The following is a 121,896-nucleotide window of genomic DNA, read 5'->3' on the forward strand; positions in this document are numbered from 1 at the left end:
CCCCTACGGCCCAAGTGCAGGACGGCAGAGGGCGGTGAGTTGTTCTCGGGGGTCTGTGGTGTAGCCCAATGTGGCTCGTGTGCAGCTTTAAAGTCTTCCAAGTCCAGTGTCATCTTAAATCATCACGGGGATTTCTCATTCTACTCCATGCTAAGCCTGTGTTGACCTAAATATAAAAACAATGTGCCGAATTATTTTCCTTGAAGTAAAACAAAGGCACCTGTTGATCCTGCAGTTGGAGAGATGGGGGTATCCCCCACAATTAACCTCAGCCTCAGGGGATGCTTACTGTCATTGGAGATGCAGGGGAGTTAGTGCCTTGGGGCTCCCAGGACGAAGGTTGACCCCTCTCTTGTAGACTAATGCCCAGAAAACTAATGCTCAGAGGGGAGGGACCAGCCCAGGCTCACAAGTGTGGGGCTAGGTCTTCATTCCAGCTCTCTGGACTCTCCTGATCAAAGGCTCTTTGCATGTGCAACTGGCCTGACCAGCAGGGAGCCGAGTGTACAAAACAGGAACACACACTTTCTCTCTCTGCCTGGCAGTGGGAGTGGGTCAGGGGAGGTTTTTTTTTGCTGAGAGATGGGCAGTAAGTGACTTTTTCTTCCAAGGTAAGAACAAGATTGCAAAGATAAAGAACAAGCCCTCGGTCATTTCATTTTGATCATCTTGGGAGTCACCAGTGGACTTTTGGAGGACTGAGTGACAGAAGGGCACCTTGCCTCATTTCCCCCCCACTAGCTCTGATCACCTGATTTGATTTGTTCTAGTTAACCCCCAGCCCACGAAACACAGTACAGCCCCGGGAGGGCCTTCTGCGGGGCCCACAGCCTGCAAGCCCCGATGCCCCTGCTGTACTGGCTTGCTCCCATGACTGGCAGGCTTTCAAGGCAAGTGTCTGTAGAGGCTCTCACCCATCCTCCACTCCGCCCACACACCTAACTGACCTCCACTCCCCACGCCCTCTGTAAAATGTAACCACCCACAAACCACCAGCACCCTAATTGACATGCATTTTTTTTCTTTTTAATAGATTTTATTCTTTTAGAGCAGTTTCAGGGTCACAGCAGGATTGAGCAGAAAATAGAGAGTTTGCACATAGCCCTCCCCACCCACATGTATATACTCCCCTAACCTCAACATCCCTCATCAGTGTGGCATATTTGGTACAATCGATGAACCAACATGGGCACATCATTATCAACCAAAGTCCATAGTTTACATTAGGGTTTACTCTTGATTTTGTACATTCGGTGGGTTTTGACAAATGCATAATGACATGTAGCCATCATTATAGCATCATACAGAATAATTTCATTGCCCTAAAAATCCCTTGTGCTCCATCTATTCATTCCTCCCTCCCTCCCTCTCCCCAAACCCCTGGAAACCACGATCTTTATATTGTTTATGTAGCTGTACCTTTTCCAGAATGTCATTTGGTTGGAACTGTACAGTTTGTAGCCTTTTCAGACTGGCTTCTTTCACTTAGTAATATTGACATGCATTTTTGCTTCCATAGTTGACAAGTATTTTGACCCAGACTCAGTTGTTCCCAAACCTGGTTGTGATTTGTTACTGCACTCACATAATTTAATTAATATTATGTAAACTGATAAAACCTGCATGCAAAAGGTTTTCTTGGGAAATTAACCTAAATGTTTTGGAAGAATTTAATGAAGGCAAATAATACAAAAAATTTTAGATATAGGTGAGAAGTAGAGGGAGAGATATTGAAAAACCAGGATTCTGATTGCCTCACAAGCATCTTTACCACTTCCCCCCACTTTAAAGAAGTGGAGACTGGAAATCCTGTGAGAAAGAGGACTCATAACTCCAATGGCAGATCTCCAAGCAAAGCCTTGACTCCATATTAAAAGAATGGAGGAATATTTATGTGATTTACATAAAAAGAAAGTGTTTAAGGGACACTTCATTTTAAGTGATTTCATTCTTTGACTGTTTTGGTTAACATACTGACTTCCAGGTATGAACATATTGGACAAGAGGTCTCTGACTCACTGCAGTTCTAGCGGGATGAGGGGCTGCTGACTTGCCAACTCACTGGAATTCAGAGAGTGTGAGTGAGGCCCATGGGAGCCTGGGGATTCAGTGGTACTTGGACTAAGTCTTAAAAGAAGGTCAGATCTGGGGTTGTGACGTTCCACAGCCCTAGGGGCCACCATTCTCAGGACCATCATTTTCTTCCTGGTGCTCATTGTGCAGAGTCTCCTCCCACTTGGGCTTAAGCAGCCTAAAAGCAGGGACTAGGTGTGGTTTTGCTCCCCATTGTACCTTCATAGTGCCTGGCACACAGTAGGCTCTCAACTAACATTGGCCCATGAATAAATAAATAAAAGGGTCTCATGAACACCAGAGAGGTTCCTAGGTTACCTGTTTGTGTATGTGTTTAATTTTTTTTAGAGCAATTTTAGGTTCACAGCAAAATTGAGAGAAAGGTACAGAGAGTTCCTATAAACCTCCACTGTCACAGATGCACAGCCTCCCCGTTATCAACATCTCCAGTAGAGTGGTACCTTTTTGACAGCTGATGAACCTACATGGACATATCATCATCCCCTAAAGTCCGCAGTTTACACTGGGGTCCACTCTTGGTGTTGTATATTCTTTGGATTTGGACAAATGTATAACGACATGTATCTATCAGTATAGTATCATACAGAGTGTTTTCACTGCCTTAAAAATCCTCTGTGCTCTGCCTGTTTACTCCTCCCTCCCCCTAACCCCTGGCCACCACTGATCTTTTTACCAGCTCCATAGTTTTGCCTTTCCCAGAATGTTATAGAGTTGGAATCATACAGTATGCAGCCTATTCAGACTGGCTCTTTCACTTGGTAATATACAGTTAAGAGTCCTCCAGGTCCTTTCATGACTTGGTAGCTCATTTTTTTTCAAATTGAATAATATTCCATTGTCTAGATGTGCTTCAGTTTATTTATCCATTCACCTACTGTGGGGCATCTTTGTTGCTTCCCAGCTTTGACAATTATAAATAAAACTGCTATAAACAGCTTTACAGTGCTATAAACAGTGCACAGGTTTTTGTGTGGACATAAGTTTTCAACTCATTTGGGTAAATACCAAGGAGCACGATTGCTGGATCATATGGTGAGAGTATGTTTAGTTTTGTAAGAAACCGCCAAGCTGTCCTCCAAAGAGGCTGGACCACTTTGCATTCCCACCAGCGATGAATGAGAGTTCCTATTGTTTTACATTCTCACCAGCATTTGATTTTGTCGGGGTTCCAGATACTGGCCATTCTTATAGATGTGGGCTGCTCTCTCATTGTTTTAATTTACATTTCCCCGATGACGTATGGTATAGAGCATCTTTTTATATGCTCATCTGCCATCTGTATACCTTCTTTGGTGGTTTAATGAGTTCAGATTTACATCTCCCAAAGGTAGAACAAGAAGGAATGTTCTGAAAACTTTCCCTTGGAGCTACGTGGGGACTGCCTGATGAAGTGGCATGGCCACTGCTATTTACTTTACCTGTTCTGTTTCACTTACCACATCAGGCCCCCACTTTGCCCCCAATTTAGTATATAGAGCATAGAAGCTAAAGTAGATCAAAGACCTTTGGTCAATATGAAGTGTTAAACAAAAAGATAGAACAAAAATTAGGTATTAGTATATTAAAGTACCAGTGGAATTTGCAATAGCCAAGACATGGAAATCGCCTAAATGTCCACTGACAGATGGTTGGATGAAGAATTTGTGGTATATGTATACAATGGAATACTACTCAGCCATAAAAAAGAATAAAATAATGCCATTTGCAGCAACACGGATGGAACTGAGATGATCATACCATATGATATCACTCATACATGGAAACTAAAAAAACAGACATAAATTAACTTATTTAAAAAACAGAAACAGACTCACAGACATTGCAACATGTTCCCCAGGGAGAAAAATTGCCCTGGTTGAGAGCCACTGGTATAGAGCCTGGCTCATAGAAAGTGCTCAAGAGATAGTAACTATCATTATTTGCTGAATAAGTGGATTGTTTAGAAGGGAAGTAGAACATGGTGCTTAAGAGTGTGGACTCTAATGGGAGTTCGAGATTTGCAGATACTAACTACCACATATAAATAGATAAAAAAGTTTCTTCTGTATAGCACAGGGAACTATATTCAACATCTAGAAGTAACCTGTAATAGAAAAAGAACATGAAAAGGAATATATGTATGTACATGTATGACTGAAACATTATGCTGTACCCGAGAAATTGACACAACATTGTAAACTGACTATACTTCAATTGAAAAAAAAAAAGGAGTATGGGCTCTAATCTCAGACTGCCCACTTTCTGATCTCGAATCTGCTCTGTGACCTCAGGCACATCACTTACCATCTCTGTGCCTCAATTTATCATTTGTAAAAAAGGGAAAATAGTATCTACTTCTTAGGGCTGCTGTAAGAATTAGATTAGATGATCCAGATACAGCATTTAGAATAGAGTCTGTCATACTGTAATCCTCAATAATAATAATAATTATTGCTGGGGGAGAGTATATAGCTCAGCAGTAGAGCACATGCTTAGCATGCACGAGATCCTGGGTTCAATCCCCAGGACCTCCATCTAAATAAATAAGTAAACTTAATTACCTCGCCTCATCAAAAACAAAACGAAACAAACAAACAAACAAAAAACCTAAACCTAATCTTAACTGACTTGATCCTATCCTAATCTTAACCCTAATCCTAACCCTTATCTTCCTCTAGTCTTAACCAGAATCTCAACCCTGACTATAACCCTGCCCTAACCTTAACCCTAACCCTAACCCTAAATTTAACCCCAAACTCAATTACAACTCCAACCTTGTATCAGTCAGTTTCTCCAGAGAAACAGAACCAATTGGGTGTGTGTGTATATATACATAAAGAAAGATGTATTCTCAGGAATAGAACTATATGATTGTGGAGGCTGGGAAGTCCAACATCTGCAGGGTGGGCCTGCAGGCTGGAAACTTGGGAAGAGCCAATGTTGTAGCTCAAGTCCAAGGACTGTCTGTTGGCAGAATTCCCTCATGCTCAGGGGAAGTCAGTCTTGTTCTATGCAGACTGTCATCCAATTAGATGAGGCCCACCCACTCTATGGAGGGCAATCTGCTTTATTCAAAGTCACTGATTTAAACATTAATCTCGTGCAAAAAATACCCTCACAGACACATTCAGAGCAAAGTTGGACCATATATCTGGGTACCATGGCCCAGCCAAGTTGACACATAACATTAACCATCACAAACCTCAACACAAATTCCAGCCCTAAATCTAATTTCCCAAAAGAGTCCATTGTCCCTACCAAGCTGATCACCTCTGCAGATGGGCTGGTTGACAGGACACTAGGGGCCCACTTGGTGAGTGGAGCGAGTGTGGACACCATGGATCTCTTGAAGTCGCCTGCTTTGGCACAATGGGGTTAACAGCTTGGGGGAAGGGGATGTGGGCAGAACCACAGCAGAAACAGTATCTTCTCAGACCAGGCCCACCAGGCAGCGTGAATACTGGTGGTATTTGTTCTATAAGGTAGTGTAACTTCAGAATGCAATTTTACCAATTTGGCCTGCACACTGAGTTTAAGTACAATTGTAGCAAATTGTGCTGATTTCTATTTCATAGGCTTGGATTTAGTGGCTTTTGAATTCATCTTCTCAATCTATGTAAATTATCCACTTTGGCCCCAAATCCAGTCATTTTTATAAGAGGACTGTAGTGTTTTAAAAAAATTTTTTGGAGGACTGTAATTTTTGTAGGAGGATTTTATACCAGCTTCTGCTAGCACTGGTTCACTGGGCATGGACCCAACAGAAGATTCAAGTGAAGAATGAAAGAGCACTAGTGAAATTCATAGGAACAAAGAATACTTTTTAGAGAACAGAGGAAAAGCAATAGATGGTTCTGACTCTGTACAATTCAATAAATGCTTTTTGGATACATGCAAAGAACTGGGATTGGCACTACGGGAAATCAAATATGAGAGAGAGAGATGATTACCAGGCCTGGGGATGGGGAAACTGGAGAGGGGGCAGCAGGACCAATCCATAAATCACTTCCCACTCCCTCGTCCAGTGCTTCAGTGCTACGGTATCAGAAGGGCCTTCCCTGTGCACTCTAGAGAGAAGGGCAGCCCTCCTGTATGAGTCTAGGTCCCATGGAGAACAGGAGGTATATTCCATAGGGATTTTGAAGAGCATTAAGGAAGAGTTAGGAGCAAGGAAAGAAACCTAACTAAGGAGAGTGAGGTGCCCAGGGACCAGCACCACTGAGAAGACACTCCCAGTCCCAGGCCTGAAGAGGCAGGAGGAGGGAACGGGAGTGTCAGCATCTGGTTAGAGCTGGAGCGGCCTGAGGGGCGGAGCTGCAGTCCTTGAGGGAGGCAGCCCCTGCCAGGACTGAGGATGGGAGGAAGCTAAGCAGACATTCCCAGACTTCCTTCTCCTCCTGCCAGTGGTGCATTGAAACTGGCCTACACTGGCTCAGGAGAGCCCACTGTATGTATCTCTTCCCATCAAGCTGGCAGTTTGATATCTCTCAAGGTGGATTATTTACAACACAGAAATGGGTAAATGCTACAAATCAGGATGTTTTTCCTTGGAGAACTGGCTAGTAAATATTTATTAGCACACAACTGACCCCACCCCCCACCCCCACTCTCTCATCTCTCCTTTCTGCCTAAATTAATAGGAAGGCAGAAGGCAAGGGAGCTTGGGTGAAAGAATCATTGTGCGTCTGCCCCTGTGGGCACAGAATGGGATTCAGAGGGAGGACAATGGATGAATTGTGTGGGAGGGAGGGTCAGCACCAGAGAATAACCAGCACATCCTACTGTTACTCTTTTTGGGGGGGTGGATTAGGTTTGTTTGTTTATTTAATGGAGGTACTGGGGATTGAACCCAGGACCTTGTGCATGCTAAGCATGAGCTCTACCACTTGAGCTATACCCCCCACCCCCTGCACTGTCACTCTTGACCCCTTGTTTATCCTGCTCTAATTATTTTAAGGAATATATCAGGACCTTCCATACTGCAGGGTTCATTGTTTACCATCTGGCTCTCTCACTGGAAGGGAAGCTCTTTGAGAGAAGGGACTCTGTTTTCTTTTCTAAGATGTCTTTAGTACTTGGGACAGCTAGCAGATTTTCAATAACTTTTATTGAACGAAAGATTACAAGAGTAAAGTGGCTTAAGAAAAGTGCTGGGTTATGCAGAGGAGAGAGCCCATCTAGTGTGGAGTGCGGAACACCCAGAAAGAAATGTCTAGCAGACAGTCAGAAATATAGAGGTCAGAGCTGAAGATACAACCTGATCATGTCTTACCAGATTGAGGGCCTGATCGTGGATGATGCCAGTCTGCTGGATATCACTGGAAGAATGCCAGAAGAGAGGACAAATGCCGAAGACAAGCTTTGGAGGGAAGGAAGGAGGGAGGAGGGGAAAAGAACCAAGGAAGCAGACAGAGAAGTCCTGGACAGGGGAACAGGAGAATAAGCACGAAGTGTGGAATTTAACAAAGGCAAATGTCAGGGGGTAGGAGATGAGTGATGCCAGTGAAAACTGGAGTTTAGTTAACACTCAGCCCATGTATGTGTTGAATGAGGTCGAAACAAAGCTTGAGAAATGGCTACTAAACTGTATAATGAGGAAATTACTTATGACCAACATGAGGCATTTTAATAAAGTGATGGACTCAGAAGCCAGATTCTGGTGAGTCAAGGAGTGAATGGACTATGTTAAAAATTGAGTAAAATGCTACAACATGGATGAAACTTGTAAACATTCTAAGTGAAAAAAGCCAATCACGAAAGATTGTGTGATTGTGTGATTGCTCAACTCTGTGAATATACTAAGAACCATTGAACTGTACACTTTAAATGGGTGAATTTTATGTGAATTATATGTCAGTAGAGCTGTTACTAAAAATTTATTATGGAATATTTTTCTTACAAATACATACCCTGTATTTCACCTACTCTAAGGCACCATCAGTTATTAGTGCATCACTGTTTTATGTACCACAGAGAAAGATAACAGACTACCACGTAAACCATGGCACAAAGCTATTTTTTCTTGTCATATTGATTGTGAGATGCACCCCAATTTCAGAGAGATTAAATTTTTTAAAAGTGTGCCTTAGAATCCATGAAATAAGGTACATAGCATACATATGTGGTTACAGAGGAGGCGGGTGTAGCTGGATATAGGCAAGGTAGTAGACAAGTATTATAGACTGAGTACCCGGCTACTCACCCCAGCACAGTTGTAGCCCTTTTCTCTATCCCCCTCCCTTCCCTTGTTCTGGCCACCATCTTGCTTTTTGTTTTTTTAAATGTGGTACAGTATACATAACATAAAACTTACCATTCGAATCATTTTTAAGTGTGCAGTTCAGTGGCATTAAGTGCATTCACATTATTGTGCGACTATCACCAGTATCCATCTCCAGAACTTTTCCATCATCCCAAACTGAAGTTAAATAAGCTGAGTTAAACAATCCCTCCTCATGCCTCCCTTCCCCGGCCTGGTAACCACTATTTTACTTGCTGGCTCTGTGAATTTGGCTACCCTATGTACCTCACAGAAGTGGATTCATACAATATCTGTCCTTTGGTGACTAGCTAATTTTACCCTCCATAGCATCTTCCAGGTTCATTCATGTTGTAGTCTGTGTCAGAATCTTCTTCTTTTAAAGACTAAATAATATTCTATGGTATGTATATATCACATTTTATGTATCCCTTCATCTGCTGGTGGACATTTAAGTTGTTTCCACCTTTTGGCTGTTGTGAATAATGCTACTATGAACTCTGGTGCACAAATGGCTGAGTCTCTGCTTTCAATTCTTTTGTGTATATACCCAGAAATGAGAATTGCTAGATCAAATGTAATTCTGTGTTTAACGTTTTGAGGAACTGCCATGTGGTTTTCCACAGTGGCTGCACCATTTTACATTTTCACCAGCAAGCATGAGGGTCCTAATTTCTCCACAGCTAACATTTGTGTGTGTGTGTGTGTATGTGTGTGAGTGTGTGTGTGTGTGTGTGTGTGTTTAAACAGCCACCTTAACGGCGATGACCTCCATCCTGATTTTGAGTGTGTAATCTTTTGCTTTTCTTTATAGTTTTACAAAATTTACGTACCTCTAAATAATACATTGTTCAATTAGGCAAGGATTAAACCTTTATTTCGAGAAATCAGTTATTCACTGTTGGGTGCCAGCACCCTGCTAGATGGTGGAGGCCTGCCCTGTGGTGCTGCCAGCCTACTGGGCAGGATGCTTTTCCAACGTGGGGTTACAGGTAGGATGCACGCCCTCAAGGGGACTCAAGGAAGAGGATTGTTTAACCTAGTTTAACCTAGTCCCAGGGGGTGGGGAGGGCTCCTGAGGAAATAACTTTGGACATTTGGTAATAAAGAAAAAGCCACGTGAAGGGGAGGCAGAATCAAGAGAAGGATTTTGATTCGGGAAAAGGAAATCTGCCCCAAAAAAGGAGGAAGGAGAGAGGGACAGATTGAAGATGCCATTGCGCGGTGATGCCAAGTTCCAGAAGAGGCAGGTGAAGTGGGATGTAAATCACTGAACGACGGGCCTCTGCGACAGTGATTTCTGCCTTTCTGCAGGGCATGTGGGGAGGTGGTCTCCGGAGACATGAGACAGGCGCCTGCTCTCGGGATTCGCAGGTGGGGGCCTGAGGCCGGAAGGGACAAGCTCCTGGTGCTCACTGGTCCTGCAGTCCCGCTTCCAGAGGCCTTTGCGGGATCTCCGCGAACACGGGAAAGGCGGACTGTGAATGAAGCAGCTCGGCTGCAGTGGGCCGAGGGGATGGAGGGGAAGGGAAGTGCCGGTGCCTGCAGCCAGGAGTCTCTCGCCACCAGCACAACACGACACGACGAAGACGACGGAGGAGCCGCTCCACCCACCCGTGCCATCTGCCGCGTGGTCACCCTTCCGCTTCGTTCTATTGATAGGCTCGGGGAACTGTTCCACCTCAGCACAAAACAAGTTGACTTGAATTAAAAAAAAAAAAAATCTGCAAACAGCAAGTGGGCTGTGGGACAAAAAGGGGTTCAAGCCCCTGGTGCTCCTGCCCCTTTCCTTTGACCTCCCCACTTCCATGGCCAGTGTGTGCAGAGTTTCCCGGTTAGGGGTAGGGGTGGGGCCAAGGTGGCTAGCCCTTCCACTGTGTTCCAGAGCCTGTGGGGTGGAGCTGGAAGGAAAGGTCAAAGGCATCTTGCTGCTGAGCAGCCCGGGACACCTAGGACGGCCATGAGCTCGGAGGGGAAACTGCACAGGCAGTATAGCTCAGTGGAGGGAGACAAGTTCAAATTCTGGCTCTTCCATTTACCTGCTGTGTGACCCGTGGAAAGTTACTTAACTTCTCTGAGCCTTGCTTGCGTCAACTGTAAAGTGGAGATTACTGTTCTTATTTGCAGATCAGTTTGAGGACTAAAAGAGATAATGTATGAGAACTAACTGTTAGAGTGCCTTTCCTATAGGAAGCACTTAATAGAAAGTAATTATATACTTATAAGGGAATGCCACTCAGTAACAAAAAAGAATGAACTACTGATACAAGAAGCAATGTGGATGGATCTCAAAATAATCATGCTGAGTGAAAGAAGCCAGATGGAAAAAAAATACATACTGTAATATTCCATTTATATAAAACTCCAGAGGATGCAAACTAATCTCTGAAAGAAAGATCAGTGGTTGCCTGCGGATGGGGGAGAGGAGGGGAGGGATTACAAAGGGTCCCAAGGAAACTTTTGGGGGTGATGATATGTTCACTATCTTGACTGTGTTGATGGTTTCATGGGTGTGTACATGTGTCAAAACTTATCAAATTAAATACTTTAAATATGTATATCATTTATACCTCAATAAAGCTGTTAAAAGCAACAAAAGTGTAATTATGATGATGATGAAGATGGTATTGAGTTGTTTCAAGACCCCACCCTCCCCATTCCTAGATGATCATCTTTCTCAAAAAACAGGAGAAATTCTGCAAAGAGAGGCTGACAGGATATTCCCTTACATAAAAGCTGTAATAGAACTCCTCCAGGGTCATAGCAGAGAAGAGCTGTGGAGATAAAGTGAGGTGGGAAGCCCCATAAAAAAGACAGGCAGGACCCCCAGGCAGCACCACTTCTCTCCTGCCAGCATCATCCGGTTCCCTGGCCCAGCAGCTTTATCTCACTTTTCGCCTCTGAAACGGCTTACTTCTAGGAAAGTGGAACTTACTCCTAAAATTCTATTGGTTCCCTGAGCTAACTCCTGATTGGTCCATTTGTAGTGCTTCATTTGCATGGAGCTCACTCCTGATTGGTTATTTCTCTCCCTCCTGATTGGTCCATTTCTACAAAGCTTATTCCTAATTAGCCAACTTTTGTCATACCTTATTTGCATATGATGTTGCAAAGTGTAAACTGGCAGCCTATAAAAGCCTGTGTAAACATACAGACTGGGTCCAGAGCTTGGAATGTTAACTCCTCTGGGCCTGCTGGAGTAATAAACCTGAGTTCTCCAACTCTCTGAGTGCTGGTTAGTCTCTCGCCCAGATCCAGGTTGCTGTCAAAACTGAGCTATAACATCGAGCTGTAACACGCACCCCGGGGAAGGTTCTAGAGGCTGCTGGGATGTACCCCCTCTCGTTGAGAACTATGGGCTAAGGGAGCTGAAGGGAAGGACGAGTGTTCCTCCTGGAAGCCATTCCCTCCCAGCCCACCCACGGTTCAGGGACAGGCTGCTGGCAGCTGAGGGGCTACCCTTCTAGCCCTTGGATTTGGCAGTTACAGGCAGACTACAGCTACAGGAGTCCCATGGGCCTCTTCACAGCTATGTTTCTCATCCTCTGTTTATGCTTTGACATGTCTGTTGGTTTTTTTTTAAACTTTTTTTTTTATTGAGTTATAGTTATTTTACAATGTTGTGTCAAATTCCAGTGTAGAGCACAATTTTTCAGTTATACATGAATATACATTCATTCATTTTTCATTGTGACATGTCTGTTGTGAACACAGCCACCCCCCATTCATAGTGGAAGTCACTGCAGTCACGATGCTAAGGCAGGAGGGCATCAGAGAAGGTGAGAGGCAGAAGGGATGTCATCTGACTCAATTCTAGTTTTTGCTCAGGGGAGACAGAGGCCAAGGAAGCCCAGAGACTCTCATAGTTGGTGGCCACTCCTGCTCCCTCCGCCAAGCAGAGGCTGAGCTATGCTGTGCGCTGCACATGGACCCTGGGCTTCTTCCTTGAAGACATCTGCGTGAGCCCTTCACCCTCAGCCGCCGTTCTCCCTTTGCTCTTCTCCTCGCCAGGCTGCAAGGGCAGCCAGACCTTTGTCAGTCTTAAGGGCTCAGCTGGGGATGCACCACCCCGGGAGTGTTCCAGAGTCTTTGTGTGTGTGTGTGGAGGGGTACGAGGAGGTTTGGAAGACTGACTGTCACAGCCATGCTCCTGATCCCTGGAGATCATGGGATCCCAGTCACAGAGCTTCTGCCGCGGGCCCCAGGGTAGAGCGTGTAGGCCTGAGGGTAGCCCACAGGCGGATTTCATCTGGTCCATACAGACATTGGTTTTTACTCTAATTGCATTAGTTGCCAATAGGGAAAAATTGAGAGACTGTAAATAAAAATCCAGATTCCCAGCTTCTTTGACAAATTGGGAAATCTGGCATCATCATGTCCACCTTCCTGAAGGACAATAGTTGTCTGGGGCTGAGTCACAGCTGCTCCTCTGATAATAGTAATAATAATGATGATGATGATCATACTAGTAATATTAATATCTAACACTTAGGGAGCTCTGACGGTGTGCCAGGCACACTTCACATGCAATTCACTTATCACCGCCCCCCCAGGACCAACTTCTATTATTTAGGGTCTTGCTCTGACACCTGCAGGCTTCAGTTTGTAAGTCCTGCTCCAGAGGAGGAGGAAGGGCCTGTAGGGAAGAGCCGGGGACCCCAGTACATCTTTCAGGCTGCCTTGGGCTGATAGAAGAGCACATCTCCTCAATGCTGTGCCAGCCACTTTCCAGATCCACTTTAATCTCACTTCTGCCGCTTGGCAGCAGCCATCACACTTCACCCTCTGCCACCTCCCATTGCCCACAGTCACTTCCAAACACCAACAGCCTTTTTGGTCTAGCTTTAGGAGGGTGGAAGAGCTTCCTGATCAGGGCCAGGGCCATCTGCCAGATATAACAGCACGGAAGACCCGAGGAGGGTTGGGGGAGCTTGCTGGTGTTGGTTTATTACCTTGGGGAACCTTGGGAGGCAAGTCTTGATGAAATTTCATATTGGAATGCAGCCTTAATTTCACCAAAGTGTTTAATGAAATGTCTCAAGTCCATGCAGCCGAGCTGAAGCAATGTGGGCCAGCTGATGGTGAATTAAATGGATTTCTAACTAATGGAAAACTTCACCCAGACAGTTGTGATTGTTGGATTGATGTCAATGTGGGTCATTGATGAGGCCAATGCTCACTAGAAAGAAAACAGAAAATATGTTTGCCACATGTTTAGAGGATGAAGCCCACAACGCTGAGATTAAGAGCCTGGTCCTGGGAACAAGCAGATTCACATTTAAACGCTGGCTCTGCTGCTTATTAGCTGTGTGACTGCAGGCATCTCCCAGAGGTTTGGTTCTCTCATTTATAAAGTAGGGATAATAGCAATGCCATTTTGTGGAGCTGCTGTGGTCTGACTGAGTGGTCTGATGCCCTGGGGAGTTCTCAGTAACTGTCACTCTGATGGAGACCAAGTTCATCATGACGCATTGCTGTGGGAAAGCTAAGCAGAAAACTAAGCACAAAGGCCTACTGCTTCCCCAGTTAAAGCAAGTGTGTGCCCACCTTGCTTCCACAAAGCTCAACTCTGTCGTCCGCTGGGTCAAAGGGAGATGGCAGATGGAGGGTCACAGGGTGTCAGCTCCCCTTGGACTCTAAGGACAATGCCGAAGCCAAGATAATCGCTGGGTGAGAAGAAAAGGAGAAGCAGCTGTAACGAAGGAACGCAAATTGGAGTTAGAAGAGGAAGAGGGCAGAGGAAGGTGGGGGGCAGGTGAGGGAGGGAGACACAGAGGGCCTCTCTGGTCTTGTCCTTTCACGGTGGAGAGTCTCACAGTGTGACAGATGGGGACCTCGAGGGGGCTGGCAGTGTCCCAGAAGTGCCTGCGGGGGGTGCAGAGTGGGTGATTGCGATAAGGGAAGTCAGATCCGCTCAGACCCACTGGAAAGTAGAACAAATTCTCAAGCCCCAGCTCGGAGGTGGTCGCTGCTGGTTCATTTCCTGCGCTCTGGAGGTGGCTCTGGCTCCAGCTGAGGAGCTGGAAGCCCCTTTCTCTTCTGAGAGCTCAGGAGAACTGTGTTCAGGTTTGCTCTCATATATTAAGAGGGACATGTGGAATATTTTGCCTGAAGTGAGAGGTGAAATTTCCTCTGAAGCTCCAGTCTCCTAGTTCCTGGCCCATAGCGGATGCTCACTCAAAGCTGAGAAAGGAAAGGAATGAAGCTGCAGTGGGAGTGGGCGCTAGCAGCTCAGAGGGGCTTGGAAGCCTGTTCTGATGGGGGTAAGGACAGGAGGGCTTCCCGGCGTAGCCAGCCTCACTCCCTGAACAGACCACACAGCCCTTTTGCAGTTATCAAAGTAATACGTGCACATAGTTTAAAAAAATCAAGTGGTGCACGAGGCTTATAATGAAAACGCTATATCCCTGCCCTTCCCTTTCCCACTCCCCACAGGCAACATTATTAGTAAAATGATCTTCCCTTGGAGATATTTATTGCAGCATTGGAAATGTCTAATTTTGCAATAAAAAAGGCTTGAAAATGACCTATCAAATGGTCAATGAATGCTATACAACAGCAGAAAAACAAGGAAGAACTCTTCATGTACCAATATAAAATGATCTCAGTATTAAGTGCAACAAGTGAGACGTAGATGAATTTGCATAAATTGCTGCCAGTTATGCAAAAAAAGGAGAAATGTAGGAATGATCTATTGATGTCCTGGTATCACAGAGAAGGATTTCTCCTCTTCTCATCCCCCCCCCTCCCCAGGATAATAGCTTCACTACTTTTAGTTAATATCAGTAGTCAGTGTATAATTAGTATAACTGTGTAAATATTGTTTATGGCAGAGCAAGTAATATGCACTGATTCTATTTCCTTCTTTCCTTTGTTTATCCTGGGATTAATTATTAACTCATTTAAAAATTTACCCAGTTATCTATGTACCTTGTCTTATTTCTCCCCCATTTGCTCCTTCAGTTCTGGCAAATGCCTAACGGTATGATTTCTGAGTGGTGAGACCTATCACTTAATGTATTGATCCCATTTCTGCCCTGGCGATCTCCCTCCTGGAGCAGCTCTCCCTCCTTCTCCAAACCCTCGGCTTGCTCTCCTCTCCAGGCCCACTGTACAGCTGTCATCCAGGGACTTGCACTCACTGCTCTGCTCAATCCTAGCTCTGCTATTTCCTCCAGCCCGTATCTTCTTTCTTGGTTTACAGCCTAGTTTTGGTGGAGCACATCCTGCAGCAGCTTCTTAAGACAGGGTACATGGGAAGTCAATTTGAGTCTGTTTACACCTGAAAAATATCTTTTTTCTACCATCACACTTACTGATAACAGCTGAATATAGAATCCTGGTTGAAAGTATCCTTTCCGCCCTGAGAGTGCTGAAAGCATTGTTCCCCCATCTCCTGGCTTCTAGTGTGCTGCTGAGAAATTGGTGCCATTTTGATTCCTGCTTCTCTTATTGTGTCCTGTTTCAGTTCTCTGCAAGCTTTATGGATCTTCTCTTTATCTTTGGTGTTCTGACATTTCAAAATTGGTGTAGGTCTTTTTTCATGTATAATGATAAGCTCTCAACTGGCTCTTTCAATATAGAAATACATGCCCTTCTGTTCCAGGAATATTTGTATAAATATTTTAAAATTATTTCCTTCCACTTTAAAATTAAGCTTTAACTCTCTAAATTAAGAAAAAAAATCTCATCTATCCTGCTTTTCCTCTTTAAGGTCTTTTTTTCTGGCAGGTTTCCTTTTATTGAATTTTTTAACTTAAATTCAACTAAATTTTAAACTATTATATATATTTTTAATCTCCAAGAATTATTTCTTATTTTCTTTTTTCCCCCTCTTTTTTAATGGGGGTACTGGGGATTGAACCCAGGACCTCATTCATGCTAAGCATCTGCTCTACCACTGAGCTATTACCTTCCCCCTCTTTCTTATTTCCTAATTATTTCCTTTTCCAAAAAGGGCACAGTCTGCCCTTGCTTCTCAGAGTTTTCACTAGAATTCTCTTTGAAATTGTCTTCTGCTCCTTGTACCATCTCTGGGATGCTCTTGACACCCACCCTAACCCTGCCTTTGTTTGATCTCTTTTTCATGTTGAAGACCTTTCTCAAATATCTTTTAATCCTTGACTATCTCTTTGTGTTTCCAAGAGGCTCTGTAAAGCAGATGAGAAGTTCTGAATGCTTTGGTGAAGTGTGAGGACAGATGGGGCTGCTTACATTGGAAATTGCCAAAAGTCAGTATTTAGAGATCTTTTTCTCTGGAGTAGTCAGCTCCTCAAGAGGAGAATCCTCTAATCTCTTGCGTGGGGGCGGGATGAGTGAAGCAGGACCAGAAAATGGGACCCAGAAACCCACTGTGCAGTGTTAGGACTGCAGTCCTGAACCTCATTCCCACCCCTCACTTTGCCTGGTACTCCCAGATTTGGAGCTCTCTCTCTCTCTGCTTCGCCAGAGGACAAGCCTTGGGCTTCTTGCCTGGGTGGGGGTGAAGGGGCTGCTCAGTTGTGCAGGGCAAAGGAGGGAATCTGGAGTAGGGGTTCTCAATCAGCATAGATGTCCACACAAACCTCCTCTTCCCAGCCCCACTCTTGCTCACAACTTTCTGTACCTGTTGCCTCCATGTCTGGGGCATCCCAGGTTTTCTGCAGGGTAAACTGTTTGGCCTCTCATCTGGACCGGCCTTTGCAGACTTTTCTGCTTCTCTTCATCTGCTAATTTTCCTCCTCCACCTGCTTTCTATCTTCTAAACTTTGCCAAAATTTCCTATCTATAATTGCCTCCTCTCATATTCTCCTAGTCTTTAGGTTTATACTTTCAAAAACCACATTTGTTTTCATTTCAGTGGGGTTTTTGGAGAAAGACAGGATTAACACCTGGAGTCATGTTTGGGAGGATGCACATTTCTTGTTCTGGATTCCAGCCTGGATTCCAGGGCTTCTCCCCGCTCTCCTGATGGTTCTGAGCAGTGGCCAAGCTCTCGGGGGTTAGGAGAGCTTCTGGCCCAGTACCAGAGCCCCTCTTGCACTCTGGATGGTCTCCTGTGTTTGGAGTCTTATGTTGGAAAGTTAGAACCAGTAAGAAATAAAATGCCACCTCTGCTCCCACTCTGGGGACATCGTGACTTTGGTTAGCAGAAGCCAGAAGCTTTTCCCTTTCAGGGCCACTTCTAGGCAATCTTTTACCCACAGGCATGACGAAGTTGATCAGGAATGTCTCAGACTGGGCTTGGGCTGGCTGGGTGGAGCTGGACGACAGAAGCTAGCCCCAGTGCAGGTGATGTGAGGGAGCCTGGCAGCGAGTGATAGCGAGGCTGGGGAGGCAGGGAGCTGGCGGCCCTCAAACTCCCAGCTGTCACGGGGAGGTGGAGGTCCCAGACAGCAGGCGCTTGGCAATCAGAGGCAGGGACATATGGCAGCAGGCGGAGCCAGCAGGCTAGGCTGACAGGCGCTTGTCTCTGGGGAGGTCCAGCCTCTGGGAGCCGGAATATTCTGGTTAGACTTCAGGGGAAGGTGGGATAACTATTCACAGGGGCATGGTGACTGAGGCAGATTGTGGTTATATAGGGGACAGTTCTTGAGACTGAAGTATAGGAGTCGGGAGGGACAAGGGGACAAGGCAAAGGTCCTGGAATCTGAACTGAAATAACAGAAAGTCAGACAATCAGGCCTCCTGTAACAGGCTTGGGACAGATGATTCTCAAGCATAAGTCAGCCATGGCCCTGGGGGTGGCGTCAGGTGGACCCAAGACCATGGATGCTAGAAATTAGAGAAGCAGGACCTGGACTCAACTTGCTCCACACAGAGGACCTTTCCCCAGGTGGGAACTGACTTTGACCTCTCAATGGCTCCGCAGCAGAGTGAGCAGGAGGGAGACACACCATCCTCTGCTGGGAACTCATACATTGGCTGGCACCTCTCCCAGACTTGATGATCTGGACAGGGGGAGAGAATGAGCTTCTGTTGAACAGACACTTTACAGGCATTATCTCATTTAATCTTCCCATTGGCCCTCAGAGACCGTCTCGTCACCTCATTAAGCAGACAAGGAACCAAGGCTCAGAGAGGTTGAGCTGGTTGACCAGGATCACACAGCTAGTAAGTGGCAGACCCAGGATTCAACCCAGGTCTGCATGAAGCCAAACACAACCTCTCCCTACTCCACTTTGCTGCCTCCCAAGAGGAATTCCTTCAAGGCTTGAGCAGGGTCACAAGCCTCGACTACAGGACCTCCTGTGGACAGACCCAAGGCTGCTGTTGAAGTTGATCAAGGCCTGGAATCAGCCGGTGGGGCTACTTCTCTTGTAATACAGCAGCCCTGAAACCCTGGGGTGCCCAAGGCAGCTAAGCAGAAGCCCGAGTCTGCGTCTCCCCAGCACACAGGGGAGTGTGTGGAGGGGCAGTGCACTTTGTAGCCAGTAACAGGATTTAATTTGCAAGCCTATCCTGATCCCTCCTAAGTCTGCCAAGTTAATTGGGTCTGGGGCATCTGTGGGCTGTGATGAAGCATCTATACAAACCAGGAAGAGTTGGTCCTGCTGGTTTTGTTGATATGTGTCCAAAGTCCCAACCCCCAAACCACCTCCAGCTGCTGCTGGAGTGTCACAGCTCAGAGCTCGGTCCCTGAGGGAGATTTCAAGAGGAGGAAACAATATGGAGATAGACAGATTAGGATATAGAGGTAGAAATAGGAATAGAGGCATACCTTTAGTAGAAAAAAGCTACCACTTACTCAGGTTCATTTAATCCTCATAGCAACCTGTGAAGTAGGAACTTTTATCCCCATTTTACAGAGGAGAAACCAGGGCTCCCAGAGGTTGAGTGACTGCCCAGGTGTCAGTGATGGAGATCCAGACCACGTCTTGTTCCTGGGGCCTGATTCCCACTACAGTGAGCAGCCCAGGCTGGGCGTGGTCCCTGAATTTAGTCCTTCCTTGCTCCTGGCAGACTCCACACCCGTGGGACTGGAGATCTGCTGCCCCCTGGAAGCCCTCCCGGCCCCAGCCTCTGTCCCTTATCTGCTCTGCCTTTTATTGGAACCTTCCCAACACCGATAATAAAGGTCTGACTCAATTCCTTTAATTTTTAATGTTGTTGAGCCATTTCCATAGGCCAGACACTTCAGTAGGCACTGGGAGAAAGTGGAAAATAAAATGAGATGAACATGGACCTCCTGTAGAGCACAGGGAACTGTATTCAGTATCTTGTAATAACCTATAATGGAAAAGAATCTGAAAAAGAATATGTAAACATATAACTTAATCACTTTGCTGCACATCTGAAGCTAACACAACATTGGGTCAGGGAAGGCTTCCCTGAGGCAGCGATGTCGCCACTGAGGCCTGAGGAGGCCTGTTAGCCAGGTGGAAGAGGAGAGTGTTCTCAGCAGAGGACGTGGCACGTGTGAGGCAGGAGGATGCATGGGAAACCTATGATTTTTTTTTTTTTTTTTTTTTGGTGGGATGGGGTGTGGTAATTAGGTGTATTTGTTTATTTAATGGAGGTACTGGGAATCGAACCCAGGATCTTGTGCATGCTAGGCATGCACTCTACCACTGAGCTATACCACCCAAGCCGCCCTCCTCACTGGGAACCTATGAGTTTTCAGCACAGTGGATGATGGGGGAAGGTGCACAGAGAGACCAGCAATGCGGGCAGGGGCTTTCTAAACCTGCGGCTGTCTGTCAGCCAGAACATGCTCGATTGAGCCTCCCCTGGGGTGGGCCTGAGCCTTGCCCCTCCCCACTGCATCCCCAGGGAGGTCAGGTCCAGGTCCTCCCACCCGCCACAGTTACAGGGCCATGCCCAGCCAGGTTCCAAAGTCTCACACTTGGTCTCCCCCTCCTCATAAACCCTTTCCTCTTGCCACAGGAGTCCTGGCAACATCCAAGACCACAGGACCCCAAGCCATATTTTATAATCCTTTCTAGCAGGGTTTGCTGCCCTTAGCAGCTTGGGGCAAGAGAAAAAGAAAAGGACAATCTCCTTCAGTGATTTTTGCTGGTACAGATGATGGAGACCCTGGGCTGGATTTTCCTGAGCTCAGGGGTGGCCCTGAGAGCCTGGCTCCGGCCCACTGCCTCTCCTACCTGTTGGGGGTGAGTCACCCCTGTGCCCCCTCAGGGGCACAAGCTGGGGGAGTGCCCAGAGTCTCCCTCAAAGGGACAGTACGAGAGGGACGTCATCACAGGCTTTGCTGGGCGCTTCAGTACATCCTGCAATTCTAGAACCAGACTGACTCTCTCATTTCCTTTGATTAAACTTTTGTTTTCCCTCAGCCTACTGGATCCATCTTTCTGTTATTTAATTCCAACTGTAATAAAAAAATCTATTGAACTGCACACTAACACAATATGAGGCTGTGAAGCAAACAGCAGGCCTGGGAGGGTGGAATTGAGTAGAGAGGAATCCGCAGGGCTTTGCCATTTTCATGTTCTCCAGGACTTACAGTTTGATCACATTTTGATTCAGCATGTGGGGATGGGAGACGGGAGACGGAAGACGCACTCAGTACAAGCTGGGGGCTGGATGGGGGGCAGGAGGCAGGCCCTGTGCTGTCCTTGTGGATAACAATGTGTTGTCCTTTCCCTCAGCCACAGCTCCCTTCCTTATAGCTTCCCATGCGTCCAGGTCCTGGGCCTCCACCCACCCACTCTTAGGGAACCCTATGAAACAAGCCTCAGGCCCCCTTATTATAGTCATATCTTTAGACTGAAATCAAATGCTCTGACCCACCTCCTAAGCCTCTAACCAAATTATCCTTACTCTTTCAGCTTCTGTCTTTCTGTTTCTGGCCTTGCCCCACCCCCACAGACTATACTCGGAGCTGAATCTCTAGCTTTGACTCCCTGAGCTTTTGGTCCCTTCTGGGCCACCGTCAACCTCTTCCCTGGACCATTCTTCCAGCCCTCCTGGTTAACCTGGATCCCACAGTTGGTTCAGGCAGGCTTGGGTGTTGCCCATCCTGGTTATTGGGGTCTCTGAAAGAGAGATGGCTGCTCTGGCTAACTTCCTGCCTTGGGGACCACCCCTCTGTGCTGGCAGAGACTGACCCCTCCATATGCAGCTTCCCTGTGGGGTCTGGGGAAGGAGGACTGGTTCATCCCAGGGGCCCAGGAGCTGCTGGAGATGCCCTTTCAGACCAGCAGTTCCTATGAGAGGGGGGAACCCAGAAGAGAATTTCAAAATAATGAAAAAGGTGGTATGCACAAGAATGGGCCCAGCACTGCCCAGGTCCCAGCCCTCCCCTGGAATGGGGTCCCCAAGGCCCACACAGGGCCAGGCGTTAACCCTCAAGCTGTGGGACCAAGGGAAGCTCCTGGGTTCCTTTGGGGGCTCCTGAGAGAAGATATCAAGGCAGCAGCTATTTGCCAACGTGTGTGAGTGTATTTCAACGTTTTATCAACAGGTACAGCTGTACCGGTGCACACCAGCTGGCTTGCAGTCTTGCTTGGTTCTGCTGAATGACAGTTGGGTAGAAAAACAGACTTCAATTATAGTGCTCCTTTATGAAGGCAGCTGCTTTGTCTGAAGGCCCCAATGGAGCCACATTCCCTCAGGCTTCCCCAGAGAGTGGTCAGGTTGCTGACCTCAGGTTTCTTGTCCTGCCCTTGTCTGCTGTTTCTGAGAGGAGGGGAGGGGACTGAAGGAAAGTACATAGAGGTCAAGAACTCAGGCTCTGGGATCAGACTTTCCTGGAAACCCAGTCATAAGCTGTGTGACCTCACGAAAGTTGCTTAACCCCTCTGAGCCTTGGTTTCCTCATCTGAAACATGAGGCTAATAACACCTCTCTCCCTGGAGGCCTGTAAATGCTCATTATGTTAAAAGTCAGTAAAGTACCTGGCGTAGAATAAGTGCTTAATTAATGGTAACTAATATTATTATAATTAATTTGACTCTGATGTATCAAGTGCTATGTGGCGCTTAAATAAATGAACGAGGTACCTCCCTCCTCCATCTTGTGTGGAGACAACCCTGCCTATAATGGTCTATGGTCCTATATTCCCATAGAAAGGCCAAGAGGGTGGAGGACCCCTGCCACATAGGGCCAGTTCCCATACAAAGACAAGGGGCTGTTGGCAGAGGGGTCTTTGACCCTCCTCAAAGGTGGTCTGTCCTTGGGGATGGGGCTCTTCATGACTGAGGCAGAAGGTGGAACAGGAGGGTTCCTGAGCACAGGCCAAGGATAGGCCTCTAGTGCTCAGGGCAGGGTAGAGGCCAGCCTGGGGACAGGGCAGGCTCTCTCTGCCCTGAAGGCAGGATGCTTGCTTGTGTTTCTTTCTGGAGGAGAGCCAGACATTTACTGCACAGAACACTGCCTGTTTCAAATGGGCACTTACATTAGAGTTGATATGTTTCTTTAAGAGGTTTTCCAATGTATGCACCTAAATAGACTATGGAATCTGTCTCTCCATCTACCTACCTATCTAGGGTTCAATTAGAGATCACGGCTCAAATCTGGTCTCTCTGCTACAACTGGCAGTATAAAATCTGCCACACCTAGACAAATAGAAACTGTATTCCTGGCAGCATTGTTTGCATGTATAAACCCAGTGCTGCTGGTAATAGCAAAAAAAAGGGTTCTCACACCTTTGCAATGGAGATAATTGCTTGACTTTCTAATACTGATAATTTGTAAAACAATATTTATACCCATTGCCTGAGGCTAATGCCACAAGACTACCACATCCTTTCAGAGACACCTGTGACCTATGTATACGCTGTGTCCTTGGTGTGAAGCACCTGCAGGAAGGCCAGTGAGATGGCCCAGATGAACAGGAGCCCATGCGATTCTCACATTAGCAATGGAAAGAGGTGAGGCTGCATTTTCTACTCATCAGGCACTAAAGCTTAATTGGGCCAGAAATACTCCCTGGTTCCTGCTTCTGGAAGACAGATCTCAGCTGTCACTAAGCATCTGTGGTACCCGGAAGGGACAAGTGGAGTTCTGTGGGCTGGAGGCTTTGAGAAGGAGATATTTTTCCTCAGTGCCAATTATGTGCATGGCATTTGGTTTTCTTTGTCTGAACATTCACGTCCAAATCTCTAGCCCTGGGGCTCACGTTCTGAGCATGCCTGAGTCCCCAGCACTGCTAATGCCGTGACCCTCAGGGGAGCCTCTTGGTTGAACCCCGGAACTACAGGCATTGTAGCAAAGGGGGACTCTGAGCAGGGGAGGCTTCCAGAGGCAGGTGAGGGGAGACTTGAAGAAGTGATGGTCTTGGATCTTGGAGGGGGAAGGGAGGGCAGTGGGGGAGCTGTGGGCTCTAAAGTACGGTGATCCTGCTCTCTGGGAGGGGGAGACAGGCAACTAGCAAACTCATAGATTTGATTATATCTGGTGGTGAAGTGGGCTTTGAAGAAAAATAAAACAAGATAAGGGGAGATAGGGAGTAGGTTTGGAGGGAGCAGTTGGAGCAGCGTAGGGCAGAAAGCAGCAGGGCAGAAGGGTGCTGCTGGACCAGCAAGGCATTCGGAGAACAGAGGTGGGTATGGCTAGGGAGATGCAGTGCTGGGGACGTGATGTAGCTGGAGAGTTTTGGGGTCAGCGGGGGTCATTACTGATGTAACTAACAGGGTCTGCGAGGGGGACTGCCAGATGTTTGTGCTGAGCCCTCCGCTCTGTGAAAGAACCGTCGCCTTATTCCACCCTAACCCTCCCAGCCAGCCCAGAGGTGAGCAACAAGTGAGCCCACCACCTATCAAGGGAGGAGGCAACTGAGCCCAGAGAAGGGAAGTGACTCATCCAAGGCCACTCGCCCCGAGAGCTGTCTCTGCCCAGGGAGTGGGAGGAAAGGCAGTGCTGGGCTGGCTCACCTTCTGAAGAAAGGGAAGGGTGAGGGGAACAGCTCCGTGGAGGCGAGGCTTGGCTTTGCCGGGTGAGCCTCCCCCATCTGACACGAGGACCTTCCCCTGTTCCCTGCCCTCTTCCCTTTGCCTTCCTCAGTTCCTGCCCTTTCCTCTTCTCTCTAAAGCCCCTTCCTACATTTCCCACCCAGGGCCTATGGGTGTGGTGTGGTGGGTCCAAAAATGGGACTGGATTCTCCTAGCACCTCCTTGTGGAAACTCCCAGATTCTGTGACTTCCCTGATGGAGAGCTGCCAGGAAACCCCAGCCACACCCCGGGCCAAAGAGGAGCCTTTCCCTGGCGAGTCTGCAGACCCTGCACGCGTAGTGCAGAGTTCCAGGGGTGCGCGTATTCCAGGCAGGTCAGGATCTGACTTCTCTGCTTATTAACTCCCATGGGGGCTGTTGAGCAAAGGATCGGCTCTGGTAGAAATTGCCTGTGTTTTGAAGAGCCTATTAATGCAGTCACAGGCCAAAGGCAGGCCATCACTGGCATTTTAGCTGCCCACTGTAATGATCCTTCAATCGACTTGAAAGTCTGAAAGCCGCTCCTTTGAGACATTAATTAGCCTCCAATTAATGTAAGACAGAAGCTCACCCTGGAGAGCAGGATGAGCTCCAGCTCTGGAGTCTGTCCCTTACTTGTCTGCAAATGGGCCAGCACAGCACGATGAGGCTTTCATCCTTTCTTAGCAAAACAGCAAAATAGCTAAATGTAAAAACTGAAGGGTCTTTGGAGGTTCATTTATTTCCTGGGCCTGTCGTGGAAGAGACCCCCCCGGACAGGCCCAGCCGCACCTCCAGCTTTATCTCCAGCTTTATCTCCAGCTCCTCACCGTGGTCTAATCCCAGTACACCAAGAACCTGCGTGTGCGGCAGCTTGGGTCTTTAATTAGCAGCTTTGGAACTAATTAAAGTGTCTCCATGAAGGGAGATGCCAAGGTTTCTCCAAGAATTATCTTTAGCAGGTTGAACACGGGTTTCTGAGGGGAGTGGTGCTGTCATGGTGACCCCTCTGTCCCCAAGAGGAGGATCTCACTGGTCAGGGCAGGCAGCGGGGGCGTGAGTGGGGATGAGAAACCAGGTTCCTAAGTGGGCTTCCGTTTACACCTCAGGCAGTTCTCAGACATCTGCACTATTGCCTGAGAGCTTACGGGACAAAACGAATAAACCCCCAGCTGAGGAGGGCACTCAGCCCTGCACACAGGTGACAGAAGAGGCAGCAGAGGCCAATGGCAGCACCTCACACCACGTCCACTCCAGGAGGGAAGTTTGAAGTTGGCCAGCTCACTCAGTCCTTCTTTTTCTTTATCTCATCCCCAGGAGTGTATTCTCAGGACCCCAGCTCCCCAGGATGCGAGGAAGAGGGAGCAGGAGCCCAAAAGGATGTCTCCACCATGGGCAGGAATGCAGCTGATGCTCTATTTTCCTAACCACTCCTGCCCTAAGCAACCCCAGGCAGGAAGAGTCTTGGAGGCAGGGACAGGGGCAGGGTCACAGAAGTGGGGATGGGAAAAAAGAAAAGATCAGGACAATGAAAGGAAAAGGTGTGTGTGAGACAGATGCATTTCCTCTCCTGTCACCGGCATTCCACCACGCACACGCATGTGCGCGCCTGGGCACGCACCTGCACACATGCGTGTGCACACACGCAAATACTTCGAAGCAGAGGTGGGTAAGGAAGGAGTGAGAAAAAACAGAGGGAGAAAGGAGGAGGATGGAAGGCTGTATGATGGGATAAACATTCATTCCTTAACTATCGCTTGAACTCTAAGGACAAAGCAAATTGTGGCTTTATCACTGCTTTTGAAATACGGCTGTAATTAGCAAATATCAAGAGTCTTCCACGCTGGCTGTTCTGCTAAGTGCTGGGCAAGAGAGAGCTGCCCTGAGGACATTTGCAGTCTCTTTTCGGGGAGGACTGTCCTTGGAGAACTATAGTTAAGCTAGCCCATGGTGGGTGCTGAACAAATGATGAGGTATCCGGCTAAGAACATGACTTGGAGAAACAGCTTGTCTATTTGTATTTTCATATTTTGGCACTTATTTGTGAAATAGAGGCTTAATTTCCAATTGAATTCTGAAGAAAGGTTTAGGTTTAGGTAGCTTCCTTGGGCTGGACAGGCCTGGGTCATTTCCCTAGTCATCATGACAATACGGGTGCCCCAAGCCAGAGACCTGAGGGGGCTGGGCTGGTGGTTCCCTGCTACCACCTTTAGGGTTTAAGTCATTGGTGGCCCCAGGATTTGAATCGGGAAGGGGAGCCACTTCACTTAGAATAAGCTACACTTTAATTTTGCAGCTGGGCAATCTAAGTCCCCCAATTTGTTCATCCTTAGAATATTGTCAGCACGGGAGGCAAGCCCCAAATAGCTTTTCATCTTACAGATCCAGGTCCTCCAAAACTTAGGTGACCAGCCTTGTTGCTCGGATGAGGGGTGCTAAGCCTCTTTTTGTGGCTGGCTGGAGGGCATTTCTACTCAAAAAAACTGGGAGTATATAATGATGCTACCTGTGTAAGGAGTTATGCGAACAAATTCTAAGAGAGTGTAGACTGTTACTGTAATAAAAACTGCGGAATTAAACCTCAGCTAAAATTGAAGTCTGGACAGGCCTATAGGGGAAGCTCTCAGGCCCCACCATGCATCCTTAATTACTTCAAACCGGAAGAGATGTACACCCACATCTCAGACACTAAGGTGTTGCCTACTTACTTAGCAGAAACAAGAAAACTCTTCACTGGAGGATAGCCCAGCCAATCAAAGACGGTAGCAGCCCAACCAATAGGAAGCCTCCATACTTTGGACTCCCAGTTCCTCCAATGGACTCTTTGGTTATTACAGCACTTTTTAAACCGCTCTCCCTTTTCTGTATAAAAGCAAGTTCCTCTTCCTTGTTTGAATTTGTCTATGGTCCGCTATGGTTCGTGTATCCCGAATTGCAGTTCTGGCTCTTCCTGAATAAGCTCGCTTTTGCTGGTAAGATAACTGGCTATTTTATTATTAAAGTGGATGAAAGCAATACGACAAAGTTATTCTGATACATATTCAATGATATAAGAAATCTGTGTGTGTGCGTGTGTGTCTGTCTGTCTGTCTGTCTAAGTGTGTAATAGAAAAGTTCATGTAAGTGACTAGTTCAGTTCTTTAACCCTCACCCTAGGGGTCACTTAAGCCCTGCTCTCAGGAGTTGGTCCCTTTTGTCCCGGGTTGGGGCAAGTCCAGAGGATAGCCCCACCCTTGGACACCAGTGCAGGGAACACCTCCAACCTCCCTCATAACTTGAGTTAGTGATGAATTTCTTTATGGCCTGTTGTGTAGCAGTCCTAGGGAGCTAGCCTTTTCTCACTGTTGCCAGCCCCTTGTTTTGTCCCTAACCACCCCTCCCACCCACCTCCTCAGGCCTGGAGACCCTGTGGCCAGTGGAGGACAGATTCCCTTCACTAAGGATGTCTGAATCTTACCTTCTGGAGCCAACTCCATGCCTGAATATTTGCAGTGACATTGCCATCAGCTTCTTGGGATCTACCTGCTTGACTTGGGATCTACCAGCTGAGCTGGGTCTCCTTTCTCTGCCTGTGCTCTGACCACTGGACCTAGCCGATCCTCTTGGCCAGCACATGACTTGACTTTTGCCAATCCCTCCTTCCCAGAGAATTAGATGCCACCTGCCTCATGCCTGAGTCCCCACCTGGAGTCTGATGATGGTGGTGGTGGTGGGGATGATGACAATGGTAGCTACCACTGTGCATAAACGTTGCCTCTTTTTAAAATTTTTCTTATGAAGAAATTTTAAAAAGAGAGAGAGAATAGTAAGGAACCTCCATGTATCCATCTCCCAACTTCAACAATTATCAACTTGTGGCCAATCTTGTTTTCTCTATTCTACCCACTTTGGTTACCTGTTCATTTGTTTACTGGCATCTTTGAAAACAAATCCTAGATTTTATGACATTTCAATCATAAATAATTTCAGTCATTTTGAACAGACTTCATTTATACATATATAAAATATATCCATCATGTCATTATCACACCTAGCTTAATTAATTACCTTTCTATAATTACCTTTAACCAGTTGGTTTGTCCAAATCAGGAGTCACACAAGGTATGAATATTGATTCATTTAGTTGAGTCTCTTTAGATTCCTCCACTTCTTTGTCTGTAACAGCCCTCTTCCTTCCCTTTCATGCCTTTGATTTGCTAGAGAAACTCGGTGATTTGTCGAGTAGAATGTTCCGTATTCTGGACTGGGATGAATGCTTCCATGTGATGTCATATAACTTGTTCTCCTATGTTTTTTATATTTTCAGTAATCTGTTATTTATGTTTAGAAACTTGATTAAATTCAGGCAGTGGTGTGTTAAGGCTGAGAACCATTAGGAACAGACATCCTGGAGGGTACTTTACCACTGACATTGTTTAGAATTGCTAGTGCCTGGTGATGACAAAAAAACAGTTGGTTTTATATTGGTTTAAAATTCTTTACAAAGTAACCTGTTGTGTACAGGCTGTCCCTTGCCTCTCCCAATCCCCTCTTTTGCAGGCAACTAGATTCCATTTTTTAGGCAAGAATATTTCAAAGGTGGTGCTGTACACTGATAATTGCATCACAACATGAGGCAAAGGGGTCTAGTTTGTCTCTTTCTGTCATCAGGTGGTTCAAGTTGTGTCAGCCTGATGGTTTTAACAGCTCAGATTCATTTATTTAATAGGGATTGTGAAATAGTGATTTTTCAATACTGTCATTTCATCTGATTTATTATATGATTATACTTTCTATAAAGAAGAATTTCTCTCCTTTTGTCAGGTATATGAGTAAGGAGTTGGTGCCCTAGTAACCTTGAATATTGACTGATGAGTTTTATTGTTTTTTTAGTATCATTTGGGCACATAGGTTTTTATATGTGTGATGCCTCCAATCAACTGCAGTTATTATTCTTTTGTGTTGCTCAGATTGTCTTGTCTTAGACCTGTGGATACACCTTGTGATTGGCTTTTTTGTCCTTTGACATGACCTCAGTGTTTCAGTGGGACGGTTTGTTATGCAGTGGTAGATAACCCAAACATCTTTTTTGTACAGAAGGAAGCATTCTGGATATGCCACGCTGCACCTTGATTTAATCACTCAGTGAATGCTGGAGATCCCTGTGCATCACATACATTGATTCTTATCTTTGTGATGACCCAGATTGTAGATGGAGATCTGAGGTTCAGAAAGGTTTAGTGACTTGCCCAGAGCTGCACAGCTATTGTATTCATTTGCTAGGGCTGCCATAACAAGGTACCACAGATTGGGTAGCTTAAATAACAGCAGTTAATTTTCTCACAGTTCCAGAGGCTAGAAGTCCAAGGCCAAGGTGTGAGCAGGTTTGCTTTCTCCTGAGGACTCTCCCCTTGCCTTGAAAGTGGCTGCCTTCCCACATGGTCTTTCCTCTGTGTGGGCACATCCTTGGTGTCTCTGTGTGTGTCCAAATCTCCTCTTCATACAAGTTCACCAGTCATACTAGATTAGGGCTGACATAATGACCTCACTTTAACATAATTACCTCTTTAAAGGCCCTATTTCCAGAGTAGTTACCTTCTGAGGTACTGGGGGTTAAGACTTCAACCTATGAATTTTGGGAGACATAAAAATGTGTCCAAGAGTTTGTAACCATCTTTGATCTGCCACATTGGGTTTAGACTTGTACATATACATAAGATCTTCTCTTTGTGAGGCTGTGGGAGATACTGGAGAATAAATTTGTACTCTCTCAAAGTAATAGGAATGTGATGGGTAAGAATTCAAGTAAAAATAAAGAACTGGTTTGGAAAACATGAGAGGAGAGGGTAAGAGACTCCCATCCCCACCCCCACCCCCACCACATTGTAAGTCTAGTTCAAGAGAATGATTTTTAGGGAAAGCTTGGCTAGGAGGTTAAGGAGCACAGCTCTTTTGCAGAGAGTGCCTCTGTGTTGTGATTATTGCCACTTGCTTAACACCTAATTACCTCTATCTTATTACACTGGAAAAATGTAAAAGGTGTTAAGTGGGGCATAAGTGTCCCCCAAAATATTAATGTCAGGTGTCTCTGAGTCGTGGCACTATTGGTAAATTCTTTCTTTTTAAAACTTTGCTATACTTTTTCCTGCTTTCTCTGAGAATTTCTTTCTTTTATAATGGAAAAAATAAATAGTACAGACATGTTTTGAGACAGACTGGGCCATTCTCTTTCCCACTCTTTTGTCCTGATGAAGGATGGTTAGATACTAGCAAATAGCACCTGGAAGGAAACAGAAGCCCATGGGGCATAATAAAACCCCAGGGCATGGGGTGGCTGGGGCTCTGGGGAAGTACCAGTCAGAGCCTAGTTGGGAAACCAGGGCGCGTGGCAGATACTTTCCTGGAGGAGCCAGTCCAGCTCCTCAAGCACAAAACAGCCCTGAGGCTGTGCAGTTGGCCATTCCAGGAAAGGTGTATAGGGCCTGTCGCTTTGCAGCAGCCGGTGTGGCCCTCGGGTCTGGGCCTGGAGCGCCCACGGAGCTGCCGGAGACTATTGGCTTCAACCCACAAGGCCAGCCTGTCCTCCGCCCCTCGGAGCTGCCTCAGTTTCCCCACAATACCCTGACCAACTGCTGAATCTACTTCTTGTTTTCATAGAAATGTGAAGATGTGGGGGGTTATTTGCTTGAAGTTCTTTCTCTCTCTCTCTCTCTCCCTCCCTTCTTCCCTCCCTCTGTTCCTACTTTCCTTCCAGTGGGGAAGAGGGGAAAGGGGAAGAGAAAATGAGCAAGAAGACAAAGCACAAACCCTTTCTCTTTAGGCCACCAGCTGCTTCATCTTATGATCCCTCTGACCCAGCGCTCAGGAGGCCCTCCGGCCTTGGAGAGAGAGAGTCATGTGTTTAGTCCAGAGTGGAGCCTGGCTTGGCTTGGCCAGCAGAAGGGGCCGGAGTGGCTTTCCCCAAGGAAGCCGGGAGGGGCCCCGTGTGGTGATGAGGCAGCCTGTCTGGCTCAGGCATGTGCAGCCAGAACATGAAAGGAGCAAAGGCAGGGATGCTGTGCTGGGAGGCACCGGGTGCAGGTGTTTTCATGTTTTTGAACTTCATAGCTAGACCTAGCTCTGCCCTGAGGGGTTCCTGGAGCCCACCTGCTTGCCAGGGGAGGGCTGGGCTGGGAGGATGAGCAGAGCATACTGAGGGAGGCAAGGCCCTGCTGAAGCGGAAAGCTGGCCACAAGGCGCGCCTGCCAGCCAGGACAGTGATGTCTTGCTCCTGAGTCGCACTGCCTGGCCACAAAGTGCTCTCATTTTGGGCTGCCGGTTTGGAAGCAAATCTGGAAAATTCTGTTTGAAGGATAACAATAGTGCACTTGTCAGGAGTCCACAACTTACGATGGCTTGGATATAAAATGACTTTCTTCTAAGAAACTTGGGAGCCTCCTCTGCTGTGCACAAAGCACAGGTCACACACTGGCTGGCTCTTGGGTTTCTCAGAAGCCACGGCCAGGTTGTGAGGTGCTGTCAGGGGCGCACAGGTGTGCTGGAGGCACCATTGTAGGTCAACTCTGAGGAATTACTGCAAATAGAAAAGGTGCTGGAGGATTGGAGCCAGGCAAACTTAGGCAGGTTTTTTAAAAGGGTATAAGACAGGTTTTAACATCTACATTTTGGTGAATACAATGTCAATCCATAAGAAAATGCTACAAAAATTGTAGTTAGTTGATTTTTTTAGGTACCTAGGGAAAAAAGCAGTCCTCATTAGATACCATTGATTATTTAAAATGAGCTTTCAAGGATTAAAGCTGGATTACAGCATCTTCCTCTCCCAATACTGATACCAAAACCAGAGATTTTATCAGGAAGGAAAATCATGGGCCCATGTCACTCATGAATATCAATACAAAAACACTAAATGAAATATTAGCAAATATTTCCAACATGGCATTAAAAAAATACATCACATTGAATTGAGTGTATCCTGAGTGCTTGGGATGGCTTAATACTAGAAAACTGCAAATATAGCTTGCCATATTAACAGATTAAAAGAGAAAAACCATCTAATCATCTCAATAGGTGCAATAGATTTACTTCCTTGAACTTGAACCCTGCATGCTAAAAACTTTTTCTAAATTAATTTTTTGAAAACAAGTATCCATTAAAAAAACTAAACAAATAAAATCTTTTTTTTTTTTTTTTTTTTTTTTTTAGCAAATAAAATCTTACTAGAGAAAGTGAAAGAAGGATTTCCTTTAAAATTAAGAATGAGACCAGGAGACACCCTATCATACGTTCTATTGTATTGGAGGGTTTGGACAGTTCATTAAGATTAAAAAAAGAGATTAGAGAGCTGAAGATGGGAAGGCTGGTAATAAAACTCAGTATTTCCTATGATTGCTACATAGGAGAAAGCCCAAAAAACTGACATGAAATTATTGACATGTTTCATACCAGAGTTTAGCAAAATTGCTGGATATAAGATTAATGTATATTTCTGCATTCCAGCAGCAAACAATTAGAAATGTAATTACTATTGAAGATGGTAGGGAATATCAAATGTCTACTAAGAGCATCAGAGAATGTCAAGAACCTACCAGAATGTGTGCAGGACCTCTATGGGGAATATTATACAATTTTGTTAGATATGATATTAAAGACCCAAATAAGTGGATATGCCAAACTCATGGATAAAAAAACTCATGGATCATGAAGATGCCAATTCTCCCCAACTTGATCTATAGACTCAGTGCAGTTCCTATCAAAATCTGAACAATGTTTTTCATGGAACTTGATAAAATCATTTAAAAATGTATATGGCAGAAATAAAAGGGCAAGAATAGCAGGGTACCTCTGAACAGGAAGAGCGGGAAGGTGGGGTATGCCTCCACCCATCAGGACTTAACATGAACCACAGTAATTAAGACAATGTGGTATTAGCGTAAAAGACGATATGTCTATGTCATAGTCAGCTCGAGCTGCCTAACAAAGTACCTTTTGACTACGTGGCTTAAACACAGACATTTATTTCTCACAATCCTGCAGGCTGGGAAGCCCTAGGTCAAGGTGCAGTGTCAGTTCCTGACCTGTAGGCAGCTTTCTTCTGGCCGTGTCCTTACATGGCTTGGTAAGCCGTGTTCTTCTCCCCACACCATGCTGCCTCCCGCAATCATCTGTCACCTTCTACTGAGCCCACTTCTTAAATATCTCTCAGGGCTGTCCTCCCCAGCTTCTCCCCATCGCCCCCTCCTATTCAGGGCCTTATCATCTTTTGCCTGAGTTATTGTGTAATCCCTTACCAGGCTTCCTGGCTTCTAGTTTCTGCCTTTACAATCTCTTCCTTACATTGCCACCAGAGCTTCTTTTAAAAAACAAACAACTGCTTTAAGACTAGCTGGGTCGATGGAGTGGGGAAGCAGTTTCCCAAAGGGGACAGGAAAACATGCTGGGAAGCACTAAGCTCACAACAAGGGAAGGGTCCTATGTGTGGGGGAGAGGCGCCATATACGTGAGTGTGTAATACGTATGAGTGTAATACATCTAAGTGTATTCAGGTAGTTGTCACTGGGATCACGATTCCAAAAGTACATACATTAATAAATTTTTAAAACCCTGCCATTTATTGATCACATACTTTGTACCTGGCACTTTGCCTACACTGTTCTGTTGCAGTCTCCCAATAATTCTTTGAGGCAGGCAGTTCTGGTTCCTTTTTAGGGATGAGCACATTAAGGCTCAGAGAGGTTAGGGAGGTTCCTGAGGTCACACAGTGGTTGAACAGTGGAATTAGGGTTCCCCACTCCCACCTCGCCATTGATCTTTCTGGCTCCAAAGCCTCCTACCCACAAATGAGTGCATCATGTTCATGACACATGAGAATACATTGGAGGAAATAGGCCTGCTGGACCTGAAAAAGAAAGACAGGCAGAGACCTTCAGTAGCAAGCTACTGGACACTGGGACACCCACGTGGAGGCGGGAAAGCCAAGGAGAAGGCTCCTGCCTTGCGTAAGAAGTTTGGTGAGTGACCTATGATTTTATAGCCCTTTCTTTCCCACCTCCCTCTTTGCTGTGTATTTCTGAGCTCCTCAATTCTAGTTAGGCTTTCCACTGAGTGGAGGGAAGGTGGGAAAAGGGTCGAAGATTAAAAAAACTTAATTAAGACCAGTTAACTAGCATATCTGTCATTAGAAGGGCAGATCACTGAAGTGGCTGTGGCTGGGACTGGGGAGTTGGAGGGCTCCGTCCCTGCTTTGCTGTGGACTCTGTGGTCTCAGGATGGCGCTCATCCACTCCCAAGTCACCTGTGGGATGTGGGGTCCAAGTCAGATACTTGTCCTTCCCTGCATCATCATTTATGAGAGATGAGCATGGATGGTTGTTACAGTTTTTCTATATGAATGTCCTCGAAGCTTTCTTTTCAAGAGCAAAGTGATTGGGGAAAAAACAGTTTGATTCTTATATTTTTCAGTAAAAATGACTTTAAAGCTCCTAGGGCTAGGAATAGGAATAGAGAGTGACTGCAAATGTGCACCAGGATCTTTTCTGGGTGATGGAAATGTTCTAAAATTTGATTGGGATGATGTAAATTTACTTAAATTTACCATTGAATGGTATGTAAATTATACTCTAATAAAGGAGTTAAAAATGATGACAAAATTCTGGAAAACTCTAGACCAAATAACCACGGTTGCCTCCCAGAGAAGTCGCTTTGTGGCAGGCAGCGGTGAACGGGCTGTGCTGGAGCGGGAGAGCTGTCAGATTGGCCCAGGGAGGAGGGGGGCATGAATACAAATTGCTCTATCACACAAAAGTATGTGGTTAAATGGTACCAAAGAGGCAAAAAAACAGAAGCAGGAGGAGGGCCTTTAGGAGGTTTTGATGGGATTCAAATGCAGATGAGAATCCCAGGCAGACTCTGTGAGGGGCTGGAGACCAAGAAAGGAAGACCACGCAGGTCACACACGGTCCCATGGAGAATTAGGAGAGGCAGGGCTGGGGGACAGAGGCCTGGGTGAGACACTCCCTCTTCCTAAGCACCAGGTGACCTAGCTGGACCAGACAGGCCCAGAGTGGCCATGGTGGGGCTCGGGAGAGCATGCAGTCATTTGCCTGCAAGGCTTTAAAACTGGGGACAATGATGTCACCAGCTAGTAAGTGGCAAAGCCAGGATTTGGACTCTAGAAGTAGGATTCTGGTCCTTGGCCCTCAACCATAACCCCATGTTGTCTGTCTTATTAGAAAGGAAACCAAAGCTCAGAGAGGCTGACTGAGCTACCCAAGGTCACACAGCAGAAAGTGATAGGGTTGGGACTCAAATCCAAGTCTTCTGCTGCCAAGGCTGAGGCCGACGCCACTAGTCTCATCTTTCTGATGCAAAGGAAGGCATGAGGACCTAGCTAGTCCTACTTTTTTCTTTGCAGGACACCGGCTGCTTGAAGGAGGCCGTGGCACTGAGGGAGAGTTGGAGGAGTGGCATCTTTCCAGGTGCAGTCAGAGGTTGGGGAAGGGATGGCTCTCTATAAGGGGAAACCTTGAATCTCCTTTAAATACTCTTTTTAGGGTTCTTGTCATTTATCCCAGCAGGAAATGACTTGACAGGTGCCTGCTCAGCATCTAAAAAGGCTGCCAGCCCCTCATGACCAAAGAAATCACTAGGCTGTTCCCCCCACCCCCACCCCGGGAATAGCCTTCAACTCACCTCCTTCAGGCTGTGCTTTTCTCTCTTATTATTCACTTTAAGAGTTCTCATTCTTTTATTCAATGTGATAACACACATTGAATACATACTAGAACCAACGTTCATTCATAGCTCAATGTGCACACTTGGCCCGGAGCTGGCGAGGGTTCCGAGGCCAGTGTATCCACTCTCCTGAGTGATCTGGGGAGTAAACAGGGCAGTGTGGGAGAAAGGAAGGGCACACTACGTCCCCTGCCCTGGATGCCCCAACAGGGACCCTGAGAGCAGTGTTATCACCCCTGCTTTGTATGAGGGAACCTGGGAGAGAGAGGGATCCAATTCCCTGTGAGTCCACCCAGCCGCCTCCGTTCCCCTAGAGGTTGGGATGTGGCATGCCATCTTCCCCATCCCACTCCCTCCCTAATCCCTGTGGCAGTGTCTGTGGACACAACCTGTTGACAACAGGACGAAATGCCTGTACCTCTGTACTCCCGTGACTATTGCCTCCTGGGAGCCCCCACCGCTAGGGCCCACCCTGGACCTTGCTTTATTCCCAGAGCTGCTCCTCTGCCTCAATCTTTACTTCCAACCAGCGCTTCACCCTCTGACTGCAGCCTCCACAACACACCTTCTTAGCTAAGCCCTGCGGGAGAAAATCACATTGCCTACGCATTGGCCTGTAATCCAACCATCCATCGTCACTTGACTTGGTCCCCTGATTCCCCTAATGACCGTGCAAATCTTCATCACTTTCTTCCAGTCCTCCATCCTCCCATTGACACCCCCCACAACTTTATTGAGCAAATCGCTCTGGGTTGGGTGCCCAGAGCATGTTCCTGATGGGTTTATAATGATTAGTTTGTGTATTTGTTTCCCCAACTCAGCTGTGCCCTTCCTGGGGTCAAGATTTGTCCCTTACTCATCTTTGTGTCCCTGGTACCTGACACAACACCTGGAACCTCTGTGAGTAAAGCAGGGTGACCAATGGCAGAGGCTGGCTCAGCACATCACCCACACAGCACATCACCAGAGCAGCTCAAAGGTTGCATCCTGGTACATGCTGCTTAGCTGGCATTGAAACAAGAGAAAACCTGTCCCTGCTCTCTGCTTTTCTGCATTCTAAAATCCTATGTCGGGAGATGAAACTCAAACTGCAGCCATTCGGTCCTTTACAGGGAGGTTTCCATGGTGACTGTGGCCCATGCCCGGTGAGGGGCAGCCTGCCTCACTGGAGCAGGCTGAGTCCCACCTGTGTGTCCTTCCCTCTCCACTGGGCAGGTCGATGTGTTTCCAAGTCTCTTCTCTCCTACTTCCCACACTGAATAGGAGTTTAGACCATGAGCTTCCCTGCAGAGGTGAGAGCGGGAGAAAGGGCAGCAGCAGAGCACTGACCCTGAAGGGCAGGGCTGCGCCCAGACACCCGGGACTCCTGGGACCTCCACCAAGTGCCACCATCCAAAGTCACCTGATCCAGGTGGAGCCAGGGATCTTTCAGCCTCTCTCTCAGAGGGTGGGGAGGGATCTCAGGGAGATGTGTCAACATAATTTTCGCATATTTCTCACCTCTGTCCTACCCGTCTGGGGTACAACTCAGCTTTGTGGACAAGAACTGGCCCTTTGGGGTCTCATTTTTCTCATCTGAACAATGAAAGTGTCAGGTGCAATGTTAGTAAGTTCTAATTATACTGCGTTTCTGGGTCTGTTGGCCCCCACTCCCACACACTCCACCACCTTCTCTCTCCCCTCCTTTCCCACCTCACCCTCCTCACTCCTCTCTGCTCTCCTCCCTGCCCCTTCCGCAACGTCCCTTCCCATCCCCCTTCCCTGTTCCACTGGCTCTACTGGCCAAGACCTTCCAGGTCTGCCCACTGACCTCCTGGTCTCTCAGGAGTGAGGTCCTGGGAGTCCCTTTGTCTTTCTCTTGGGTGTTTGGACCTCTGTCCATCCTTGAACAAAAAAGAGGGTAAAGGATGAAAGTGCATAGACCAGGCTGGTACATGGCCAGGTTGCCCACCAAATTATGAAGACATCTCTCAAGGCGCCCAACCCCAACTCAACTATGCCTCTTTCTCTTGCCTTTCCCCATTATTTCCTGTCCCCATCTGCCCTGCCTGCAGCCTCTCATGCTGGTCATTAACTCTGTAGGAGCTAGCCCAGCGCCCCTCTCTCAAGAACATTTGGTCTGTGAGTCTGGTTGCTTTCAGTCCCTGCCTCATGGATGAGCTGAGAAGATCAAATGAGATGATGCTTATTGGCTGCCAGCCCAGGGCTAAGAAATTGAGCCCGGCACTCAGCAGACAATCTGGTATCCTCTACTCGGGTAGGTTTAAAGCTTCAGTAGAAGAGCAGGCCTTGGGTCACCCTACCACCTATCAAGGGGCCAGGAAGCCCGCCTTGCAAAGGCCATTTTGGAGATGGAGGCTGATGAAGGAGTGATGGGCTGTGGATGTGGGGGCTAAGGCAGGCGCTGCCAGGACCACTGTGTTCTTGCTGTTTCTCTGTGTGACCTCTGACCACTTTATTTTCTTAATCTGTGAAAAAGTTGATCATATCTACTTCATTTTGTTGTCTAGACAGGGACTTAACCAGGTGACAGTGAGAAAGCACCTGGCATAAGACCTACATCTGTAGTGCAGCTTTTTTTTTTTTTTTAAGTGGAGGTACTGGGAATTGAACCCAGGACCTCGTGCACGCTAAGCACATGCTCTACCACTGAGCTGTGCCCTCCCCACTTAAAGCCCAGCTTTTAAGCTTATTCTCTGGAGAAGATTTCAGAGCAAGAGGACACCTTCAGGCACTCAGCAATTCCTCCAGCCCCAGAGGGCCCCCAGCCCCCCGGGAGACCCCGCAGAGGAGAGTGTGGCAAAGCAAAGGCCTGTGGCCTGGAGTGAGGACAAGAGGAGCTACCAACTTGGAAATTTAGGGCCTCACTCTCATGTCACGGCTCTTCAGCAGTCCTCTTGTTCATGGCGTGTTCACTCCATAATGCTTGGCTGCTCCAGCCTCTCCCATGCTTATAGCCCCTTTTACAGCCAAGGAAACTAAGGCACAGAGAAATTAAGTAACTCGCCCAAGGTAATGCAGCTAGGGATTGGCAGAGGTGAGATTCAGCCAAAGCTGTCTGATTCCAGAAATGATGATCTTACCCACCACAGTATTTTGCCTCTGTTTTTTTTTTTAAAAAAAAAAAAAAAGTCTAAAAGGAGCTCCCTTGTCTCTGCTTCATCCTCAGGTCAACTTTCCTTCTGTCTTTCTCTCCCACTGGGCCTCTCAGCAGCGGCTGGCTGGCCTTTCCTTCCTCAAGGCTCTGCAGTTTGGGGACAACCCATGGGTTTCCTGAATCAACTCCCTCAAAGGATATTCAAAGTCTGCAAACTGCCAACCTCGATGGCTTTGCTCAGTTCTTGTCCTTCCCATGAGGACATGTCTTCTTTATATCATCCATCATTGTGTAAAAGAGCTTGTTGGACTCTGGGAAAATGCCCACACGCTTTCAGGGATATTCATGCTGCTATCCCATCCCAAGTGCACCCCACTCCTTTTGGTGGGACGTTTTCTCTGGAGGGCCATATCCCAGTAAGGCCTGCCTGCTCCAGCCCACTGAGACCCCCTGCTGACCAGCAGGGCCCAGAGCAAGTTCTGTTCCCCAGGGCCCCAGAGAAAAGCTGCTGCTTTTCCTGTTTCCATGACTTCAGCATCATTGTAGGCTGAACTCCTCCTCCTCTTTAACATCTTGGGATATATTTACTCAGAACAGAATGGTATCTTTCTATCCTTGTCTCTTGCTTGAGTTTTTCCTATTATTTGTCAGTTTTAAAGTAATGAATTTGGTTACTAGCATCCTCAACTGATAACCAATTTGTTTTTTTTTTTTTTAACTCATTCAGACTGAAATAGATTGACCTGTTTCTTTGATCTATTGGAGTTACTGTCCTCACTGATACATAGTGTCACATCTGGCCAGGGAGATCCTCTTCAGCCAGGCTCCTGAGTCCTTCCACCCTGGTTCTAGTTGTCTGATCACTTCCTCCTCGCTGCCTGGTGTGTTGAGTTGCTCAAGGTGACGTCATTTTCAGGGACCTCTTCTGTCACTAATGGTGGGAGAGGCCTAATTGAGTTTTCAAAGGAGTTCCTTACAACATCCATTTCCCCAGGGCAGGGAGAAGGGATAGGAAGGTGGGAGGTAAATCTCTTTTTGTTTCAGGCTCATTCAGGAGGTTTGAGCCAAATTCCTTTGGGTTGGGGGAGAGACCAGGGCTGGTCCTGGGAGGGGCCCATCCAGAAGGAGTGAGGAAGTTTCCCCAAGAAAGGTGAAGGGCTATGTTTGGGGATTTCTGAGGGTGGCAGGGGGCAAGCCCTGCTCCCTTTGGAGCCAGGGGATCTGTCAGATCTCTGCAGGGGTGGTCCGTGGATGCAGGAGGCAGTTTACGATGAGCTGTGGACTTGGATTCCTCTAAGGGGATCCCTGCTCCCAGGCTTAGCTGGGTAGAAACAAAGCTGCCCATGGACCATGCCAGCCTGGCAGTCGGCAGCTTAGATACAATCTTGGGAAGGAAGGCTGGAGTCCTTTCCTGGTTTGCAGCAAGTTCTGCTCTCTAATCTCACACAGCTCTTTGGAGGAGGAGGCAGAATTTGACACCACTCTGGAAAGGGGCTCAGAGCCACATTTAATTTAGTATAAGAGAAGTCATCTGTGACCAGGTCTCCAACTTTGAGACACATTCTTTGACTTAGGACATTGTTTTCCCTAGTCCTAAGTCTCTGAGGGAACAGGAGGTTGTCCTTTCTCCAGATGTGAAGGAGAGGAAGGGGAGAACCAGTTCTTTAAAATCCTTCATCAAGGCCAGCAATTAAGCTTCCTCTTTGTGCCCCATCATCCCAAGAACTCCAGTCTCACCCAGTGAGGCCCTCCCACCACCCTCTCCTCTATCACGCAACTTTATTGAACTCCAGCTGCTTGAAATCACTTGCAATGAGGAATATGCCAAGTGCTCGGTCACCTCTGGACCTTGGTGCAGCACATGCAGTTGTATCTGTTAGGACTACGTACAGCTGCAACAACAACAAAACCAATACGTAGTTTGAATATGGCCTTTGAATATGGCGTGTGAAAGAAGCTAGGCGGGAGGCTCTCCGGGGCTGGTACAGCTGCTCCTTAGTTGTCAGGGACCCAGGCTCCTTTTAACTTTCTACTCCACCATTCTCAGCTGTTGGTTTTCATCCTCAAGTTTACTGTATGATACAACGTAGCTGCTGGAATTCCAGCCATCAGGTCCCTGTTCTAGGCAGGAAAATGGAGGAACGAGGCTGCATCTCCTGGGTGAGACAGAATTCCTTTCAGGAAACCCTATAAACTTCTATTAAATTTCACTATTCGTAACTAGCAACAAGGGAGTCTTTTAGCTGGGCACCTTGCCCACCAGGATAAGATGATATTCTTCTCATAAGAAAGAGATTGTCAGATATTGGGCAGGAACTAGTAGTCTCTGCCACTCAATGTCCTTTCTCTTTGTTCAGCTGCTCAGCTTTGCTACAGCTTCTTTAGGAGTGAGCCTTCTTCTAGGTGCTTCTCTAACCCCAGACTCACCCGTTATCACACCATATTGCACCTGCTAGTTCACCTTCAGTCTTTCCTCTTGAACAGTGAGCTCCAGGAAGGCATTATTTGAAGCTGCTCAAATAATGCTCCTGGCTCATTGACGCTCAGATTGGCCATGTGACTTGCTTTGGCTATTAAGATATTTGCAGCCTGAGGCTTGATAAGCAACTGCAAATTGGGGCTTGCCTTCTTACAAAGTTCCCTCTTAGAAGCCACCTACCATGGAGGCCAGGACAGCATTCATTCTAGAACATTTCACACTAATTCTCCCTGTTCAGGATGCTGTTATAATCCCCAGCTGATCTTGCTGTTTTTTCCACTTCTAAGTCATTACCACAACATGTACCCAAATTGCTTTTTTTTTTTTTTTTGAAAGAAAAGGCATCTCTTCCCAAACCACTGGGGATGGCATGTGACTTGCACCTTCACAGCTTTGGAAAGCAACTGGCATATCCAATACAGCATTCAAGCCTGTCTGGATGGCAGTTTGTAGGGTAATAAAATGAAAAGTAATTTATAAGTGGCAAAGAATTTGAACCGAAGCATAACTCCATTTTGTGCAGAAAGCCAAGCTGTTCTGCATAGTTTGTCATCCAGCCAGGGCTCTCCAACTTGCTCAAGCCAAAGGCTTCTACCTCCTCTCCATCTCTGACTGGCTCCTTCTAATTGAATTCTAAGTGGCAGGGCTCCCAGTATCCCCAGTTAAGATGTTTGCAATCTCTCAGCTGAGCCAGCTGGTCTATGCTCTTTGCAAATGGCTGACCTGGGATGAAAAATTTTGGCTACACTGTTCCAGAAGCTTGCTCCCAGAAAAAGCGTATCGTAACAACCACTCCAAACTGTAGTGGCATTTTAAATGACAGTTGATTATTTCTCACGATCCTGTGGGCTGCCTGAGCTCAGCTGGGCAGTTCTGCTCTCCACGTATATCATTTAGGTCACTGATGTCACACTCAGCTGGGAGCCCACCTGTTGTTGGAACATCCAAGATGGCCTCTCCATCTTCAGACCTTCTCCCACCCGGCCTTGCATCATTCAGTAGCCTGACTTGTGCTCCCTTCAGCATGGTAGCTGGCTTCTCAGAGGGAACTTTGTAAGAGGGCTAGCCCCAGTTTGCAGGTGCTTATCAAGCCTCAGGCTGCTGATATCGCAGTCGGCCAAAGTGAGTCGCATGGCCAATCCGAGTGTCAATGAGACAGGAAGATATTCAGCCACACATACGGGAGGCATGGTTCCTTGGGCCACTGATGTACCAGTCTACAGAGGAGGCCTCTGAGGAGAGTGACACAGGGGAGGGGCAGACTAGCCTGGAGTGAGCTGAGTTCATTTTAGTATACTTTAGTTATATAACTTACTCTTTGAGCCCTAGAAACAGAGCCAGTGGGTGAATGTTACAGGTGGACAGATTAGAGTTTTAATAGGAGCTCCCCAACAGGGAGACACCTGCTTTGTGAGATAATGTGTTCCCCATCATGGGAGGTGTCCAAAGAGAGCCTAGTGGGGTTGTATAGGGAATTCTTGCCTGAGTTGGGAGCTGGATTAAGTCATCGTAAGCTTCCTTTCAATCCTGTCTATTTATTTATTTATTTTTAATTTAAAAACATTTTTATTTTGTTTTTTTTGGGGGGGTAATTAGGTTTATTAATTATTATTATTATTAATTTAATGAAGGTACTGGGGATTAAACCCATGACCATGTGCATGCTAAGCATGCACTCTACCATGGAGCTATATCCCACCCCCAGTCCTGAGTCTAAAGCTCTCCTTGACAGGCCAGGAACAACATTTGTCTCACAGGTAGCAAGTTCACATGTCAGGCCACGTGTTGGGGGCGGGGCAGGGATCATAATCTTCCAGGTGGAAAATATCTTAGTGGCTGTCTGTATGTTTAGGAACTCAGTCTCTGGGGACTGGGAACATTCTTTGTGCTCTCGTTGATTGACAGCTGTGTTGGGGATGAGCGGGTGGAACTTCCTGTGCTGGCCAGCCCTGAGGAAGACAAACAGGAAGTCCTGACTAAACCTTCCAAGAAGCACTTCAACTGAAGTCAGGGAGAGGGCAGGCAGGGCTCTGCAGGGTAGAGGCCACTGTCCTCCCTCCACTCAATCACTCCACTTTTGTGTCCTCATTTCCTTGTATGATTTTTGTATGAAGAAAGTGTTCTCAGGTTAAGGAAGTAAAAGCTTAAAAATCATTCAGAGAGATTCATTTGTAAGAAACATGAGGTCAGCTCAAGGGCCCTCCTGCATGTGGGGGCATGGGGTGGGGGCGTCACACACAGGGTCAGGGAAGGGAAGGGTTCCCCGAAGGCCTTTGCCATGGAGGAGGGAGGCAGCTGAGGGGAGCAGGGGCAGCTGCCCCTCCTGGGGTTGTGGGCAGGGTCTAAAGTCAGCTCCAGGACCATGGCTGAAGGTATAGTCTCTGTGTGCTTGGCCTATTTACCCAGGGGTGGCCCCGTGTCTACTTGAAGATGGTGTGAGGTCTCAGATGACAGAGCCAGGGCCAGGGATGCTAAGGTGACCACCCTCTGGGAGCACTGAGGGAGAGACTGGTCTGACTGGAAAATCTGTAGCTTCCCCTCAGCTCCAGCAGCCCCGCCCCTGGGTGAGCCTGGGAGCCCGGGAGCTTTGGCTACAGAGCACGTGGCTTTCCCTTAGGGGGAGGCATCTTGGCTCTGTGACTTAGGGAGGCCCCTCTCCTCACAGCAGCTTCAGGCAAGGGGTCTTAGGGGAGCAGGCCCCTCAGACATGGCCCCTTTCCACCCCAGACAAAAACAGAGAGGCGGACCAGCAAGGCGTTCAGAGTTGAGTATTTTGGCCCCAGCTGGTCCTTCTGAAGGGAGAAGCAGGCTAGTGCGTCGCAGCTGGCGCTCTCTTCAACGCCTCCCACCTCCTGCTCCAGGACGTTTCCCTCTGTGGTACTAGTTTTCTCTTGCTGCCACAGGTCACACAAGTTTAGCCACGTGAAACCACACACATTATTCCATCACAGTGTTTGTGGGTCAGGACTCTGGATGTGGACTAACCGGGTTCTTTGCTCAGGGGGGCACGGGGCTGCAATCCCGGGGTTAGCTGGCCTGATTCTCCTATGGTGGCTCAGCTGGGAAAGAACTCACTTCCAGGTTCGCTTGAGTGGTTGGCAGGGTGTATTTCCTTGCACTAATATGGCTGAGGCTTCCTGCTTTTTTCTGGCTTTGGACTGGAAGCTGCCTTCACGTGCTAGGCTGCCAGCTCCTGCCTAGGTTGTGGGCCTCCCCAACATGGCCTGACTTCATCAAGGCTGCAAGGAGGGCTTCTCACCTTAGTGGGGGGCCCAGTCCCACTTTAAGGGCTTTTCACCTGATTGAGTCAGGCCCACCCAGGACAATCTCCCTTTAAATTAACTGACTATCAACTGAGCTGAAACCTTAGTTATATCTGCAAAATCCCTTCACCTTTGCCATATGTCATTGGTTAGAATAAATCACAGTTCCCACTCAGGCTCAAAGGGTGTGAGCAGCAGGGAGTGGGAATCATAGAGCTGGGGTGTGTCCAGGTTCCAGGACGCTAAGCCCGCCCCTTGCTTGCTGGGACCCATACCCTCCCCACCCCCGCTCCCCTCCACGCCCATCTCCAGACCTGCTCTTCTCAGCTAGTCATCAAAGAGTCAGCTTTCCATCTTACCCCAAGATGAGTTTTCGCCCAGCTGTCTGACAAGGTAGTTATGATCAGATCAAAGAAGCAAGTCCCCCAAAGAGAATTCAATGCATTTTCTTTGTCTGGGGCCTCTGCCTTATCCCCAGAAAGTGACCAGTGGTGGAGATTTTAAGGATCCATGATTAGGGAGTGGTAAAGATGATTTATTGAAATGCTGGGAAGGTCACTCTTAAATACACTGCTTAGATGACCACGTAGTTTGCTACTTTGTAGGATCATGCCATACAGGGTTCTAGGGTCCTGCCTGCCTCCTCCCATCTCCCCAGTGGACAACTGGCCTGATAAATCACCTGAATTTTGTGTGCTGTATTTTGCAAGTAGGATGACTAGAGCTACCTAGCAGTAAGGGAATTGTCCCAGTCTCTATAAAGTGTCAATAATGATAATGGTAATACATACCACTTTTATTGAGCACTTCCTGTGTGCCAGGCTTGTGCTAAGCACTCTCTATGCAGCCCTCAGGGCAACTTTATGAGGTGGGTACTATTATTAGCTCCATTTTACAAATGGGGAAACAGAGTCTCTGAGAATCTGTCTCCTGTCCCAGGCTATGAGGTTGTTGAGTGGCAGAAACAGGATTGTCCCTCCCTGGAATGTCTGAGTCCGGAGCCTATGTGACAGCCTTTCGTGGGCACATCCTGTCCTCAGTATCGAGTGTGCATGTGCACACATCCCCGGACGTGGTCACACCAGGGGTCTCCGAGTTTCCCCTGGGACCCTGGGAGAGTGGGGGTGGGGATGGGGCGCAGGCCTGAGAGCCTCCTGGGGGGCCCTTTGCAGCACGGATGCTCCAGGAACCCCCTGAGAGCCTTGGAAGTAGTGACATACGTGCTGGGTGGTTCAGGGAGAAACAAACCAACCTACGCCCAGGAACTAAGTGCCGAGAGAGACCAGCCTGCGGTGCCTGCCAGAACAACAGAGCTCCGTGTCCCCATGTGTCATCACACGAAGCGTGAGACCAGGCAACTGTGTAAAAGCAGCCTGGGGCCTGGTGGGCGGTGCCAAGAAGTGGGAAGAAGGGGCTGGGGAGCAGGGAGCCAGCTGGCCAGGTTACTCGTGAGGGGCCGCCCGGTGAGGCCTTCCAGTTTTAGGGCCGGAGGGAGTTCAGTAGACAGGCTTGGAACCAGGTGGGTAAGAAGACACTGAGTCTATGCTGTGACCCATCTTTGGTGATCTGAGGGTGCCCAGGACTGACAGCGCCTGCCTTCTAGGTTGTCTGGGCTTTGTGGTTGCTGTCTTCTGTTTTGTTTTCTAGCATGTTAATTTCTTAGTTAGATGCCAGGGCTGTGAGTATGATGGTGCATGGTCCACCCTTGTGCCCGGGTTCACATTATCTTTAAGGTAAAAGGCAAGCTCTCTGTCTGTGTCTTGCCTTTCCTCTCCCAAACCCTCCTCTCTCTTTCCCTCTCTCTCTTCCCTGTTTCTTTTTTGATTCCTCCAGGCTTCTCTCATCCTCTAGCAAGTTATCAAGCTCTAGGACTCCCACTGCTTCCGAAAAGACATCAGTGAATTGGGGGATGTCTGGGACAGCCGAATAATAAAAGTTGCATGTGGAGATACATGAATTGATTGGTGCCTGAATGAGTAGGCGAATTCAATTCACATTGATCGAACACCCAGGATATGCCAGCCTCTGTGCTCAGCCTGGTGTGGGAGGGGATTGCAGGGAAGAGGGGCTGGGGGTGGGGGGTGAAGACTACAGATGGTAGGAGCCTCATAGGAGGGCGGGAGGGAAGGTTGGCCTCTTTGCCTCAACCAAGTCTCCTTGCTCCAACTCCACTTGGGTCCCTAGAGAGAAAGGACAGGGAGATTGATTTCCAGTTTCCACAGCATCTATGCCATCTGTCCTTCTTAGCGCCCCTCCCCACCTTGGTCCCCACTGTCATGCCCACTGCTGACTGCAGTCCCCTTCTGTTTGTGTCAGAAACAGCCAAAATCTAATGCAGAGTTTCCAGGCTAGTTAGGGGACTGATACCCATCAGAAAGTCCCGCTCCTTTCCACTTCTGTACCCAAGTGGAGGAAGAGAAACCCCAGGAAACCAGAAGAGGGAGAATTATTACCCAAGAACCAGAAGAGGAAGGGTTTTCGTGAGTGAGAGGATGAGAACTCTGAAAGATTCCTGCCTATCTTGGAGACCCCCTTTTTCTGTGACCCCCAGGATCCTAACCTCCAGACCCAGGTCAGAGGTCTGGTCCGGCCCCCACACCCTCAGCCTTGAGGACAGGCTGGGAGAAGCACAGCAGTGAGCCAGATCATCTGTGGTCAGTGCCTGGCTCGACGGACCACAGGAGAGGAGAGGTAAGGTCTTCTGAGGTAACCCCATTTTTTCTGTCCATTGGTTTGATTTATTGTTCAGGTCTTCAGCTGTAATTACAGGGAAACGCAAACCTAATCCCCACCATGTTTAATCAGGAGAGCTGATTTATAGATAGATTACAACTTAATCAATTTATTAGGAACTGAGTGGAACCTGTGAGTAATAGGCTGGGTGAGGCCAGCCTGTTACTTGGGACACAGAAAAGGAGAATGAAAGCCAAAAATGCGGGGGGAAAGGAGAAGGGCTAGGATGTGAGGAGAGAGACAGGCCATGGGGAGAATCCAAGGAGAGGGAGAGATGGCTTGGGCTGGGGAGAAAGCTTTTGGGACCAGTCTAGTCCAATTCATTACTGACTTTTCTGAGTCACAATGTCTTCATCTGTAAAACAGCCATCATTGATCCCTCCCTCACAGGGTGGCTGTGATGGTAAAACATAGAAGAGAGGTGCAGTGGGGAGCAGGGTAGAAGGAAGAGGTAGGAAATGGGGAGGTAGGAGGATAGAGAACAGAGAGAAAACGTACAAGAAAGAGAACAGTGACAGAAACAGATTCCAGCGCTACATGAGTAATTGCCATGGAAGTTTGCTTCATGCCCCAAACATCCTGGCTCCCCTTCTTCCATAGTAATAAACTTCAAATTTTTGACCAGAATATAGTTTTCCAGTTTCCCTTGTAGTTAGGCAAGGCCATGTGACAAAATCTAGCCAATGATTAAGTGGAAGTAATCGATGCAGGTCTAGGTGATACCTTTAAAAGGAGCAGGGATGCTCCCCCCACCCCCAACCCCAGCTTCTACACCATCCTGGACCTTGTGGACAAGGAAACACCCTTGGAACAGCAGAAAGTCCAGATGGAAAGAACTGGGGTCCCCGACTCTGTGGACACCATATGAGCATAACCAGTCTTGATGACTTTGGGGGAACTGAGCTACTTTACTGACTTAGAATGTTATAAAAGTGAGAAATAAATGAATATCTTGGTTAAGCCACTCAGTGTTGCATCTCTCTAATATGCAGCTCAATCATATTCTAACTCGGTGCTGTCCAGTCAAACTTCCTGAGATGAGGAGCATGTTCTCGAGCTGCACTGTCCAGTATGGCAGCCACTAGCCACAGGTGGCCACTGAGCCCTTGAAATGTGGCCAATGCCTCTGAGGAACTGAATTTTAAGTTTTGCTGAATTTAATTAACTTTCAGCAGCCACAGGTAGCTACGGCTACCACATTGAGCAGCACGATTGCTGCTACTTGTCCCAGACGGGCTCCAGGCTGCTCAGGCCTCTCTAAAGACAATACTTTTGCCCTTTCAACTGCTTCCCCATATAGAGAAGAAGTCCCTGGGGTAGAGTCCTCTCTGCTTCTGGTGTTTCAGAATTTAGCCCAGACTTCAGCGGGCAGGGGTCTACGAGTGCTTGGTTCTTAAGAGAGTACAAATCTGCCTGCTTTTAGATCAGAAAGACCTTTGCTAGCTCTCCTGTTCTCTCTCTTAACAGCATCCCACATTTTCCCTAGTAACCTGGTCTGCAGCTGCAGCCTGACCAACTTCAGAAAACTATAAAACTGTTTGCACAGGATGTAGGACTTGCCGAGGTAAAGCTCTGGCTCTGAGTGTCTGCTGCAGGTCTCTTAAAGAGACAGCAGTCTCCCTCCACCCCCAGGACTTGCTTGAGCTCATCCTAACATAGTTTTCTTAGATTATCAAGACTGTAAATTCAGTGTGATAATTCTTCCCTTGGTCCTTAAAGGCTGTGTAGGACAAGGAGCAAGATTGTTTAACAGTAATGCTGGTGCTTACTCTGGGTTCCAGGCCCTTCTTCCCACATGTGGAGATGCTATGCCCAAGCTCACCTTCCCTCTTGGGGGATAGGTTGCTTCTGCCACACTTCACTCTTCCCTGTGAGGGGTGACTTCATATGAGCACTAGGTTTCCAAATACTTCTGTAAACAGCTAGTGTCCAAATCTAGACCTCCTGGTCTGATTAGTCCTCCACAGCCAAGGTTGCTACCATGTTTAGCCTATTAAATAAAAAAAAAAAAAGACTCATAAAGGGGAGTGCCCCCCGACTATAACAGGGACCCACACTGGGTCCAACAGAGCACCCTGGCTTCAAAATGGGAAGACAGGAGAGGGGGGCCATGCCTCCATTTCTCTGTTTGACCTTGGCCTTATAATTGTTCCTTTTCTCTCATCATTTTCCTCAACAAACATTACACCTGCAGTTTCAGGGGAGGAGTAGGGAGGACACATGTCACTTTGGGAAGGAGGGTAAGAAGTTCCATTCACAGAGGGAGCAGGCAAATGATCTACCTGATCCAAAGATCTGAAATATTACTACTGTTCTAATTTATGATCTAAATCCACATGCCTGGTCTTTTAGAGTCAGAAGGGTAGGCAGGAAAACACCTATTCAACAAATGGATAAATGGAGGCACAGAGAGATGACTTGCTCTGACCAAGATCACACACAGTTGGATAGAAGTGAAGATGTGAGAAGAAGCCAGGCTGAGCTCTACCTTTAAGACCACATTTCACATGAGTGTTGTGTCTGGGAAAGGCAACCAGAAGATGTGTCTGCGGAAGTCAGCCTGTGGATGGAAGTCCAAATGCATGACTCACGTAGATCAAGATCAATGACTTTAGAAGTTCATCACCAAGAAGCCCACTGTCTTTGTAGTCACTACAGGGGTGATTGTCTAGCATGCATCCCCAGACCCCTGTTCTGCTTAGAGTAACCCTGCTTTTTGAGGGGCCCTTCTACCCACTCCTTGACGTTTGATGGGTGCTGCCAATCACAGAATCCCACTCATTACAAGCCTGGTCAAACTTCATATCCAACCACAGTATCCTGGCAACAGTGACTGATCCAAGAGGTGGGCCAATCAAAACTCCTTCCCTGTGGAAAAGGAAGAAATGTCTTTCTGCTTGGCTTGCTTGAGACGATATGAATCTAGAGTGTTCAGAGGCCATCTTCCTCATTACCTGGGGAGAACCACTCTGCAGAATGAACAGAATGAAGCCACCCCACACAGGGAATCAGAGCTGAGAGAAGGAGAGAGAGAGAGATTAATTGATTATATGACCCATTGTTATAGTTGGACCCCTTCTCTGGACTCCCCAGCCATGTGAGCCCATTGTATCAGTTAGGGTTCAACCAGAGAAGCAGAACTAGCAGAATGATAGATATGGATCTCAGTATAGACGTGGATTTATTACAAGGAATTGGCTTGTACAACTGTGAGGGCTAGTTAAGCAAATCTGAGGTCCACAGGGAGAGAAAGTCACGAGCAGGGTGGAACCCCACCCCTCCCCACAAGAGCTGAAACTTGATGTTCACAGGTCACAAAGGGAGATCTAGAATGGAAAGAGCAATTGTTGACCTAAAAGCCACTTGGAGTCACCCCCTCAGAGAAGGCCTAAGCCTCCTTTAAAAGCACACCTAACTGATTAAGTCAGGCCCACTCAGGGCAGTCTCTCATAGATTAATTTAAAGTTGACTGATTAGGGACTTTAATCACATATGCAGAATTCCTTCACCACAGCACCTGGATTAGTATTTGGTTAAATACCCTAGAGAAGATGCATAGATGCTATCAAATGGCACTGCCTCCATTTATTCTCCGACTCTTGAGAGAGATTATCACCTGCAGCCCACTCTAAATGGAAGCAAATTAGAAAGGGAGTTCTGGGAACTGTAATTCAGCCTTGCTAAGTTCATACAGCAAAAAGCCATCTCATCCATAAGTTCCTTTTTTATTCCCCCATAAGCTAAATTTGAGTTGGGTTTTTTAACACTTGGGATGAAAAGGCTCCTGACTCAGCTGCCACTGACTATCTTGCACATATTTTCTCCCTTAATCTGACACGGAGATAAGTATTATTTATAATTTTGGAGACTCAGGCCCAGAGAGGTTAAGAAATTGTTCAAAGACACAGAGCTCCAAAGAAAGCCTGTCTTTCTACTGCCAAAGCTACAATGTAATCTTTGCCAAAAGGAACCATCCTGGTTGATATATGAATTTCTTGTACAGTTTGGAAACGGACTTAAGCAAAAAAAAAAGTTTTTTTAGCTAAAAAGAGGTCCAAAGCTGAGGTACTTTATTCAGCTGATGACAGAACAAGGCCAAACAACAGATTTTATCTTCATAAACCAATGCCTAGCCTAGATGTATTTGGCTGATGCAATCAACTGTTTGATTTGTTTCCCCTGTTGTGTTTATGAGTCTGATTTTGGGGGGAGATTATTTTTCTAAAGTTTCAACTTTTTTGGAGGCCTCTTCTTACCTGAAATAGCTTAGATCTTAAACTCTCCTTCAAACATCAGCCATGGTCACAATGTCAAATAGACATAAACCCCTTGCAAGAGGGATTAAGAAAAAAGAGAAAGCCTACATGAGTAGTATCAGGACTGAAAGAGGAGACATCGTTACAGATGTCACAGATGTCAAAAAGATACTAAAAGGATATTATGAATAATTTTATGCCAACAAATTCAGCAATTGAGATGAAATGGACAAATTTCTTGAAAATGGACACAGTGGGTGAGACTTTTGAGCAGGGACTCTAGTGAGCTGAACCTCCTAACTTCCTAATCCAGTGGGCAATTTTGGGGTCTTGATCCTTCTGTGGCATTTGACACTGCTGACTGATCCTCCTTAAAAATCTTTCTCTTTTGGTTTCCATGAAACACAGTGTTTCTCCTTTTAAACCTCCTTCTCCCTCCTTCTCCTTTTCTGCTAATTTCAGTAGCCTCTGGTGAATCTCCTGGGCCCTCTACTCTTCTTATTCCACAGGGTTTTAACTATTATTTGTATGCTGATGGCTCCCAAATCTGCAGCCCAAATTGCTTTACTGCCTCACATTACTTCATTGCCTCACTTTGACTGACTGATAGTCAAGACAACTGGTTACTTAATCAGCAAGTGCCCACCACCCCTTGGATGTCCTCAGTCCCTCAAACTCACCTTTTTCTCCTTGTTTGCTAATAATATCCAGTGTTCACTTGGGAACTGTCCCTCCCCCATTCCCCATCCATGTAGGCCAGAGAGAGTCCCCCTCTCATGAGACCTAATTTTACCCCTTCAACTGAAAAAAAGAAAAAAACCAACCAGCACAGCCTAAAAGTTGAGAGTTATGTTATAGTCAGGGAACTTACTGAGGACTATAGCCCAGGAAATAGCTCCAAGGAATTGTTCCAAAGAGATAAAGGAGGAGCTAGGATATATAGGAGTTTTTGCTGAAAAAAAGAAACAAACATGCAGTCGAATATCAAAAGATTACTGCTAATCACAAAACCTCCTGAACATCTCCAGTTAAGTATTTAGTGCTTTTCTATGGGAAGTTGCAAGAGTCTGGGTTCATTGAAATTATTTCTTTGAGAATGCACCTTAACTATCTAAGGCCAGTATCCCATTTTTTCCTCCATCCTGAATCCCCTCAGGGCATACAATCATGGTGGCTGCAGTGGCTGATGGCTTGATGGAGAGCAACAGTTGTTGTTTATTGAAATGACAGGCAACATTTTTTCTGTCCATAACCCCCTCAAATCCATCCTCCACACTGTTGACTGAGTGGTCCTCCCCTAAACTGTATCTCATTATGGTGGTTTTAAAGCCAGGGCCCAAATTCTTTGATGTTACTCCACTGAGAGATGGGGTGTCCTCCATTTGACGCTAAGCAGGTTTATGACTGCTTCGACCAATGGAGCCCACAGAATGGATGCTGTGTGACTTCCGAGGTTAGGGCAGAAAGTCTGTGCAGCTTCCACTGGTCCTGGGAGGCTCATCGTCCAGAGGCCCCCTCTGAGAAATTTCCTCTCAGAACCCTGCCACCACATTGTGAAAACTTCAAGTCACGTGGAAAGGCCATGTGGAGGTACTCTCCTAACAGTCCCAGCTGAGCCAGCCATCAAGTTATCCCCATCAAGATCAAGGTACCAGAGATAAGAATTGTTTTGGAAGTGGATCCTCTAGCCATAGCTGTTCCAGCCAGTACCACTGGTGTCTTCTCAGGTGAGCTTCTAGACATAATGGAGCAAAGAAGACCTATGGGAGCTGTGCTCTGCCCAATTTCCTGCCTCACAGACTGGGATTGTAACAAAATAATTGTGTTGAGCCACTTAATTTGGGGGCAGTTTGTTACACAGTAATAGTGACTGGAGCATTCCTGCCATGCCACATACTTGTTTAAAATGTTGCCGCGATTCCACACAATCCAACTTCCTTTGCCTTTCATTACTGGGTTCCTGCCCACCCCACCAGAGTCATCTCTAATCCCTGCCCATACCAGCCCTAGTCCCACCCATACTTCAAGTCCTAGAAGGCTCCTACTTCTCTGGGCTTCCATGCCTTTGTAATGCTGGGGCTCTACCTAGATGTTTTTCTGACATCCAGATATTAAGCGAATCATCTAGAAAATTGGGGGATGTAAACCCACTTCCTTCCTTGAGATCCTTTTAGTGGCCCTTAAACTACTCAGGTGTTCTGTGAAAGAATATTAAAAGCATATGGGTTATTTTCAAGGTCTTTGAATAAAATAACAGGAACACATATTGGTTCCGAAGCCAGATTTCCTGCATTCAAATTCCAGATCTGTCACTTGCTAACAGATGTCTTTGTGGAATTTACTTAACCTCTCTGTGCTCCAATTTGTTTTCTCCATTGGTAAAATGAGATAATACATCCTTACTTCATAGAGTACAGTAAGGATTAAATGAGTTAAAATATGTAAAGTGCTTTGTGCCATGCAGAGTGCTTGGATAAATAAGTGTTTGTTTAAAATAAATCCCCTGCAAGTAGTTAACTCGAGTCATTGCTCAAGTCTTCTTCACCATCACCTTCTATAGGAGACCTCCCGATGTCCCCTCTTGGCTGGTTTTACAGATGGGTCCCTGTTTTCTCAGCACCTTCAGCTCACCGCAGCTACAGCATTTGTCACTGTCTGCAATTATATCATTGTAGTTGTTAGTATCTGTCAATTCATCTATTAGACCCTTGAAGTCAGGTGCTGGGTTTTATTCCTCTTTCTCTCCCCAGAATCCAAGCCATATTAGGCCTTCAATAAATGCATATTAAATTGAATCTTGCTTTGATTTTACAATCACAGCAACTCAAGGTCATTAAGAGGCTAAATAAGTTCTTTTAAGTCATACAGACTAAAACCTTCAGTCCTGTTCACTTCTGACTGCCAAGCCCAGGCTAGTTACTGTGTGTGTTCACCAGTCTCACCACTAACCCCTTCTGACCATTTACTTTTAAAATCATTTTATTCAAATACGCAAAAAATAATGCAATGTCTTTTGGCATCCTTTTCGGAGTCCCTGGGCCATTTCAGGATTATTCAATCACTATTACTCCCGGAGAAAGAGCGTTCATTGGAAGAAGTGGATTTGAATCCTTCCAATTATTCAGACGATTTGCTGACTATCCGGATAATTCCGATGCCTTGAATTCCTCCCTAATCTAAGAGGCGGTTGCTTTCATCCGTTTACTTTTTCCAGGTGTGGAGGTGAGGGCGCCGTTATTCAGAAAATCTAATTAAATATGGGGCCTCCTCCTGCCGGCTTGGACCTGCTGGCCAAATCCTTCGCTTTTACCACCTGCTGCATTATCAACACCAGACGGCGCTGTGGCTTCGCTGGCTTTTAAACCACAACTTCCAGCTCACAAAAGCTCCAGGTTTCCCCCAGAACTGTTGAGGAGATGGTTCCCAACATACCCCCTTCCGAGCAACAGGCTCATGTCCTTCAGCGTTTCGCGTCAGCGTCTGTGTGCTTATGTGTGTGTAAGGGAGGATCCCATTTTAACTAGTCTCATGGAGACCTGTTTGAGAAGCTGTCTCCCGCTTTCAGCTCTATTATCGATCCTAAAATCGCCCCCCGCCGCCCCGTGACTTAAAACAAATTCATCTAAATTAGAATGAATTTAAGGCATACTAGGCACCAGGCGCGGCTCGTTTCTTACCTCCATCTCCCTAGCGTTACATGCATCCTCCAGATTAAAGGACTTAACCTCGAAGCCTTTCCCGACCGAGCCTGGTGAGTGCACACACCCAATTTGCGGTGTCCTTGGCCGAGGCTCCAGCCCCATTCACCTGTCTAGGGAGGGAAAGGTGTGTCCATTCCTCCCAGTATCTGGACAACCAGCTCCCTCTACGTTCCTCTTCTACTTTCTCCCTTCTGCCCTGATTTGTAAGCGGTATTGGGGGGGGGGGGGGGAGGGCGGGGAAGGGGCCCGGCGGGGAGGGGCGCCGGAGCTCTGTCACCGAGTGTCACGCCGCCCTCCCCGCCCCTCTGCCGGGGGTGTGGGAGCGCAGCGGAGCGCGCGGCAGAGAGCCGGGCGCGTGGGGACGCGGGAGTGCGGGGTTCTGGGCGAGCCGCGCGGCGCACGGAGGGAGCCGGCCGCCACCCGCCGCCTGTGTACTGGGCGGCATCCCGGGCCGCGGTAGCCCGGCTCCAGGGGAGCGCGCCCCGCCATGGAGCCTTCGCACAAAGACGCCGAGACGGCGGCGGCGGTGGCGGCGGCGGACCGGGGGGCGTCCTCGTCCAGTGGGGTGGTGGTGCAGGTCCGCGAGAAGAAGGGCCCCCTGCGCGCCGCCATCCCCTACATGCCCTTCCCCGTGGCCGTCATCTGCCTCTTCCTCAACACTTTCGTGCCAGGACTGGGTAAGACGCCGCGGCTCCGACCCCTGCTCCCCGGGCCCCAGCGCGGGAGGACGGCAGGGGAGGGTCAGGGAGGGACCCTCGGGCGGCGCCCACGGGAGGCAAGTGCCTCGCCCGTGCTCCCAGCGCCCTCTGGCAGGTGGCAGAAGCGCGAGGAATGGGCGCCTGGAGGGAGACGCGGCGCGGGGCTCCCTGACACGCCTTTCACCTTCTCTGACCCGGGAGTCAGGTGATCTGGCCCTGAAGAGCCGGAAACTTTGCCAGGAATGTAGGACCCCGCCGGTGGCGACCTGGACAGTTCTCTCGGGCCCTGCTGGGCTCCCCTCCATGCGCCCCAAATCCTGCCTCTTGCCTCCGCCGCGCGCGCCCTCCCACGAGCTCCTTTCTTCGAGGGACGCGGGGCTGGAGCAGGAGGAGCGCTGGGCTGCGGGTGGGGGCGACTAAGCTTCCGGGCATTCGAGAAGCCGGCCGAGCTGGGAAAAAAGGGGGAAGAACGAGGTTAGGAGACACCCCGCAGCCTCGCCTGCGCTCGCGCTCGGTGCGAGGCGTGTGGGGGCGAGAACTCTTTAGCCATAGTCTCCACCTTCTTCCAGAATGCCCGCGATTCCTCCAGCACCCCTGCCAGGAGCCAAGGAGAAGTAGGATAATTTTATTAGTTTGGATGCCTGTGGGTTTGAACCGTACATGGCCAGTGGTGACCCCATAACTCCCTCCCATCACTTCCGTTCCTGACAAAGTGGAGAGCGCACGGATATAATTCTGTGTTGGACTCTGGCTGCCTGGAGGGTCCCTAATGGCGCCAGTATCCCCCCTAATGGCGCCAGTATCCCAAATTTTAATCAGAGGCCTATCATAGAGGGGTTCCCAAGACTGCATGAAGGGCGGGAATGAGAAGTTTTCTTGACCCTCCCTCTCCTAACTCCCCCAAATCTCTGTACGCTCTCCCCTCACTGTCAGCTTGCCAGCTTGGCACCCGATGTTCTTGAGTGCTAAAAGCACCCCGCAATTCTGTGTGGGGCTGGAGAGGCAAGCACCTCTGCCCTCTCCAGGAGAAAGCCTGCCGCTGTGCGCTGTGCGCGAGCTAGTTGCCAGCGTAGGGCTCCAAGTTAAGAACAGAGGTCAGCTAGAAGTGGTTTTCTGTTTTACTTTGGCCTTTCTCACGGCCCTGCTCTTAGCTAGCTTTGCAGGGTCCTCTCTGGCGCTGATGGCGAAAGTCACACCCATCCACGCAGGTCGTGTTCACTTTTCTCTTCGTGCTCATCTTTCTGCCCCACCCCCCGAGGGTGGGGGTTGAGTGGGGCTGTGGCCAGAGCAGCATGTCTGTCTGAGCAAGAAGGTGGTCTTTATTTAGGCTTTCCCTTTGTTGGTGCCTCCAGCAGCCTGCTTCCCTGGTTGGTGTCATCAGGCCAGCCCTCTCTGCACATTTAAACACCGTGAGGAGGCAAGCCGACCTTCATTTAGTTGTGTCGGAAATTCCCACCTGCTGGAGTGAAAACACACTCCCTGCCCATCTCTCTGGGGATGTGAAGATTATGAGCAGGGATGTGTCTTGATTCCATTTTTTTTTTTTTAAGTGGTGAAGCTAATGCCATCTTATGGTCTTTGAGGAAAGAAACACATTGGTGCCAGGTGGGAGGGGCTTCACCAAGTCTCTGTCCAGTCAGGCAGTCCCCCTGTGCACCTCCACGTGCCCTCGTGGGTCCACCTCAGGAAGCCTCTTTTCCACCCTTAGCCCTGCTGCCACTCCCTCTGGCCCCCTGCCCTCCTGCCCCTCTGCCCTGGACATCAGTTTTTACCTTTTTACACTTCCCTTTGTTAGATCAGAATCCTATGGGATTTTGGTAAGAAACCTTTCTAAGAAGCCAGAAGAAAATAAAGAGGGAAAAAAGCAAACTACAAAAGTAATAAAACAGGGTGAGGTGAACCGTGGGTATACAGACTTCTGAATTTTCAGTGACTAAATCCAGGCATTTTATTGTTTTGGTTGTCACTGAACAGTTGATTGGGTGCAAAGGCCCCGCCACTCTCCACACTGAAGGGGGTTCTTGATCCTCGGTGGTGTTTTTTGTGTGTGTCAGCGATGCATGTCTCTCCGGGTTGCTGGCAGGATGAAATAAGATTACGTAGAACTTGGGGTCTGGCCAACAGAGAGTGCTCCAGAGACCCTGGGTCTCTCTTGCTCTTTGCCCTTCTGCAAAGCTGAGCACTGGTCCCATCGCTGGTGTGTGTGGGTGCCCTCTGGGACCTTTCTTCTGAGTACCTATTGACCTCTGCTCCTCTGGACCTGCAGTGGAGTCCTGGATGACAAAGCAGCACAGGCAAACTTGCAGGCTCCCCACCGTCCTACCCCCACTCACCCCCAATGGTTTGAATGGCTCTTGGAAATTTTTCCCTCAGCCCAGACCCACTTCTCCAGGTCCTCCTGGCTTATCTGACACTCCTGTGATAACTGAATATTCATGTCTGGCTCTGCCCTTTAAGGAAATGAAGCTTCTTTTCATCCATTCACTCATTCATTCGACAAACACAGCATCCACCACGTGCCTGGCACTGGGGATGTGAAGATGAATAAATCAGTCAAGATGTCATAGATTTTAGGGGAAAATTGATGCAAACTTTGTTTAAATCTGGTAAGTGCTATGATGGCAGAAGGAACAGCATTTTAGCAGTGATTGATTCTTCCTAGATTGGGGTGGGGGTTCAGAGAAAGCCTCCCAGAGGGAGTAGTATTAGGTTAGACCTTGCTGAGAGTATCCATCATGGGGCCCCAAGCATAACTATCCTCACTTCCTTCTCACTCTCTGGAAATTGGTCATAGCACTGGTCCTAAGAGCCCTTCTTTTTTTTCCTGGAAACTTCCTTACCTGCAAATCCTCTCCTCATTTGCAAACTGGACGAGAGTGCAAGCATTGGGCTGAATGAAAGCACGGTTTTTCTCTGATATAGTGTCTCACGTCCATCCAGTCGGCAGGACCTGCCATGGAGAAGCCCAGTCCTTACAATTCACTGGTGCCTTCTAGATCCAAGCAACAATGCTGTCAGGATAACATACCATAAGAGGGATGTGTCCTCTCCCTGGAAGTGGATGGGAAGGAGAAATGATTTGTGATCACTCTGACTCCTCGTTGAAACATTACAAAATAACTTTGAAAAATGGATGATGGTAAAGAGAGTTTCCCCCAGTCGTATTCAGGATCATATGGAATACCTACTAGTAAAGACTATAGCCAGTACCTTCACAGTCCAACAAGGATGGCATTTATAAGTATGTACAATACTCATGGAATGAAAGTTCACCATTATACCCCAAAATGGCCAGAGAATTTATCTATGGCTTGGGAGCAAAATTATACTTTCTTATTTAAAAACTGTATCTATCTTGATTGACGTGGTGAAATGAAAATATTGATAACTCAGATAATGGCAGGGAAAGTGGGAGAGAGGAGAGTTTCCATTGACCGTTAACCATTCCATCAGATTAGTGTTAGCTATTAATCTACTGTTGAATATTCATAAATATTTCATCTATCCATAATATACTGCCTACTCTTTGACACTCACCTAATGTCTTGCTTCCCTGGTTAGAGTTCCACAGGCTGACTGGGCTTCTTCTCTCTTTCCTGTCAGCCTGAACCTCTAATTGATGATTCCCTATCTTGTGGCATCTTTTGTATCATTGATTTTTTTATTACTGTTTCAAGGGTTTATTCTTTGTCTGTCTAAATAGATTGTAAGTTCCTTGAGCGCAAGAACCATTTCAAGTTTCTCTTTGATATAGTATGCTACTTATGAATGCACATTGACCAGAATTATACTCCTGAAATAAGCATTAAAGATCATCTGGTTCAATGACTTTATTTTATATATAAGTGAGGCAGGCCTGAGGATGAAAGGACCAAGGAAATTTACATCCTATTCAACCTTTATAAAGAAGTAATTTAAGGATGTATTTCATCAAAGCAAGAGAGTAAGCCAAGAAAGAAGATATGAGGTCTAGGGAATAATGGATCCAATTCAGAGCAGCCATGAAAAGCAACCTAGGATAAAACTGTTCAGCAGGCCTGGAGAGCAGTCAGTCTTCATTAGAGTGGGAGGATGGAAGGCTCCAGGAAAGAGGTTTCTGAGGATGGTATAAGAAGGGGACATTCCACAGAGTAGAGAGTATTATTGGTATACTGCAAGAGATTAAAGTTATGATGAAAAAAAAAAAAAAACCCCAGAAAACAAGCAAGAAAAACAGAAGGCAATTAATAACTGTAGTAAAGACAAAAAGCTATGCAAAATCATTAAGATCCCCAAATGAAGCAACCTACCCAATTATATCAGGAGGTCAGCAGGCCTCAAGAAGAATAATAGAAGATTCCAAACAATAAATGAGAAAGAATTTGAGGATATTAGGATTATGATGTAGAAGGCACATGTTTCTTCTACTGATAATAAAAAAGAGAGATAATAACAATTTCAGGAAAAACAAACAAACAATTTTTTTCTAAAGGGATAACTCAGATAGAAAGCAAATCAGTATGTAGCCTGATTTTGAGCAAGTGGTAGAATGTAAGAAAGGCTCTTTTAAGTGTGTAGGGTCTGCCATTGGAACAGTGGTGCACAATATGGGCTCTTAGCTTCTCTTTGATTCTGTAGTGAAGAATATTTGCTTAGTCATAATGATATAAGTGCTCCTCACTAGTTTTTAACTTCTAAGATCAACCACAGGCAAAGAACTGAAGATTACTTAATAGCAGTTATAAAGGAGGATGTATGATTTTTTACCTTGGCAATATAAAATAAAATAAACAGCTTGTAGAAGTTGGCAAGGAGATTGTGATAAATTAAATTATTGTCCCCACTTATCCACTGTCTTCCCTGAAGGATGAGGGCACATCCCAACTTAATGCCATATAGGGCTTACCATTATTCATACGGAGGGGGCTATTTCCTTCCCTGCCCATTGATAAATCAGGGTTGGTCATGTGACTTGCTTTGGCCAACTGAATGAGTGGAAGTGACATATGTCACACAGAGATTTTAAGAGGTATTGTGAGGTTCTGCCATTGTTCTTTTCCCTCTCTCATGAGAATGGCAGGTCTTGGATGAGGGCTGCTTTTCAACATGGTTCCCAGAATAAAGAGGATTTCAGAAGCAGGGCATGACATGTCATGTGAGTGGCTGTGATTTTTCTGCTGTGTGAGTGTTGTTATTGTCCCAACACAACCTACCAAAGCTGACTTAACTTAGGGTACAGGTGTGAACACCCTCCTCAGCTAAAGTAGGTGATCAAGACATGCTGTCTATAGTTGATAGACCCAGAAAAAAGGGCTACCAAGGAAGTCAACAGATGAACTGAAATAGTGAGGTACTGGGAAAATGGGATAATGTTGGAACAAGAGTAGAAGGGAGATGAAGGCGGTGTAAGTAAGCTAACTCTTATGTATCATAGCAGAAAATCAATAAATGATGCCTAAAGTTGATAAAACATGAAAAAGCAATATAAGCATACTCTGGAGATTAGGAAAACACCAGAAGAATTCCTACACCTTCTGGCATCGTCAATTTTCCTTTGTCTAATGGCTCATTCTTAGCACACATACATACTGAAATTGTCTCCCGTCTCTTTGAAATAGCCTCTCTCGATCCTACACCCACTTCTGCCTATTGCCTGTATCTCTATTCCCCTTTACAGTGCAATCTCTGAAAGAGTTGTCTAGACTTGTCATCAGTCCCTCTTCTCTCTTTCTCTTGAACCCACTCTATGCATGTTTTTGCCTCCATCACTCACCAAAACTGCACTTATCAGGATCACCAGTCTCCTCCAGGTGGCTGAATTCTGTGCTCAATTCTGTCTTCATCTTCCCAGACCTCTCAGGAGCACTGGATACAATTGCTCACTCCCTCCTCAAAACACAGCCTTTACTTGGCTTCTGGAACACCACCGTCTCCTAGTTTTCTTCATATCTTATGAATCTTTCTCTGTTTCCTTTGCTCATCAACTTCTAAACTTGAGAGTTCCCCAGGGCACTTAATCATCTTAATCTTGATCTTCTCTTTGATCTCCATCTCTTTTCTGCCTACATTCATCCCCCCTGATGTTCGTGCTCATGGCTCTAAATTGCATCCTTGTGATAGTGACTCCCAGATCCAAATCTCTAGCTCAAACTTTCCCCTGACTTCCAGAGCCTTATATCCAACTGACTTCTCAACATCTCCCCTTGGAAACCAAAAGCCATTGTAGACTTAACTTATCCAAAAACCAAACTTTTGATTTTCTTCCCCAAACTTATTTCTCCCTTGTATTTCCCCATCTCAGCAAATGGCATCCTTCCAGTAGCTCAGACAAAAACTGGGACTCATCCTCAACTCCTCTTTTTCTCACACCCCACGCCCAATCTGTCAGAAAATACTTGGCTCTGCTTTCAAAGTCTAGTTGGTATCTGACCACTTCTAACCACTTTGTGTCTACCTCACTGGTCCAAGCCCTCACCTTCTCCAGAGTGCAGTGGCCTCTTAATGGGATGCTTGCCTTTACTGACAGTCTGTCCTCAACAAGGCAATAGGAGTGATTCTTTTAAAGCATGAGTGAGTCAGATCATGTCCCTTTTGAGCTGGAAACCCTCCAGTGGCTCTCATATCACTCAAGTAAAAGCTCAAGTCCTTATTATGACCTACCAGGCCCTAAGCCAGAACTTTTCAAAAGAAATACAACATGAACCACAAATATAATCTAAAATGTTCTAGTGCCTATATTATAAAGAAGTAAAAAGGAACAAGTGAAATTAACTTTATTAGTGTATTGTACTTAACCCAGCATATCTAAAATATTGCCATTCAATGCTTATCAATATAAAAATTACTAATGAGATTTTTATATTCCTTTTGGTATGTACTAGGTTTTCAAAATCTGTTGTGAATTTTATACTTACAGTACATCTCAGTTTGGACCAGCTCCATTCAAGTGACCACTAGCTACAGTGGCTGCCATATTGGACAGCACAGCACCTGCCATAGCATCTCCACCCCTGACAGCTATCTTTCTGATTTCCTCTTCTACTCTACCTCTTGCTCACTCTGCTCCAGCCCCACTGGCCTCTTTGCTGTTTCTGGAATATGTCAGAGGCACCTTCTCACCTCAAGGCTTTTGCAGTTGCTCTTCCTTCTGCCTGAGTACTTATCCTACAGCTGTCTATGGGACTGGCTCCTTCACATCCTCTGTCTTTCTCAAACGTCACCAGCTCAGTGAGGCCTTTTGTATTAGTTTGCTAGGGCTGCCCATAACACATACCATGGACTGGGTGGCTTAATCAAGAATAATTTATTTTCTCACAGTTCTGGAGGCTGGAAGTCCAGGATCAAGATGTTAGCAGGGTTGGTTTCTCCTGAGTCCTCTCTCCTTGGCTTGTAGATGACCACATTTCCCCTGGATCTTCACGTGGTCTTCTCTCTCTGTGTCTCTGTCCGAGTCTCTTCTTCTTTTAAGGACACCAGTCATATTGGATTAGGGCACATCCTAAAGACCTCATTTTAAGTTATTTAACCTCTTTTAAGACCTTATCTCCAAATATAGCCACATGATGAGGCAGGGGGAGTTAAGACTTCAACACATGAGTTTTGAGGGGACACAGTTCAGTGCGTAACACCTTCCAGATGGTCTCCCCCTCCTCCTCAGACTTCATATCTTATCCTACTTCATTTTCCTTAAGGGCACCCTCACTATCAAACATACTGTATCTTTTACTTATTTTTCCTGCTTTCTGTCTCCCTGCATTTGAATGTATCTTCCATGAGGGCAGGGTGTTATTTTGGTTTTTTTATTTTTTGTTTTTTGATCTGTTTTGTTCATTGCAGTATCCCTGCACCCTAGAACAGTGCCTGGTTCATAATAGATACTCAATAAACGTAAGTTGAATAAATGAATATGCTTAAACCAGAAATAGAAGTGATCGACTTTGGGAAGCTGGACTCAGAGCAGGGACAGCTAGGATAAGGGACTGTAGCCTTTCATTAAAAACTTTTCTCCTCTATTTGATTTTTTAAAAACTGTGCATTTGTATTATTTGCTGTTGCTTTTTTTTCTTCCTAAGGATAAGAGTCAATGTTACAGAAGGAAAAGGGACTTTTATACACTCCTGACAGGAATGTAAATTGGGGCATCTTTTCTGGAAAACAGTTTAGCACTTATATATCAAGAGTCTTAAAATGTTCACATCCATTAATTCAGTAATTTCACTTGCAGGAAATCTTCTTAAGGAAGCAATTAAAAACATGGACAAATTTTTACACGTAAAGATGTGCCATGAAGCTTTATACTATTTATAATTTCTAATATTTATATATATAAATTTATTATAAATTTATAAATGTATTGAAAGTTATAAACAAACCCAAATAACAACAATATAAAAATAGTTAAATAAAAGCTATTTATGGTAGAATATTATATGCTGATTCAAATGATGTTTACACAGAGTTTCTGATGCTGTGGAAAGTTTAGGGTGTAAAGGAAAGAAGTATGTTGAAAACTGGGCTGTCAGTGTAATCTCAAATATTTTTGTTTGCTTGATTTTATTTGCTTGATTCTAAGGCACCTCCTTTCCCCACTTTTTGGGTATTTCTGAATTTCAGGTGTGTATTACTATTGATATTGAAATGCATAATTTTTTTCTTTCTTTCATTTTTTCTTAAAAAGTTATTGCTAAATTAATGATGTATTTTTATTTTCAATGGCATCTTAAAATCAAGAAAATATAAGGTAGCTGATAGATAAAGACAGGAAGAAAATACATTAACATGGTAACAGGTGGTGGGAGCGTGGGTGATTATTTTCTTTATACTTTTCTATATTTTCTAAAATGAGCATAAAATGTATTACTTTTATAATTAGAAAACTTAAGTAAGCATTGTTTTGAAAAACAGCCTCACAGGGTTATGGCGCTCTAATGCAAACGCAGCATTGTTTTGACAATGGTGAAATGCTAAATGTCTGGGACGACCATGTCTACACTCCACTCTATTTACCCTCCCTGTCTATGTATCCATTGCAGGATCATTTACAAGCCAATGTCACTTTGAGGGGTGACTGGGTCAGGTTCAATGACATAAAGAGCATCCCCATTTCTTCTGAGATGTTGCAAGGAACGATGCTGCTGTGGGGAGTGAATGTAGTTAGTCAGCAAATGAGACAGAGGAAGTTTGTGTTTCAGTCCAGTGTAGATTGAGGAGCATGCTGAGCAGAGGACAGAGCTGACTCTGAGTGCCTTCTATGGCACACCACTCCCCAGAAGCTCTCTGCACTCCTGCTGTGGTCCAAGTCTGTACCCAAACTGAGATGCACAGTCAAAGGAGACGCGTTCCCTGCGCTCCAGGTGCTGATGGTCTACTGGGAGGATATAATGTAATACAGCAGATAGTGGATGTGTGCTTTCATGGAGGGGAGGGAGGGGTGGCTGCTGGCCAGTCTAATCCAGGCCCCAGGGGTGAGGGAGTGCTTTCCCGGCAAAGTTGGCCACAGGGGAAATGAGCAGCAGGCTGAACAGATGACCTGGAGGGCACTAGACTAAGTCACATCTCCAGCTGTGCATCAGATTCATGAGGCTCAAGGTGGTGTGGAAAGGGGGTGAACTAGAAGTCAGGAGGCCTGACAGCTGGTTCTAGTTCTCCAGGAGCTTGCAGCCTCCAGCCACTTCACCTCCCTGAGCCCCAGTTTCTCCATCCCTAAAATGGAAGTAGTCCCTGCTCTGCCACCTCACAAGGTCATGATGTTCTGCTAACCATGAAGCACTCCATGGTCAGAAAGGGGGTTATCACTACCAGTTCACATTGGCAAAGTTTCCTTTGTTCCCAAGGTGGTTCCTGGGATTTTCTTCACAGCTACCCCAAGGGCAGCAGGGGAGCCTTAAGCACTGCAGCCTTTTCCAGCATCTGGTCCCTGGTGGCACAGAGCCGAGCACACGCCTGGCATGCTGGGGGGGAGGAGGGAGCAGGGTGCTTTCTCTAGGGCTTGGTTCTCCATGTAGGAGAAGCTTTTGCCAGTGTATCCTCCCAGACCCTGGGCCTCAGTGAGACATGGGAAGTCTCTAGGGCCAACTCTACCGTCTGGTAAGAGGCTGTAGGCACATCAGACTGGTGAGTGAATGTGTGTGTTCACACATGCACACACACACAAATGCCCCTGCAGATGTGCATTCAGCATGGGAACTTCCCAGTGAGAACTGGGTGCTGGGGTCAGTGGTCCCAGCTGAGTACAATTTCTCCAAGCCATGTTAATGAAGAATGGCATTTCTAGGGAAAAGTCGAGGCAATGGTGAGGGGACAGTATTTTCTTATTCGAAAGATTAATTATGCTTTTATTTTATTTATTTTTAAATTGAATTAATTTTTATTGAAGTGTAGTTGATTTACAATATTATATTAGTTTCAAGTGTACAAAGTAGTGATTCAATATTTTTATAGATTGTACTTCATTTAAAGTTATTACAAAATGATGGCTGTATTCCCTGTGCTGCACAATAAGTCTATCCTTGTTGCTTATTTATTTTATACCTAGTAGTTTGATCTCTTAATCCTCTACCCCTATCTTGTCCCTCCCACTTCCCTCTCCACTAATTTGTTCTGTGAGTCTGCTTTGTTATATTCATTTGTTTTCTTTTTTAGATTCTACATGTAAGTGAGAGCATACAGTATTTGTCTTTCTCTGTCTGACTTACGTCACTAAGCATGGTACCCTCTAAGTCCATCTACATTGTTGAAAATGGCAGAATTTCATTCTTTCTTATAGCTGAGTATATGTCTATGTACCACATCTTTATCCATTGGTCTGCTGATGGTTACTTAGTGTGTGTTTATTTTATGAAAAGTCTTAAATTCATTGAAGAAGCCATTTTTCTTGAAAGGAATAAAATGACACGAGACCAGGGCTGTCCTGGAACGTGGACTGTATATGGTCCATCGCCAGGTCTTCTGTAAGCTTTGGTCTTCATTGATGGAGAAGTTTGACCCCAAGGCCAAGAATAATGTGTTTGTGGAGAAGACTCTGTCCTAAAACCTCAACAAAGAAAATGTTGCATCTTTCCCAGGGTCAGGCAGCTTTAGGGCCATCCAACCCCTTCACTTTACAGAGAAGAGGCCTCTTCCTGGACCCAAGGCTCTTACCCACAACCTCACATCACTTACCCCAGCCCGAGGCCCTTCTGCTCACCTCAGTGCCTGGCTTGTAGTGGAGGGTTAATTACTATTTGTCCAATTAAATGAGTGCACGGGTGTTACAAAGATCTGGTGAGGGCTCAGGGGACAACACGTGACCTGTCGGTGACCACATCCGATTCCACTGCCTGGACCTTCCTCTGCTTGCTGCCCCGGCCTTTTTTCCCCTCATGACAGCTTTATTGAGACATAGTTGCATACCATAGAAAAGTCACTCTTTCAAAGTGTACAGTTCAGAGGTTTTTAGCAAATTCAGAGCCTTCCACTCCTTCCCCAGCCCTGCCTTCCAATCTCACCATTTGGCCACTTTGCTTTCAGAACCCTGGAAACTTAACGTGCCAAGAACACCTTCAGGCAGGTGCTTTTGGGACGAGTGATTGTTTGGGCATCTTTTGGTGGTGGCTGTGTTGGAGTTCTGCCAGTCAGGAACTCACGGCTCAGAAGGCGAGGCCCACCCTGGTGCCACAGATGGGCGAGACGCAGGCCTCCTGGAGGCTTCGGGGACAGACATTGTTTGGGAGGTTGTCATATTTTATTTTCTGTTTTGTTTTAAAAAGAAGCATCTCACCAAAGAGGGAAAATGTAATAGCATGGCACCAGTGGCCTAAGCTGAAACATGAGCCACTTCCGAGAAGAAGTGAGCCCCTCCCTCTGGGGATAGAGGGACATTGCCCCCGGCTGTGGGGTCATCCTTAGGCCACTCAGCAGAAGGGAGGGCCGACAGCACCTTCCTGGGCCACAGCTCTCTGTGGCTTTAGTATTATATCACTGTTTTATTTTATTTTTGGGAGGGGAGGTAATTAGGTTTATTTATTTAGTTTTAGAGGAGGTACTGGGGATTGAACCCAGGACCTCATGCATGCTAAGCATGCACTCTACCATTTGAGCTATACCCTCCCCCTTACATCACTGTTTTAACAGAATTTCTATGTTAGCAGATTAAGCCATCTCCGCCTTTGTCTTGGCTCTGACCATTTCATTCTTCTGCTCTGAAATCTTCAGTAGCTCCCTGTTGTCCGCAGACTAAGTTCATATTCCACATTGGACCCACAAGGATTCAGTGAACTTCACTTTTTCTTTCCCTCCGTTTATTTAGTCAAACTGGACAACTTGCTTTTATGGTGCTGCTTGTGTGATTTGGCTCCTCTGTACTCCTGCCTGGAACACCCTCCCCCATCATGTCTAAATCCTGCCCACCTTCAAGGCCCATCTCTGACAGCCCTCCCTCCTAAGCCTTTTTTGCCCATTCCTGGGACTGTCAGGCCACTTAGGACAGTTCTCTTGCTCCCTTTAAATTCTGTTCTTCTGCTGTTGTCTTAATCCTCTTACTCGAATCACCTCCTGGAGGGTAGGGGCTATGCTTTGTCATCGTCTGCCTGTGACAGCTCCTAGCTCAGTCTGGTAGGTATTTGTTGAAGGAGAGATGTGTGTGGATACTGACTTCTGGTTGTGAAGGCGGAGTCAAGAGCACGTCCTTGCTCCCTCAGCCTAGTGAGTGTGTCCCTTACCCAAGGGACACAGGCTTTAACGTCACTTCTCAGACTTCCTGGCTCAGAGGGAAGTCAGGGATCTAATCTTGCGGCTGAGGCAGGATGGGAAGAGTGCTGTGTGTCTCTGGGGTGTCCTTGGTGGTCCAGCCACTCAGGGGAGGGACATGGGAAGAGGAGGGGTGTTGGCTCCCCCATTGCTGGGACAGAAGGCTTGCTCTGCAGGGGATTCATTGGGAACAGTCACCGTGTGACTGGGAAGAGCCAGATCACCTTCCATCCTTTCAAGCTGTATAGCTAATAGCTGATAAGTGCGGGCAGGGATGGGGAGGAGGGAGCAGTGGACGTGATCAATCTTAGTAAACCATTTTAATAAAGATTGGTTTGGGCACTAGCCACCAAATTAAATCTACGGGAAATTTCGATGAGAAACAGGATATTCGCATGATCTTAAAGTGTCTCTCCACAGAATGCTTATAACTTGCAAGGGGAAAAAATTATACAGTGGAGAAACCAGACAGCATCTTGACTGGGTGAACAAAATCACGTTACCTGGACCTTGAAACCATTATTCTAGGTGAAAGAAGTCAGTCACAAAAGACCATATATTGCATGATTCCATTTACATGCAATGTCCAGAATGGGCGAGTCTGTAGAGACAGAAAGTAGTTGTCTGGGGAGGAGTGGTATCTTTGGGAGGCTGTGGGGAATGATTGTTAATGAGTAGGGGGTTTCTTTTTGGGGAGACAAAAATGTTCTAAAATTGATTGTGGTGATGGTTGCACAATCCTGAATATTCTAAAAGCCACTGAATGATTAAATGGGTGACTATTACAGTATGTGAGTACATCTCATTAAAGCTGTTTAAAAAGTTAGCATCACCAAGGAGAAACAGACAGACATCGCATGCCTCCTGGCGTGATATCCTGAGAGGGAAACAACATCGTTTGTGTGGTACTCCAGCTCGGGGCACATGATCTGAATCTGCTTATGAGAAAATATCAGAAAAGCCCAAATTGAGGGCATTCTACAAAATACCTGCCCGGTATTCTTCAAACGCGTCATTGTTATGAAAAAGGAGAGGAAAAAATGTGACAACTAAATGCAAAGTGTAATCTTGGGGGGATTGGATTCTGTAGTGGAGGGAAAAAGAACACCAGTGAGGACATTATTGAGACAGCTGACAAAACTGGAATATGGACTGTATGTTAGATAAAATATTGTATCCGTATTAGGGTTCCTAAAGTCAGTAACTGTGCTATGAATACGTGAGAGAATACCTCTGTCTTTGGAAACACACTGAAATATTAAGGGATAAAGAGCCATGATCTATGCAGCCTGCTTACAAATGGTTCAGAGGAAATAAAATATGAAGACTGAAAGAGAAAGAAGGACAAAACAAAAGTAGTGAAGTGTTAAAAATTGGTAATCTGGGCAAAGGGTAGACAGAAATTTTCTGTCTTATTCTTGAAACTTTTCTGTCAGTTGGAAAGGATTTTAAAGTAAAAAGTTAGAAAGTATGTGGTTAAAAGCCAAACATTCTGACCTCATATAGTTCATACTTAGGAACTGCACCTAAATCCAAACCACTATACCCTAAGTAAGTGCTTTCCTATCATTTAAGGTCTGCCAGCTCTAACTAACTCAGGCACCGTCTGGGGCCAGAGGAGGAAAGTCACGGTGCAAGATGGCACTGGCTTGCAGACCCCCAGGGGAATTTTCCTGGGGATGTCTACCATTAATACCCCGAGGTGGCATAGAAGTTTACCACAGTCATTTGGGAATGAAAGCCATTCCTCTGCTCCAGCAGCACCACAGGCTTGATTATAAGTGAAATGAGTTTCTCATGCACAGTGCATGCAACTGGCCTGCCTTGCAGTGTCTGGTTGGGATTGACCCGGCTGCATCATTTCCAGCCTTCTTTGGGGGCTGGTCAGGCATGTGACTGCTTCAGCCAGAGCTGGAGCAGGTACCAATGCTGCAGATCTATTTTTGGAGAAGTTCCTTGTCTTGGTGATTCCTCTCTTTGATATCTCAGTATAGAGTCCAAGAATCATTTGTGGACCTCAAAGAAACCATCCTCAAGCCAGTGACCACTGACCACACCATGCTGGGAGGGCTTGGGAGAGCCACCCCTTGGCCTTGCCCATTCTGAGGGGTCATGTGGATTGAACATACAAGTGGAATCTTTGCAGGGATCACCATATGGCTTAACTTAGGGAGGAAAGAAAGAAACATAACTATCTTAGGACCTGAAACTGGGGTTCTGAGGCTCAAGGCAGAAAGGCAGGCAGTGGCTGATGCACCCAAGCTCACAGGTCGGGTGTGGCCAGGCTTTGGAGGTCTTGTACCTCAGTGCCTGTGCCTGGACTCTGAGCCTGAGACATCCTAAGGAATAGGGCCTCACTCCAGTGCTTGAGAATTGATTTGAGGTGTATTCTCCTCATCACTCTCTCCCTGACCGCTAGTTGGGATAGAATCAAGTGGAATATGGGCTAAAGGAAAGTAGAGAAAAGCCATGGCCTTGGCAAGATACCCCATTGCTTGGGCCCACGCTTGGGTGGGACGGCTGTGGGCTTTATTTTTCCTGCTAGCTCCTCCTCTGAGCCCAGTGCACGGAACATGCCACAGGACGTTGTAGATGTTCCTGTGTGGGTTCCCCTGAGGATTCGAGAGCTGGGTCTGCCTTGTGTCAGGATGTAGGTACTTGGAAATCCACCTGAGCACTCCTTAAAGGTAGACCCAGAGAACAAACAGGGACCTGCTGTATAGCATGGGGAACTATATTCAATATCTTGTAATAACCTATAATGGAAAAGAATCTGAAAAATAAAATACATAGGTATAACTGAATCACTATGCTGTACACCTGAGACTAACACAACATTGTAAATCAACTATACTTAAGTTAAAAAAAAAAAAGGTAGACCCAAGGAAGGAAGGAGTGAGCAGCAAGCAGTATGTCTCCCCAGTGCTGTTTGCATCCCATCGCTCCACATTCTGCATGGGGTTTCCCCACCCACCACCCCCAGGCATCAGGGGATCAGCACTACCGCCAGTCATGAGGGGAAATGCACGTGATTCTTAACATCAGTCTGAAGACAGTGCACACTGACTAGCGGTAGGAGAAAGGGTGATGGGTAGAATATGCCTTAAAATCAAGCATTTAATTACTGTTTTGGATTATCTACCTGCTGCTCTAACTTTGGGTTTTCTAATCTAGCCTGTGGGTTAGTCTTGTCTCTTTCATGTCACCCCCTAGAGTGTGGTCCAGTGCAGAGTACGGAGCAGGACCCCAGCCCCACTTGACGACTGATAATGAGCTGGGAAGGAGTGTGGCCCCTGCCAGGCTGAGATCCAGAATCCTGGCTTCTGGTTCCAGGACTGTCACAACGGCACCCTTGGCCCCACAGTGCCCACTTCCCTGATGGGCCCCACTTTGTACCCATCTGAAGCAGGAGTGATGATTATTCTTGATTCCTTGTTTGCACTGAGAGAGTTAATGAGATAAGATCAAGGTCATTGCACCGTGTCCCTTTAAGTCAGGAAGTGAACAGGGGCTCGGTGCCTGCAGCTTGTCCTGCTGAGCCCACCCACGTGGCCCGGCTGATCTCACGCTTTCCTGTTCTGAGGGAGCGAGTCTTGCCCTTGCAGAGGCGGGCAGGAGACAAGGCTTTCACCCCCTTCCCTCCCTCCCCCATCCATTCTCCACCCATCCCTGGCCAGGAGCTGACCTGTGTGACGTCACCTGCTCCAGGTGTGTTGGCCAGTGGGAGGCATTCAGAGGGGATGGAGGAAAGGAAGAGAGAGGTTGGATGTTGGCCCCTCCAGCTCCCTTCCCCTTCTTGTGTGTGACCTGTGTGACCGTGGCTTCTGTCCTGCAGCCACCCTTTCCTCCAGGCAACCTCTCCAGACTCAGACAACAACCCCCTTTCTGCACCTTCTGTTGCTAATCATCAGTGTTTCACTCTCTTTGTGGGTTCTTCTGGTCTGGCCCAGGCCTCAGTCAACGGTTGCTGCATTAAGACCCTGACCCCCACTGGCACAGAGACCTTTCTTTTTAGCATCCCCAGCTGGGCTGTAGGATCGAAAACCATCAGCTTGGCATCACTCCTCCCCACCCCCACCCCGCTCCCCAGCCCGGTTTTCCTAAAGAAGCTGGTTTCTAACAGTCTTCCTCCTGGAAGCTCTGGAACAGCCAGTACACGGAGCCAGAAAAGCGTGGGCGTCCAGCTTCCAAATGGCTCTCGTGCTCGTGAGATGCCACATTCCCAAGAATGCCTGGGGTGGGGGCGAGGCGGGGAGGGGAGGGGGGCTTGACATGGTACAGAGCGGGTGCCCCTGGGGTCCCAGAATCTTCTTTCTGTGTTTTCCTGTATGGTTTTTCATCTTCTCGCCTAACGACAGGCATCAGTCCCAGCTCCTCCCTGGGCAGCGCTGGCCCCTGGCGCTTCGCTCAGAGATCTCTGGGCTGCACCTCCCTCCCCAGAGGCAGAAGCCAGGGTTCTGCCCCCTGCCCCCCAGGAGACTCAGGTGCTGGAGCCACTGCCCTCCTTCACCCTGGAGCCCTGTCTTTATTTGCCTGTTGGCCACTCAGCCCACTCTCCCCTTCTCTCCGTGATGTGAGTCCACACACTGTCTACCTTTTAAGAACTAGCTCACCATTCACAGGTGACTTTTTGATATTTGTCCATCTTTGTGATCATTTGGCAGATGCAGCATCGGCCCAGGCTGTTTGTACTTGTAACAGCTATTCCTCCTTATGCTTCCTGCTATAAATGGAAGACACTGAAAGCAAATCACCACCTCAATCCAGTGTGCATTCTGCTCCGGAGGACCAATCATTTTACTTTCTGACCCCCATTTCCTTCGGCTGCCCCACCCACACCCACCCCCCTTGGAGATTGAGAGCAGCTAAAGAATGAAGCCATCAGGTGCATGGTTTGATTTTTCTTCCTCTCCTCTCAAAAAAAACCTGCACTGTTTGAGTTGTTAAAACCTCCGAAGATTCCTTGTTATGAGAAGAGTCATCAAAATACGCCTATTACGTTTCAAGTCTTTACAAAAGACACCAAAAATTAGTGCATCATCTACTTAAAAGGATCCCCTTTGATAGCCATACCAATTTACATTTTTAAAGAGCAAAAAGGTTCTGGTTGGGTACTTCTGAATCTGTTTTTTTTTTTTTTTCTCCCCTCCTGTGTGATTTGTGTTCAGACTTCTGAGAAGCAGGTTTTATAATAGAGATTCAGCCAGGCTAAGTCACAGCGGCAGAAGCTTATGCAACTTGAAAACCTATAAGTTAAAAATGGAATAGTCTTGCAGAGTGGGGAAGGTAATAATATCAGTGATGTGAAAATAGAAAGTAAGAAATTAGTATTTCGGCAGTTCAGGTCTCTTATCCACATTTTTCTGCACCAGAAGATCTTAGTGTCATTTTCCAGAATAAATCCAAGATGCAGCCTCTTATTAGAAAAATCTAACTTGACTTTCACAAATTCAACCCTCTGTCCCCAGTAAATTCAGGGCGAGGAGCCCTTTTTACTGACTTTTGGCTATCATGTTACAAAACGAATTTTGTCTTTGTTAGAGTCTGTGTGTTCGCTAATGCCCATCAAGGAACAGTTTTTAGATTTTTTATAAGTGGGCTTTGTTAATTTGCTATTTTAAAAATACTTTGTGAGACCTTTACGGTTGCCATGGCGATAAAATTTCCATAAACATGATTTTTGTGGAGATTTTTGCACATTGAAGGCTGAGGTTGATATGGTTGGGGGAAAGTAGGTGGTGAATTTGGCAGCTACCCATTGCTGCTCCCTCAAATGCTACAAATCTGATTCCAAGAATCCATGTTATAGCAGAGACCTGGATATCTGAACAACGCGATCAACACGAGGGGCTTCTGGGAAGTGGACCTGGTCAGGGGAGCGCGAGGCCAGCCTGCTGGCTGGATGAAGCCAGTGAGGTCATGGGTCGTGGGAGCCTTCTCTGCTAATCAATGGTCCCGTCCAGGTCAGAATGACCTGCAGTCTGTCTAAACCCTGGATTCATTAAACCTTTGAAGACCAGACACCCCGGAGCTGCCCAAGAGTTGGTGAAGAGCCTGAGAGCTCTATTTTTCCTTTTAACCAGATTTGTAAAATTTAAAAATCCCATTTAATGCACAGTATTCCTAAAATGCTGAACATCTACAATGGAAAAGAATAGGAAACAAAAATGTAACAATACTAACTGTTAAACAAAGAAAGAAGACATTGGATAAGAAAGTTTTGTAGTCCTCTTGAATGCCAGCAGTTAAGGAAAAGCAGATTTAATTAGAAGAAGAGGTAAACGGTTCCAATGGCACCAAACTTCATCAATGATGCTAGCCAGATATTTGTTTGGCTCACAAACAGAGGGGCTTCACAGTTCAACTTTATTTTCCAGAAAATGGAATATACAAAGCCATCAAGGGAGAAGCAGAGCAAATAAGACAGAGGGTTTTCTAATAACTAAAAATGTTTCAGAAAAGAGATGACCGGTAAAAGGGGTTAAAAGTGGAACTGTATCAGCATGAGGTAAATTCCACTGAGGGCTCTTTAGTGAGCCGGCCGGGCACTCAGTGCCAGGAGCTGCCTAAGTGAGCACCTGGGCACAGGCAAGGGGTTTGAATCATACAGAATTATGAATCATAAGGAATTATGAATTACTGGAAAGCCGTTGTGTTGACTGTTATTATTTATGTAGCGCAGGAAATTCGAACAGGACCATCCAGAGGATGTGTCAGACTCTCTGTCTGGCAGTTGCTGATCTCCGTTTCCTGAAGCCAAACTTGGATGCCCGGGAGAGGTTGTGTGCACACCCGATGTGTGCGCGGGTGAGCCTGCACACTGGTGCCCTGCGTGTGCACAGGACAAGGGCACGTTCAGAGTCCACACAAGTTAGAAAGGCACAGACCACCAGCTCCACAATCCACAGTCTCACCCTCACACAATGGGGAAAGGCCAGTGGCCTGTCTAGTCTACAAACACCGGAGACAGTAGCCACCACCGACTTATTATTTGTCAAAGTGTGTTTTTTGAAAAAAGAAAAGAGTGTGAAGAGGCATGAGGCCTTTTGTGCTTTTAGAGTAGTGGGGCTTGAAGCAAGGCTCATCCTGAGGAGGATGTGGGCTGTGCCCCACAGTGGAGGCATGTGGAAAGCTGGCATCTTTGCTGCTGGGGCTTCCCTGCCTGGGGCATGACACGTGCCTGGCTGGCAACCCTGGGTGGAGTGACTTGTTTACGACCAGATGACCGGCCTGCAGTGATGGCTTCCAGGGCTGCTCAGAGGGCTTCCCAGGCATTTTTATTTGCCCTAAAATAGCCGGAGGAATTTGGCATGGAGAGCTGCTGGAAAGTGCCTCACTGCCCTGTCCAGAGTGGGAATCAGAATCAGAATGGTGCCTGGAGAGCTGCTCCAGCCTCTTCCCTTAACACATACTTAATTTAGAGGTTTTTTTTTTTTTTCTTTTAATAATACATCAGTAGCAGGCAGCTTGGCTGGGGCTGGTGGGCGGCTAGGAAAGGGAAGGAGCCTGCGGAGCCAAGAACACAGCAGCCCCAGGACTGCAGCCTTTCTGCCTGTTGCCCCCTCTGGTGGCCACTGCCCTGCTGTGGGGAGGAGCGGACCTCCCCTGTCTTAGGGCTCTGAGCGGAGGGAGGCCCAGGTGTGCACTGCAGTGGGGAGCTTTGCCCTGGGGCGTTGCCTTCTGAGATGCTCTAAAATGCTCAGGGTACAGAAAGACCAGGACTGGCCCTTGCTCCCCCTGCCAGGAACAGGAAGATTTCATTCTCTGGGAGAGAAAAGTAAGCAGAAGCAGAACTACCTGTCACATTGCACAGAGGTGAGGGTGTGGAAGGGAGAGGCCCCTGGGGGTTCCCAGGCAAAAGGGCTTTTGATGATGGGGAGTCAGGGATCTTCAGTTGTTTTGTGTGTGCTTCTCTGAATCCTGGTGACCCTTGCCTCGGTATAACTTCTTTATTTTCTTGAGGACCTAGATCTCACGCTGCCCTGTGATAGTTGTGTGACCTTGGGCAAGTTACTTAACCTCTTGTGCCTCAGTTTCTTGATCTGCAAAATGGGGATAATGATAGCATCTGCTTCATGGGACTCTTTTGAAGATGGAGGGAGTATTACAGACAAAAGGCTTAGAATAGTTGCTTGGAACATAATGAGAATTACATTCCCCCCCAAGCTCTAAAGGAATTTATTCTTTTACCTCTCCTTTTCCCTACACCCCAGCCTCTGGTAACCACAATTTTACTGTCTGTTACTAGGAGTTTGGCTCTTTTTTTAGATTCCACCTGTAAATGAGATCATGCAACATTTGTCTTTCTGTGTCTGGCTAATTTCACTTAGTATAATGCCCTCAAGTTTCATCCATGTTTTTGCAAATGGCAGGATTTCCTTCTTTTTCTAAGACTGAATAGCAATCCATTATATATATATATATATACACACATATATATGTACATATATGTATATAAATGTGTATGTACATAAAAATAATAGCCATTCTAACAGGTGTGAGGTGATACCTCATTGATTTGCGTTTCCCTGATGATTAGGGATGTTGAGTACTTTTTCCTGTATCTGTTGGCCATTTGTCTTCTTTGGAGAAATGTTTATTCAGGTTCTTTGCCTATTTTAAAATTGTTTTATTTTAATTTAAATATTATTATCATCCTTAGAGTTTATATTGAGGTGAAGCCAACCCTCCCACTGCAGTGCTGAGAGAACGGTGCTGTGTGAACCAGCAGGGCCGCTAGACCACGGGCCTGTCGAGTTAGGAGCGGTCCTCACTCAGCTCTGCCCTCCAAGGGTGGTACAATGCACAGGTCCTAACAGGTGCTTGGTAATTTGGGAACAGAATAGCGAGTCAGGGACATGGCTGACGTGTGGTCCTAGGCTGTGGTATTTTGGCCTCAGGGTGCATCAGAATCCCCTGAGAAGCTTGTTAAATGTCAAATCCCAGCTTTCATTCTCAGAGAGCCTGGTTTAGTATTAGTAGGAGTAGGATGGGACTGGGAAACCTGCATCTTTAAAAAAGAACAACATCATTTGAGAAACTCCCGGAGAGCCTCAGTCTGTGGTGTTCTGTGGTGTCCCCATAGGCAGGGCTGGGGGAGAAGAAGGGAACCAGGAGCGACTGCTACCAGCAGGGCCTGCCCATGTGGCCACTCTGCCTTTGGGGCTGGGAGGGGGAGGTGGTATCCACACCGGAGCCCTTGCTCTGTGCTGGCTGGTGGACACGCCGGGAAGAATGGAGCCTTCCAGGGAGAGAAGCTGTGGCTGGATTTGGTCTAAAGCATGTTTAACTTGGAACTGCTCTGCAGGGAATGGTGAGGTCAGCGGTTCCTAGAAATCCTAAAAGGAGCCCCCAGGACAAGGCTGCAGCTTGTGGGTTCCTTGAGGTGTCTCTGCCCATCAGGTCCCTGTAGCCTGAGCTGGCCCCTCCTAGGGCCCTCCTTCACCAGTCCCCTGCTCAGAGCCTGCAAGCAGCTTTGACTGGGGCAGTGCCCTCCTTTCTGTCCAAGGCCAACACCCTGAGCTCTGAAAGTGGCTCCTCCGTTTGGGTCATTGAAGCAGTTCTTTGGATTTTCCTTGAGGCTCAAAGTGAGGCCTTTGGAAAACAGCTGTTAATTTAACCTAAGCGGCCCAAGAAAAGACACACTGGAGTTGAGTGAGGAGGAATGTGCTTTTATGGAGCTGTATGTTTAAAGATACCTCTAGGATTTGTTTCTTAGCAACAGGGCTCATCCAAAGCACGTTGGCAGTGTCAGAACATCCAACGATGCCCGCAAGCACCATATAAAATACAATAAAAAGCTGTAGAGTAGGAGAGAAGAGTCTGAGCATAGCGCCTCCAACAGGTAGAAAGCCTCAGAACCCTGAACAGAGGCAGCAGCCATTGGTTTAAGGCAGAGACTCTGTGGGAGAGAAGTTCCTACCCAGGGTCGCCAAGCCACCTCCCTCCTTGGTTTCCTTCTGGCATCACTTAGCGGGCTTTCCTCTCCTCCTGCCTCCCTCCTTCCCTGGCACAGGAGACCCGGAGTCCAATCAAATGGCCTTCCGTACTTTGTAATTGAAGAGTGGCAGGGTTGAGCCCTGGAGGAGATATTAGAGAGACCCAAATCCAGGGGTTCTGAACTTTGTTTTGGTGCCATTGGACCCACGAGCAGTCTGGTAAAGCCTTGTATCCCTTCTCAGAATGATTTTTAATTCATTTTTTGAAGCATTTAACACACAGACCTACAAAGAAAACTGATGATATTAAAAAACTGTTATCAAAATACTAAAAACAAATTTGTATATAGAAACACCATGCTTCTGAATTAATGCACTGAAATAAGAAAATTCAGCAGTGGGTCTAATAAGTACCATAACTTTGAAATATTAATAAGTGTCATTGATATTCTGAGACATCTACTTCTCAGCTTCAGTGTGATATGGAAGTATCTGTGATTTTTATCCGTGGTGAAGACCAGGTTCTGCTAATATTATGTTAGGGCTGCCGTGAGAACCTGTGATGTGTATCATCAAGGAGGCCTGTGCCCTCACCTCTCTCCACAGAGAGGCATTCACAGCACAGGTGTTCCAGGTCAAGGCCACTGAGATGTAATTTGACCTTGGAAAGATGAGAGCTTTTTTGACTATGAGATTCTCGGGGAACAGGTATGGGGCTTGCTTTCCTTCCTTCCTTCCTTCCTACCTTCCTTCCTTTCTTTCTTTTTCTTTCTTCCTTCCTTTCTTTTTCTTTCTTTCTTTCTTTCTTTCTTTCTTTCTTTCTTTCTTTCTTTCTTTCTTTCTTTCTTTCTTTCTTTCTTTCTTTCTTTCTTTCTTCCTTTCTTCCTTTCTTCCTTTCTTCTTTTAAAATAGCTCTGACGTGCATTTAACAGCTTTCAACAAGTGTGTATGAAGTGCCTGAAATTTAGTCACTCAACTAAATCCTGGGTCTGCCATGCTGTTCTCATGAAGCTGGGCTATAGCGAAAACTGGGAAACCCAAGGTGTGGAGGCTGATGGTCCTGTGCCGCCAGGTGCCACAGGGAGGCAGAAAGCAGAGCTCGTCCCGTGGCACCAAGGGCAGACCCCGCCTCAGCACAGAGCACCCAAGACCTCTGGGTCAGAGGAGCTCTGCACAAGCTGCCCCAGTGGGCAGACCTGCAGGAGGGTTAGGTGGGCAAGGCAACCTCCCCGCGTTCCCAGAGTCCCTGAGTCAGCCACTGGCCAGTGTTCCTAGGGCCCAGGCATCCTCTCTGCCTGTCACAGGGAAAGCCCACATGTAGGTGGTTCCTCCAGCCTCTGAGCAAATGCTCAAATCCTCCCCCGACCTGGCCCCACCCCTGGTGGCTCTGCCCTGCCACTGAGCAGGAAGGCTGTGGGCCCCGTGGTGCTGGTTCTGCCGGTGTGGCTTTCTTCTTTTTCACAGGCCCAGGGCCACAAAAAGTTAGAGCTGGAAAGGTTCTTGGGGAACATGCCATCCAAGCGTCTCAATTTACAGGTGCAAACACCAAGGCTCAGAGGCGAGGACTCGCCTGGGTCACAGGGCAGTCACGGAGCCAGGGTGAGAGCCCAGGTCCCCTGACCGTGAGCCCTAGTCTGTGGGATGTGGCCACACCTTCCTTCTCTTGCCCACAGGGGAGGCAGGATGGAGGTCCTGCCCGAGTCCTGGGCCTGTTGCAGGTTGTGGAGTTTGGCTTATTTGGTTTTGTTTTGTTTTGTTTTGGGGGTAGGTGCAAGGTAATTAGGTTTATTTATTTACTTATTTTAATAGAGGTCCTGGGGATTGAACCTCGTGAATGCTAAGCCCGTGCTCTACTGCTGAGCTGTATTTTCTCCCCTGGCTTGTTTTAATACAACCATCTGAAAGTTGGTTCAACACCCACAGCAGTGCTACCTGGGCAGTTCTGATACGGCGATCTGAATCCCCACCTTGGTCAGTTACTGCACACTGAGGTTTTCCAAAGTGTTGCATCAGCCTTGCCATCCCTGGCTCTACTCTTTCTAGCCTTTCACCTGGCAATTCCAGTGAAAAAAGGGCTTTTTCTTCCAATTGGTCCAGTAAAACTCCTGGAACTGAATCTCACTGGCCTGTCTTGAATCATGTGCCCATCTCTGAGCCAATCATGTGACCTGGGGAGTGGAATGTCTGGATTGGCCAGATCTGTATCATGCATCCGCCTTGGGAGTTGGGGGCCAAGGTCAGTCCCACCCAAAATTCATGGCTTGAGCATGGGGGAGAGGAAGGTCCCAAGGGAAGCTCTAGGCCCTGTTTCCAGAGGAAGGGGAAGTGATGTGATGTAAGTAGAAATTACAGATGACTATACAGGTGAGGGATGTGGTGACCTCACCAAAACACGTACGCCTAGGGGAGCTGAGGGTGGGGATGTTATCATTGCCAATTCTCAGGATGGAGAGAGTTGAGTGGCGGAAGGGGCTATGGGGACTACAACTGACTTGCAGGCCAAGCAAATGGAAAAACTATCAGAGAAACTGTCCCTGATGCAAACCTGAAGCAGGATTGAGGGGTTTCCTTGGGGGAGTTACTCATACTGATTAATAGATTTGGGTCCATCAGTCTGGTTCCTCTCTACCAAGTCTTTGCCCTGTGTGAACAGGAAGCACCTTTCTGAAGGAGATATGGGGCACAGTGTGGGTAGGTGGGTGAACTTCAGAAATCTGTTATAGAGTGAGAGAATCAAAACATCCCCAGGGCTGCACCTGAGCTGGGGCTGTGACAGGACTCCTGAAGCCCAGAAGTGGTGGTGGGGAGGCACGCTGTGGCGGTGAATGAGCCAGAGTGATGGAAGGCGGCACCAAGCTGGGTATCAGGGGACTCCAGGGCTGCAGACCTCATAACCCTCCAGGGAAAGGCCTGCCCCGCACTCTCAGGGGACAAGCAAACAGAGCAGATATGGACTGTCACCCCATGCTAGGGTGGAGAGCATCGGCCTGGGTCACACACCTGGACTCTCACTGCAGGTGTGAGACATGTGCCGTTGCAGGAGCTCTGTGTGTATTAACTCACTTACTCATCACACCAGGCCTGTTGGGCTGAACTGGGTCTGCCTTCCCTGCCTCCCACCTTCATATGTTGAAGCCTTAATCCTCAATGTGTCTGTATTTGGAGATGGGGTCTTTAGGAGGAAACTAAGGTTAAATGAGGTCATAAGGGTGGGGCCGTCTTGATGGAGTTAGTATCTTTATATGAGGAGACACCAGAGGCTCACTCTTTCTCCCTGCACCTCATGAGAACACAGTGAAATGGCAGCCCCCTGAAAGCCGGAAGAGAGCTCTCACCAGAAACCAAAATCCACCAGCACCTTGGTCTCGGACTTCCCAGCTTCTAAAACCATGAGAAATCAATTTCTGTTAAGCCACTCGGTGTGTGGCACTTTGTTATGGCAGCCCGAGCTGCCTAAGTCACCTGTGAAGCAGGTACTGTTAACATCACCCTGACTGGGCAGGAGGAGGACCGGAGGCACAGAGAGCCTAGCTGACCTGCCCGAGGTTGGAAGTGGGCAGAGCTGGGTTGACGTGGACACCCTGGCCCAGGCCCGCTGCCTCACCACCTCCCTTGCAAGGAGCACTCACCTCAAGAGGTTTTGTGAGGGCTGAAGGAGACTTCGCAGGTGGAGCACTTGAACAGGCCTGGCCCAGAGTGAGCCTCAAGTGAAGGGGAGCATTGTCACTCTGCCCCATCACACACAGAGGATGGGGAGATGCAGGAAAAGTAGCAGAAAGTTTGAAACCACCCCAGCTGGGAGCTGAAGGGTTCCCAGAGAGAGAGATTGCTGGCTGGTTCTCTGGCAGGCCACTCTGGCCCCCGAGCTAACAAAGTCCCCAGGGTGGTAGCCTGGGAGAGGCAGGATGGAAGTGAGCCGGCCCTGAACTCAGCAGCTAGGCCAGCTGGTCCCTGGGTCATGGGGAGCAGAGTAGGGGTGGCTAAGTGGCTATGGAGAAGTCTGGGGGCAGAGTGGGTGAGAGGGTAGAGGCAGTGGGCCAGCCTCCGCCTACACTGTCCCTGCTGGGGAGAACGGGACAGGAATTTCTTGGAGTTCATCAGAGGACAAGATTTCCTAACGTGCCATTTCCAAGAAGAAAAAAAAAAAAAAAAAAACCCAAATGTTCCTACAGAACTGCATGCCTTACTCACTCACCCATTTTCCAGCCCTCTTTTAGGTGATGGGGACCTAGAGTGGCTAGTCTGAACTTCCAGAATATCAAAGGGAACCACACTCCAAGCACGACTTCAGCCTTTCACATCTGCAGTCTTCTTGCCCTAATAGGCAATGTCTGGTGGTAGCTGCTCCCCAGAGCTGGGCTGGGGCCAAGCCCCGCCCTCCCAGCTCCTAGGCTGCTTGTTTCCACCGCTGGAAAGAGAATGTTCTGTCGAGGCTGCAAAGCCCCAGCTGAGTCTCCCTTCACCTAATGAGTTCTGCTCTGAGTGCTGTATCGGCTGCGGAAGCAGCTCTGTCTGACCCGGTGCTTCTCTCCTTGGCTCAGTAGTCAGACGGGGATCACCAGAAAGGAACACAGCTCTTCTCCCAGCCGCTCCCTGGCAGGTGGATTGATGGTCTGCCTGACTCCACATCTCAGAAGCAACCTCATTAAAGGGGGTGACACACAATCTCCGGGAGCTTCTGGCTGCAGGGGCAGAGTTAGAGGGATGGCGCTGTACTGGGGCAGGGGATGGGCAGGCTGTGTGTTCCGGGGTCCCCAGCTGTGAGTGCCCCTCGCGGGGCCAGCAGCCCTGACTTTGGAAAGTTCATGTTTTTCATGTTACTGAATGCAAGTTCAGCGTACCTGACGCAAAGTGAGGCCAAACAAACCAAAACATCGGAGTTTGGAGCAGAGAAAGGTTTATTGCAGGGACGAGCAAGGAGAACGAATGGGTGGCTGGTAACCAAAAAACCCCCAAACTCCTCGTAGTGCTTCAGTAAGGCATTTGAACAAAAATTTTAAAACATTTTTAAACACCTTTATTATAGTGTGATTCCTGTACAGTAAACTACACATATTTCAGATGTGCAATTTGATGGAATTTTGATAGATGTATACACCGTTGAAATCACCACCACAATCAAGATAGCTAACACTTCCAACACTCCCCAAGAGGTCCGCAAGACATTTTTAAAGGCAAGGTGAGGGAGGGGTGTCCCTGGGTCTGTGATCAGCTGGTGTACATTCTCTAACTGGTTGATGGTGATCAGTCCTCAGGTGACAGAGGGTCTGGGGGCCATGTGCTCCTGATCATCAGACAGTTAATTTCTTCCATTCCCTGTTGGTTTTAGCATCTGAAAAATTCAGGAATTCTTATCTGGGTACTTCAGAGAGAAGTTATAGCAGAGGATATGGGGGCAGGCCCCCTGTGGTCTTGCTCAGTTATATTAACACAACGCCTCCCTGTAGGTTGGACCTCTTTAATCAGCATGGTATTCAAGTCAGAGAAGAAAAAAGGATTCTTCCTGTATGCTAAAAGCCACGATGAAATTAAATTCAGTCATGGAGAGATTCCACAGAGTCTAGGCCCCCAAGTGGCTGCTGTGTAGGGTGTGTGCGTCCCTGGTAAAGGCTCGCCTCTCACTTAGGCTGCCAATGACTAGTGAGTTAGCAGATGTCCAAAGGTCACTTTTCGTATTGTGGTAAAATATACATAACATAAAGTTTACCATTTAACTATTTTTAAGCGTACAACTCTGTGACATTAAGTATATTCACAATGTGTGTGACTATTGCCACGCCACCATCTATCTCCAGAACTTTCTTATCATCCCAAACTGAAACTCTGTATCCATTAAACAGTAACTCCCCATTCCCATAGCCCCTAGTAACCTCTCTTTTAATTTCTGTATCTGTGTGGAATCATACCATACTTGTCCTTTTATGATTGGCTTATTCAACTTAGCATAATGTCTTCAAGATTTACTCAGGTTGAATCATGTGTCAGATTTCCTTCCTTTATAAGACAGGATAGTATTTCATTGTATACATATTCCATATTTTCTTTCTTTGTTCTTTTTTTTTTTGGTAGGGGGATGTAATTTGATTTATTTATTTATTTATTCTTAGAGGAGGTACTGGGGATTGAACCCAGGACCTTATGCATGCTAAGCATTCACTCTACCACTTGAGCTATACCCTCCCCTGCATATTTCATATTTTCTATATCCATTCATCTGTGAGGGACACTGGGGTAGGGCATTTTTAAAATGCAAAGATTATTCAGAGGGACTCTCTGGATGTCTAGCTGTGACATCTCACCTTAGTGGTCTTTGGGATTGATTTGGAGATCTGGTTGCCTAGGAGGGCATGTGCCCAGAGGTGAAGAGGAGAGAGGGCCACTACGCTCAGGTAAAGGTCATGTGTGGTGGGCATGGACATTGACTCCCAGCATCCTTTCCACCAAGAGGACCAGTCCAAGCCAGTCTTGTAACTCCAACCCTCTTATGGGTGACTGGTTCAGAAATGATCAGGTGACCCAGTTAGCACTGATCAGGGAAATGTTTCTTCATGCCTGAAAGAGGACCAGAGGAGGGGCTGTCCTTATGCTTGCAGACATTGTCATGTCTGGATTGAGATTCCTGGAATAGCTGCAGCCATCTGGTTACAGCCTGAGGTTGAAACCAACTCGAAGAGTGGCTGGGCAGAGATGGAAAGAGCCCAGGCCCTTGGGCTCATGATTGAGCTACTTAATTAGCCAACTTCTGATCTACCTTTGGACTTTCTGTCATTTGAGATGATACATGCTTCATGTCACTCAAACTAGTTTGAGTTGGCTTTATGTCACGTTCAGCCTAAAGCATCCCGAGAAATAACATCTCTGAGTAGTTGTGTTCCTTGACTGGACCCTCCAAGTGGTTATCTTTGGAAACAGAGCATAAAGACAGGGCAATTTACCAGACTCAGGAATGACAGGAGCCTGCCATTAATTGTAAATATAGATATAATGTAACAAATAACCACTTATTTGCACCCTCCATATACCATGATGTCCCCAGACCTTGCTTGGTGTGCCTGCCATTCCACCAGGGTGTCTGCATAAATGCCAGTGCCTCTCTCCATTTGTACCTGCCTCTTTAAGCCCTGGAGAAGTGGGCTGGGCCACTCCAGCCAGTGATGTGCTGAGTCTAGAAGTGCAGGCTAGGCCTGCCTCTGAGCTGATCTCACCTTTAGAGATGAGGTTGGTGTTGCTGAAGGTGACAACTGCCCTCTGGCATCCAAACCTCCTGGTACCCATCCCCACTGGTGAAGCACAGGAAAGGGAAAAGGGCTGCAGTTTTAACCAACACCTATGTGCTCTACCTTTGGACACCATCGCCTGTGAGGGGGTGACTGGGAAATGAATAAGTTCTCATTTCAGAACAAGATTACCCTGCCTTCACCCCGCAAATCTGCTCTCAGGATCAGCAGCACATTTTTTTGAAAATTCTAAATCATTCTCCAAAAGCACAGCACCCAAGGAGGGTGAAATTCATTTCTGGAAAGAGCCAATCTGCAGCCAAGCGAGGAGAATAAAGCGGATGATTGAGCCGAGCATTCGAACTTCTGTCAGGGTGAACTGTGACCAAAACCCCTGAGCCTGAATCCTGATGTGGGTGCTGGGGGCGCCACTGCTGCAGGGGCCACATCCTGACCGCGCGAGTGCAAAATAGTCACAGCATTTCAGGGCGTGAACGCATGTACTTTGGGGCTACTATCTTTGTAGAATGATGGTTCACATAATCTTGAAATGTTTCTAACATTTCATTCAGGGAAGGGGGCTGTGGTCCCCCAGGCCCTCTAAGGACGTTCTGCCTGATGTGGGCTTGGGTATGTTGGTGTCCGCTTTGGGGCATGGGACAGTCTGGGACATAAAGTTCTTATGCGGCCTATGTAGCTCCTTCTCGACAGGGCTTTTCTTGTTGTCAGGCTGTCCCCCAGGGGCTTCTGTCCCCTTCCTAGACCCTGCCAGGCCTGCGGGAGGGGTAGAAAGCTACTTCTTGGGCTGCACAGCCTGCAAGGAGCTGGGTCATTTCCATTTTAAAAGACAAAGTGGTGCCCAGATCAAGCATCCTGGGGACTGAATCCTGCCAGATGCCAATAATAACAACATCAATAATAATAACCATCCCGGGAGGTGGGAGGATGCTCAGAGAGGGGAAGTGATGGTGGAGGTCCTACAGGGGTAAGTGCCCAAGTAGGGCTTGAGGCCAGGATGTGACTCTGCTCTCCTTTACCACATGGGCTTTTCTAAGCAGCCCAGGAGTTTGGAGCACGTGCAGGCAGCCTGTTGGTCCCTCAGCCCCTCCCACATCCACAGGGACCAGAAAGAATAGAGCCAGCTCCTTGGCCAGCATAGCCATCAGCTTCTCAGCTGAGATGGTCCCTTGAGGGCACTGCTTTAAGGTGATCTGCTGTCCAGTCCTGTGCGTGCGGACCGCAGGAGCTGGTCAGGGTGTGCGATGGGAGCCAGGGGAGATGTATTAAGAAGCACCTGTAAGCTAACCACCTGGGCTTGCCCTCAAGCAGCACACGGTCCACTCAAGGTCAACCATATGACACGCCTGAGAAAAGATAGGAGGACAGCAGAAACAGCAGAAACCTGCAAACACAGCTTGCCTAGTTCTGTAGACACAGATCTTTGGGCCTTCGCTGATGCCTCTGTGGAGATCTGTTCTTTCAATAAACCCTTACTAAAGGCCTGCCACATGCCAGGCGTTGCGCTGGTGCCTGGAAGATAAAGGGGTGTAAAATGCAAACCCTATTTCTAGTGTAGTAATAGTTAAAGCACACAATTCCATGGCCCTTACTGCATACCCTGTACTGTTCTAAGCACCAAACACCTCCTATAATATTGATGACAACACAGAGAAGTAGAGACATTGCTCTTATTCTTAGATGAGGAAACTGAGATGCAGAGAGGTTAAGTGACTTGTCCAAGGCCGCACAGATAATAAGGAGCAGGGCCAGGTCTCAAATCCAAGCAGGCTGTGTTTGGAGTCAGCATTCCTACCTTCAAGTTGCACCCCTCGAAGTGCTCATAGCTTGTGCAGGGGGCAGAGTGTACCTTCTTGGGACCACTCTCCACCCAGGAGTTGTCCTCACTGTGCTACACGGAGATTCCTTAGACACTTGAGTGCCTTCCATGTGCCAATTATGCTTCTAGGCAATGTAGGGGCCTCAGAGCTGGACCAGGCAAGGTCAGGGCCCTAGAAGGCCTTGCACTACAGTGAGAGAGATCTATGTGCAAATAATACAAGGTGGTGATCAGAGTTCTGTGGGCGCCCAGGTGGAGTGTAGGCTGCTTATGGGACTGCCTGGGCTCCGAGCTGGAGTGCTCAGGGCGGGTTGTGCAGTGAGAGGGAGTGTAAGTAGAGAAGATGGTGGGGGAGGACAGACGGTCAGCAAGCGGGTTGGGAGAGAAAAAGGAAACTAGCAAAATCAGCTGAGAAGAGGTGGCTGGTGGGTAGGAACTGGGCACTTGGGGAGGAGCTAGTGCTGAGGGACTCGCCGCCCATCAGTGAGTTCCCTCCTGAGCCCAGCCTGGCCTGGTTCCCTCGGGTCACCCAGAAGCTACGCTGGCTCAGGCAGAGCCACTACCTGGACTTACCACGGCCAGTCTCCTGAGTAGTATTGTAAATGTCCCCTCTGCAGCTGCCGAGGTTTCTCTGGGATTCCACTGAAGTCTTCCTTTTGTCCATTTCTAACTGCAGCCCACCCAGGTCCTGCCCACCCCTCCCTCCCTACTCGTGTGTCTGCCCCTTTGGGCATCATAGCTTCTGCGTGCCCTCCCCTGGGGCCCCCTTGGCTGAGTCATCCTGCAGCCACATTGGAAAGTCTCAGCCTCCTGGAAGCTCCAGTCCCAGGAGTGCTCCCCAGTTCCACCAGTACTGTGGCTGGAGCTGGGATGGCTGTGCGGCCCCTCCCCTGATAGAGGTCAGGGCCAAGCCCCTCCTGGACCTGCGGGAAGGCCTCCATCAGAACAGCTGGTTTTAATTCTTGGTCCTTTCCTGAAATAAGTAGGTTTATCAAATCCATCCTGCTCTTTGCTCCTTTAAGAAATCAGCACGTGAGTGCCAAGTGCTGCCCCAGAGGTCCCCTCTGGAGATCAATCCCTGGGGAGCCAGACCAATTTTGCTTTTGGCTCCTGTTTTCTGAAAAGGCTTTCTCAGGTCCCAGGGTAGGCTCTGTGGCCGAAGCCCAAGTCCAACCCCGCCTCCCCCGTGCTCTTGCTGGAGCCAAGGGCTTCACATTCCCCTTTCCTGGGGGTCACTAGGTTCCTGAAAACAGGCACGGTTGGTGTTTAGTTAGCTTTTGCTGCATAGCAAACCCCCCTAAGACGTAATGGCTTAAAACAGCTGCCATTACTTAGTTGTGAGTTGGACTTAATTGTTTTCAGCCAGGAAAGCTGGATGACTGGAGCCTCCTCCATGTGGCCTCATCCTCCAATAGGCTGGACAGAGCTCTGCCAGAGTAAGCAAAGGCGCGCAAGGCCCTTGTGGCCTCGGCTCAGGACCAGCACAATGCTACTTCTGCCACACATACTGGCCCATGAAAATCCCAAGGCCAGTCTGGATTCAAAGTGTAGGGAAACAGAGTCTACCTTTTAACGGGAGGAGTTGCAAAGTCACATTGCGAAGGGCATGAGTACAGGGAGTGGAGAATTGGGGCCACTTCTGCAATTGACTACAGTTGGTTAATGCACTTTTATTCTAGGTCTTGTCTGCTAATGGAGGATGAAGACATGGATTGTTGTGGGGATCGGGTGAGGTCATCTAGTAAAATGTTAATCTCTAATGAATGCTCAATACATTCATAAATCCATAATCAGAGTCATAATAATGGTTATCCCTGTGGCTGCTGGAAGATTGGGAAGGGCCTTTCTGCAGACATCAAGCACACATGTCTGGCTGGAAGGACAGTAGAAGTGGTTCTCTTTTATTCCTCCTCAATGGCTTGTTAGTCCGTCCCTGTCCGCCTGGAGAGGTCCTCGAGGAGCCCCTCATCACTGGCCCCTTCCTCTTTCTTTCCCCATAGCCTCGTGGTCCACCATAGCCCTATTTCTACCTCTGCCTCAGGCTGTCATCCCTTGATGGAGTCAAGGATTGGAGGGGGAGGCAAGAGGCATCAGTTCTGTGTCCAGGAGGCACAGAAGTCAGAGTGGCCCAGCGACAGGGCAGATGAGCCTCTCTTGTCCTAGGCTGCTGCCTGGGTGAAAGGTCGTATTAGGTCATATCATACATGGCCCAGCAGCCCCATATTTTGATAATATTGAGTACTTCCAGTTGCATTGCTCCAGTGTGGTGGTGTCCTAACAGAATCCCTGACTCTGGTCGGTTGTCTTATCTTGACATGGAGGATGGGAGTGGGTGGCCAGTGCCCAGAAGCCAAGCAGAACAGGCTCTGTAGGATTGCAGTCAGTGGTAAATGACTGCTATAAGACCCAAACAACCTGCTCACTTCCTGCCCCACCACTGACATGTTGCTCAGTCACATCCCTGTTCCAGTTATCTATTGCTGTCCAGCAAACCATCCCAAAGTTTAGTGGTGTGAAAAAACATTTTGGTATGCTCATCAATTCTGTAGGGCAGGAATTTGGACAGGGCACACTGGTGATATTTTATCTTTGCTCTGTGATGTCTGGGGTCTCAGGTGGAAAGACTCAAAGACCAGGGTGACTTGATGGCTGGGGCCTGGAGTCATCTGGAAGCATCTTCCCTCACAAATCAGGTGGCTGATACTGGCCATCGGTTGGGACGTCACCTGGGCTGTTGGCTAGAACACCTAAAGATGGTCCAATTGTCATTTCTCTGCTGGATTTTATAACACATTTCTCCTCTGTTCGTGAACATCACTGACCACTTACCAGCTTCCTTTTACCCTCCTCTTGTTTCCCCCGCAAACTAAGATTCTCACTCAGGAATCCACACCTTCACACAACCTGGGCATTGTAAAGAAAGTTGACCCCTCTTCTAACTTCAGGGATGGGCCCAGTTGCTTAATCCAGTAAGTACCTTACACTTCCTTTGCCAAATTGTTGGTTCAAGGGTGGCATATGACCTACACAGTTCGCTCCAGGTTAATCTCGGACTCCTCCTTGGAACACTGGAACAGAAATGTTCTTTTCGACAAGTGGTATGTGGATGTAAAATCTGGAACTGCTGCAATCATTTTGTCACCATGAAGGAAGTTGGTCTTGCGATAAAGCTGATATCATGGAAGATAAAGCAGAGAGATGGAAGATGTTGGGTCCCTGTTGAATCACTGAGTGGTCAAACCAATCTTGAATTTTTATTAATAATTAGGCAGCAAATAGTGGTTAAGGACTTAGTAATTCCTTGATAACTCCTACCTTACAGATAAGGAACTAAACTTTTTTGATAAGGAGACAGGCTCCAGAGGCAGAGTAATTTGCCCAAGTTCCCACAGGCAGGAAATAATAGCCGGGCATCACGTTCAGCAGCCTGACCCTCAAGCCCACACTCCTAACCACTGCCCCACCCTGTCTTTCTGGACTTTTCCAATTATATGAACCAATAAATCCCTTTGTCATCTGAGCCTGTTTGAGTTACTTACTTCTAAAATAAAGACCACAACGGACAACCCTTCTCTGCAAGGGTGGCATGAGCTGCAATGTCAGCCCTGCTTGGAGAGAGTCATCCTGAGCTCAGTCCCAAGAGCTCTGGCAGGAAGTCGTCCCTGGCACAGGAGCACACACAGGCCACACTGCAGGGCACAGCTCCAGGAAGGAGCAGGTGTGTCTGCTGGACCTGTGCGGAGTCCCCAGCCAGACAGGGAGCACCTGTGCATGAGCCCCACACTGGCCTCCTGCCGCCTTCCCTCCTTCCTCCCTGGTCCTCCAGGAGGCTGTAGCCCCAGCTCAGCCAAGCCATCGCCTTTTCCACTGTTGTCATCACGTGGCCACCTTAAGGAATCCATGATGGCTCCTTGAGGTCTCTTGGGACTGGAGTCCTTTCTTGGCATCCAAACAAGGACTCTCAGCATCCTCCCTCTCATCCTCCCTCCAGCAGATGAACCCAAGCTTCCCATTTAGCTGAGAGCCCTGCTTTGCCTGCTTCACTGGGAAAGACACTCTAGGATTGGGGGCTGCATTCCAGAGATGTTCTTGGACGTTCATGGGCTTTTGTTACAGCCCTGGCATAATCACAGGGCATCATATGTTTTCTGTGTCAGGTGTCTGCATGCCACCTGTCCCCTAGTTTGCTTGACTGCCACATGGCCTTCTGTCACAAGTAAGATACTGTTTTGGTGGACTGCAGAGTTGGATCTTGACAGGTGCCTGAAACTTTTTTATCTGAAAAGAGAATTTAGTTTTGAAAAAAAGTGGAGAAGCTGCCTATAATTCTGCCATGGCAAAACAATTATCATTTTGCGTAATACACTCCAGTCCTTACCCAATACGTAAATATTTTTAAATAGTTCCCGGCACAGTATACATACTATTTTTGTAATTTCACTTAAAACATTTGCCTGGCTTGCTGCATAGTCATCATAATTATAATTTTTACTGGCTGCATAACACCGTGGCATATGGATGAGTACTGAGCCTCCAGCTTCATGAGGCTGACATAGTGAACTTAGTAATTACAATACATTTTGTTTTAGGTGGAGTGAAGAGTAGACCATTGGCTACAAGCCACTATGAGAGCAGGATTCATTGAGATCTTCAGTTTCACTCATGTTCACACAGAGTAACTCCTTATTCGCCAGGGTTCTGCTCCAGCATTGCCTCCTGTGGAAGACTTTACAGATCCCCCTGGTTGGGGTGAGGGCCCTCCCTGTGCTCCTGGACGTCCCAGTTGAGGGCATATTGTGTTCTACGTACTCTGCATGCATGAGTTCAGTCCTCACATCCACCCTATAAGGCAGGCTACCATCATTACCTTAACTTCACGGATGGGGAAACTGAGGTCTAGAGAGGTTAGGTCACTTGTCAGGGTCTCATGGCTTCTGGGGGTGCAGCTGGAATTCGGGTTCTGGCATTCTGATGCCAGAGCCAACCTTTGTAACATGGTGTCAGCCTGCCTCTGCCCCATCCCGCAGGGCTGACCGCTTAGGCTGTGTTCCGTGGCGTCTGTGTCTCTCTCAACACCCTGTGAGATCCTTGAGGGCCAGGACACTCCTCTTTGTTGGTGTACATGGATTTAGCTCAGTTCTTGGCACCCAGCAGATGTTGCATAAATGCTGCATGAAAACATGGAAAAATGAGTAGGTGAAACGAATTGGGTATGACTGTCAGGAAGAGGCAACTTTGTGCCCAGAAATGCGAGCCTCCAGGCTGGGTGGTCTGATGGGGAATATTCCTCTACCACCTGTGACACACAGGTCAGAGGGCCATGAGGCCTGCCATAAGGCCTCCTCCGAGGGCTCCAGGCAGGATGCAGGGCCTGCTGTCCTCCCACACACCCAGTGTGTGTGGCCACAGCTTGGGGCACCTGGGACAGCTCCCCCAGCACGCCTAGTGATGGGGCTCCCAGGGGCCTGGGGCACCTGGCCTGCCACTCACTTGGGGGCTGCAGGCCCAGGGCAGCCTTGTCCCCACACTTGACTCAGTAAGGAGAGAGTAACTCAGATTCAACAAGCTCAATGATGGCTGCTTCATAAATGTTATTTGTTATTTGGGTGAACCCAGAGGTCTTGCCCAGGTGGACAAAACACACCCACTGAGGCTGCATGTGGACAAAACACACCCACTGAGGCTGTAGTGTATGCAGGACCCCGGTTCCCACTCTCAGTTGCTGGAGCAGCCATTCCCAGAACAGTGCACTTGGGTTTCACTGTGTTGCAGATTCTCACCGCCATGATCTCAGAAAGGCTCCCTGGCAGCTGTGACCTTGGGCAGAGCCCCTCTCTGTTTTTAATCTCAGTGTCTACCCATCCATGGAAATTTCATCTGGTCAGCTTGCAAATTCTAAGGAGATGGAAGCTCTGTTGTCTCCTCCAACAAATGTCACCGCTGTTGCCCTTGGCTTTCTCTCCACCTGACTGACCACCCTTCACACTGGTCCTGCTGGAAGGCGGGAAGGACGAAGCCTGGTCCTCCGGGGCCTCAGCACTGGCCCAGGCTCCCTGCCCTGGTCATTACACAGCTGCCCTCCTGGTCCCAACCCCATTTCCTCAGTTCACCCTTGGGCATTTGAGCCAGACTCTGTTGTGACAAGGCTGAGGACTGGGGAACTGAGCAATTCCATGTGGTTAAATTTCTGCTCAGGCTCAAGATCCTTGGGAGATCCCAAGAGAGACCTACGGTGTCCGATTCTGTCCTGCAGCTCGTGCAGGGCTGGGAGCACGTCTTGGAGCCCGTCACGGAGCCCGTCACGGATCTGGCAGGGTAGTCTGAGGGCAGAGGATATTTGCTAACAAGCACAGGGAGGCTGACACAACGCCCAGCACCATTAAAATGAGTTATCGGCTGCAGTCAACCCTGCCACGGCATGGTTAATCAGCCTGAGGTCAAGGTGGAGCACTAAGAGGGGCAGAGGAGGGAGCTGGTCTCATTTTCTCTGTTCTCAAAGGAAAGATGACGGATTTATTTGTGGCAGCCAGGGGGGCTCCCTGTCCTCGTTCCTTTATGCCATGGAGTCTTTTCAGTTGGAGAATCCAAGGCCCCCTCCGTGGCTGTGGTGGTGACCCGGGACTATTACTAACTGAGGTCTCACTTGTAAGCCCCTTTATCCGTCTGAAGTCTCCTTCCCAGCTGCCCTTCCACGAGCTCCTCCATCCTCGTTTGCCTGAGGCCCTGGAGGGATACAGAGTGGGTGCCCCGAGCTGGTACTTTCTGACTGGAGAGAGGAGAGAGGAAGGGGGCCCCGGGTGTGGAGTAGCAGCTGGGACTAAGGGTCAAGTGGTCCTGGACCTTCTCTTTACTGGGGGGCAGAAGACCTACCTGTCCACCCTTCATTTTTCCCTTCCATGAAATTGATGTTTAGAAAGATTTACATTGTAGTAAATTCACTTTCCCATCTCTAATTGTTCAGAGGTGGGTGGAATGGCCACTAGGATTTGCCGATAGCAGGAGAGAACCCCCAGTTACTGCACTGGGACAATGAGCTTCCAACCTAATGCACATAAGCCGGGTTCTGATGGGCTGCTCTGACTTTATCAGGGGTCTGCATGCTGTTTGGAATGGTGAGAATAGTTCACAAACCCTTCTACTACTGGTCCAGGATCTATGGTGTAAAGATAGTGACAGATTTATGTTTTTTAAAAAAATGTATTGTTCTTCCCATTTTATTGAGATATAATTGACATGAAAAGTCCTGTATAAGTTTAAGGTATATAGCATAATGATTTGACATATACATCATGAAATGATTACCTCAGTAGGTCTAGTGAACATCCATCTTCTCATATAGATACAAAATTAAAGAAATTTTTTAAAAGTTTCCTGGAGGAGGGCATAGCTCAGCGTAGAGTGCATGCTTAGCCTGCAAGAGGTCCTGGGTTCAGTCCCCAGTACCACCATTTAAATCAATCAATCAATCAATCAATCAATCAACTAATTAATTAAAAAGTTTCCCTTGTGATGAGAACTCTTAGGATTTACTCTCTTAACAACTTTCATATGTAACATAGAGCAGTGTTAATTTCATTTCTTATGTTGTACATTACATCCCTATTTGTTATTTATCTTCTAACCACAAGTTAGTACCTTTCACCTGCCTTCATCCAGTTCCCCACTACCTTCATCCGGTTCCCACTCCCCACAGCCCACACCTCTGGTAACTACAAATCTGATCTCTTTTTCCGAGAATGTGTTTGTTTATTTGTTTTTGAAGTATAATTGACCTATAACACTATGTTAGTTCCTGTTACACAATATAGTGTTTTGATATTTCTGTGCATTTCAAAATGGTCATCCTGATAAATGTAGTTACCATCTGTCACCATACAAAGATATTACATAATTACTGACTATATTACCCACACTGTACATTTCATACCCATGACTCATTTTGTAACTGGAAGTTTGTACCTCTTAATCTCCCTCACCTATTTCTCTCCTCCCCCTCCCCATCTTTCTCTCTGGCAACCACCAGTTTGTTTTCTCTATTTGTGACTCTGTTTCTATTTTGTTATGTTTGTTCATTTGTTTTGTATTTTAGATTCCACATATACATCATACAGTATTTGTGTTTGTCTGACTTATTTCACTTAGCATCTTAGCATAATACCCTCTAGGTTCATCCATGTTGTAGCAAATGGCAAGATTTCGTTTTATTTATGGCTAACATTCCATTGTATGTATATACCACATCGTCTTTATCCATTCATCTGTCAATGGACACTTAGGTTGCTTCTCTATCTTGGCTATTATAAATGATAACTATTCTAATTCTGTCTTCCAAGGACTTTTTTTCCAGAATCATTTGTGAACCTGTAGTCACTTCTCTTTCCTTTCCTTTCCCATTTCTGGTTAAAATGATTGCACAGTGATGAAAAGATAATGACCAGATCTACTGAATTAGAAATCTCTGGGTGGTGTAGCCCAGGAAAGTATATTTTTAGCACAATCCCCATTGCGTCTCATGCCCTGCAAGGTTTGAGAATTGAAATTTCATAGGGCTTGAGTTTGCCCCTGAATGTGATCACCCATTTATCTCATTCTGGCTCTGAACTGGACTGTCAGCAGCAGGACCTGTTTTGTAGGGTGTGGCTTGTCCTTCAAAATCAGATGTGAAGTCCAGGCCAAGCCTTCCCTTACATTTCCTTCCTGTCCCCCAAAGCTCACATTCAAGGTTGTGCTGGTAAGAGATTTGTGCTCAACCAGCCCTCCCTGGAGGAGTGACAGAGGCTGTCCAGGTATAAGCCAGGGCCTCTGACAAGCAGCACATCTTATTGACTGCAGAGCCAGGGTAAGACTCATTTAAAGTAATAAACACCTCTTCATATGGAACTGTGCTAAAATCATTTACAAATTTTCCCATTGAATAGATTAAAACAATGTTTTTACATTATAAATCCATTCACTTCACTCTTACCTTTGATGGCATATGTTGCCTTATAAGGTCAAAGGGACCGATCAGCATTGTTTCCTAATTAGGGAAATTATTTATCCAAACTAATAATTAATTAATAATTAATTTCTCCAAATGAATGCAATTGCCGGTAATATATGTACTTATTGTACACATCAGTACGTGAACAATGTGCTTATATTTTCATATACGTCTTAGAGTTATCACAATGTAAGCATCAATGTGAGTACAAAAATAGTGACCAAAAGTCCCTCCCACGCCACACCCGAGCTGAGGTTGTCTCCTCTTTTAAATAAAATGTGGGTCAGCCCAGCTTTCCCAGCAGATGAACCTTCCTCTTTGCTGACGTTTCCTGTGCCCGGGCGCCCCGGTCTCCATGGCAAGCAGGCAGATGCACGAAGAGGCTTGTTGGCCTCTAATCAGTTGGGCAGTTCTGGTGAGATTCTATCTTTTGACAGGAGATGGACTAGATGACCTTCTAACTTTAACACTGAGTTCAGAGTTTCCTTATGCTCAAGGTTTCCATATACATAGTAGGCTGAGCCATATGAAATTGCTGTTATTCAGCTAGTCTTGACCTATAAAAATGGCACTTTCATATGATTCAGTCTAATAAAAACATGTTCCCGTTTCTTAGGCAGGAAGGCTGATGCAAGGCCATGGCTACAAAGAAACAGGATCACTGGAGCCCAGCCAGATCCCACGGAGTCAGGACACTGTTGGCCACAGTCGAGGCACCATCTGCTTCAGGGCTTCTGTGAAGGACACTGGCTGGGGCACAGGGAGACATTCAAGGATATTTTGAGAATCATAAATGATGAAGTTTCTTTCCTTTTTCCCCCAGTTCTTTTTATTGTAACATACATAACATAAAATTTACCATCTTAACCATTCTTCAGCGTTCAGTTCAATGGCATCTTAATGCCATGCACACTGTCATGTATCCATCACCACCACCCAGCTCCAGAACTCTTTTCATCTTGCAGCACTGAAGCTCTGGATCCATTAAACAATAACGCCTCATTTGCCCTCCCCCCTGTCCCCAGCCCCTGGCAACCACCATTCTATTTTATGTTCCTATGACTTTGACTACCCTAGTTGCCTCATATAACTGAAGTCACGCAGTATTTGTCCTTTCGTAACTGGCTTAGTTCACTTAGCATAATGTCTTCAAAGTTCATCCATGTTGTAGATGTGTCAGAATTTCCTTCCTTTCTAAGGCTGAATAACATTCCATTGCATGTATAGAGCACATTTTGCTTATCCATTCATCCATCTATAGACGCTTGTGTTGCCCCCGTGCTTCAGCCGTTGTGAACACTGCTGCTATGAACACGGGAGTACAAATATCTCTTTCAGGCTCTGCTTTCAGTTCTTCTGAGTATATACTCAGAAGTGGAAATGCTGGGTTAGATGGCAAGTCTATTTTTAATTTTTTGAGGAAGGGCCATCCTGTTTTATGTAACTTTCCTTAATTTTTAACGTAAGGATGCAACATCTCAGATGGAAAAGAGCTCTGGCCTCCACTTTAGGCAGATCTGGGTTTAAATCTGGGCTCTGCTATGTGCGCAGGTCATTCAGCCTCTCAGAGCTTTGGTTTCTCCATCTGGTGAGATGGTAAGAATGAGAGACAGTGTTGGTAGAGGAGGGCACGAGCTGCAGCACACTGTAGGTGTGTAGTTGATGGTATTCGTGTTAATTTTACTTAATATCTTCCTCTTGTTCATCTTCTACCAGCTTTCTTCTTCAGTAATGTTCTCTTTTTTAATAGTGTCAGCTCGTGTTTGTCTCATATCCCACAGCATGATACACGAGCAGAGGCAAAGGATGGTGACACACACTTTCTAATGGGCCCTATGTCCCCTGTTTCCTCCTGTGTCCACTACCAAACCCTGAGTCTGTATCCCCATCGTGTCTCAGCTCTGCCTTCTCCAAGTTTGTCTTTCTCATCTCAGACACTTTTAGTCCACCCAACCCCCTGCTGACAAAATGGACTGCCCATTTGGTGAGAGGGGAAGACCAGCCTTGGCTTCTCTGAGTCTCCCGTAGGGCCACCCCGGGCTCTGTGCCAGAAACGCGAAGGGGCCATTTAGTCTTGAATCTTGATCTTGAATCCGTGTGACTGATCATGAATCCGTGTGACTGATCATGAATCCATGGTTCTCACACATTAATGAGCATTATCATTATCTGAGTGGAGGGAGAAACTTGCTTGGAAATGTAGATTCCTGGGCCCCCCTAGACGTCCAGCTCTCAGATGGAGACCCAGACACCTGCATTTTAAACAGATCCTGCAGGTGAGGATGCAGGTGGTCTGAGGCTGCACTTCACACTGGTTGCGTATCTTTGGATCCCACATCCCTGCTCCTGTACACCAGGCACTGTGCTGCTGGGGGCAGAGGTGGATGGGATGCCACCGGGCCCTCAGAGGAGCTGTCGGCCACTCAGGAGGCAGGAACACACCCAAGTGGTGGCAGTTGTTCAGCTGAGGAGGAGGATGGGGAAGGGTTGGGATTAGAAACCAGCACGTGGTCTCAGGGGTTAGCCTTCAATTGAGTCACAAAGGTGTGGGCAGAGGGAAAGGCCACATCGGGAAGCCAGTGGGAGCCACCAAGTTTGGGCAGGGATGGGCCAGAACCAGGATGCAGGGAGGGAGGGAAATCGATGCTCCCCTCTCGCTGTCCCCAAAACTGCCGGGCAGTTTCCTCCCGGAGCAGGAAGTGTGAGAAGCGGGGTTGATTTCCCAAGTGGCCTGCTCTCTTGTCTGGACCTGCTTTCCCAGGTCTCTCTACCTGTGAGGCCAAGCAGGGCGTGGCCATTGGCATCAGACAGCGGTGGGGTCAATGCCCACCGTGAGTATGACCTTGGACAAGAAACTTAATTCTTGGCTCTGTGTGTGTGTGTGCTTTAAAATGAGTTATTTATTATTTAGATACGATGAGGTGAACAGATCAGGAAACGCTGGCCACTGAGAAGATAATTCACTCACATTTCCTGAGAGGAGGGGGCACATTGCCCTTTGGGGTGACACATGAGGATGCATCCAGGGACAGGTGGGAAGCAGAGGGAGTGAGGGGAAGATATGGGCAGGAGCCTTTCCTGTGGTTCCTGTGGGAAGGAACGGCAAGACAGGCAAGCAGACTTACGATTGGCTAGTTTGAATCACTTCAGTGGTCTCTGGGGTGTAGGGGCTGCCCCAATTGTCTGTACCTGGCTCTGGGTGATCAGGGTGGGGGTTATGACCCAGAGAGTGAGAGCCCATAAAGGAGGAGGCCAGGTGTGGACTCTGGGCTGGCTGGCTTGCATAGGAAAGCCTTTCACTATCTCTAGGAATTGACTAGCCCTGGGAGGGGGGTCTCTCCAGGGCCAGCAAGGCCCCAGATAGCAAAGCGTCAGAAACACCTGCTCAGTAGGGGAGGGTTCCGGGAGATGTCCCCTGGCCTGCACTGTCCCCTCTCTGCAGGCAGCTGCAGTTGGTATGTGTGCTGGGGGCCCTTTCCTGAATTTACCATGTGGGTGGCTTCCACCTCTGAACTCTGAGGCCCTTAGAATCTTTGCCACACAAGGTATCCTTTCTACTGCCGTCTGTTGTCCTTGCAGGTGGCTGCAACGTTGCTCTACTTGTCATGTGACATCTGTGTCCCCCAGAGGCCTCAGGACTTATTCTAGGTCCTTGGCAGCCCCAGGTCATGCCTCCTTCAGGCCAGGGCATCGGCCTGTCTAGTTTGGGGGCGAGAGGTGGTCTGAGCAGGAAGGTGCCGACACTGGCCGCTCCTCTCAGAGCTCCCAGAGGGCGAGCCGCTGGGCCTCAGGCTAGTGATGAGCACGTGTGCTGTGGTGTCTCCCAGTGCCCTCAGAAGACTGTCCCCTCCGCCTCTCACAGGGACGTTCGTCTCGGCTTTCACCGTGCTGTGCGGTGCCCGCACTGACCTCCCAGACAGGCATGTGTGCTGCGTCTTCTGGCTGAACATCGCTGCTGCCCTCATCCAGATCCTCACGGCCATCGTCATGGTGGGCTGGATCATGAGCATCTTCTGGGGCATGGACATGGTCATCCTCGCCAGTGAGTAGCCGCGGGCACCACACCTCTCTGGGGGGCTGGGGCTGGGCCGGGATGTGGGGAACAGGGCCCGAGGAGGGGTAGGGGCCAAAATGGTCTGGGCGTTTAGATCCTGTGGGGTGTGGGTGCTCACAGGGAGATCTGCGTGGCTGGGCCTGCTTCTCCCCTGCGGCTTACCTGTGTCCTCCTCACTAGCGCCTGTGGCCTCCTGGCATAAGGAATCCTCCCCGCATGCCCCACCCTGATGCCTGCAGAGAACCATGAGGGCACCGGGCAGAGAGCTGAGCTGGGGACCGCGAATAAGGGAGGAAGAGGGGGAGCCCTGTTCAGCTCAGACACCCCAGGCATCACATTTGTCAAGGAAATAGTCCAGTTGACGACACTGGCTAGCAAGGTTGTGGCCCATGTGAGTTCACATCCCCTCTGCCTCCATCATGCCCTTTCCAGAAAGAAGGAAATGGCCTCGAGGCGTATTTGCCCTCGGGAAACCTTGTAACTTTGTTAGAGCTAGAACAGTATCATTTCAACTGCTTTTAAACTAAGCTCTCTGGTCCTTGATGCCAAAGCCTTCTTCCTAACTTGTGCTGAGAGGACCTCCACCAACTGTTTAACACAAACTCGATCCCGACACAAAACTACCAAAGACGACTTAATTAGCATTTTTAAAATAACCTAGCGAGGTCTTACAAGAGACACCTATTTTAAGCAGCCGTGCTCCTCACCCTGTGCCCCTATGCGTGTCCCTGTATTGTCACATGTTCCGTCTACCTCATTATTCCTCACCAGCAAGACCCACGTCCCCTCAGGCCCTTCTCCCCACACCCCAGGCTCCTCAATGTGTCCTACGCCCGACAGAACCATTCACAGGTAGAGTGTCGGTGTCAGAGGTGAGCTGTGCCAGGTAAGGACAGCAGAGGCGGGAGAGGAAGCCCGGGGTCAGGGAGCTCTAGAATAGTCTAGAATGATCCCTAGTTAGCTCAGCCTGAGTTCAGGATCCTGTGAGGATCCGAGACCCGGGGCACACACAGATGCCAGGGCCTGGCGAGGCCTCGGATCAGTGACCAATCAAGCCACCAGGCCAGAGAAAATGCAGGTCCCCGAGCCTGAGCCAGATCAGCAGAGCCAGTCGATTGGTCAGACAGGCTGCCTGGAAGCAGTGTCTCCAGCCACAGAGGACAGGAGAGGAAGTGGGTGGGCTGGGCTGCCAGGGCACTCCAACGTTGAGCGAACCAGGCAGACACTGGGGGATCAGGACAGCCAGAGGGCAGGGCGGGGACACTGGAGAGGGAGAGGCTGAGGAGCAGTCAGGAGACTGCCCGGCCCTGCTGGGGAAAGTTGTTCTCAGGGCGGGGGCTGCCCATCAGTGAGGGTGTTGGGAGGTGAGGGGGCAGAGCAGGCAGAGACCGAGGCAGGCCTGTCCCACTCCCATCGCCCAGTGGCAAGGCCTGGGATCACTTCCATCTGTGGGGAGGGGTATGGAACACTGCTGGGCGGACAGAATGCTACCAGCCAGCCTGTAAGTCCTGACATTTCCCTGGGGACTATGGTCCTTTCCAAGGGGCCTGCGGGACAGCCTGCAGGCCCCACTCCCAGCTGGAATCTGGGAGGTGCCTCTGCTTTCCTCAGCGGTGAACAGAAAGCCTGCTGAAGGCTGCAAGGCCACCCCGACCCCTCTTCTGGCGCCATCTCCTCGACACACCAAGCGTCTGGCTAGCCGCCGGGGCACCTGAGCAGGGAAACTTTCCATTATAGTGGAGCATACCTGTGCCACAGAGTGAGTCTCCAAAAATGTGCATCGATGCCTAATCTGACCCCAGAGCTCTCTGGTGTCCTTTCTTTGGTCACACTCGATACCAGGACCCACGGGGTCTGGATCTTAGAGATAGCTTAAAGAGCTCCCCTTATCATCTCCTCAGCGAGGAAGCAGAGACCCAGGAAGGGTGGATGGGGACCTGCCACTTCCTCACCTTCTACCACTCTAGCAGCTGACTCAGCAGAAACTCCTCTCATGTGGCTGGTGTGGCAGCCATAGCTGGACTGCAGGAAAATCAAGTTCCAGAACCCACTTCCCCACCCTCCTTACCCCCTCCCCACTCCCCCGAGCCTTCACTGGGGGTCTCCTCCTTGGATGTCTGCACACTGGTCCCAGGGGTGCTGTCTTTGCCTCAAACTCTTTAGAAGACTGCCTGGGGGATGGACTTGAGGGCTGCATGAGAAAACCCATCATACCTACTGCTACCCACTTACCCTGCCGGGCCACCAGACTCACTCACCCACCTCAGCAAGGGGTACCTTTGCTCTTTCTCCAAGCCACCCTCCAAGGATGAATCATCACCACTGTTGAGATGGTGCTGTGGGCTGGGGTTGCTCTGAGCAACAGTGGGGTGTGCATGTCCCAGGATGACTACATTCAAAGGAATAATCACAATGAACTTGTCTGTCCTAGTAGATAGTTGGATACAGGTCTGTTCTTTCTGGTGTCACTCCAGCCCCTTCCTGTAAAAATGAAGGAAACTTTTCAGTTGCAAGAATACAGGGTAATTTTTTTACCTAGCATTACCTAGGGTGTCATAAGACATGTACCATCAAGGAAAAACTCCTAAGAGGAGAAACAGAGAAATACAGATCAAAGTAGAAGTTAAAATCAGGAACTTACAAGGCTGCAGCTCTATTTATATTAATAATAACAAATAACAGTCAGCAACAGCCTGTGTTGGTTGTGGGTCAATAAGTACCTGGTAGTTGTATGATAGCCTCTTTCTACTGCCATGCTCATGGCAGACATTGCTAATCAATCATGACACATTCTGCTGAATAATCTTACTTGTTCTCAACACAGGGCTTCAGGCAGTCACTACCAATTGATCCATGATGTTTGCAAGATAAAATCTGTTTGCCATCCTTAGCCTGAGTCTTTCCCAAAGATGAGGTTTTTTGTTTTTGTTTTTGTTTTTTTAATGGAAGTACTGGGGATTGAACCCAGGACCTTGTACATGCTAAGCATGTGATCTACCATGAGCTATTACCCTCCCCACAGTGTTAGGTTTTATATATGTGGCTCCTATCCACATAAAAGGCAAACCACATGGCTCAGACAGAGCTGGGCTGGGGCCAGGATGGGTCACTTCAACATCTTTAGGTTGTTGTAGTCAAATCTGTCCTGTAGCCATCCTTCCTTGGGTCCATCCAGATTCCATCTCAAGGTGAACATAGTTTGGGGCAGAAAAAGAGTGAGAGGCAGAAGGTGAGCAGAGGAGTGGGCTTGGCTGAGATATGGAGGGAAGGGAGAAGGGGAGACATTGGCACGAGCTTCCTGGCAGTGTCTTACTGAGTGATCCCCAGGGAGGGACGCCCCTGCCGCCAAGCCCACACTCCCACTGAGGGTGACTGCCAGCTGCAGTAGCTGACCACTGTGAACCTGACCATGGTCCTGTCCATCTCCCAATCCCCATCATGCATCCTCCCTCTCTTTATATTTCAGGCAGTCCCTCTGGCCTCTGTTTTCAGACTGTTTTCTCTTTTTCTTTCTCTCCTCTCCTTCATGCTCCTCCTACCCCTGTGTCGCTCCGAAGTTTCTCAAGGTGAGTCTGTGGGTGGATTTACAGGCCTCACGCCTGGGCTGCCTGAGGCCCTTCACTTAATTGCCCTGCCCCACTGCACACAAACATCCCTTCTCCCCGATGGTCAACGGGCTTCTGTTTTTTAACTTTTTATTTTGGAAAATGTTTAAATAGACACAAGTAGAAGGCCTAGTATAACGAGTCCCTCAACGCCCATACCACCTCCAACCGGTGTCAACTCAGGGCCACTCTGGTTCCATCCGTCACTCCCCGCACCTTCCTGCCCTCCCAACACCTAAGCCTGATGAAGAATCTGGTAAATAAAGAGAAAAAACCCAAGTAAGTCTACTGAAGCTCTTCTGTGGGCTGAGTTACCAGCTAATTGGGGTAACAACTCAGCAAATTCCAGACTTCTAATTTCACCCTTAGATATTTCAGTAGGTATCTTAAAAACAAAAAAACAAAAACCACAATACCCTTTCATGCCCAAATAAACTAACATCAATTCACTAATATCAATAGTGATCAATTTTTCCAATGTCCCCATAATTATCACCAATGTTTTAAAGGCTCGAAGCCATCAATCGCCCTTGCCTGTGTCACAGAGATGCAGCTGATGGAACACACATGCTTGGTTCCTCCCTGCCGTGTGCTGTCTTCCTTTTTTCCTTCCTTCCTCCTCTCCAACCACACATACCAGATGCCCATCACTTGGAGAAGCCTGCCTGGTACCTTCCCCCAAGGTTCTGCATTGGGAAATCACAGCAGGCCAGTCTGCGGAGGCCACTTTTGTGCAGTGTGGATTCAGGGGCACGTTGATAACCTTCCAACCCCCACCAGATACAGCAGCAGAAACTCTCGTCCCATATATCCCCATCTAAACCCAAAGATCCCCAGTTCTCCACTCATTCCCCTGGTTTCTTATTAAAAAGCCAATGTCCTTGGGAAAAGCAAGCCCTTGACTGTCATTTACACCTCTGTGTGAATAAGGTTCTAGCATATTCTAGTCTGGGGGCACCGCCTGGAGAAATGCTGAGGGAAATGGGTGTCTGACCAGCTCTCCTCTGCTTCTTCTTCACAGGCTACAAGGAGCAGGGCATCCCACAGCAGCTGTGAGCCCAGGCAAGCCGCTCAGAAGCCTGGTGCCCCGAGGGCCACGCCAGGCAGCGGCAGACACGGGGTCTTCACACGTTCTCTTCTGCCGTTTCCTGGGTTTGGAGTGGAAAGAGGGGATTTAAAACTATTATTTATTTTGAAAATGCATCTGCTTTTCTCAGCAGGTTCTGAGGGCTGCCAGCTTCTCCCTCTGCTTCAGAAAGCCTGGTTTCGGTGGGTGGTGTGGCAGACCCCCAGAGCATCTGGGAGGGGTGGGGAAGAAGGTGGAGACGGGAGTGCTGACAGGGAGGCTGGAGCACCCAGCTCCCTTGGCCTGCTTCGCATTGCCCACTGCCCACCAGGAGGGCAAGAGGTGCTGCATGACCAGACAGCAGTGGCCTGGTCCAGGTGTGCAGGACAGTCCTGCCCATCAAGGGGCCGGACTGCAGTGGACACTTCCTCCAGGTCCCCATCCCCTGCCAGAGCGGTCTCGTGGGGGCAGCAACAGGGCGGAAGTGAGGATGGACAGACTCCCATCCTGAAAAGAATGTGCCCTCAGCTGTCGGGGGTACAGATCCCCACAGGTGTCTCCTGGCCCTGCCCTCTCTCATCACAGCCCCCACCTCCTTGCCACGGAAACCTCGGGGCCTTTGTTTCTCTGGGAAGGAGAGCAGTGGCTCCATGCCTGGGGTGAAACTGCTGGACTTGCCAGATGTTCAGACATAAACGTACCAACCTGGGTCTGAGTGGGCAGCCTTTCACATTACACTCAACACCATTTTGGCTTCATAGTCCTTTCTCTGAAATCCTTAGGGCCAGACGGGTCTCTGAATTCAGAACTTTTGGATCTGAGGAAGAGAGTAAGAGACATTTACCAATTCATTTCCTAACAGCCCAGCAGAGTCTGGAACAGCGCTCTGCCATCAAACACGTGACCATTTCTGCAGAGAAATATGTGAATAGTCAGACTAATTAGGATCAATAACACTGTAAATAGTGTCACCTCAGTACAGGTCAGATTTTGCCACTAAATAAGTTATGGGAGAAAACTCACCATTTGAGAGCTTTTGGGGTTTTAGAATTGCCAAAAAAAAAAAAAAAAGAATGGCTTGTGGACCTGTCTTTGAAAATCCTTCTTGCATAGATGCCTTCGGGTGACATTGTTGGCGTTACAGAATTTTCTCCCATTGCAAAGGGGTGGTTGGGTCCTTTAAGAAACCTCTGTGAGTGATTGTTACAGAGCTGGCGCCAACAGAAGCTGTCCAAGCTACTTCAGGTCAAGATCGGTCAGAAATTAAGAGAAAGCAGATCTAAATGGCAGTAACAAGGTGGACATCTACACGTCTGTTTCATTTTCATTTTCATTCTAATGAAATGTAGGATGAAATGTAGGAATCGCTAAAATGGGACTGGCCCAAAGCCAAGTTTCCAGGCTAACCGGACTTTGTGCCATTGGATGGGTTTCTTTCTGAGGGGCTCTTCCTGTCCATCAGGGACTCAGTCAGAATCCGGCCAGGGCTGGAGAAGTGGCCGGTCTGGCCATTTGCCCCCAGCTGGATGGGAAGTCCTGGGGAGCCTGCAGCTAGACAGGCCCCCTGGCTCCACTGTGAGCCCATTCTGGGGCCACTGCTTGCATGGTCTGTGTTGTTAGACCCTCCATTCTGGGACAGTGGCCCACCCGCTCCATCCGCTGGGCTTTATAGTCCTACTGGGAAGTGGGTGTCGGGCTCGCTATGGCTTGGACAGCAAACTGGCATCCTTGGAGAAACAGAATTCCCTCCAGCCGCTCACCAACCCCTGGGCCCTGACTCAGAGGTGGGTTCTCTGCTCCTGGACCCGATCCTGCCCGGCAGTCCGCCCCTTCATTCTGATGAGCATCTGGTCCCTCTCGCGTTGCTGCCTGGGGCTGCGTTGCACTTTCTGAACACCTGGCTGTGTCTATCTCTTCCCTCCTCCTTTCTTCCTGGCCCTGACCCAGGCCTTTGATGCTGCTTTCATGTTGGGAAGCCTCTGTGTTTTCAAGGTATGGGCTCACGTTTGGTTTCATCCAGAAAGTCAGGACCTGCCGTTGTGTGAAGATGGTATCCTCCAGGCCAAGAGAGAGCAGGCTGCTCTCGAGGAAGCGGCGTCACAGCATGGAGCCTCCCCTAGAATCAGATAAAAACAGCTTCAGTCGAGGGAAGTAAAGGCCACCAGCCTGCAGCCCGTCACCCCGAACAGCTCCCCTGAGTTTGCCTGGAGTGATGACAGGTGTCAGGTGGGGCTGCCCCCACAGGGACCGAGGTGGATCTGATTTTCCTGGTTTGGCTGGGAGTGGCTGCTGAGGGGGCAGAGAAGAGATAGCAATTTGTGTCTTATGTTTAGTGACACAGTGCAGACATGAGTGGAGTTTTCTTGAGTGACAGTTGTCACCATGAGTCCCAGTATGGGATGGCTTCATGCAGGGGTTTATGTGCTTGGAAGGACAGCTCCTGTCTGCACATCCCCTCCCTCAGGTCCTCCCTTTACCTGCAGCTGCTTCTTCAAACTTGAGAAGACAGCAGTCTCAGGAGGCAGCCCCTTTGCAGGTAACTGATGTGTGGAAGAGACCAAGAGGACCCCCACCTGTCTTCTGAACCATGGGTCTGTGACAACTGCCAGGCGGGCGGATCAGCTCAAAATAACTTCTCGCTAAGTGAGGCCATGGTCTCAGTATTTTCATCTTTAGATAAGGAACAGTGGCTTGTGTACTCCGAGCAGTCTGAGCTGGCAGCTCAGGCTGTTAGATGGCCAGCATTAATTTATAAAACACCAGCCAGCTGAAAAGTAGTGTTCTCAGGCCAGCAAGTGCTTGATTGATACACAGCCCTTGGGTGACAGATTGGGCTCACCTTAGTGGCACAGCAAAAGGGTGATGGTCCAGAAGTCCAAGGGCGCGTTTCAGGTCCAGCCATTTATCTATCAGTCAGAGTTCTGTGGGACATTCCTATGTCACAGGTGTTTGGGGTGGGGATCACAGTGACACAGAGAACTTCACAGTGAACGAGATGCTCTCGGGACCTAATTTTGACACTTGAATCAGAGTGGCAATTCCCTTGAGCCAGAGCAGGATCCTGGAGCAAGAATGAGCTACCTGGCAGCCTGGGAGTGTCCTGTGGGCAGTGGAGACATTGACTTGGATCTTAAGATCTCAGTCTGAGCCAAGACTTCAGGTCTGGAAGGCCAGGGCCCCTGTGGGAGTAACAGGGAGCGATGGCTCCGGCTCCGCTCAGGCACCCCTCCTGCCTGCCATGGTGCTGGGGCTGCGGTCAGGGGCTACCCTGCTGTGACCTTCCCCCAACCCTGGCCTGTCTAGCAGGCAGCCTGGCCTTGGAGCCAGCCTCTGGCTGCACTCGAGGAAAGAGAAGGAAGGGACACGATGCCCTCCCTCTGCTGCCCCCGACACTCCATGTGTCAGCCCCAGTGACAAGGACAGCATCCAAAGGTTGGGCCCTTGCAGGCACTGTGGGGTGCATTTTATCTCCTATGACCCTTACCAGCAGCGGGGGGCTATCAGCTGGGTTTTCAGACAGATCCGACCATGGGAGAAGAGCTGGACCTGGGCTCCGGGCCCACCTCAGGACTTAACCAGGATTTAACGACACTGGCTGTTTTTACCACGTTAGTGATGCTGGCAAAGAAAGCCTCATGCTCTGTGTAAACTGCTTGGGGATGTATCTTTTAAATGTAAATTCTCCGGTTGGTGGCTGCAGGCATTGTTGACTTACTACTCCCTCTTGTCGGCTTGTTTAGAGGGCTTTCAACAGGGGAATTGGAGGTGGATGAGCACTTTTAAAGCACCAGCCCCTCCCCAGCCTCGCTGACCCTCCCCAGAGACCATGACCTTACCTGTGGGATGAGTGGTTTGAAGCAGTTGCTGACCACCGCTGACACACACTCCCCAACGGAACCCAGCCTTTGTCTCCGTGGGCTCCCTGTGTTGGCCTCCGGCAGTCCTACAAGTGCAGGCCGCCTGTTTGCATTTCTACCTTTAGCAATTTCTACATTCAGTGGGCACCAAAGTGGACCAAGTAGGTCGTGGGCATGGCCTTGGAGAAACAGATCAAAGATGCCTTTTTCCTGGAGAGCAGCATCTCTCCATCCCCGCCTCCACAGGTGGAGTAGCAAGATGAACACAGGTTAGAGGTGGGAGATGTGCTCTCCGAGGTCTGGGGCTGGACCCTCATCCTCCAGAGAGCCCTGTGTGTGCTGGACAAGACAGGAGGCCAAGCTGTGAGGGGAAGGGAGGCTGAGGTCAACCTGAGCAGGTGGCAATACTGGGGGTCCTGTGTTTTCCATCACTTTTCTTCCCGTTAGATTCTTAGAGCTTCAGTAAGTTCGTGGGCTCACACAGGTGTGGCAGCTCCTGCTCAGACGCTCCTGGATCCACCCCAAATCCCACATGGAGACAGGATGAGAGCCTCTGGTGACAGGTTGGGGAAATCCCAACTAGAGGGATCCTGAATGCCTCCCAAGCCCCGGGGCTGAGTTCCAGGCTCAGCGCTGTTCGTCTCTCCCACTGTCTTAATGGGTCAGTTTATCCATCTACAGATTGGGAACAAGGAGGAGCCTGGGCAACTGTCATTCTTCCCATTTCTCTCTGGGTGAAAGGCTTGGGGGATGAGCCTCATGGCTGGGGAGGGGGACAGGGACAAGGAGTAGCAGAGGCTGTTCTCTCTGTTCTCTCCTGTGCAAGCCCCATGGACTCAGAGGCCAGGACTCCTTCCAGTAAAACATAAACACTGGCCTCTCAATTTCACTCTCACTTCCTGACCCCGTCACAGATGGGGCAGGATATAACAGGGTCCCACTTATGTGTGTCCTGATTTCTGGTACAAGTTGTCTCTCTCTTTGGATTTAGCTGTGGGATTTCTGTTCCCAACCACTCCCCATCCCTGCCTGGATCTGCTAAAATTCCAGCCACTCAGGCCGGTCCAGACTCCACAGTTCACCTGGCTGCCACCCTCTCAACCATGCACACACACCTGCCCGAACACACACTCACACCTATACACAGGTGCACATACACACTCACAGCCCCTTTGATGCTGGGTGAAGGCAGGCCAGGGTCTGCCTGGAGACTCAGAACTGGGGACTTAATGTCTCCAAAGGAGCCCCGTGCCTCGCCCAGGAGCTGTCTCCCTCCATCACGGGCTCATTACCCCCATTCTGGGCCCAGGTGCGCACACTGTTTCCTCTCTCTCCAGGGCCCCTGGTCTTGGACCTCTTCCTCCCAGAGTCTACAAGCTCAGCATCCCCATCCTGCAAACCTGGCTGGGCCCATCTCCATGCCCTAACTTGGCCTTCTATAGAAGGAGCGAGGGGGGTCTGCCCAGAGAAGAGGGAACAATGGTCTCTTTTGGGCTGCAGGCAATCCTCTCTTTGGAGGTCCTTTTCTGTTCCCACAACTCCCCCCACCCCTCACCCCACCAGCCCCCATATAGGAACTAGTGAGGAGAGAAGGGGGACAGAGGTCACGTCCACCCTGCCTGGGTTAGCGCTTGATCCATGTTCCAAGCAGGGAGAGGGCGATGGTGATGGTGGCTGTACCTGGTCTGGGCACCCTGGCCCTGTTCACAGGCTAAGTTCCATGCTGTTGTATGTGGTGCCATCAAAAAAACAACAACAACATACATAGAAACAAGCCTGGTTCTGTGTATTAGCTGAATTTATATATGGACGAGTGTTGTGTTGTGATTTACAGGTTTTGGCGCCATGGTTGGCAGTGCTTGGGTCCCTCTCCTTTCTGTTACATCAGTCGCTGTGCATTTCTATTGTTCTCTGACAAGACCCGACCCACTCTCTGATCTCCCCGGGGTTTCTGGTTTCACGTCTACCCAGACCACTGGGAGCCCACCCCACTTCCATGGACTTTCCCTGGAATCCAATCCAGCTGAGGGGATTTTCCAGTTCATTTCAATGACTGGAGCCTTCCTCAGTTCTAAGAGAAGAAATTTTTAATGTCAGGGACCTAGGGAAGCTTCCAGACTTGCCCTGGCCCAAATCTTGCAGCCTGGGGCCCAGGCCTGCCTGCAGCTTAGCTCTCCCAGACCCTCAGAACCCAGCCCCACCCCCCAATCCCATACCCCATCCCAACCCAGGACCTGCCCACTGCTGCTGTGTCTCCACACCGCCCTCTAGGGGCTGACCAGGGTTCCAATTTCTCCAGCATTCTGCCAGCTTTAAAATGCGTAATTCAAGCACCATTACTGTACATGTGATGAAAAATACCATGTATGACAATAAAAACCTGTGTACATATCTCCATGTACATATTTATATATTCATATTATAAATATATAAAGCATGGCCTCTCTTTGACATTCCAAGTTTGCGTTTTTTTAAATCTCAGAACTATGGCTTTGGAAACCTTTTCTTCCTCTCCCTCTTTTCTATGTAATAAACATTCATGTGGCCTTTCTGGTGGCTTCTCAGAGCCCTGTGTCCTCTTGTTTTCGTCACTGGACAGATCTCTGATGGGGTCTTGAGTGCCCCCCTCCTCTCTCTGCACATGCACTGTTAATGGTCTTCCTATTACAAAGGTTGCCCTTCTCCAAGGTAGGCCTTGCCCTCCTTCAGACCTTTCCCTCGCACCCCTCTTCTCCTGGGAGGCTCATACAAGTCACTCCTCAAAGGGCCACGTTTGGTTATCTGATCCCTTTGCAACCAGGGTTTGTGCACTAAATCAAGTGTCAAAGCCCAGAGTATGTTCACCACAAACACGCGTACAGGTGAAACTCACTTCTTTCTCTTGACCGCTTGGCGGGTGATGAGGGAAATGTGTGCGGTGTACTCATTTGTTGAAGTCTCTGGTGTAAATGAGAAGCTGGTGGTTAGGAGACCTTAGAACTAGCTGTTCACCTGTAACGAGGGACTGGTTGAACATATGTCACATTGGAGGGAATTTCAGGCCATGGCCTGTGGTCCAGCCAAACACTCTCTTTAATAATTGGATGAAGACTTAAAGAGCTGATCAAATTTGTGGATGAAGGGAACTAAATATGGACAAATCAGAATTCAAAAAGCTCTTGACAGGCAGAGGCCGTCTAACAAGATGAAGTCTGATAGCATTAAATGAAAAAGTGCTTGGAATTAAGAAACCTCCAGGTGCTCTGTTGGGCCCAGGGAGTTATCTGCCAGGCAGCTCAGCTTTTGGCAGCGCTGCAGTGTGTGTGCCAGGACAGACCGTTTGATTTCAGATGCATTAGGAGCAGAGGCTGGAGGCCGGCACGAGGCCACATCTGCAGCACTGCACTGAGCACCAAGGACTGTGGGAGGGGAGTCCCCAGGTATGGCCCTGATGCTCACACCCCAAGGGAAAGGCCCTGCCTCTCACTGTTCCCTCACATCAGCCCAGGACCCATGGGGGCCGCCATCCTTGTCCGCTTACCAGGGGTGTCCCAGTGTGTCTACTGAGAGATGCTGCTGTCCGGGGACCTTGATGCTGCTGCTGTCCCCAAGAGTGAATCAACCTTCCAGTGAGACTTCAGGCTCAACCTCAGGGACCCCTTCAAGGCCCCAGAAATGGCATCTGTGCCTACGAGTTGACTTTAGTCACTGCTAAAACCAGGACGCAAAACCTAAGGCACTTAATGACCTAAGACACATCGTGGTCACCCAGACACCCCAGGGAGCATTTCTTGACCAGGTGCATCTTCCAAGTACTTACTGGGCTCAGATTATGCCAGGAATGCTCTTGGCCGGAGAATTCTTCCTGCAGTGTTCCAGCTTCCTACGGGCTGGGGGGGGGGAGGCACAAGGGGAGATGAAGTTAGCACTTGGCCAGTAGCAGAAGGAGGAGGGGGATCCCCCCAGAAAGAGGAGCCAGAGTGACATCCGGCCACATGAATGGGGTACACTTTCACGGCTCAGGGGCAGCCGTGTGTCCTGGGCCCAGGGGCTTTGGATGCTTCCCAGTTTCCGTAGGCACAGCTGTGCAGCTGCTCCTATGGCCTGTGGCTCTGTTGTCCTTGTGGAAAACTTGGAGACCTGACAGCCCCAAGTTATTGCCTCCTCCTCCAGACAGGCTCTGGCTCCATGGAGTGTAATCCGAGGAACAGGGGCCTGTGCTCAGAGCAGGAGCCTGCAGCTGTCTTTCCTGTCAGGGTGGTGGATATTTATATTTTTGTCAAAAATAGCTATGTTAAAAAAAAAAAAAAAGACTCTAGAAAGCTAAGAAACTTTTAAAACTAGGAATGTCATCAGTGGAGGAAGTAAGCACTTTCCAAACACTTAGAAGCTGTCCCCATCTCCGGAGGTTCCAGGCCAGGAGGGGAACCCAACAGTCAGGACACCTCCGCTGTTGGCTTCTGGGGAAACTTGAAACACATCCAGAAGGTTTTAAAGAAGCTGAGGCAGTGATGTTTAGATTTTATTACAAAGAGATCAGTGCTGTGGCCTTGACGTTCCTGTCTCCCAGCATTGCAGTGCCCCCAGAGTTGGTACCCTATTCCCTCTCCCGGAGCAGAGGGCAGCCCTCCCCACTCCTTATTCAAATCCTTCCTGGCTCCTGGGCCCAGCTCAGGAACTGCACCTGCCAACCTAAGACAGGACCATGATCTTGTTTGCTCTGCTCTCCCTCCCCCTTTCCCAGGGGCAGCATCTCCCCTACTGGGCCCATGGGGTTCTGGGTAAGAACCCACCCCATCCCAGCCAGGCCAATAGCACGTCCCTTTCGTTGCGCTAAACTGCAAAGGTCCTGAAATCTTTCTAAGTAAAGTACGGGAAAGCTGTTTTTCCTCCTTGGTCCCGAGGCTGTGGTTTGTCAGCCCAAAGCTACCAATAGACATGGTCCCCCCTCATGGAAACATGAGGATCGAACAAGACACCAGAACACAGAGAGGAGTGGATGAGAGACGGAGGGAGGATGTCATTCGCGTCGGCCCCAAGGCCAGTTCCAGCCCTGCCTGTCCCACAGTTGAAATGCATAAGCCATCTGTGCTCCCCCTGCCCCTCCCTCCCCACCTCCCTCCCTCTTCTTCTTTCTTTCCTTTTCCTAAACTGGTTCAAGTTGAGACTCTCTCACTAACAAGAAAAAATCCTAAGTAAATATTTGCTCCCAAAGCCTCCTCTGACTCATCCTGTCTTCACTGCTCTTCCCGCCTACAAATAATAGCCACCATCTACGGAGCTTCTGCAGTGTGTCAGACACAGACTAGATCCTACGTACATCACACACACACGCACACGTGTGCACGCGCGAGGCCGGGGCACCTGTGTGACTGTTTCCCACATGTCACAAGTGATGCATCTGTCGTGTACGAATGTGTTACAAGTCTTCATCTCTTACAGCCCACCCTCCCAACTTCCCAGTCCCCCAATGCCTCCTGTCTCAAATGACAGTAGTAGAGAACAGTATTTAGAAGGAAAAATGTAGGTATATATATGCCCAGTGATTTCAGTGAAAACTTTATTTATTTTAAAAATTTCCAGAAAAGGTTAACATGCATGCAAAACCCTTTTCTTATCCCATCAAGAAAAGACTGTAAGTGTGGCCATTCCAGGTTGGTGCAGGGACTTCAGGCAGATGGCAAGGTACCAAAGGCATGCTGGGGTTTCTACCTTAATGAGGGGCCAGTAACAGAATAAGAAACTAAGGCTGAAGGCTAAGACCAAAATCTGTTTCTCCTGTTTAGCTCTTGTGAAAACCGATCCCAGAGGTTAGCTTTCCAAAGTCCTTGGGAATTCTCTGTGATTCTGGACCCTCAACCAGTGTCCTGCCATTGGCCAGGCCCCAATAAATTCTCCCCAAAGCAAGGCCAATGGCCCAAATCACTTCACAGAGGGAACTAGGTTTCTCAGACATGAAACTCTCCCCCAAATAGCACCATCTCCAATAATGTTTTTATTTCCCTCCTGCCACGTCTGGCCCTGTTCCAGGCAAACGTCGTTGCATGAGGAAGGTGGAATGAGAAGCAGCGAGTTGCTAACTGCCATGAAGCACACCTGCATATTGGCCCCTCTCCCCACTTCCCACCTTCTACCTAAATGGGAAATACTCTGTGCAAAGAATCCTCTCCGAACCTAGTAGAAAAGCAAAGTTTGTGTCCATTGGCTTCCTGCTCATCTGAAGTGCTAGTTACTAGCTGTGAAAGTAAGCACAAGCCAACAGGCCTAGGGGCTCAAAGGGTTTTATTTGGACCGGAAAGAAGCTAGGCCGAGAGAGAGCAAGCGTATGGAAGGTGAACAGCCAAGCCTCGGGAAGCGGTGTGACACTTTGGTGGCCTGACAAGGATTTCCAAAATGTCTTGCAATTTCAGCAAAAGCATTAACCATCAGGCTCTATTCTGTCTTTGTTGTCAGACCCAAGAGGCATCGTTCACCATGGCCATGTGGCAGCCCCGAGCCCTGAGGCCCCAGGTCATTTGGAGGGGAGTCTGGAAACTTATACCAGAGCCATACTTTGCCGAGGTGGGGGGTGCTGTGTTTGCCAAGGGCTTCTATCCCGCTTGGCAGGTGCAGGGGTTTCCTTCCTTGGAGATCCTCTGAGCCTGAGGTTATGTCTGGGACATAGGGAAGGAAACTGAGGCTCGAGCCCACCTCGGGACCCTGCATGGATCCTTTCACTCAAGTCAGCGAGTGAAGGGGTCAGTGGACTTGGGGGGATGAGGGTCAGGGCTTCCCCAGGCTCCTCCAGCCCACCCTACCTTCCCAGTAGGCCTGCCATCATCCTCAGGGGCCACCGGCAACCCCACGTGGTCCACACGCAACCCCTCGGGGCCCTCCATTAGCTCCTGGAGCCACCCCTTCAAGGGGCTGGCAGTGAGAAAAGGATAGAGACGTCAGATACGGCACATCCAACCTCCTTTAAAAACAACAACAACAAAAAACAGGTTTTTCATCTCAACTTTTTTCAAGAGAACCTGTTAAGATACCAAAGAGAGTTGTGCTGCTGCCTGAAAACCAGAGAGGTTAGTGCCTCTGAGCAGAACTTTGAAAAAAGGAAAACAAAATATAACTGACATGCTGTGGTTTAAAATACGTACTTGCTCTAGTCTGTGATCAGTTGTGCCTCACTAAATATTTATTTATCTTACTAAATTTTTCATATGGGGGTATCTAAGCAGGGTGCAAAACTCAAAGTAACAAAAAGACATACTGCGATGAGAACGCCCCCCTCCCATCCGATCCCACCCACAGCTCTCTTCCCGGGAAGCAAGTATTGTTGCTAGAGATCCCACATGGCAACAAACATATACTGCTATCAATCTAGCTTTTTTCCAATTAACAGGATGTTCCGGAGTGTGTTTTCTCAGTGCTGACAGAGTGGTTTCACTCTCTGTAACAGATGCAGTAGAATGGATGCACTCAGCCAGTCCCATGATGACGCGGAGGGCATTTGCAGCTGTCTGCTGTCCCGGAATGAATATCCTTGTACCAAAATCACTGGACATATGGGCTATGGTATCTGTAGATAGATACCCGCGTACTTTTGCTTGGTCAGCAGGTATGTGCTTTAAAAAGTTGGGACTATTTATCGCCAAACTGTCCCCTGTAGAAGTTAGTGTTGCTTTTTATGAGCTTATTTATGAGTTGATGTATTATTCATTACCAATCCTTATTTCATATTAGTATTTCATTAGCACTTACAGATAGCTAGATTTTTTTCATAAACAGATTTTGCCAAGGATTGGGAGCTCCGTAAACAGTTAAGTTCCTGTCCCCTGCCCAGCCTGTGATCCTGACAAGGATACTGTCAGGGCCCCTGGGGGTCCCAGATCTTGCCCACCCACTGCGGTACATGCTTTGTAGTAGGCCACGAAGTTTCATTTTTCCACTCATGTAGCAAACATTTATTGTACCACCTCTGTGTGCCAACCCTCGGCTGGAGCTAAGGTCACTGGGATGACCAGGACTTGGACCCTCCCACAGTTAAACTAATACTTAACAACAGTGTGTGATAAGCACCCAAAGAGACTTGGAAGGGGGCACCCACCTCTGCCGGGAGGGTTTCAGATGATTTGGTTACAGAGGTGGTGACTAAAACAAAATAATTACATATGTACATATGTCTGATTATGAAAGCAAACTATGCTTGCTGGGAAATTTTTGATTAAGCAGCAAACCATAAGGAAGGAAATAAAAAATACTCGTGAGCCATCACTCAAAAAACCCCACTGTTAATAGTCTGATCTTTTCCTTTTAACTCTAAATTGCACACACAACTCTGAATGCGGCTTCTCTCACTTACCGTGATATTGTGAGCATTCTCCTCAATCCAGCCTCCCTGGGGAAGCCTACAGGTCTATCCCGAAGACACTGGAAGTGTTGTTTCCCACCCAAGGCTTGCTCTTGAATTTCAGGCCCACGTATCCAGCTGCTGAGGCCAGCTGCCTCTGGCTGTCCCCCAGGCACCTTGAGGTAACTCAAGGCATCCAAACAAACTTACTAGCTTCCCCTCCTCACCCACCCCTGATCCTGCTTCTCCTCTCACCTTTCCCCTGGGGGAGTGGTGCCCCCCTGCCCCCGTCTACCAGCCGGTCACCCTCGGGCACTCAGGCCCAGCCCTCCCACGGCCACGTGCGGAGGGGCACGCACACTATGTCTCTCACATCTCTGCGGCCCACGGCTTGACCTCATTCAGGACCCCAGCATTTCTCCTCTGGCTTATCCTAACCTTCTCCTAATGAGTCCCCTCACCTTGTCCGTCTCCCCCCACCCACCCCCCAACTCCATCCCCAGGCCCCTGGCAGCCAGAGCAATCTACCACATACTAGGGCAATCTCGTCATGTCCTGGCCTAGGAGACTACCAGGATGGCCGCATGTCACTGGGAGAAAGTCCACGCACCTCCCCAGGCTCACCATACCCGTGATAGGGCCCTGTCCACCCTCCAGCCCCACACAGACCCTCTGCTCTGGCCACCTGGAGCTGACCCTGAGTCTTTCCATGTGCCTCTATGGGTCTGCAGTTCTGTTTCCTCTATCCACCCCCAAGCCTTCTGGATAATTCCTACTCAGCCTATAAACTGACTTTTGGTGGCACCTGCTCTGCTAAGCCTCTCTCCAGTGGCTTCTGGTCCCTCTCCTGGGTCAGGCGCCCTCCTCTGTGCCCCCCTGGGGTCCCATGTTGAACCCACATGGCCCTCTTCACACTGCATTGCACCTGCCTGCTTACCTGTCCACCTCCATGCCACGCCTTACACCTGGGTTCACATCCTGGCTCTGGCATTCACCTGCAGTGTGACCTTGGTCAGATTACTTAACCTCTCTAAGCATCAGTTTTCTAATTAAGACAACACAGGTAATAACACTAACAGTACCTCCCTCAACTGGGTGTTGTGAGGATTAAGTGAGGTAACGTGTCCCCATCCTCCCCACCATGTGCCCCGCACGGTGAACCCTCCGTAATGGCTGTTGGTGATTCTTTCATCATTGCCACGGCCACTGCATCCCTGTTAGTTAAAGATGTCACTAGGCTAGGAGGAGCCATAAAAGGAAGGGAACTTTCTCTTCCCCAGGGCATTCGTGGGGGACACGTGAGGAAGAAGTCTCCCTGAGCAGCGGGGCTTCCAGACTTGTTAAGTTAGAAGAACTCTCCATCCATTTTCCTTTTCTTCAAGTGCCTTGTAATGCACATGACCATCCAGTAGGAGGCAGCCTCCCCTGACGCTGCCCCGCTATTTCAGCAGTCTCTATAGACTGTGGTCTTGATTTCACTCCAGCACGTGTTCTCAGAAAGCATGACTAAAATTGGGCATTTTTTCCCCCATTGAAATAAAACAGGGTTGCTGTCGACAGCAAATTGTCTCAGTAAGATACTGTTGGTCCATGATTTGCAGAAGCTATTTTTAAAATAACCCAAATACATGTTACCACATTGCAAGCCACGGAAATTAGCATTGCACGCCCCACCCCCACCCCTGAACTGCGTTACTCATTCACAAGTTTGGAAGGTACAGGGCAGGAAGGTGGAGCTGGAAACAGTCCCTAAAGTTGGTTAGAAAAGGGAGTCTGTTATGGACTGAATGTCTGTTTCCTGCCCCCATTCGTTGGAGCCCTAACCCCACAATGTGACTGGACTTGGAGATGAGGCCTGTGAGGACCTGATAAAGGTTAAGTGAAATTGTAATGGTGGGGCCCCAATTGGATGGGGCTGGTGTCCGTGGAAGAGGAAGAAGAGACACCAGGGCTGGCTCCCCGCCACGCACCACCCACCCACAACCTCATATGAGGATGCACTATGAAGTCACCATCTGCAGGCCAGGGAGAGAGCCTTTACCAGAACCCAGACCTGGCAAGACCTTGACCCTGGATTTCCAGCCCCCAGAACGGGGAGGAAATAAGATTCTGTTATTTAGGCCACCCAGTCTGTGGCTTTTTGTTATGTTTTGAGACAGACACCTATTCAGGGAAGCACTTCCCTTTCTCATATTGTTAGTATTATACCAAACTAGTTATTTTCTTGTTTAAAAAAAAAAACAAAACCACAAGCCCTCACCTCTTGCTAAAGTGTGAAAGGCCTCTCCTCACTCAGCACTTTCCACTCCCTTCCTCACGTCTCTGTTGAATTTGTCATCTCCGGCCCGCACACAGTGCACTGTATGCTGGGAGCGGGCCACAGCTGTCACAGCAAAGACAGGAGAACGGCACGCACTCTGTTTCCTGGTGTTTGTGAAAGTTAGGATGTGTTTTTCTGTGGAAAGGCAAGTGCACCAGCCTGTGAATTGGCAAGTGAACTTGGCTCTGCACCGTCTGCTGCGGGTGCGGTGGGGGGAGCAGCGGTGAACCTGGGGGTTGGGTGTTGTGGTGCTCGGGCAATGAGAGGCGTAGGCTGCACTTCCCTGCAGGGTCGCACAGAGTCTAGAACAAACAGTGTCTCGTCAGAGATCTCCTGATCCAGGGTCTCCCCTCAACCCCAAACCCCCAGCCTCTGCGGCTCCGCTCCCACCCTCAGGAGAAGGCCATGCTTGAGATTAACACTCCCAAGTTCTTGTCAGGACTCACGGCTTGACAGCAGGCTGTCCCAGCAATCCTGAGATGCAACCAGGTGTGCGGACAAACCCTGCTGCTTGGGAGACTCAGTCATGCAGGGTTATGGGAAGATCTTGAGCTTTGGTTCAAAGCCTGATCTGCTGCTTATCAGCTGTGTGATCTTAGAGAAGTTACTCACCCTCTCTGTGCCTCTGCTTTCCTATGTGCAAAATGTGGTCAATAAAGCTCATCTCACAAAGTTTTTGTAAGGATTAAACTACTTAGCTTTCAATCACCTGGTATGGCACCTGACAGGTAGCAATCCTTCATCAGTAGTCACGGCTATTCTAAGGTAGCAGGTGGAGGATGTTTCACTAAAGGGCCAGATAGGAAATGTTTTAGGCTTTGCAGCCATTCAGCCCCTGGCAACTACTCAACTCTTCTGTTTTACAAAGCAGCAGTACATAAAGGAATGGGTGCGGTTGTTTCCAATAAAGCTCTACTTAGAAACAGGTGGAACATAGTTCCAAGGTGATGCCTATTCAGAAGGCAGGACGGTTAAGGGAGGGGAAAGTTGGGGTCAGAGGCCAGGCAGGTCTCTGATGCACAGAGATGTCCATGCAGTGAGGGGAGGGGGCCACATGTCCGTAATGTATTACTGGAAAGGGCTATTACAAGCCAACAGTTCTCAAACTAGGGGCCATACACCATCTGGGAATTTTTCAAGGGGCTTTGGGGGCTGTCTAGGAGTCCCTGAGTTTGTATATGGATTTGTGTATATGCACATGGGCATTTTTCTGGGAAGAGGGTACATAACTTCCTCTATATTATCTCAGGCATCCATGATCCTTAAAAGGTGAAAAACCACTGTGTTAAGCCAAGGGACTCCTCAGACTTCAGTGAAATTCCCTGGGAGACCTCAGGGCCATGACAGATGTGGGAGGAGAGGTCCCCGACAGCCCACAGCTGCTTACAGGCAGATGGGGTCTCCCAGCCTTTCCCCTAGAGGCCTTCCCCTGACCACTGGTTCTCAAAATGGCTCAAGGAGGTTTTCCTGCAGCTCCCTGGCCTCCTTGTTACCAAGACAGCCGAGTGCTCCCCAGCCAACCCCTTGCGGGCCCCCAGGGAGCTCTGTTATTTTCAGTTTCTCTCCCCTCCCCAGACCCGGCAGAACTGGGGGGCAGTTTGATGTGGTGACCAGCTTCCAACCCAGCTGGCTGAGGGGGTGAGGCCCCGAGTCAAGGAAATGCAAGGGGCAGAATGCAGGACAGCCCTGAGGGTGGGGGTCAGATGGGCACTGCCCTACTGGTATGTACTGGAAAAGCTCCTCTCAAACTTGGTTCACCCAGCACCCCAGACCGGGGCAACTCAGCACAGCCCTATGCTGCCACTGCCCCACTGCCACCACCACACTGACCTGCTGGGGACGAGTACCTGCGCACGGATGGTGGCACCCCAGAGATAGGTGCAGATG

The 121,896-nt window shown here is 48.2% G+C and overlaps 1 protein-coding gene across 1 annotated transcript; it reads left to right on the plus strand.

The window, feature by feature from the left end:
* Positions 1-55,708: 55,708 nt before the first annotated feature.
* On the plus strand, positions 55,709-111,947 carry STUM (stum, mechanosensory transduction mediator homolog). Its single transcript, XM_074351702.1, has 3 exons — positions 55,709-56,098; positions 100,662-100,841; positions 105,480-111,947. Exons 1-3 carry the CDS (start codon positions 55,909-55,911, stop codon positions 105,512-105,514), a joined length of 405 nt encoding a protein of 134 aa, XP_074207803.1. The 5' UTR covers positions 55,709-55,908; the 3' UTR covers positions 105,515-111,947.
* The last annotated feature ends 9,949 nt before the right edge of the window (positions 111,948-121,896 follow it).

Source organism: Camelus bactrianus, chromosome 23 (assembly GCF_048773025.1).
Source record: "Camelus bactrianus isolate YW-2024 breed Bactrian camel chromosome 23, ASM4877302v1, whole genome shotgun sequence".
Lineage (NCBI taxonomy): Eukaryota > Metazoa > Chordata > Mammalia > Artiodactyla > Camelidae > Camelus > Camelus bactrianus.

Bases quoted from the DNA above. Each gene is read 5' to 3' on its own strand.
- STUM (XM_074351702.1), top strand. From the start codon at position 55,909: ATGGAGCCTTCGCACAAAGACGCCGAGACGGCGGCGGCGGTGGCGGCG. The intron at 56,099-100,661 runs GTAAGACGCCGC...CGCCTCTCACAG, and splicing joins CACTTTCGTGCCAGGACTGG to GGACGTTCGTCTCGGCTTTC. The intron at 100,842-105,479 runs GTGAGTAGCCGC...TCTTCTTCACAG, and splicing joins GGACATGGTCATCCTCGCCA to GCTACAAGGAGCAGGGCATC.